The sequence below is a fragment of the Artibeus jamaicensis genome, unplaced genomic scaffold (genome assembly GCF_021234435.1).
Source record: "Artibeus jamaicensis isolate MK-2021 breed Jamaican fruit bat unplaced genomic scaffold, CSHL_Jam_final contig_685, whole genome shotgun sequence".
In the NCBI taxonomy this organism is placed as follows: Eukaryota; Metazoa; Chordata; class Mammalia; order Chiroptera; family Phyllostomidae; genus Artibeus; species Artibeus jamaicensis.
Genome location: NW_026521924.1, coordinates 28,460,448 through 28,600,499, shown reverse-complemented (window position 1 = coordinate 28,600,499; position 140,052 = coordinate 28,460,448). Strand labels below are relative to the sequence as shown.

The 140,052-nt window shown below is 53.3% G+C and overlaps 3 protein-coding genes and 2 long non-coding RNA genes across 8 annotated transcripts; 3 read left to right on the top strand and 2 right to left on the bottom strand.

Annotated features, from left to right (window-relative positions):
• Nucleotides 1-27,972: 27,972 nt before the first annotated feature.
• CEBPB (CCAAT enhancer binding protein beta) lies at nucleotides 27,973-30,076 on the bottom strand. Its single transcript, XM_037167198.2, has one exon. It carries the CDS (start codon nucleotides 29,880-29,882, stop codon nucleotides 28,596-28,598), a length of 1,287 nt encoding a protein of 428 aa, XP_037023093.2. The 5' UTR covers nucleotides 29,883-30,076; the 3' UTR covers nucleotides 27,973-28,595.
• A 5,124-nt stretch (nucleotides 30,077-35,200) lies between these two features.
• LOC128628300 (uncharacterized) lies at nucleotides 35,201-40,114 on the top strand. Its single transcript, XR_008392637.1, has 3 exons — nucleotides 35,201-35,454; nucleotides 37,086-37,164; nucleotides 38,032-40,114. It is a non-coding gene; the product is annotated as an uncharacterized LOC128628300 (long non-coding RNA).
• A 12,329-nt stretch (nucleotides 40,115-52,443) lies between these two features.
• On the top strand, nucleotides 52,444-75,426 carry PEDS1 (plasmanylethanolamine desaturase 1). 2 transcript variants are annotated; one of them, XM_037167219.2, is made up of 6 exons: nucleotides 52,444-52,665; nucleotides 60,654-60,773; nucleotides 68,945-69,036; nucleotides 70,249-70,393; nucleotides 71,768-71,920; nucleotides 73,991-75,426. In XM_037167219.2, the coding sequence occupies exons 1-6, from the start codon at nucleotides 52,542-52,544 to the stop codon at nucleotides 74,110-74,112; spliced, it is 756 nt and encodes a 251-aa protein (XP_037023114.1). In that variant the 5' UTR covers nucleotides 52,444-52,541; the 3' UTR covers nucleotides 74,113-75,426. The 2 variants fall into 2 exon arrangements, with proteins under 2 accessions (XP_037023114.1, XP_037023107.1); XM_037167212.2 differs by having other exon boundaries at nucleotides 71,768-71,980.
• LOC119065279 (uncharacterized) lies at nucleotides 63,713-81,284 on the bottom strand. Of its 2 annotated transcripts, none has more exons than XR_008392638.1 (3): nucleotides 80,251-81,284; nucleotides 70,928-71,172; nucleotides 63,713-65,431 (listed from the first exon to the last, which is right to left on the bottom strand). It is a non-coding gene; the product is annotated as an uncharacterized LOC119065279 (long non-coding RNA). The 2 variants fall into 2 exon arrangements; XR_005085567.2 differs by lacking the exon at nucleotides 63,713-65,431 and adding an exon at nucleotides 69,000-69,072.
• A 2,248-nt stretch (nucleotides 81,285-83,532) lies between these two features.
• UBE2V1 (ubiquitin conjugating enzyme E2 V1) lies at nucleotides 83,533-110,622 on the top strand. 2 transcript variants are annotated; one of them, XM_037167230.2, is made up of 4 exons: nucleotides 83,533-83,936; nucleotides 99,115-99,263; nucleotides 107,810-107,935; nucleotides 109,160-110,622. In XM_037167230.2, exons 1-4 carry the CDS (start codon nucleotides 83,915-83,917, stop codon nucleotides 109,304-109,306), a joined length of 444 nt encoding a protein of 147 aa, XP_037023125.1. In that variant the 5' UTR covers nucleotides 83,533-83,914; the 3' UTR covers nucleotides 109,307-110,622. The 2 variants fall into 2 exon arrangements, with proteins under 2 accessions (XP_037023125.1, XP_053527182.1); XM_053671207.1 differs by lacking the exons at nucleotides 83,533-83,936; nucleotides 99,115-99,263 and adding an exon at nucleotides 99,291-99,449.
• The last annotated feature ends 29,430 nt before the right edge of the window (nucleotides 110,623-140,052 follow it).

The window sequence follows — 140,052 nt, the reverse complement described above, 5'->3', positions numbered from 1 at the left end:
AGAGGGCAAGACACTCGTGGCATGGGTGAATCACCACCCAGTGGGTGGGCGGGGGGCTAGAGAGTGGACTCCACGGGGCTGGTGGCCTAGGAGGGAGTCAGCAGCCCAGAAGGAGGGCCAAGGCCGAAGGGCCTCAGCAGAGGGGGAGAGGCACACTGCTCTGGGCACCTGTGTGCCAGCTGTCATCCCCTCAAACCTCCCCAACTCCCCCGAGTGGCCCCACAAAGGAGCCATCACACCCCCATTTAACACAGAAGGACACTGAAGATCAGAAAGGTAAAGTGACTCGTGCCAGGTCACAGATCATCTAGGTGGCAGAGCGGAGATTCAAACCAGTATCTATGGCTCAAAAAAGGAGTAAAAGCACTGTCTGTAGAGTCAGGTTCCCGCCCGAGCTCTCCCGCTCATAGCCATATGTATGGCCTTCGGCATGGCACGGCTCCTCTCCGGGCCTCGGCTTCTCCACCGGCACAACGGACAGAACAGCATGCCGGCCTCATCAGGTGGCACGTGTGAGCCAGCACAAAGTTTGCCTCAAACCAGAGAGGGGTGTGGTGGGGCTGGTAGTGTGCCTCCTATTTGAATACCCCCATTGCTGGGGAGCTCAGTGCCTTACAGAACAGATTTTCCAGCCATAAAACTTCTTATTTTGAACTAAATAGAACCTACCTTTCCCAACTCCATCCCTGGCTGGCCCTGGGGGCCTCCCTACCCTCCGCTCCTCCTCAATGAGAGGACCTTGCAGAGAAGGCTCAGTCACTCGACAAACGCTGGCTGGGCTCCTACCGTGTGCCAAGCCTTGGTCTCAGCACTGGCGACACGGACGTAAACAAGACCAACAAAGTCTCTGATGTCGTGGGGCTGATGTCTCCTGGAGAGGAGACACACATTAAGCCCAGAAATCCCTAATAAATATAACCATTAGATAATCATTATTTGGGGAATCTAAATACCAGAAGCATTCAAATAACTGAGAACACTTAGAATTTATCTTCCTGATAAATTCTGATAAAGCCCTTTGTTAAATGACCTTATCACATGAACCAGATAACACTCCTCCTAGGTTCAGCCCCCTCCACAGCTTCCACTGTCTTCAGGATCAAGTCTAGATGCTTTAATGCAGCCTCAGGGCCCAGCGTGGCCCAGCCCCTGCCCACCTCTCTGGTGTCCCTTGCCCTGTCTATTCTGACCACACAGGCCTCCTCACCGTTCCTTGAACAAGCCAAGCTCTTACAGTTCTCAGAATCTCTGCCCGTGCTGTCCCCTCCACCTGAAGCTCTTCCCCACACTCTCCAAGTGGCTGATTCCTCCTCAAGACAGTCGCCACCCTCTACCCCAGGGAGACACATCTGGGCCCTGCCTTGCCTGTCCACTGCCTCACTTGGCCACCTCTCCTGGCCTCTGCAAAAATCCATGCTAAAGGAAAAGAAAAATGGCCAGGAAAAAACGTGAGTCATTTATTTACAGATTAATTAATTACTAAGCTCAAAAACTTGATTTCCATTCTTCCTTTTTTTTTTTCCCTTTCTCTGCCCTTTGAGAATGTTTGGAATCCACATTGTTTCCCAATGCAAAAGTATGTCAAGTTTATTTTTAGCAAATGCACATGATGCCTGGGACTGTTATTCACCTCCCTCCCCTCCTCACCTCACGTCAGTGAGGAGCTGCCACAGAGCGTGTGGGCTGCCTAATGCTCTTCAGATGTGGCTCCCGGGACGGGTCTGCAATACCCCGGCGGCGCTGGGGTTGGAGGGACCCAAGCTGGGTGCCATGCCAAGGGACTGGAGATAGAGGTTCCAAGCTGCAGTTTCTCCTCCTGACCAGAGGGAGCACTGTGACCCAGGGTGGGGTAGTAATTTCTGACAAGCTGGCTGAGCAAATGCCTTCTTCCTGGACTAGCAAGCCAGGAATTTGGGTATTTCAGCAACTTGTCACTCCACTTCTTGTCTTTAGAAGGGAGGGGAGGGTGAGAGAAGCCTCATTGATTCACCTTCGGTTCAACTAGGATGGGAAATTCCTCACTGTCTTGTTGACACAACGGTGCCTTCTTTGCCCATTTCCCCACCCTCCACCCCCACTCCACCCCTCCTAACTCCCTCTTGCCACCCCTGCGATCCCACTCTGCTCACCCCTCCTGCTCTCTGGGAGCCCAGGTCAGGGTGTAGGGGCAGCCTTGAGGGAAGTCTTGCCAGAAGCTTCCTTCCAAGATTTCCCCTAATAGACCCTGTCCTGGGATGGGATCCACCAGCTAAGGGGACTCTGCTTCCAAGTACCTTAAGGGGATAAGAAAGGATCTGTCCTCAGTAGATGCTGCTGCCCAGCAATAGAGGTGATGACATGGCTGTGGGACAGCACAGTGTCACCCCCAGAAAGCAGGACTTACATCTGTCATGTTGTCTCTGTGTCCCCAGGGCTTGGCATTCTGTGGGTGCTCAGTGAAGATTCGGTAATGACCGTGACCCAAGTTCCAGGCCCAGTCTGCAATATCAGTTAAGTCACTTGGTTTCTCTGAGCCTTGATGTCCCATCTTGCAAATGGGTAACTGACCTCGATCCCTACAGGAGCCGGGCAGGGACATAAAGGTGAAATGGGTCGGGGGCAACTGCGGCCACGCCCTGTCTGTGGGGACAGCCATTCCTCGGCTGCAGCACACAGCACTCGAAAGCCCAGACTTTCTGGATCTTTCCATTTCTCAAGAGAAGCCAGAAATTTGGATGTTTGTCATTTTTAGTGTTGGCAGCTCGTTTGACTTTAAGGGAAAGCACCGCGCTGGCTGAACATACCTCACCTGAAGGCTGGCCCGGCACACGGCCCACCAGCTTGAGTCCTCGGGGGTAGCGTTTGTGGCTCCCTAGGCCCTCAACAGGCCTGGCACGCCCAAGCCTGGGACGGGGTTGGCATGGAGAAGGCAGCACAAGCCTCACCCCGTGTGGGAGTAGCTATTATCCCAGCTTATGGGAGGGCCGGGCTGGACTCCCTGGTGCTGGGCTTGTGGGCATTGCCTGCAGAGCTTTGCCTGCCACTCAATTAAGGCAGCTGATAATAATCTAGGTGGAGCGTGGAGATAGGCCGACAATGAGTTAGCAAACTGTGGCCGGTTGATTGTATCTATTGTAAAGAGCCCAGATATAATATCAGATTAGTACACTTTGTGTGCCTATTATAACACTGTCATTATGGGACACGTTATAATTAAGGCCCAAGTGGGCCCCCATCTCTCCCCAACTTTGCAGGTCCGGGCATAGCGTCCCCTCCTAACTCCCTCACGGCCATGATTGGCCCTGCCAGTGGGGCATGTGACACAAATCTGGTCAGCCAGTCACCGATGCATCCCGCAGGGTGCCAGGGGACAGACTTAGCACCAAGGCAGACCAGGCCCCGTCCTCAGAGAGCTCAGAGCTGGGGGTGGGGGAAAGGGTGGCTGGTGATAAAGACGGAAACGTGCAAAATGAGTCAGGCCCATGGCGCCTGCCCGCAGGGAGCTGGGAGAGGGCCTGGGGGGGAGGCGGGTGGTCAGGGGGCCACTCAACAGGGTGGCCAGGGAAGTCCCCACTGCGGTCTGAAGTAGGGCAAAGTGCGGTGTGGGCACCATCCTCCATCGACTGGAGAAGTGGGGGCTCGTGAGGCTGGCCGAGGCAGGATTTAGGCCACGCTGCCCCTCCTGCCCACCGGTCACTGATCCAGCGAGTCTTTGCGGAGCACCTACTGTGCGTGAGGCCCAGGCCACCTGTCAAGGGAGCATTGTGACCAAAGTAACAATAGCACCTGCCCTGAGAAGGGGGATGTTCCAAGAAAGGGGACAGACATTCAACAAATAAATAAATAAAGGTATAATATAATGGCAAGTCCGAAAGAAAGATTAAAATGCCGGGGGTGACAGCAGTGGTGACACTTTAGCAGGGTAGCAGGGAAGGGTTCCCTGAGGCAGTGACCTTGAGATAAGATTGGAATAAAGTGAGAGATCCAACTGTTGAAAGAGCTGGGGGAGAGCACCCCAGGCAGAGGCAAATGCAAAGGCCCAGGGTAGGATCCTTACTGCCTGGTGTGTCAGAGGAACAGCAGGAAGCAGGGTGGCTGGAGCTAAGTGAGCGTGCGCAAGGGAGAGAGGACGGCAGAGCTGAGTGAGGTCGGGAAGGCGGTGGGGACCTGCGGCCCTTGTCAGGACTGGGGCTTGTGCTCCCCCACAGGAGCCATGGATGGTTTGAGCAGAGGGATGCCTTTGGCTGCACGTGGAGAATGGACGGAGAGGAGTGAAGGTGGCAGGGAGACCAGAGACATGGAAGCAGAGGGCGAACCTGGTTGGATTCTGGGTGGATTTTAAAGGCGGAGCTGACAGGATTTCCTGACCAACGATTGGACGTGGGGAAAGGGAAGAGTCCAGTGACCTCGAGGTCCAGGCCCCAGCACCTGGAAGGACGCAGCTGCCACTTCCTGAGAGTGAGGGTGGCGCTCTGGGCCGGCCCGTGCCGGGTCTGTCCTCTGACCGCTGCCCAGACGCCCCCCGATGACCCTCCACCCCAGCTTCTCTCAGGTCCGGGCTGTGGAGGGAGAGTGAGGAGTCGGCCCCACCCAGGCCTCCGGGCATGAAAGGGGCACCCAGCGCCCGGCCACAGGATGACACAGCACTTAATAATTTCTCCGCTGAGTTTTGCAATGGGCACCCTTTATCGACTGGTGAAGGGAGTGGGGTTTTGCAACCTCCGCAACGGGTGAGCGGGGTGGATGCCAAGCGAGGGGCATATGGGGCCAGGCCACAGTTGTCTCCTTGACCCACAGGACTGAGTCCCAAACAGGCCCTCTGGAGCTGAGCTGCTGCGGTAGCACGGGGGGCCGGGAGTGAGCCCTGGCCTCAGAGCGCCCCGGGTTCAAATCTCAGTTTCTCCACTTGGCAGGCGACCTTGGGCAAGTCACTCCCCTTCTCGGGAAGACCTTAGTTCTTCCTCTGAAGAGAGGGGTGTGATGAAAAGTGTTCCCCAGCGCTCGCTGTGCGCTTGGCCCTCTGCGGAGCACCTTCTGCTTAACATCTTGAGTAACTCTCACATCAGCCTGGAGACTATTATTTTCCTCTTATACAAATGGGGAAACTGAGGCTCAGAGAGAAGTGACTGGCCTGGTCACGCAGCCTCACAGGGACGGAGCACAGACTCAGCCCTGAGCCCGGCAGACGGCAGCCCTGGCTGCATTGTTAGGAAGTTTGGAGGCTCCCTGAGAGGGCTTCGTTTGTAAAGTGGGAATTTCAAGCTACGTGAAATTGAGCAGCCCCCCCATAGGGTCAGTGGCTGGTGCTTGGGGAGCATTCAGAACTGTGCCCATTATTCTTCTTCTTCCCAGAATTGTCGTCACTAGCCAGCCTAAGATACCCACGTCCCTGTCTCCCCACCCCACCCAGCCCTGTGGGGCACAGACAGGACACAGGACTTTGAATCACACCAACCACATCCCTCCTGCCTTTCTGCTGTGACCCTCGGCAGGTCTCCCTCATCCACTGGGGTGGCAATTCCCATCACGGCTCCAAGCCATTTACAGGCCAAAGGAAGCTACTGGGCCAGGGGTCATCCCAGTATGCTGGAGCCGCGGGGCAGTCCTGGGAAAGAGGGCCACTGGCCCCACCTGGCAGAGGAGGACACCAAAGCTCAGGCAGGACATGTGACTAGCCCACACCATCAAGCCAAAGAGCCGGGGACAGGACACCTCTCCCACCGTGACAGGGCCTCTGACTACTCAAGGCACCGATGCAAAAGCTTTGCTGGCAAAGCCTCTCTCGCTGTCTCTCTCCCTGCCCCTCCCTTTCCCTCTGTCTTTCAAACCCACTCCTGAAGTGGGTCTCTCATTTCTCCATCACGTCTCTGCCTCTCCCTCAGAATCTCCGGCCCAGGCTGCCTCTTCCCCACGCTCTCACCCTCTGGGCCTGCCTACCTCCTCTCCATTCCCGGCTCTATAAATATTTATTGAGGTGAAGGTGTCTGACCGCCTAATTTGCTTGAAACCCTCACCAGCCCCACCTCTCTGCTCACGGCCACCACCCAAGGGCTCTCCAGGGATGGAAGGCAGGTAGGGGATCCACAGGTTCAGGGACACTCAAAATGCCCCCAGTTCAGGGTCCCCAGCTCGTGGCCAGACCTGGTCCCATCTGGATTCCCTCTTACTGGGCAGGGGCAGACTCTGCCCAAGGTGCCCGGGGGGGAAATGCTGATTGGTCCAAGTCAAACACGGTCATCTCCCTTCCCTTGTAGTGATTGGCTGAGGCTAGATGCGGAATGCGTCTGTGGCCATTGAGATGGGGAAGTCTGCCAAGGGACTTCTGGGAACAGTTTCTTCATTCTTCAGAGGACACGTGAAGGCCTTTTCCTGCCTTGGCCATGGCTCTGTGAGGAAGTGATGGGAGGAGCTTTGGCACCTTCGTGGAGCTGTGAGGAGCTGGGCTTGGAGGAGATGGCAGAACCATGAGATGGGAAGAACCTGGGGTCTTCACAATGCCCAGCCCCCACCCCCTCAACCTCTAACTCACCCGGCCATTACTCATTCAGTCACTCAACAAACACTTACTGAGCACCTACTGTGTGCTTAGCCCTGCGATGGGCACTGGGGGCACAGCAGGGAACCTTGTCAACATGACCTCTGCCTCACATTCTGGGGCAGGGGACAGACCTCAGCGGAACGATCATCTGAGTAAGTGTAAAGTATAGCATAATGGGGGCTGGAAGGAGAGGTCCAGATCGTAGAGCTCAGACCAGAAAAAGGGATCCAGCGAGGTTTCCCTGGCGACGTGTCTTCAGTCAGGTTGCCCAGAAACAAAGCCCCAAACGAGACTGGAACACACGTGATTCACCGAGGAATCTTTCAGGAGAAAGAGGAGCAGGAAGCAGGACAGCGCTCGGGAAAGAGCTACGCTAGGATGTGGCCTCAGCTGATGTCTAGCTTCAGCCTGACCCCACGGGAAGCTCTTGAACATGAACTGCACTGTGGAATTGATCCCACCTTGAACTAAGAGGGTCGAGCTTTATCCCCCTGATTTAATCAGTTATTGGCTGTGTCTACCTCTGATGTTTTGGGGTTGAGAGAACCTCCCAGATGAGACAGCTCCTGTTCAGGGCGGGGGGGGGGGGCAAATCTCCAGGGGGGATCCAGCCCGAACCTCATAGCTGCCAACACTGCACTGCAGCTGGGAGATGGGGGCAGGGTCCAGTGTAAGGGAATCTGGGTGGGTCACCACAGCACCCACTACAGGAGTTGCCCTCGATCTGAGATCTGGGCACTAAGTAGGTGAAGAGGAGAAAGGAATGCATTCTAGTAGCAGAAGCAGCATGTGCAAAGGTCCTGAGACAGTCAGGAGTCAGATTCACGGAAAGGAGACCAAGCTGGCTGTAGCAAAGGGGATGAAAGAGTGACAGATCACAAGGGAGGGATCAGCCACCGTGCAGCACTGGCAGGTCCCGATAAGGACGTTCATCTTTATTCTGCCGGCAGCGGAAGTCATGGGAGACTGTTGAACGAAGGAGGATGGTGATTCAGTTGACATTTTTTCAGGCTCCATTAGGCAGCATGTGGAGAATAAACTGAAACTGGGAGAAGGAGACCATTTGGAGGCTATTGTAGTCATTCAGGTGTGTCACCCTAGCCTGAACGGTGGGAGTAGGAAGCACAAAGAAAGGTGAGGCCAGACCTTAGAAGCTAGTACTAATGGTAGCTATTGATCACTTCCCAGGATCAGGCCCTGTTCCAAACACCTAACCTAGAGCATCTCATTTAAGCACATTGCTGTCAGGTAGAAACCCTTACTATCCCTGCTTCATAATGAGGAAACTGAGGCATGATGTGATCAATGCCCTAGACGTGGCTCAACCCTCACTTGCCAAGGCTTCCTGCCCCACCTCCGTGGGCCCCAAACCACCTGTAAACCTCAGGCATCTGAGGTGCCTTGGGGCGGATCAGTCATCCTGGACGCCCCGACCCCCGGTTGGAGACACGTGGGAATCTCAGCATGTGTAACCAGCTTCTCTCGCCTTGAAAAGCCAGGGTCATTACTGTGTTTAAGGTGTCCCAGCCACAGACCCCATTTCCACCCAGTTCCTTGTTCTCTCCTATGGGGTAGGGACTCCCCTGGTGACACCCAGCCACCCAGAGACAGGTGAGGACTTGCCGAGGCCGTCCAGCATGTCCCTGCTGCAGGTGCCTGTGAGGTGGGGGCTGGGGGTGCTGTTAGCTGTTATCTGTGGCCAGAGGCAAGAGGCCCAGAGAAACACCTGGCTCCTCCGATACAGTGGCCTGTGGTCCTAACCCCTGTGAGGACAAGGAGATAATCAAGACCAGATGCTGGCCAGTGATTCATTACAACATCACAGCCAGGACCGCCCTGTGGAGTCTCAGAAGAAGACTCAGAAGCAGGATCTTCTGGCGCAGGGATTGGGGGAGGGGTGGGGATGGTGGATGGACACCCAGAGACCAGCAGGGCCCCTTGCCAGGAGGAATCCACACAGCAAAAAAAAATGTCCAGGCTGCCTCCTGATGGTCACTGGCTGCTCATGGGGCACCTGCTGTGTGTCAGGCCCTATGGGACCCCACGATGACCGAGCAGATGTTGGTGCCTGTCACCAGGGAGCTGACCCTTGCACGAAGGAAGCACACATTCAATATGGAATCCCATTAAAAGAATGGAGAGTGCCAAGTGCTGGGAAGCAGGTGTAGGGGACTGACTGTACAGGTAGGTACCCAAAGGCCTCCAGTAGCCGAGGCCTGCAGGCTGCAGAGAGGAGAGCTCTGGGGGGAGGTGGAGGAAGAGCATACTAGCAAGGGGTGCAGCATGTGCAAAGGTCCTGGGGTGGCCCAAGTGTAGAACATTTGAGGGTCAGAGGGTGGAAAGGGAGGGCCAGAGTGACAAAGGCAGGAGCAAGAACAGCTCAGCAGGCACGCCTAGACCAAGATGAGGAGCTCGGATTTCAGTTTATGGACCATGGCGAGCCATGGAAGGCTCTAGGCGGGGGTTGTGGGATCAACACAATTAGACTGGAGTCCAGTGGATCAGCTGCACAGGATGGCCTGTGGGGCCTGAGGAACTGTAGTTTCTAAGACCTAATGATCCAGGCCTCCCGCGGCTCCCCCTTCCAATATTCAGGGCTGGAGGAGCCAGCAGACTGGGCCAATCCCAGGTATCCTATGAGCCCCGGTTGCCCTCCCTCACCTGGACCTCCTAGGGAACATTCCAGGCAGTGATTATCTCAGTTCTGAGCACTAATTAGCCCGGTTTCTCCTCAGGCCTTCCCAGCTCTGCTCTGAGAGGGGCCCCTGGGGAGGCAGCCTCTAGGTGCAAGGTCCCAAGGGAGAACTGGAGGGACAAGGAGTAAGGGGCCCCGAGTTGGTTCCTAGGACTGCTCACACCTGCAGCTGCCACCCAGCGGTATGGAAAACGCCCTTCTGGGGATGCCTCCAGCACCTTCCACCCCAGTCCCACGCCCTCCTCCCCAGCACTGCTGTACCTTGGCCAGCCCCAGGCACCTGGCCAGAGCAAGCCCAGCCCCCACCTGCACTGGGAGCGAGCTCCACTGTCTCCTTCCTCCTTGCTCGGATTCTTTGCCTCCCTAGGCCTGAATCTGGCTATCTGTGTGTGTTTGCGTATCTCTGTTTCTCCTTCCTCTCTCTCTCTCTCTTCATCCCTCCCTCTTCCTCTCCCTCTCTCCTTGTCCCCCAACCCCTTCAGCTCAATGCCCAGTCATTCTTCCCTTCCTCGGGCCTCCAGCCTGAAGTGGGGGGCAGGGGAGGAAGGGGGAATGTTCTTCTGGTCCCAGCCCCTCTGGGGCTCGGAGTCGGGGTGCGCATCCCTAGCAGCCTCCGTGCTGAGGAACAAAGACGCTACCTGCACAAACCGCTCCAACCCTGCGAGTTTTTCCAGCTCGGCCACACTCTGAACTGGGCTGCCCCCACCCAGAGACCCACTGTCCCTGGACCAAGTGTGGCTGCTAGCAGGTGAGGCCTGACCTGGAGCATCCCAAGAAACAGAAGCCAAAGCAGGATCAAGTCGCCTGTGCCCTCTACATGTCCAAGCTGGAAACTTCACGGCCCCATTTACATACACATGGGGAAACCGAGGCACAGAGAGGGCTTAAGGTCACAGGGCTAATTAGCATCAAAATTCAAACCCGAGACTCAGGAAGTGATGCAGACACAACTAAGGTCTCCCTCCTGCTCCCGGTTCCCTTCCCCAGAGGCCACCGCGGTCCCAGTTTCCTGTGCGTCCTTCCAGAACTCTCCGTGCATGTCCACATTCTTATCCTTTCGGGGATGTTTTAATACGAGTGGTGAAACCCTGGGCGCTGTCCTGCACCTGTTTTTTCTGCCGAACCATATCTTGGAGATCTCGCCTTGTCAGAACCTTCTTCCTTATTTCTAACACCTGCTGGCCCTGCAGGGAGTGGGCGAGCCCAAGGCACTCAACCAACCCCACCGCAGGGCATCCGAGTTTCTCCCGCCTTCATATACATACACGGAGAGAGAGACTGTCACAGCGCCCCCAGCCCCCAAGCACACCAGCTCCAGTGCACCGATGGCTGCTGACCCGCAGGACCCAGTTGTCCCGGAAGGAACAGTGAGTCCCCAGGGCTGAGCTCGGACCCCTAGGGTAGAACTTGTTAAAACTGCAGGTTTCTGAGCCTGTTCCAAAGAACCTGAAGGGGAAGCTTGAGCAAAGGAACCCCAAATCTGCACTTTTAGCAAACACCCCGGAGAGGAGGGACTCGTCAGGGCAAAATTGTGGACTGTCCAGCTGCATGTTCAAGTTATGTCCCCAGCTCACAGGGCTCCTGGGGGGTACCCTGCCCCCCATCTCAGCAGGTCCCTATCCTTCCATTCTTGCAGTGAGGTTCTGAAAAAAATTGGTGGGGGGCATGTAAAGGGTTCTATGCAGTGAAATGGAAGAAATAATGAAGCTGAAAAACCAAACAATGGGGAGACAGAGGAAGAGAGGTGATCGGACAAGCCCCAGACTCCACAGGCCTTGGCGTTAATATGCCACAAAGCTGAACTTGAACCCAGGACTCCTAACTCTGGGGCCAGGAGTTTTCTCTTGCATTCCACCCCACCCTGGTCCAGTCTCCTGTCAGCCGGCCATCCCTCATCCATCTACCTCGCCTGATCATCGGCCCACCCACCCTTCTCTCCTTCACCTGTTTACCTCTCAGGGATGGGCAGTGGCACAGGTGAAGTTCCAGTCCAAGTTCCTCTCAGGATTCGCTTGGTAGCCACTAGGAAGCCGACCCCTAGCCATCCGAGTCCATCCACCCACCTGTCCCTCCTTCTCTGTGTCCAGAGACACAACTGTTCATCCGACCACCCCTCCTCCAGCCTCCCTCCCAGATTCAGAGCACCTACTATGTGCCTGTTGCCATTTCAAGTGCTGGGAACACGGCATCAACACGACAGACCTGTTCCCACCTCAGCATCTTAGCACCGATGGGAGAGACTAACTGTAGACAATCACACGCATGTAGACCCCAAACGGGAGTCCTGGCAGAGAGCGCCATGCCACAGCAATGGAGGGGAACAAGCAGGGGTCAGGGGAGGCCTCCTTGGAAGACTCTCTCCTCTGAGAACCAAGCAATGAGTAGGCATGAACCTGGTGAGAAGGGAAGGGAAGGCATGGTCAAGGATGGGACAGTACCAGCAAATGGTGGAAGGAGGAAGAGCAAGTGGGAGGGATGGGGGACAGTCAGAGAGAAAGGACAGGTGGGAAGCCCACCCAGGAGAATCGCTGCGAAGCTGGGAAGCTCCACTGGGACCGCCCCGCCTCCTGCCCCTCTCCCCAGGAGAACTGGCCCCAGCCTGCCCTCCTGGTCGGAGCACTGCCTCCCTGGCCCTGCTCCAGCTCCCAGCTCCCTGCCTGCCCTGGCCCGGCTGCCTCCTCCCACTCACCTGCCGATCCTGCTTCGCTGCAGGAGGGTCTTCCCTCCCTGCCCCCAGCTCATGGGGACCCCAGACCCTCCAGCAGGGAGGCTGGGGTAGACGGGTCCCACCAGGACCTCCACTAAAACTTGGCAGGTCACTCCACCCAAAGCCTCCACACACCCGCTGCAGTACCATAGGGCTGCCTATTGAGTGCCTAGTGTGGACCAGACGCTGGGCTCAGCCATTTCCACCAGTCCTTTCATTGTGTTCTGTCCTTCCACCCCATAACCCTGGGGGGAAGAAGTCAAGTCACAAACCTGGTCCGCTGAAAGCCCACCCACCCACTACCACATACACACCACCCTCCGGCCCCTCTGGCATGGGCAGCACGGCCCCACCGCAGGGCCTTTGTCCTTGCTGTTCCCTCTGTGCCCAGATGTCCCCGTGGCTCTCTCCCTTGCCCCTGTCAGGTCTTTGCTAAGACATCACCTTCTCTCGCTGAGCCCTCCCCCGACCTCTGCGGTTAAATGCGGCACCGCACAGCACACACACGCACCGGCGCTCCTTCTCTCCCCGCTGTTCTTTACCCTTCTCCGCAGCGCTTCCCCTCGGGCCGGCCGATCTCCCACGTGAGGAAGTCGGCTTCGTGAGGACAGGGTTGGGGCTGTCTTGTTTTCTGCTGTGTTCTGGGGCATAGCCCAGTGCCTGGCATGTGGTAGGTGCTCAGTGAAGTCATTCCTAGAGCACATGTTTGAGTGTCTTCTGTCTGCCAGGTACAGGGTCATGGTCACAGACACAGGAGAGGGCAGGGTAAAGACAGTACAGAGAGCAGAGCACGAGCCCCTTGGTCCCAGGCCTCAAGCAGCCACTGCCGGGTAGGGGGACCTCGGGAAAACACAGGAGGCCTGAGGGGCAGTGCCCTCCATGGGCTCCTTCCAAGGGCCCCGTGACATCCACATTACTGTCACTCTTCCCCAGAAAAAGCCAGGCTCGCTTACTGTTGGTACCACATGGTCCCCACGGTCACGGGTTCCACAAGAAACTCCAGTGGACTGAAACCCCCTCCACAGAGCTCTCAGCTGCCCAGAGCTGGGTTTTGGTGTCTGTTCCTTTCACTTCCATTAGTCCGTGCGCCAATTTAGTCCATGCGCCAGCCACTTATTCACTGGGCACCAAGCAGGTGGCTGTGGCGGAGCATCCCGGATACTCGTCACAGACGGGGACTCGGACACAAGGAGAGCGATGGGCCGGGAAATGGGGGGTGGGGTGAAGCCACAAAAGGACACGTCATGGAGTGGCGCTGGGCCAGTGGGGGTTGGTGGAAATGGGTCCCCTCTTCTGGAGCCAGGCTATACTTCCATAAAAGTTTATGTTTTAAAAAGTGTAACAGGGGGGAAAAAAAGGAAGGAAAAAGACACATTGGCACGCAGATGAAAGTAACACACACACAAAGGTCTGGAAGGTGATGGCCCAGAATCATAAAGCCACCCTGGGAGGAGGAGGAGGGGCCGGCCCTGGGGTCAAGTCCTCCAAGGTCAGCTTCCGTCTGATCAGAAATGGTTTCGTGGTTTAAGAGAATGGATGTGTGTATTGCTACCATCGTTTTATATCAACATTTAATTGTAAAAAAAGGCAAAAAGACAGGAGGCCAGCCAAGGAATCAGAGAGCAAGTTGTAGCTATTGAGCACCTACTATGTGCTCCACTTGGGCCCGCCAAGTACTTACTTTCCCAAGTTTCACCTTAGCTCAGCTGCCAGTGGAATCGAGGAACCAGAAAACCTAGGTTCCTCTCTCGTCCCCCTGCGGCCTTGCACCGAGCACTGCTTCCCACTTTCCAGATGAGGAAACTCAGGTCAGCAAGGTCGGTGATGGGGACACCTACACTCAAAGAATGTTCCTGAACATCCAAACAGAAAACTCCAGGGAAAGTGCCTGGTGACCTTGCCAGATGCCACAGGCCTGCCCAGGACCAGCTGCCCCTTCTCCTGAAAACGCTTAAGAATTTCAGTGCGAACTAGCAGAGCACTGAACCAAGCCCAGGCCTTCGGAGCGCGTGCAGCTGCCCAGGAAGTCTGCCCAGGCTCGCCTCCGCTTACCAAGAACTTTTTGAAAACCCAGAGCGGAAAGTTAAGAGTTTTCCCAGTCACCTTCAGACAGTCCGAAAGCACCTTCCTCTGAAACTTTCCATCCCTGCCAGTGTCAACGTGCCTGTGTTTGCAGGGCCCGGGGACACCCGGAGCTCCCCCAGTCCCACAGGTAGCAATAATCACAACAGCCGCAGCCACCACTACTGAGTACCTAGCCAGGGCGGGCATTGTCAGTCTGCGTACATTTAACCCCTCACCTCTGCTCATCAATGCTGTTAGGCAGATGTTCTCACGTCTGGACGTGGGAACTGAGGCACAGAGAGGGGAGCCACTAGCCCCAGGTCACATAGCAGGTTGGGGCCCAGCTGGGATTCGCGCCCAAACCCGCGGGGCTCCAGGACCCACACGCTGGCCCAGGGAGGAAGGCAAAGGCCGCCTGGCAGCAGGCAAGGTTGGCAGGGCCGCCTGGGCCAGGGAGCGGGTCCGCGTACCAGGGCTGCCAGCTGGGCCGCCCTCTGTCCCACTGCCTCCCCTCCCAGTTGGAGCCGCCAGCTCTGAGCGGGGCCAGTCTCTGCCAGGCCGCAGTTTCGCCATCCCCTGCCAGGCCCGGGGGAGCCCCTGGGAGCTGAACAGGGCTGTCCAGCACAGCGAGTCCAAGCCAGAGTACTGGGTAAGGAGCACACCCTGGGATTACCCAGGCCCACATTCAAATCCTGCCCCTGCCACCCACCAGTGTGATGGCCTCAGGCCAGGCGATCCCTCTCTCTGAGCTCCTGGGTCCTCCTCCCTTTTTCCTTCTGAACCTCAGGGGCAAAGGCCTGAGTTATCCGACTAGGCTCATGACATGGTATCCTCATTACCCACGCAAGGCTCCTCTCTGGGTTTACTTAGTTCTTCTCTCCAACCCCACTCCCTGCCCACCCCGTTCTCTCCTGTTCGATGTGTATCTTTAAGTTCATTCTCTCTGGCTTTGATTTTGAGCTTCACGTTTGCACAGTAAAGTGCGGAGAGGGAATTTGCCTCCGCGAACCTTTGTCTCAGTGAACATTTACACGTGTGCAAATCCATGTGACCACCACCCGGGTCACGACACAGAACCTTTGCCGAAGCCAAGAGGTTCCCTGGGGCCCCCTCTCGGGCCACAACTCCTCTACCCACGAAGGGAACCACCACGGTGGCTCCTAGATGCATCGGATCTGTCCCCGAGGTTTGCATCAGGGCCTCACACTGGTCTTCTGAGTCTGGCTGCCCTCCCTGAGCGAGAAGGTGCACCCTGCTGCGAGGCATCACTAGCTGCCTCCACGCTATCGCTGAACAGTGTTCTGTTTCTAGACGGATTGCAGTGTGTGGGGCTCACTTGCCGAAAGACATTTGGGCTGTTTCCAGTTCGGCGATTATAAATAAAACCGCTGCACACGTGCGTACAGGCCCTTTTTGTGGACTCATATTTTCATTCATCTTGGGTGCCTTACAAGGGGACTCTGGGATATCCTTCGCGCAGACTGTTTGCACTTTGTCCTACTCCATCATTTCCCCTCTGTTTATAGTCTCTCTCGTTCGGGTGATTTGAGAGTCAGTTGTAGACATGGTGTCCTTGGATGCCTGAACCCCACAGCAGGGCCCCGCTGACCCCCTGTCACACGCTCGCAGTACTGTTGTCAGCGTCAGGACACTTGTCATCGACAAGCGTCGCTATGAAATCCACACACCATTCTCAGCATTCCAGGGGACCCAGGAGGGTCTTACTGATTGTTTTCCGGTCCAGAGTCACACCTATCTTCTTCCGTCAACTGTATCTAGGTTGTTTCAGCAGCTCCCCAGTCTCTCTTTGACTTCCTTGACACTTTTGAGAGGGACAAGCCGGCTACTTTGTCATACATCCCTCATTTGGGATCTGCCTGACGCTCTTCCCCGTGGTCAGGTTCAGGTCGCGCATCTTTGCTGGGGCTACAAGAGAAGCGATGCCGTGCTCTTCTCGCACGTCCTGTCGGGTGGCACACAATTATGACTTGTCCCATCGCTGCAAAGTGGGGACAGTAAAACCTCCCGCCTCACGGAGCTGGTCCAGGGATTGAACGAGACGCAGCCCAAAGCCTGCTTTTGTAATTATTATCTCTTCTGCACTTGGAGGGAGGGCCTGGCATGAAGTGGAAGAACAAACACAGCCTGTCCCTACCCACACCTGTCTCCTGGGCCCCAGCCCCGGCCCTGCCTCTTAGTGCTTGCAGGCAGGATGGAAGGAACACACGGGAGCTACCAGTCCCGTCGGACGGGGCTGGAGAGCCGGCGAGGCCGGCTCATGCTGATCCCCTAACTGAGTGGTGGGCGCCTGAGGCCATGAGAGAAGAGAGGGGCTTCCCTTGCACCGTCCCCCAGGCCATTCGGCCCACAGGGCTCAGTCAGGGCGGCTGCACCCTCCACACCAGGGTTTTCAACTGAGGGGACACTTGGCAATGTCTGGGGACACTTGGGGTTGTCATCACTAGGGGGGTGGATGCTGCTGGCATCTAGTGGGTGGAGACCGGGGCTGCTGCAATGCACAGGTAAGTGTCCCGGAGCAAAGAATGATGCTGTCCCCAATGCCAATAGCGCTGAGGTCCACACTGAACTAAGGACAGAGGACAACAGGTGAGTCCCCATCCAACTCACGCTGCCCACTTCTTTCCAGGGCCCAATTGGCCAAAAAGAAAAGGACATTCAGACCCCCTCAGCAGCGTCTAGGGCTTCAGAAGGGGGTCCCCACTGCACAAACGGGGTTTTGCGTGGTTTGTTTCAGAGTCCATGAGGATTTAAATCAGTGCTGTAGGAGAGGGTTTGAGGATGTCACAACACCTGAAGAGCTGGGGGGAGAAGGTTACAGGGGCGTCAGGAGCCCTGGCCTGGAAACGGAGGGAGCAGGGATCTCAAACCACCCTTGGCAGCCAGAATACTAGGTGGGGGCCATTACACCCCAAGAGCCTGTCATTTTTTCTGGGCTCTGGTTGTATAGCATCTGAGGTTCAGGGTGGTTCTGCTTACAGGCAGACAGACAGTTAACCCTGACATGTAGCAGATTATCCATAAACGACATGTTGGAGAAGCTAATTGTGGTAGTAATTGGTATTTACTGAGTGTTCACTATGTGTCAAGCACCATTCTAAGCACTAGGCATGTGTCATCTCATTGAATCTCACTACACCCTATGACATAGGTACTGGGGTTGCCATCCCCATTTTGCAGATGAAAAAACTGAGGCACAGAAATGGTAAGTCACTTGCCCAAAGCCACAGGCTGTTAAGAACATGAGTGAATGAATAAATGAATGAATGAATATCAATCCCCATCCAGATTACCGCTTTTCTTTCCAGGATTACTGAATCAGAAGTCTGGTTACAACCCTTCTTGTGAAATAACAACCTCAGCCCCAGTTCTCTGGCTCCCTGTTCCTCTGCAGGTCTGCCCCTTTCTCTCTCACTGCCTTAGGGGCACTGTGTCCCCAAACCTAAGCTGGAGGTAGAGACTTAAGCCATGAAGGCCTGGGACCCTAACATAATGGGACCTTCCTCATGTGTATCGGGAGCCTGCTTTCCACCAGGCCCCACACTGCACAACAGTCAGGGAAGGAAGCTGAGGCTCAGAAGACGGGAGCCACTCATTCCAGGTCAAACCTCTACGTGACAAAGCTGGAACGTGCACTCAAACCCATGTGACCCGCGAGCTTGACAGGGGGATAGTGAAGGAAGAGAAGGCATCGAGGAGAGCTGTCCCACACTGGCAGGGGGACCGTGGCACATCCTCCTCAGTTTCTCTGTCAATCACGCGTGTCCCAAACTCCATCTGAGTACCCAGACAACCTCGATGCGGCAGAGACACACTCAACGATCGTCATCATAACCGTGTTTGTGGCTCTGGGGACTTGGAGGCAACATCAATGTCCATCACAAGGGGCAGAGTCCATTGACATGCCACAGATACACCGAGAGGAACACTGTGATTCATAGTAAAAAGAGAAAACAATGAATTAGAGGGACACAGAGCAACGTGGAGACATCTCTAAGGCCCAGTCGTCCAGGAAGGCCTGCTGCCCTGTGCAAAACATGATCGATGTGATGCGGTTGTCCATTGTAGCATTGTGGGGGCGTAAAGAAAGTTTGGAAACAACCTAAATGCCCACCGAAAGGGGACTGGTTAAAGAATTATGGTACACGGTACAATAGAACACTGAGCGATCATTACAAAGAATGAAGCAGCTCTGTACTGCTGATATAAGCAACCTCCAAAATACGTTATTGAATGAAAAGGGCAAATATAGGCCAGTGTGAAAAGTGCTTGGATGTGTGACGTGGAGAAATATCACACGTGCATGTGTGTGTGTGTGTGTGAACTGCCGGGTGATCTCCGTGGAAGGGAACTGGGAATGTGAAGGCAGGAGTGGGGGGCCAACCAAGTTTCCACTACAAAACTGCTCATATGTTTTGAATTTTGAACAATGAGCATCTATTATGTATTCAAATGAAGTTAAAAAAATTTTTTTTTTAAAAATGGCATAGAGGTCATGGGGGAGTTGACTGGATGGAGATCGTTCACAGGAAAGGTCGTATGATGGGGGGTCCGAAGCAGGACTGGGGGGCCTCCAGTTGGGGAGGGAGCAGGCAAGGGAATGTGCAGAGACTGGGAAATTGGTTACATGTGGGGGGCTGGCCAAATAAGTAAATACATGGACAATAATGGAAGCCAGTTTTCTCACCGTCAGAAGAGAGAGTTCCAAATACAGAAAGAGGTAATGGGGGGTAAATTGTGTGCTCCTGGACTGAAACTGGAGGTAATGGTGTAAACTTCAAGTTTCCTAAGCAGACGATCGGTAGACAGACTGTCATTCGATACAGAAAGGACACAGATGTAAGTGTGTGTATCTGTGTACACGCATACACACAGCCCCTAGTTCTGTCCACTGAGAGGGTCTGGGAGTGACCCCCCAGCAGCAACGAGCACCCTTGGTGCTGACACCTTGGTTTCTAAACACCACTCTCCACGAAGAGGATCCAGGGCCCCTTGCAGAGCGGGCTGACTCCAGGGCAGGGGCAGAAAAAGCACCAGCTGAGCCTGAAGCACCTATGCCAGGGAGGTAAGGAAGTGCCCGATGGTGACATCACAGGAGGGCACAGAAGCCAGCTACAAGGGGCTCTCAGGGGTCGCATGTGGACAACGTGAGCATATAAATAATTAACAGTAACAACATTGTACTGAAGCCCGTTGAATAAAATAGAAAACCATGAGTTCATACTGATAAAAATAAACAAACCACGGAAAAACGGATGAGGAACAGGACAGTTACACACTTTCAAAGTGCCTCCCCTCACATACTTACTGCCGCAAAGGGGAAAAGAGGGACTTCACAGAGGTGAGGTCTGGCAGATACCACTACAATCCAGTATCAGCGTGAACATCACTCTCATCAAAGGGAAACAATTGTAACCATGTGAGGTCATGGGTGTTAACTAAACTTACTGTGGCAATCATTTAACAATGTGTACGTAGAGCCAACCACTGTGGTATACACTTTCCACTTATACAATGTTATATGTCAATTATGTCTCAGTAAAACTGGGGGTGGGTGGGAATGAGCATCAAAACAATGGGACAAAGAGAAGAAAGGAAACTAAAAGAGACATGACAACTAAGTGTGATGTGATTCTGAACTAGATCCTTTCCCTGGACATTATCGGGCAACTAGCAACGTATGAGATCATAGCAATGTACCATGCTCATTTCTGAATTTTGAGAGTTATATATTGTAGTTATATGGAAAATGTCTCTGTTTATAGAAACTATACATCAAAGTATCAGGAAGTGACAAAGCAACAGGTGAGCAATGTCGTCTCACATAATTCAAGAAAAAATATTCTCTGTACTGTTTTGTAACTTTTCTAAAAACGTGAGCTCTATTCGAAAGTAAAAAGTGCTACAGAAAGAACCCTTGTGACCACCAAAATCTGTGTTTTGAAACAACTCCATGGGATGGTCTTTGAAGGTGGGTCTCTGGAAGGTCAGAAGGGTGGAGCCCGTGTGAATGGCATTAGTGCCCTTGGACCCAAGACCCCTGGGAGCTCCTGAGCCCCTCCCGCCAGGTGAGGACACAGCGTCCCTGAGTCAGGAAGCAGGTCCTCACAAGACAGCAGACCTGCCGGCAAGTCGATCATGAACTTCTCAGAATCCAGAATGGTGAGAGATAAATTTCTGTTGTTTATATAATCCACCCAGACTACGGTATTATGTTAGAGCAGACCAAACTAACTGACAAAAACAATTTCTTGAAACTGAAAAAACTAAGAAATAGTATAAGATCTGGGGTTAAATACCATGAACAGGAATTAAAACACACACTCATAGCATTTCCTATGAGTCAGCTCCTGGGTATATGGCCAACTGAAATATTTATGTACATATGTCCACCAAAAGACATGTATTCTCGAATGTTCATCACAGCCCAATTCTAAAGAGTTAAAGCCGGAAACAACCCAAATGTCCCTCGGCAATAAAATGGGGAAATATACAGGGTGGGCCAAAGTAGGTTTACACCTATTTGTATGGAAAATAATACCAGAATTCACATGTAATAACACAAGCGTAAACTCTGTGTTTTTACCTGCTCACAACTGTAAGTGCTACTTCCGCCCACCCCCACACTGTGTCTGTCCAAGCAACGGAATTCTATTTGGTAACAAGAAAGGGAGAGATCCGAGGTACACTCGGCAACTTGGAGGAATGTTACAGTTACAACAGTGAGTAAGAGAAGTCAGATACAAAAAGAGTACACGGAGTGTGGTTCCACTTATGTAAAGTGGAGAGAGAGACAAAGTTAATGTTCGTGGTGAGAATTCAGGAGCAAGGTCACCCTCGGGTGGGTGTGGTGACTCGAAGGGGCATGAGGGCTTTTGCGGTGCTGGAAGAGCCTGTTTCTCGATCCGGTTTCAGGTCACGAGTGTGGTTCCTGGCAGGGAAAATTCCCCGGGCTGTGTACCTATGCTGTGCGCACTTCCCGCGTGTGTCTATTTCACTGAGAGGAAAAGACATGAAACACCGCGGTGAAGCGCACAGAGAAGAACTGATATCTACCGCGTGGGGCCGCGAGAAGTAGGTGGGGAGCGGGGACGAAGGAGGAAAACAAAACAAAAGGCACCGCAAGCCTCGCAAGGACTGACGGCAATCGTGTCCTAAGAACAGGCGAGCGGGATTAGCTGAATGCCCTGCACCTAAGTTTCAAGAGCAAAGCAATGAAGGGATCCCCGTTTTCACACATCCTTCACCTAAGAAGGTCAGCAAGAAGAACTGGATGACAGCCACATTTAGCATGAGACAAAGGCCTGGCTTAGGTAGGGTAGCCCAGGTAGACCGACCCTGTCCCTGTCCTTCCTCCGCCTTAGCCACCTCCGTTCCCCGCCCCCCCCATGGCTCCAGGGCCGGGGCCTGTGAGGCAGGGATCTAGTGACAGCTACAAAAATAAAAGCTCTCCTGCCCAGTCCCCTGGCCTGCAGACTCACCTTGCTGTCACTAGCTCCCAGCTGGGCTGGCCCCAGGCAGGCTGGCAGAGGGTTCAGTGGGGCAGGTGGCCTCGGCCACAGCCGGGGGCAGAGGGGTTATTCAGGGTGGTGGGGTATCTGGTCCCAGTGCAGCCGTCAACACACTCTGGGAGCTGCAGTTGGGGCTGACCCTTTCTGTCCCCAAGCCGAGGGCCGCCTCGGTTGGTCACATCTGAAGGGTGGGGAGCAGGGTTCTAGCGCACTGGAGTCGGCAGAAGCGATTCCAACAACTCCAGGGCCTGGTTCATGCCCATTCCCAGGCACACTGACATTTCAGAGTCTCCGGGGAGACACCTGAGGACAGGCGGAAAATCTTCATGGCACGATGTCTTCATGCATTACTTCTGCGACTAAAATGGACTCGGAGAAATCCCCCCACCACATCTGAGGCAAATTATTCTTCCTAAGCAAAGAGCAAACCCTTTGTTCCGCACTTACATGCAATAGTGTCAGCGGAACATTCTCAGGCAAGGAAGCACTGGGGCATCGCTAAGAGATGCCGGTCACAGGAGAGCTCATCTAGATTGATTCTGTTTTGGCAAATGTATTAGAAATAGGTTTAGCTGCCAGGAACAGGAAATCAAAATGGCAGAGACCTCAATAAGCAGAGATTTATTTTTCTATCAGGTAAACAAGGTCAGAACAAGGCAGACAAGGACCTGTGTGGCTGGCTCTTCCGCCACCACCAAGAACCCAAGGGCCTTTTATTTTCTGGTGTCACCAGCTTCACCTTGGGGCTTCCTGCTTCAATGTTTGCCTCATGGTTCAAGATGGCCCTTGGAGCTCTGGCCATTACATCTGAGTTCCAAGAAGGAAATGGAAAAAAGTAATGGGGGGAAAGGAGGTTGCAGAGGAGGGAGGCAAAGGGATGTCTCTCATAGCTGAGTCAGCCCCTTTTAAAGAGCTCTCCTGCACACCTCACCTACCACTTCTATTTATATCTCTTTGGTCATCCCTAGCTGCAAGAGAAGCTGGGAAATGTAGTCTTACCCTAGGGTACTTGCTCCAGTAATACAGGGGTCTAGGGAAGAAGAAAGTAGATATGAATATCAAATAGGCAACATTAGCTACAAAGTAGGAAAGATACGCACGGCACGCAAATTCTGGAGGGAAGAAACAACGGCCACACATACAGAGTGCTCCCTCTACAATCATCCTGTGTGAATTAACCTGTCAAATCTTTATAAAACTCCAGGAGGAATTTCATTCTCTTCTTGTCACAGATGGGGAAACGGAGGCACAGCGCCACATAGTCACTTGTCCCAAATCAGAATTAGAATGCAGGCAGCCAAATTGTAGCCTCTGGGCTCTTGGCCCGCCAAAATGGTAACAGTGTTACTAAGAGTGATGATGGCGAATACCGAGCGCTGGCATTCCACTAAATGTGCTACACGGATTAACTAACTCATTTGGCCCTCACGTCCACTGTAGGGGCAGGAACTGGTGCTCCATTTTATAAAGAAGGAAACTGAGGCACAGAGAGGTGAAGTGACTTGCCCAAGGCCACACAGCAGGAGTCAGCAGGGTTTGTTTCTGGGTAGCAGAATCACGGGTGCTGTTTGTGTCCTATTTTGAGACTGCATTCTCCACAGCCCCCGAGACCATGCGCTACTTGGGAAATCTGATGAAAACAGCCCCCTGCGTGACCCCAGCCCCCTAGAACTCCTGCCCCAGAGGCTGCAGGGAGTCCGTGCCCTGCCTGCCTCTTCAGCCTCACCTCTCCCCCTCCTCGGTGCCCTCTCCCCTGCAGTCAAGGCTTCCCAAAGAACTCTCCCTCTCTTGGCTCCCCGCCTGTGCCCGCCTCCTGGCAGGCCCTTGCCCTCATTCCTGCCTGGTGAACAGCTCCGAATGGCTCCAGGCCCTGGGTCAGAGGCTCCTCACCCACAAGGTCTCCTGGACCCAGGCGCCCACTGCACTTGGCCTCCTCCAGAGGCCACGTGGCCTGCTTTGTCCCATTAACAAACCTGTCGCTGGGTGTCAGACCCGGCGTGAACCCCTCAAAACGACCCCTCTCAGCCTCACCCTGGCCCCCTGTGGCCCCCACATGGAGGACCCTGCCACCCCTCTATCCTCTCCTCACTCTACCCCTGGCTGCCCTGCTGTGGCCATGCTGAGCTCTGTCCTGTCTCAGGGCCTTTGCACCTGCTCCTTCTGCCTAGAACGCTCTCTGAAACAGCCTTTCCAGTCGCCCTGTACCACTTCCCCCAGGGCCTTCATCACGATCTACAACCAATGTGCCAGTTTACTAGTTGTCTGCTGTCCGTCTTCCCACGGGAAGTCAGCCCCAGGGGCACGAGGCCCGTAGAGGTCCCCAGGGGGTCCCCATGGGGACTGCTGGCACTGCTCAAATGGAAGCTGGCACTCTCTCTGTTCACGGGTGAGGAAGCCCCAGCCCAAACTTGCCAAGCACCTTGCTCAAGGTTGCCCAGCCAGCAAAGAGCAGAGCCCGGAGTCCCCCCCACCATCCGACCCCTCAAATGGTATTGAAATCGTGCTTGCCCACCTGTTCCCCACAAGGCAGTGAGTGACTGGCAGACACAAAAGTGGCTCAGCCTGAGCTGAGACAGACCTGGGTGCAAATCCCAACCTTTCTGTTTTGTGGGCGAGTGACATTCCTTCTCAAAGCCTCAGGTCCCTGCTCTTTGAAATGGGCCCACTGCCTCTTGGCTGTGGAGACACTGGGAGGGGCCCAAACCCCAATGCCCCGGAGCCTCAGAATGCCCGCCCCCGTTCCCCAACCCAGCCCAGCCTCCCTCACTGCCCTGCGTGGTCAGCGCAAGGTTGGAAACCCCCAGCAAGGGGAGGGTGGGCGGCTGGTGGCCAGCTGGGGCCACTGGGACTCTGCCACACGTCACCTATGGGGTCAGCCAGGGGGGGAAAAAGGGACTAAAACAGGGGCAAGGGCAGAAAACCAGAGCAAATGAGAGGTTTGGGGCTATGGGGGAGGCAGTAGGCCAAGGCCTCTGGGGTTTGAATGTGAAGTGTGAATTCAAGCCGCACATCAGTCACTCAGCAGCTGGCGGGCCGGTGACTCTGCCTCTCTGAGACTGTCCCGACCAGGGCAGGAGACTGAAGCACAGTGCTCCCGTCACCAGGCCACTGTGAGGACACGGGCGCAGCAACACCTGGTGAAAGGTGGGCTCTCAACAGACCGAGGCTCTTCCCCTTCACGCCTCCCCTCAGTCAGCACCTGCTCAGACGCCGTCCTAGGAGTGGCCTTCCGGGACCTGCCCACCCCTCCCTGTCCCACTTTCCTTCCCTCAGAGCCCAGGTCTCCGCCTCTCATTATCTTGTTCCTGTCACTGGATACTTCGTGTCTGTCTCTCCCTATTAATTGTCACCTCCATCTTGCTCATCACAGGTCCCCAGCACCCAGCGTAGGTCTCGCACACAGCAAGTGCTACATAAATGCTTGTCGAACAAATAAAGAAAAAAATAACTGGACAAATGTCTCAGAGACAAGGACAAAACAGTCCCAGGGAGGCCAGGGCAGGACTTCAGGAGAGGAAACATTCTTTAGGTGTTGATGCGGAGTCTAAACTCCACCTAGAATCCGCCTTTCCTTTGCCACTCCGACTTCTACCATTCTTAGCTGTGCAGCCTTGGAGAGGCCACTTCCCCCTCTGAGCCTGCGTGCTTGGCAGGAAAATGCCAGTAGCAAAGCTGAGTCCTCCGAGAGACTGATTAAATGGACCAACACACGCTGGGCACAGGGCCTGGCACCCAGCAGGGTCTCCAGCTTTCATTTCTGACACCTCTTCCTCTCCTTGGTAGCATCAGCAAGTCATGGGGCAACTGCACGAGGTTATGAGGCGTGAATGTGTCTTGTCAACTATGCTGTCCTGAGCAAACACTGGCAGGGTTCCCAGCCAGCCTCAGTGGTCAGCCCCACTAAATGGGTCTGTGGTTAATACCGACAGCCCTCCCGGGCAGCTGGAAGGATCCGGCCAGGCCTCAGCGTGGTGCTTCCCACACAGCAAGCACTGAACTCACACATCCCCGGCCTCCTGGGCTCTCCCCTCCTGCTTCACCTGCTCTTTCTTGTTTCCTGGCTTTTGAATGAAGTGGTCCCTCCCCCCTGCAAGCCTTTCTCCCTCCCAGCCTAGTTAGTGCACCATAGGGTGGGGACACCCGCCAATCTATGACAGTTCTCGAGTCCTTGGGCACAATTCTGTCCACCATGCTCCCACGCTGGGCAACCCAGGCCACCGGCAGAGCCCTTGGCCTGAGCACTGGTGTTCCCGGCCCTCTTCCGGGGCAGTCTGATGGGCTCGGGTTCAGATCTCCTTTCTGTTGCTTCCGAACTGTGACACCACGTGCAAGTCACTGAACTGTGGCGCTTGGGGTGCCCGAGCTTGGGGCCAGGTGGGGAGCCCTCCAGGGAGGCTTCAGGATGTAGGGCAGGGTGGTGAGGATGGGAGGAGGCTGGGATTACAAGCCAGGTTCTCCATCCTAAGCCTTCCCCAGAGGCCTGCGATCTCATCACTAGCTCCGCCCCTGCTCCACCTTGAGCACCAGCACCACTCAGGTGGGCCTCGGTTTACTTTTGTGAAATGGGTCTACTGCCTCCCGCGGGTGATATGTGGGTTACAGCGGCAGGTGAGCATGTGAAGAGCCGCGCTCCAGGCCGGCAGTGCCCAGGAAAGCAGAACCTGGGTGTCGCCATCTGACCAGGCTGCTCGCAACCTCGCCTCCTCCGTTCCCTCTGCAAAGTGGGTGAGCAGCGGCCGCCAGACCATGCTCAGTGACACAGGGGGAGAGCTGGGATGGGAGACATTCGTTCCTAAACTGCGACCCTCCCCCCACCCCAAAGACTGAGCCACCCCCTTCCCTAGGTCCATAGCCCTGGCCTTTGAACTTCAGCCGGTGAATCGTAGAGGTAGTTGGGCAGATGTGTCATGGTTAGTGCTGGACTGACTTGGAAGCTCCAGGGTCACACCGCGGGCCACAGTGAGGAGACCTGTTTGGGGCCACGTGCGGGGGGTGGGGAGGGCCAGATCTGAAGTGAGGTTACGCAGTCCTCGTGCCAAGAAGAGGAGGCCAGGAGGCACCTGCCTTAGGGATGTGGAGATTGCCTTGATCCTCGGCTCCGTGATGGTGGAGAAAAAGTGTGTCCGTCCCCCACATTCCAGGCTCCCACAGGCAGAGGGAGGAGAAAAGCACTCTGCGTTCTCAGAATCAACAGCTGCTCCCCACATCCAAGCTGCCCCAGGCCCTTGGCAAAATAATCTATGAACCAACCCCCCCCAATTCCATGCCCCATTGCTGAATTCCTAAGGCAGAGGGACCCCTGAACCAGTCCCTTGGCCCATAAGAAAAAAAAACAACCCTGCTCTAACAGCCTCATAATAGTACCCACCTCTGCAAAGGTTGTGAAGTTTAAATGAGATGGGGCCAGTCCAGGGCTAACACAGACGCCTGGCCCCTGGCAAGCCTTTGCCACACTCACACTGCACTGCAGACCGGGTGCCAAATGCCAAGAGTCTCCCAGTGAAAAATAATAACAAGAGCAAAGGCTTATATAACACCTCCTGCGTGCCAGGCACCGCGGGATGCCGTACATGTATCCACTAACCCTCCGTCTACATCCTCAACTCTCAGGAATGCGATCCAGGGCTGAACAGGGGTGTGGGTACAGTGGAAAGGGGTGGGAGGCTATCGGGGGCAGGGATGCAGAAGCCTCGCCAGGAGCTGTTTCTGTCCCAGGGAATCAGGAACAGGGGCCTCAGGTTCAAACCTAGGCTCGGCCACCTTGAACAAGCAGGCGAGGCTGGGCCTTCGTGTCCACATCTGGGCAAAGAGGGCAAGCGCTCAATCTCCCACCCCGAGAAAAGGGGGTAGAAGGGCAGAAACCCCTCCCCCCACCTCCCTCCATCTGGCCGGGCTTCTCCCCTCCTGCTGGCCAGGGACACCCAAACTGGCCAGGAACACACAAACCCAAGCTCTCCCACACACCCAGTCTCCTCTCTTAAAAATCTATATAAACACAAAGTATTTTTTAAACAGCCCAGCCCACTACACTTACCAAAAGAACCGGCCCCAACTTGGGCTCAGTAGAACCAAGACCTATACCCCTTCCTCCAACAACCACAGGCCCTAAACACTGTGCAGACCTCCAGGCCTGGCGCTCAGGACCTGCTAGAGATCGTGGACCCCATCCCCAGGCAGGGGCCCCAGTCACTCCTCCCAGCACCCAGGGGCCCTGAGTCATCTCGAGAGGGTGACCCAGCACATTTCTGCTCCTTCTCCCACCCAGCCCCGGTACTCCCACCTCCAGAGTCCCTCCCGGGGAGCAGCAGAGGAGAAAGACTAACTGACGCCCCCCACCCAACAGCCCAAAAAATTAGCAGCCCCCAGGCACAACAACCCCCCCACCAGAAAAGCCAAATAAAATCATGGAAATCCAAAATAAAGGAAAAAAATCAAAAGTCAACTACTGCCCCCAAAAGGCTTTTTAAACATTCTCCAAAAAAAGTTTATTAAAAGTGTTCTTAATGCTTGGAACGGAAAAGATTCCCAAATATACAGACGTCTCTTTTCTCATAGAAATAGATTATTTTTTTATAATACAAAAAAAAAGACAAAAAAACAACAACAACAAAAACAGCATCAACAACCCGGTGGAACATCTTTAAGCGATTACTCAGGGCCCGGCTGACAGTTACACGTGGGTTGCGTCAGTCCCGTGTACACACGCGTTCAGCCATGTTTGAACCGATTGCATCAACTTCGAAACCGGCCCGCCCGCCGGCGGCTGCAGATGGGGCAGAGGGAGAGCCAGAGTTTATCATTCATCTGTACACATAGACATTTCTTCTTTAAATACCACGGGCGGGCGCCCCATCTGCATGTGCGGTTGGTTTGGACAAAAATATAGATATATATAATAAAATATTAAAATTACCAACGAGCTCCCCGCGCTGCCAAGTGTCCCAGTGCCAAAGTTTTGCCGGCGCCACCACAGGCGGGGGCGGGAGCGGGAGCGGGAGCGCGGGCGCTTCCCGGAGTCTCGCGGCCACCCCGCGCCCGACAGCGCGGAGGCCGACCGACAGGGGGACGCGCGCGGGGGCCGCGCTAGCAGTGGCCGGAGGGAGCGAGCAAGGGCTCGGGCAGCTGCTTGAACAAGTTCCGCAGGGTGCTGAGCTCGCGAGACAGCTGCTCCACCTTCTTCTGAAGCCGCTCGTTCTCGGCCGTGAGCTCCAGGACCTTGTGCTGCGTCTCCAGGTTGCGCATCTTGGCTTTGTCACGGCTCTTGCGCACCGCGATGTTGTTGCGCTCGCGCCGAATCTTGTACTCGTCGCTGTGCTTGTCCACGGTCTTCTTGGCCTTGTTCTTGACCTGCGAGGGCGCCGGCGCCGCCCCCGCATAGCAGGCAGCTGGGGGAGCCTTGGCGTCGGCTGGGCTCGGCGTGCCGGGCGGGCTGGAAGACGAGGAGGTGGACAGGCTACCGCTGCTGCCGCTCGGCACCGCCTGGTAGCCGAGGTAGGCTCGCAGCGCGTACGGGAAGCCAGCCGCCATGCCTGCGCCGCCGCCGCCCGGAGCCCCGGCCTCCTCCTTCCGCTTGCAGTCCGCGGGCTCGAAGCCCGGCTCCGCCTTGAGCTCGGCGGGCTGCGGCGGCGGCGGCGGGGGCGGCGGGTGCAGGGGCGCAAAGCAGCTGGGATGCAAAGCGCCCTTGTTAGCCAGGCGCCCCAGGTTCACGTAGCCGTACTCGGCTGCCTTCTTGCAGTTCTTGCCCGCGTAGTCGTCGGAGAAGAGGTCGGAGAGGAAGTCGTGGTGCTGCCCGGAGGAGGCGGGCGCGGAGGCGGGCGCGGGCGGAGCCGCCTCGAAGGTGTCCGTGGCGGCGGCCGTAGCAGGCGCCGGGGCCTGCGGCGCGCCCAGCGGCTCCAGGTACGGACTGAAGTCGATGGCGCGCTCGTGGTCGCCGATGCTACCCAGCTCGCCGGCGGAGGGGCGCGGCACGGATCTGGCCGCGGGGGGCGCCTTGCCACCGTATGGAGCAGCCAAGCAGTCCGCCTCGTAGTAGAAGTTGGCCACTTCCATGGATTTAAAGGCAGGTGGCGGTGGCAGGGGGAGACATGCTGGGTCCCAGGCCACCAGGCGTTGCATGAACGCGGGTGCCCGGGGAGAGGGCTTGGGGCTGCCCGCTCCGGCCGGCCCGCAGGTGGCGCGGCCTCCTCGCTGCAAACAGTTGCGCCGGGTCGCTTCTTCTACTGCCGCTGCTGCCGCCGCTGCCGCCGAGGTGGCCGCTACTAGTACGTGGGCTGGCGGCTGGACCCTCGGGTAGGTCCCTTTCCCGGTCCCGTGCGCGGCTCTGACTCGCTGAAGTTTCTCCTGAGCTCGGTTATTTATAAGGCGGCGCATGGCAACGGTGCGTCACGCCTGGGCCCCTCCCGCTGCCGCCGGGACGTGGCCACACTGTGGCTGCCTGAGACCCCCGAGAGGTAGGCCGCCTGACCGAAAACCGAGAGCTCACCCTCGGGGGGTCCCCTGGCCCCGGAGGGCCTGGCCCCGGGGGGCGGCCTAACGCCCCCTGTCGACTCCCACCCAGCTGCCCCGGGATTGGGAGCGAGAAGGGGAGGTGCGACCCCGCCCCCGAACCGCCCCTCTGGGCTTGGAGGATGTACTGAAAGAAGGAGGGAATCCGGGGAGGGGGCAAACGGTCGCCTTCCCCCAGACGGCGACGGCCCGCCCCCTGCTGGAGGAGGAGGCTGTGGCTTCAGGATCCGCGGCGCCCAGACCCGACGCCCCACAGAGAGGATGCTCCCCAGGCGGCATCCTGGAGACAGCAACTCCGAGTCGAGTGCAGTCTGCGGCAGAAGTGACTATCTCCACTGCCCTTCCCGGACGCGGCCCCGCCGCTAAATGTGCCCCGGTCCCCAGCTCTTGGAGGGAGGGGATTCCACATCTGTGGCGACTTCTCTCTGAAATCCCCCTCCAATACGAAGGCGCAGGGGTAGGAGAGCCGCGCTCCTCTGGGCGTCTGCGGGGGTCGGCCTCGCCCCTTCCCTCGCCCTATCCACCACACTTGGCCGCCCCCCCTTAGACCACACCTGGGTCTTCTCCAGCCCCACCCGACCCTGACCTGGGCCCCGGGGAAGTGGGCAAGGAGCTTGGTTCTGCCACACTGTGTGACCTTGGGGAAGTCACTTCTCTGAGTTTCCACGAAGGTGTCCTCCCTGTTATGAGCTGTATTACTGTCTCCACCACGGACGCCCACACATAAGGCTTAGTTTTAAGTCCACTCTGGGAAGCACATCGGAAAGAAGAGCCTGCCCCAGAGGGTACAAAGAGGTCTGGAGGGCACCTACCACACCCAAAGTCATGTGGCTGTATGTCCCCCCCTTAGTCTGGAAAGAAGAATCCTTACCTGGGCGCCTTAATATCTGTTTGCCAACCCGAGGTCACAAAACCTGTTTCTGAGACTGGTGGGGAGGGGGTCCAGCCAGGCCCCATGGGGGCCGTGCAGAGAGGAGGGACTTCCCCATTTACCAAGGCTCCGCCATGCCCGCCAGCAGGCCTGGGCCCAGGGCTCACTTTCTCCCACTGCCAGTGTTAGGCTTTCGCTGAAAGCGAAAACCAGGCCAGTGCCCCTGGTTCACAGTTGCCAAAACCCATGGCCACCCTGGATTTGAAAGGGTGTCTGAGGCCCTCCCTGCTGAGTGGGCTCCAGCAGCCCCTTGCCCTCTCCAGTCCCATTCCTAGGCCATTTAGGCAGCTCCTCAGGCCCAGGCAAGAGCTCCCAGCCTGCCTGGGGCTGACCCCCGGCCCACTGACCCCAGCCCTGGCCCTGGCGGACCAGCAGGCATTGCTCAACCTTCAGCATTATCTGCTGAGCTGGGGTGACCTCTGCCCCGGAGAGCGGAGAGGAGAACAGAGCAGAGAGCGGGAGAAATGACATCTCCAAGTACCCTTTAGGGGGTGGAGTGCAGGGTTGAAACACTGGCCCGGCCTGCTGGCTTTCTGGGCCTTCCCAGTGCTAGGGAGGGATCCAAAGCCCCAGGGCCACCCAGCCAGGCCTTCCAGGTTGCACATGGGACACTCAGGACTGAGCTGGAGGCCCACCCAGGAGGCCCTCCCTGCTCCACCTGCCGGTGAACTCCCTGCTCCCTGCCCTTCCCCCAGCCCTTATCTCCAGCCACCAGCATCCTGGTTGCCTTGCTGTCTTGTCGACCTCAGTCTCTTCCCAGGCTGCCCACTGCACGAGGGCTGTCCCCCAAATACGGGACTTCTGGGCTGGACAAGCCTGAGATTTATTTGCCAGCGAGTGAATGCATTTGCCGTTGCCCCCTGGACCAGGAACACTGTTTCCCCAGCTCTGCCCCAGGCTCAGTTGAAAGGCTGCCTCCTCAGAGAAGCCTCCCAGACCTCCCCATGGAAGGTCCCCTGCCCTCAGTCACTGCTGTCACATCCCCCTGCTGTTTCCCTCGCCTTTCTCATTACTGTCAAAATTACTGCACACCTACTCATCTTGCTCTCTGTCCCTGCTGTCCCCTCCCCAGGTCAGCCCCTCCAGGGCTGTTTCCCTCACTGCCGTTGCCTCAGTGCCTACAAAAGTGTCCGGCACTTGGAGGGTGCCCAGTGGATGAAGGCAGTGAGGCCCCTCTGTAGCTGGGCTGGATGGCGCCCCTCACAGCCTCAGCACCCCCCAACTCTCAGGGTTCTGGGAAGATGCAGCAGTACCTGGGGGGGGGCATCTAAAGCTCATTGGAGGATTTTCTTCACATCCTCAAGCCAATCTTCCACCGTCTCTGAGCCCCGTTTTTAAGCTCTGCGTGTATTAATTCATTTAATCCTCCTGATTATCTATAGGAATCAGGTCCTGTTCTTATCTCCACTTTACAGAGAAGAAAATGAGGCCGAGCAGAGCTAAGTGTGTGGCTGCTGAAGGTCCCACCAAAGGAGTGGGAAGGGCTAAAGTCCTCCTAGCCTGACCTTCCCCTCTGGGTCTGTGGCAAATCATAACAGGCCTGGCAACGGGAACCCCATCTTCAGAGTGGAAAAACTGAGGCCCAGGGAAGGTTGGCGTGGGGTCGAGAGGCACCCCGGACCCTGGAGACCAGCTCCCACCAGGTCTTGCCCTTCTGGCCTCTGGGATGGAACTGCACCCCGCAAACACTGAGCTCTTTGCTTTCCTTCCCTGCCCAGGACTCCCCATTCTGGCCTGAAAGGGAAATCAGTGCAGTTGCCACCTCAGTGCCATCCCAGGTGTCCTTCGGGGAGGCTGCGTGCCTGCCCAGGTGACATAAGACCTTGTTTTTACAAGGTTCATTGCTCAATGAGCCCTGCCTGCTGCCTCAACATTAATGCCCTGCCTTTCCTGGGGAGGAGCCAACGGGAGCCAGACCACTGTGACCCAGAGGCCAGGAGCACGCCCCAGTGGCCTTGTAGGCAGCAAGGACCCGGAGTACACGTGACAGCACCCACAGCACTCTCTCCCAGTTACGTCCTGCATGGGCGCTTGTGGAAACCGAGACTGGAAAGGGTCTCACCCTGGCAGCCAGTGGCCACACCCACCCCAAAGACACATTCAGTCTGACCCCACTGTGTTCCCCTTTGTTTTGTTTCTTTTTCAACGAATGTATTGCCAACATTTAAAAGTCGGGAGACTTTACATCAAAATTCAAATTTTCAGCTTCTCTTTTTATAACCGAAAGCCTGTGAGCTGGGCTCACTTGGCCACGAGCAGCAGTGGGCAGGAGCCAGGCGGGGGCTGTGGAGGGAGTGGGCCCTCTCCTCCACCCAGAAACTGCTTTCAGGGCTCTGTCTCCGGAGGTCTATTCCAGGAGGAGAAAACCGAAGTGACTCGCCCAAAGGAAATCCCGTTGGTGCGGCTCTGACAGAGAGCAATAAAGGTGTTTGCAGAGCGGCCTAGAAGTCAGGCAGCCGGCAGAAAAATAGGCAGAAAGGGGACCCTTCAGAGATGGTCCATGGAGATGGTCTCTAGTAGCTTTGGCCTGGAGGGATGGCAGGGGTTGGACTGTGTTCTCCATCTGAAGCCTCCTGGCTGGGGTGCTCTGGGTCCCCCTCTAGACCTCAGTCCATGATCTATAAAGTTAATAGTATCCCCCTCTCTCTTGGGAGTTCTGAGCCATGTTCCCCCAGCTGGCATGTGGGGGTACATCAGACCTCCCCCCAGCCCCCCAAAAGGCAAGTCACGAAAACCTCGCAAAACGCCCACAGAGGGTTAAGTAAGACTTCCCCCAAGATCGTGGTGAACTGGTAGGAGAGCTGGTCTTAAAAGCCAGAACCCCAATTCCAATGTCTGAGGTTTTCCACACCAGGCCTCCTCTGTGAGACCCACTCCCTCCTCCCCGCCCCCACACCCACCTCGCCTAATGGGCCTAAGATTAAATCCCGGAAGACTGCCAAGCCCAATGTCCTAGGGGTTAGAATTGCAAGTCCTGGGAAACGCTCAGGGCTGGCTAGCAAAACTTGCCTGAGCATATGCTGCCACTATGTGGCTAGTGCTGGGAATGCAGGAGTGACGGGAATCCTTTTGAAGGAGGAGCTACTGGGTGCCTTGCTTTGGGATCCAGAGGTCAGCACTGTGGACAGGACAGATGCTCACAGGACATGCGCAGGCCATTGGGAGAAATAAAAATGCTCAACAGGCAGTCAAAAAGCGCTCGCTTTCACTTAGTCACGCAGCAAGTACTTTTTGCCGCCTTGTTGACAGCGATTCCTGTTCCCACGAAGTTGACAATACCCTTGGGGAAGACAAACAGTAAATAAGGTAGATGAGGAAGGTACATGTTATGTGGAATTCTGATAAGCATAGAGGGAAAATACAGCAAGGGGGGGTGGGGAGTGCTGGGGGATTTGACTTTAGTTCTAGTTCAGGGGAGGTGACGTTTGAGCAAAATCATGAATGTGACGAGGGAATGAGGTAGCTGTGGGGAGAGTGTGCCAGGCAGGGGGGATGGCAAGTGCAAAGGCCCTGAGGCAGGAACACGCCTGGCCCAGGTGGTTGCTGTGGGTGGAGTACAGGGAGAGAAGCAGGAAACTATCTCATAGAGATAGCAGGCGCCACATCACACAGGGCTTTGTGGGCCTCTGCAAAGGCGTGGGCTCTTGCTCTGGGTGAGCCGGAGCCACGAGGAGCCCTGAGCAGAGGAAGGACAGGCTCTGCCTCAGGTTTGAACAGAATCCCTCTCACTGCACATGGCGGATGGACTGCACTGGAGGCAAGGGCAGAGTCGGGGAGCCCCGAGAGGAGGAAACTGCCCGTTGTGGAGGCCAGGGATGGGATGGTGGGCCCACCAGGCTGGTAGCCACGGAGGTGGGGAGAAGTGGTCAAATTCTGAATCTATTCTGAAAGCAGAGCATATGGGATTTGCTGATAGGTCCGATGATAAAGCAGCCCAAAACCTCTGTGCAGCACGGGACAAAGTCGGCAGAGTGGAAAGGAAGGTAGCCTGCAGAAGGGCAGAAAGTATTTGTAAATCACGTATCTGATAAGAAGTTAATGCCCAGATTGTATTTTTTTAAAAACTACAACTTGGCAATAGACGATCCAACTTAAAATGGGCAGAGGACTTAGAGCAGACATTTTTCCAAAGAAGATCTAGGAATGGCCAAAAAAAAAAAAAAACTACATGAAAAGATGCTCAATATCCCTAATCATTAGGAAATGCAAATCAACTCCATAATGAGAGACCCCCCTCTTACCCTCTAGGGTGACTGTCATTGAGCAGAACAGACACCTAGGGCCGGTGGCCGGCGGAGAAGTTGGGCCATGGTGCACGGTGGGCGGAACTGCGAAACAGTGCAGCCACCGCAGGAGACGCGATGCCTATTCAAGTTTCAAAATATGAAAATATTGAAAACAGCTGCCCCATGATCCGGCAATCCCACTTCTAGGCGTCTACACAAAAGAACCGAAAGCAGGATCTGGAACCGATATTTGCACACCTGTATCCACAGCAGCCAAAAGGTGAAAGTGACCCGAGTGTCCACTGATGTATGAAGATAAACAAAATGTGGACTACGCCTACCATAAAATATTATTCAGTCTTTTTTTTTAAGATGGGGAAGGGAGGGAGGAAGAGAGGGAGAGAAACATCTATGTGAGAGAGAAACATTGATCGTCTGGGGATTGAACCTGCAACCCAGGTGTGTGCCCTGACCAGGAATCAGACCAGCGACCTTTCCTTTGCGGGATGAGCCACACAAGTCAGGGCAGTCTTCTGTCTTTTTTTCTTTTTTAAGAATGATACATACTGCAGCATGGATGAACCTGGAAGTCGTGAAATAAGTCAGCCACAGAAGAACAAATGCTGTAGGCTCCACTTATACGAGGTGCCAGGAGGGGTCAGACTCACGCAGACAGGAAGGAGAAGGGTGGTGGCCAGGGTCCGGGAGAGGGCAGGAGCGGGACTCAGTGTTCCGCGGGCACAGAGGGTCCGTTTGGGGACATGACGGAGTTCTTAGCGGTGGACGGGGGTGATGGTTGCCCAGCAAGGTGGGTGTACCTAAGGCCACTGAACTGTCCACTTAAAAATAGTTCAGATAGTGAAATTCATGTTATGTGAGTTTTACCACCAATTTTTTAAGAAGACAAGGTAGGTCTCCCTGTGTCGACATGGCAAGGTGCCCCGTGGTATCGAGACATGAAAGAGGCAGTGGCAGAAGTGTCCTGGGAGTCACATTTGTCTGGAAAACTTTCACCATTAGCTAATCGTCTTAAATGTGAACAACAGTGTCGGTGAAGGTGTGGGGAGCAGCTGGGTGCTCTGGCTCTCTTGGTGGTTGTGCGGAGTGTTACAAAGGTCCAGTCTCAAGGAACTGGGCTGCGGCTACCGGAATGAGAACTGCCCTGGCGCCCAGAAATGCTGGGGGTTTCTGCTGCAGACACTCCCACCTGCTGCGAGACGAATGGGTGGGGGGCGGGGACATGGCAACAGCAGAAACTGTCTACCAGAAAATAGAGCTGCTACTTTGCAGCTCTGCAGGAGAGGGTCCGGAGCAGCCCCGTCCCACAGAACTTTCTGGAAGGATGGAACCACATCAAAGTTGTTGCTGGGCCACTGAGCACTTGAGAGGTGCTCGGTGTGAAGGAGGAGCTGGATTTTTTATTTTGTTTGGTTTTAATTACATTTAAGTAGCCTGTGGGTAATGACTACTGTACTGAACAGCACACATCTAGACTCATCTCCAAGATCTACTTTTTAAAAGATTGTATTTATTTATTTTTAGAGAGACGGGAAAGGAGGGAGAAAGAGGAGAGAAACATCAATGTGTGGTTGCCTCTCGGCGCCCCCTACTGGGGACCTGGCCCGCAACCCAGGATGTCTCCTGACTGGGAGTCAAACTGGCGACCTTTTGGTTCACAGGCCCACACTCAATCCACTGAGCTACACCAGCCAGGGCAGATCTATTGTTAAGTTTTGTTTTTTTTTTTTAAAGTGCTGGACAAGATGTGTGGTGTGCAAACCCCCACATAAAGGAGGGGAGGTTTGGCAATTTACTCATGGATTCGTATGAGGATATCGTCTCTTGCTGGGAGGGCCATAAGTAACAGAAAACAGCAGCAATTTACTTAAATTTTTTTTTTTTACTCATCAGGTTTTGTTCGTGTTTGTGTATTTAATACGTGGCCCAGGACAGCTCTTCTTCTTCCAGTGTGGCCCAGAGACGCCAAAAGGTTGGACACCCCTGCTAGGCCTTCTTTAAGCTCAAGCGCCCACCTGGCACACACCCCCCTTCTGACACATCCATCAGTCAGCGCAGGAGGACGCACAGGGGACTCAGCAGGGTACACACACCAGGCAGCTGCTTCACTGGGAGCCCTACAGTGCGTCTACCACAGGAGAAGGGCTGAGGACCTCAGGCTGCAGGAAGACTTACATCCTATTTTCACCTTAAAATGCTCGCCATGGCGTTGTATGGCATTATTTGGTGGAGTTTAGAAAGCCGTGCATTGCATGGTCCTGCCTCCACACCTTCATTCATGCTGTTCCCTCTGCCTCTAACACCCTTCCCTGTCACTCCAGCTGAGAAATAGCCAGAAAAACTTTCGCTGAATGTCAAATTACTCTCTGCTTCCTCTGCCCTCTGCACTCTGTGCCTCAAGGCCCTTCTTCCACCCCCATTAGAGTTAGTTTTGTGTAACCTCCCTCTTCTCGGAGCCCCTGGAGGTCAGGCTGACCTGGGTCATCTCTGTACACACACACACACAACGGACTTAGGCAAGTGCTCAGTAGGTGCTCAGTGATTTGAGGATGCAATCCAAGAAAATAAACACTTGCCTGACCCCACCCATCTGGGCCCAGTGTGGGCACGTGTGATTGCGTTGCCCAGAATGGCCACCAGGTGGCGATGGAGCCCAGCCTCCAACCTCCCCAGCTGCTACCTGAGCTGAGAAAGCACAGGTAGGTAGGTGATGGGCCTGAGAGATCAGAGACCCCAAGGCAGGGTACTACTCCAAGCCCAGCTTTGAAGAGAAATTTCCCATCCTCCTTGTCCACTCCTCTCCTTAACTTCAAACCCAGCAAACTGACTTCCATTACAGGCATGCCAACCACTGATAAAGGCAAGAAGCAATCTGGATGACTCCACAACCTCGTACCAAGTGAAAGGTACCAGCCACAAAGGGATTCGGGCCACATGGGTCCACCTACAGGAAGCTGTAGGACAAGCAGAATTAGTCCATGATGGAAGACACCGCTGGGCTGGGGGCGGGGGCAGGGTTGACTGGGCAGGGGCCTGAGCTGCCTTTGGGGGATTGTGGTTAATGTCCTGTGCTCCTTTTCTCCGGCTTCCATAACACAGCACCACAAGCTAGGTGGCTTAAAACAATGTACATCTACTCTCTCGCAGTTCTGGAGGCCAGGAATCTGGGATCGGGGCCACGTCCCCTCTGGAGACTCTCTGGGAGAATTCCTCCTTGCCTCTTGCAGATACCAGTGGCTTCCGGCAGCCCTTGGCGTCTCCCTGGCTTGTAGATACATCATTGCAGCCTCTGCCCCTACCTCCGCATGGCCATCCCCTCCCCCACTGCCCGAGTGTCTGTGTTCAGATCTCCTTCTCCTTTCTCTTGTAAAGACACCACTCCCTGGAGGTCGGGCCCACCCTAATCCGGCCTGACCTCATCTTAACTTGGTTATATCCACGAGACCCTGTTTCCAAGTAAGGCTGCATTCACAAGTACCAAGGGTTAGGACTGGGATGTATCTTTTTGAGGGACCCAGTTCAACCTACTTCATGGTCAGTATCTTGGAAAGGGTTTGTCTAACACAGGTAGATGCATTCGTCGAAAAGAACATAAAGTCCACCTGAGATCTGTGCATTTCACTGAGTATAAGTGTCCACACAGAGAAACGAGTGTCAACCTCTCGTTCATGAAGACACGGTTGGGGGTGTGGTGGGCGGGGGTCTGCACGTGTTCTGCTTGAGTTGGGAGCAGTCCCTCAGGCCTTTCTTCCTCATTCGTGGCCTTGACACTTTCGAAGAGTTCAGGCCGAGTTATCTGGAAGCTCAGCTGAGTCCAGAGCACTGTGGTCTGGGAAAACTAACCTGAGCCACATATTTATGTTTAATGGCCAGTTTTTGGGTAGGCACAGCTGAAAAAGCCACAGGTGAGTCATTTTTATAGTATATTTTCTTTAACCCAGCACACCTAAGACCTTCTCATTTCTACATGTTCTCAATTTGAAAAAGTATGGGGAGAGTTGACATCTTTTTTTTTTCATGCTGTCTTTGAAACTCAGTGTCTCCTTAACACAGCACATTCCAGTTTAGACCAGGTACACGGCAGGTGCCTGACAGCCATAGGTGGCTGGTGGCCACTGTACTGGACAGCTCAGGGCTGCTCGCGTGTCCTCATGACATGTCTTTCCCCAGAGCAAGGGACCAGAGAGGGCAAGAAAGACGCACGTGCCTTTGAGGACCTACTTTTCTGGCACAATCTACCCATTAGAATCAAATCGCTGAGTCTGGCCCCAGTCAGGAAGGAGCAAATTAGATTCCGCCTCTGAAGGAAAGTGTCAGATCATTTGTGGACATATCTTAAAACCGTACTGCTCTGTCTCTGTTTGTTTACATCAGTGTGGATTTCATGTTATTCCATGGGCTCTAAATCCATCGCCACCATCATTTACTTTGGTGCTCAAACTGACCCAGGCTTGGCCAGTGTGAGCCCCCTTTCAGCTGACCCGTGTCCACCATTTAATGTGACCACAGCTCCATTATTCATTGAACATGTCCTTATTTTGGGGGACAAGATGTTCCCAGGCTCAATTTTTTTTTCCTTTTCTTAGCTCTGCCCAGATTCATTTTACTGGAGAATGGAGATTTGGAAACCCACATCTGGGTGCTGTCCAACTTTTTAATTTTACCCATCAGCCTCCTCGGTGTGAGGTCTTCTGTCCTGGCTTTTTCCATTTGCATTTCCTGTCGCTCATATTTTCGAGCCTTCTTCCTGAGCCTGTGGTTTTCCCTGCTGCAAACTGCTCTCCCACCTGTCCTGCCCCTGCCACTGAGGCTGCCGTCTTTGTGTTATTTCTAGTGTCCCCGCCTTGTCTCGGCATTGCTGTTTTAGATACTGCAGGGTCTGCACACCCTGACACCTGTCTGTTGATGTTGGCCTTGGTATTCTTTGGCCAGAATCCTTTCATTTGGGTGTCATCAAAATAAAAATTTTTAAATGCTTTATATACCTTTTCTATATCGGTGCTATTCTATTATGGTAAAATGCAGATAACATAAAATGTACCACTTTTGCCATTTTTAAAGGTACGATTTAGTGGCATTAAAGGCATTCACAGTGTTGTGCAGCCATCATCACCGGCCACCTCCAGAACCTTCCATCGCCCCGAGAAACAACTCTGTGCCCATGAAACACTGACCCCCATCTCTGCCTCCTGCCCCCCGCCCCCCACAGGCCCTGGACACCTTCACTCTACTTTCTGTCCCTCTGCATTTGACTACTCTACGTACCTCGTGTAAGCCCATCACACTTTATGAGTCCTTCTGTGACCGGCTTATTTCATTCACCATAATGTTTTCAAGATCCATCCACGTCATGGCATGTGTCAGAATGTTTTCCTTTTCAGGGCTGAATAGTATTCCCTTGTGTGCACATAATTCCAACTAACGTTGCAGGTTTGCACTTTAAGTCTTACTCCACCCGGAGTCCACCCCGGTTCACAGTGTGAGGTGAGGATCCAGTGTATCTGGAGCTGGTTTCCCGGCACCATCTTCTGAACAATTCTTCCTCCCCCAGGTGGGCTGCTGGTGGCCTTCATCATGTCCTCACTCCTCCCATACCCACGGGCTGCTCTGGACCCCTACTCTGCCGCACCCCACTTACTTTAATGGCGTCTACCTTTTAGCTGCTGGTAGGGGAATCTCCTTTTTCCTGTTCTTTTTTAAGGTTGTGGCTACATCTCATCAAATCCTCAGAACAGGACTGAATCGGAGGGTATGACCCTTATGCCCCCCTGACAGAGAAGGAAATTGAGGTCGTGCAGGGGAAGTGATTTGACGGCATTTGCAGAGCTGACAAGTGGCAGAGAGAGAACAAAACAAGGCCTGTCTGACTCAAGGGCCACCTCCTGGTCCCCCAGCTGCCTCTCCGAATCTGCAGGCTGCTGGGGTTTTGTCTAGGAGAAAGGAGAGGCGGCTGGAGAGGCCTGCTGTGCTGGGCACTGGCCAGTTCTCTCTCATAGTCTTTCCTCCTGTCGATCACTGTTTAACCTGGAAACCGCTGAGCATTTAAACAGAGAGACTTTCCAACAGGGAAGCAGTTACAGAGATGATGGAGGCCCCCAGAAGCCAAGCAATAGACTGCAAAGAAGCTCAGAGATAGGCAGCGACAGAAAGCTATTGCCACCTCTAAGCTGGGGGGACTGAGAGAGGTCCTGTTACCGTAGCCTGGGTCACCCAGCCAAGCAAGCAGCACAGTGGACAGTCCTGCGGGAGCTGGAGCCTGGAGGAGACTCGGCCACTGATGGGAGTGCAGTCAGGAGAAAGGGAGAATTACTCTGGCCTCTGCCCCCCCCCCGCCATTTCTGGCCTCCCATTGGCCACTGGGAAGTCAGCTGACCTGGAGCCTGGGAAATGCAGCCTGCAGGGGTCAGCTCCTCCATAATTCATTCAGAGCAGAACAAGGAAAGGGCAGGAAATGGGTCTGAGAGCAAAGAGGACCAGTCCCTGCCCAACAGGCCCCCCTTCCTGGTTCCAGCTCCCACCAGGAAGCCCCCACGAGGGTCCTAGCTCTCCCAGCACCTGCATACACAATGCCCTGTACGCCGTTCTTTCTGGCCAAAATTCCTAGAGCGGCCTCCATTCTCCAGACTGGACCCCAGCTGGTTGGTACACCAGCCACACCACAACTTACAGAAGAGCCACAGTGGCATCATGTGAGGTCTGTGGATTGACTGAGCAGTGGACCAGAGGGGAGGGCAGAAATTAAGTGAGCTGGGTCCCAAGTCTGGGCCAACCCTGGGGCACAGCGTGGGCCCCGAGGCAGAGTCACCTCAGTCATCTCAAGACTACTGACCGACTCCGAGTCTTGCTGGGGATGGATGAGCCCGGCCCAAGCTCAGCTAAGAAGCTCCACGTGGCCAGGCCAAGGACACCAGGCTCCATCAGGGGCCTCCTGTGCACCTGTCCACGTCCCTCGCCCTGCGTCTGTCACCCTGCACTGGCCATAACAAAGTACCACAGGCTGTGTGGCTTAACCCACAGAAACGCACGGCGTTTTCTCAGTTCTAGAGGCTGCAAGTCAGACATCAGCAGGGCTTCCTTCCGAGACCTCTGTCCTTGGCTGGCAGGCGGCTCTCTTCTCTCCCTCTTCACATGGTCTTCCTTCTGGACTCGTCTCTGTGTCCAAATCTCCTCCTCTTAGAAGGTGACCATCACATCAAATGAGGGCTTATGCCAATGACCTCATTCTAACCTAATCGCCTCGCTGAAGGCCCTATTTCCAAATACAGCCGCGTTCCGAGGTGCTGGGAGCTGGGGCTTCAACACATGAATTGTGGGGGGACGCAGTCAGCCCATGACATGCCTGCTCTCACAAGGTGGGCATTAGCACCGTTTTCCAAATGAGGGAACAGAGGCCCAGGCGGCGACTTGCCCGAGACCTCCCAGAGCTGGGCCTGCTCAGGGAGCAGCCGCTTCGCCACCCACCAGGCCCTAGGGATCTTCTCACTCTCCACGACCGCACTGGAGCCTGGGCAATCGATTCTCCCTTCTAATCCCTCTGCCGGCTAAGACCGTGCCCCACCTCTTACTGTGCACTTAGGATGAGCCGGATTCTCCCGCCGGCACTGCATCTGCACACACAAGATGCAGCGGCGCCAGGCCCTGCTCAGGCCTCCTCGGAGACGCCCTCCCCAGGACACAGTGCCTCCCTCCACCCCCACAGGTCCCGCTCCTGCTGTAGTTTCCTTCAAAGTGTCAACAACACCTGAAATCTCCTGTTGTTTTTTTTTTTAATCCTCACCCAAGGACAAATTTTCGTTGCTTTTAGAAAGAGAGAGAGAGAGAAACAGACTTTATTGTCTTCCCATACACGCTCCCTACTGGGGTTTGAATGAACAACCTGGGTATGTGCCCTGACCAGGAATCGAACCCACAACCTTTTCAGTCTATGGGATGATGCTCCAACCGAGCCACACCAGCCAGGGCTGAAATTTTCTTATATGCACGTTTACTTCTTTATTGTCGTCCCCCCACTAGACTGCAAGCTGCATGAAGGCAGGATCCGCGTCCTAGGTACCCTTAGTACCTAAACAAAATTCCCAATCAATCACTGACATCACTGGTACCCAGTGTTGGTTCAATAAATAATCCAATAAATTGTCACTCCTTGAATCCTCACCAGACATCTGTAAGATGGGCCCTGGGGTCCTTATTTTATAGAAAAGGAAACTGAAGCCCAGGGCAGGCCGGTGCTCTGTGTTCGCTCACCCAGCCAGGAAGTGGTGAAGCTGGAACTCAGACCCAGGCCAACCTCCTGGCCTTGGCCTGCCCTCCATGTCTCCCCCTGTTCTGTGGCTTCGAAAACTACCCACACAGCTCCCCAGAGCCTCTCCTGTTCTGGAAGTTCCCGCTGCCTGGCTGCTGGGCTACAGTAACCTTTTGTGCCAGCGAGCGTCAGCAGGGAATTCCTCAGGGCCACAGTCAGCAGTTCAGTGCTCCAAACCAGGAATGTGCCATCGTTTATTTAAATCATCTCTATGGATATTTCCAAGTTTTTGCTCCACAAGCTACATCCTTGCACCTGTGTTTATGGGCTACGAGGTGGCAATTTCTCCAGGAATGGAGTCCTAGAAATAGAATTGTAAAGGGCGTTAGACATCTTTAAACTACATGGAGTCCGTGAACTTGCCAAGCCTGGATCACACCCGGGGAGTGTGGGGCCTGGACAGAGCCCATGTATTGCCCAGGGAAACACAGCAAGCTCATAGAAAGCCCAGGTTTGGAAATGGCGACCTCCACCCATGAATTTTTCTTCTGTGCTTGGACAGTGCCTTCACCCTCAGCTTGAATTTGGTCTTTATACATTTTTATATGTGCGCAGGCCTGGGTTGGACTGCTGTCTATGTTACTTAATCACCTAATTCAATCAATTAATAAAGGCATTGGTGAAATGCAGGCTCAATGCTCTAAGAAAGGCTCAAATAACAAAGGTCTCCTAGACAAGAAAACAGTTCATTTTTCTGTGTCACAACATCTGAATAAAAGCTGTCCAAGTTTGGATGGTGTCAGGCACCCGGACTCTTTCTATCTTATAGCTCTTCCATCTCCAACCAGCAGTTTCCTGCTCATGGTCCAAAGTGGCTGCCGGAGCACTGCCATCATATCTACAATCCTACCAGTGGGAAGTTGAGAAAAGGCAGTAGAAGTTGGCCCCTTTAAGGGCACAAACCAGACTCTTTCCTGCCATTTCCATTTTCATTCTATTGGCTGGAGTTAGCCACATGTCCTATACTACTGTAAGGCAAGCTGCGAACAGAGAGTCATTACTAACTTAGCTACCCTGTTTTCTGCTAAAACTCAGGGCTCTATTACCGGTGAATATGTTGTCCATCCTCTGCCACTCATACATTCTCTGAGCACCCTCCAGGTGAGGGAGAAGGCACAGCAGACTGGAAAGAGTGTGGACTTTGGAACGTGACCCACCTGAGGGTGGATCCTGGTTCTCTCTTTCCTGCAGCCTCAATTTCTCCCCATTTATAGACTGGAGACAGGAGAGTGGGTGTGCTCATCCTGTGAGGGAGTGGTGAGAGTTACACTGTAGGCTCAGCACCCAGCCTCATGTACAGTTGGCGCTGAAGAAAGGGCAGGTGCTTTTAAGTTGAGCCAGACCCTGAGCCGCAGGTGACTCAGCAGAGGCGCTGCCCTGTGTTCCAACGGGGACACAGCCCAGGGCAGCTTCCTGTCAATAAAAGCCAGGAAACGTGTCAGCACGTAACTTCAACGTGTCCGTCATGCATGAGTTAGGAGCAGTCACGACCGTAAGTCACAGAGGAGCAGCAGGGCCCCAGATAACTGGCATCCTTCCAGTCTCAGCTCCCCAGCCCCACGTCACAGAAAAGCAAACGGCGCCAAGGCAAGAGCCACGAGCACCGCGGGACTACACTGTTTTGTTTTTTTTAATTAAAAAAATATATTTTACTTATTTACTTTTTAGAGAGAGGGGAAGGGAAGAAGAAAAAGTGAGAGAGAAACATCAATGTGTGGTTGCTTCTCATGTGTCGCCTACTAGGGACCTGGCCCACAACCCAGGCATGTGCCCTGAGTGGGAATTGAACCGGCAACCCTTGGCTTCACAGGCCCGTGCTTGATCCACTGAGCTACACCAGCCAGGGCTGTCTTATTGTATCAGTCTCCTCCAAATGGGGCATGTAGGTTGGTTCCAGTTTAAGACGATCATTAACAGACTTGCCTGGACCCCCCTAGGCCCATGGGAACAGGGTTTCCCAGGGTAGCTGGGAAGAAACAGAATCACAAGGGTGACTTATAAACCCACGGGATGCTGCAAATGCAGCAGAGGGAGGGGGTCTCTCCCCATATTTCTTACAGATCAGAGCTTCTGAACCCTCAGCACTACTGACATTTTGGGTCAGAGAATTCTCTGGGGCTGGGGCTGTATTGTGCATAGTAGGGTGTGTAGCAGTATCCCTGGCCTCTACCCACAGGATGCCAGCAGCATGTCTCTACCCCCAGTGTGACAACCGCAAGTCTCCAGACACTGACAAATGTCCCCTGGGGACCCCAGTCACGCCCCGCCTGGGAGGACTTCCAAGCACAGACTCTCCCAGCAAACTGGTGGGTATTACAGATCTTCTCCGCTTTGGCCAGGCGCATGTTTTGTCTCCTTGGAAGAGGCACAATGCCCTTGACAGCCACTAGTTTAAGAATAAGGATTTCATGTCATTATCAAAACAATTAGAGGAATTTAAATGCGGACAGTAGAAAGGATATGATAACATTTTATCAACACTGAACATTCTGATATTGAAACTATACTGTGGTCATATAAGAGAATGTCCTCCTTCTTGGGAGTGCGCACTGAAATTTTCCCAGTAAAAGGACATGGTATCTACAGCAGACTCTTAAATGGTTCAGAAAAATTACCAGAGAAAGAACAACGAACCAAGTGTAGCGAAATGCTGGCAATTAGGGAAACTGTGGGAAGAAGATATGGAAGTTTACTGTATGATTCTTGCAACTTCTCTGTAAATTTGAAATTATTCTAGAGATTACTTTAAAGGCTTTTAAAAATACCACCTATGTTTTATTCTAGCTTATAAACCATGGTTTTAACAGGTTGTTCCCCCTTGCTCCCATTAAAGAGAAAAACCACTCATGACTGTACCCAGGAACCAGGCCCCAACTCAAGCCATGGGCCCAAGAGTCTCCCAGAAAAGGGTTCTCAGTGTCAGCGTCACAGGCAAGAAGACCTTTTGCATTTGTCTGGGTCTGTAAAATACCGAGAAAGAAATGTCGCCCAACAGTGGTTAGCAACAGCCCCGCCTCTGCCCCCAGTTTCGTTCCCACGACCACCAGTCCCCCGGCCAGCCCACATGTCACAGGGAAGTGACCTCAACTCCAGGTCCCAGCGAGGCCCCGATGGGTCTAAGGGCACTCTTATCCCCCTGCCAGTGATTGGCCCAGGAACAGGAACGAGATGCAAGGGAGCAAGAGGGCTCCGGGCTGGTCTTTGAATTGCTTTGATTAATAAAATATGAAGAAGTGACTTTATGAGGCTTCGGAGACCAGGATCCTTGGATGCTGCCCTGAGAACACCAGGTTAAGAAGCCAGTCCTTGTGGAAGAAGAGAGGCTGCAGACAGAACTGAGACACCCCCGCCAACAACCAGCACCCACCACTGCAGGACGAATAAGGCCATGCTGGGCCTTCAGGCCTGTAGCTGGACGCTGCATGGAGCTGCATGAATGAGCCCAGGTGAAACCAGAAGAGAAACCACCAGCCAAGGCGCACGGTTGTGAGAAGCAGTAAGTCAATGCTGTTTTACGGAGCTGTGTTTGGGAGGGACGTGAAGATTCATCGAGGCCATAGCATGACCTGGCACAGCAAAGCACCCAATAAACGGTCGTTACCGTTGACCATGCGCTTCTGCTCTCATCCCCCGTGCTGATCGCTCCCTCCGTTTTCCTCCGACTGATGAAGTACCTTTATCGTTCTCCAGCCACCTCTGCACCTGCTTCATTTCCACATCGCTTGTCCATGTCACCTGACGTTCCATTACCTTTTTTCCTATTTATCATCTGTCCCTCTGGCAACTGTGAGGGCAGGAGCCTCATCTGCCTTGTCCACTGCTGTACTGCCAGCATTTTACACAGCTCCCGGCCCACGCAGTTCTCAGTAAAGATTTGGCAACTGAATGAATGGGGCAATCTGCTGGGACTGCAGGTGCTGGAAGGCCCCGCCCCTCAACACTGTGACACCCTGGGGGTGTCCATCTCGGGCAGCTTTGCAGCCTGAGTCTCCGAGCTCCAAGGAGCTGGAGAAGAGAAACTGAAGGAGGAGAACAGGCAAGCTGCATGGCTCCCTGGGCAGAGCATGAACCAGGGAGCAGGTACAGTGCGTGCAAAGGCCCTGCACTCCCGACAGGAGGAGATACCAGGAGAGGAAATGAGAGTGAGCAGGGCCCAATCTGCAGGGCCCTGAACTTCAGGTGAAGGAGTGGATCTCCTCCCACCACCTTCCCAGTCCAGCTTAACAGCCGGGGAGGTAACAGACACCTCTGCAGTGTCTCCTGCCTGCCAGGTACTCTGTCTCTCGCTGTGCTCCCTGTGAACCTTGCAGTAAAGCTGTGAAGCAGAAGGAAAACGGACCCACACAGGCTCAGAAGCACAGCTGTGAGCCTCCGCGCGTCAAAGGCTGGGCCCCTCCCACTGCCCACCTCTTCACTTGCCCCCACGCCCACATCTCATCCACCAGCAAATCCTGGCTGCTCCACCTTCAAAGCACGTCCAGAACCCACCACTTCCCCCATCGCCACAGTCTCCCTGGTCTGACCCTCCATCCCTGTCTCCTCCCCGGCCTCCCGCCTCAGCGTGGTCCCCAAGTCCACTCCACACACATGGCCAGAGGAACCCTGTTCAAATACAAAGTCAGGGTCACTGTCCAATCCTTTACCACAAGTGCCCCACGGGACTTTCTGCAATGGTGGGAATGTTCTCTAGCTGTGTCGTCCAACTCATCACCCACCAGACACCTGTGATTAATGAGCACTTGAAATGCACTTAGTACGGCTGAAGGACTGAACTCTTCATCTTCCTCCAGCAGCCTCACTTGGCGGGCAGGGCTGTGGGAAACAGCCACCCCTCCTTGCAGCTGGTGGGAGTAGAAATGAGCCTATGATTCCGATGGCAGCATCTACCTACTCACAGGTTTGCCTATATCCACCCAAATAACAAAGGCATTTAATATTTGTCACAGCAATCCCACTCCAAGGGTGCGTCCCACCGATCTCCTGTCACATGTCAAATGACGGTATGTAAAAGTTTATAACCCCCAAAGATAGGAAGCAACCCAAGTGTCTGTTAATAGGCAACCAGTTAAATCAATTACAGTCCAGTTACACAGTAGCATCTAAAGAAGTTGTAAACAAGAATGAGGAACTATGACATGAAAAGCACAAAGAAAAAAATAATAAATTGGTGGCACGTGCACTGACCAGCAGTGCCCGCGGCGTCATGGATGAGATGCGAGACAAATTCACATGGACTACTGAGTCCCGTGGAGGAAAAGGGCCGGCAAGGCTACTCCCTCAAGGGGGGAGAGCCTCAGAATGGCCTCGCCACCCTCTCAAGGGGACAGCGGCTTGGAGTGGCCGGGCAACTCTCTCAAAGGGAGAGAGAACGCCCTGACCCTCGCCTAGTCAAGCTTTTATTGGGATTTTTGCACCGGAGTTCAGGCACAGCTTATTAATCATTGTTAAGCAGTAAACAGTAGACAGTACACAAAGAACCATTAGGGCTCCTTCTAAATCAGGGCCTGTCAGCTAAAGGGCTACAGAACTTTGGGAACATAAAAACTCTTCTTCTGCTCGGGCCCTTATCATCTAACTAAAAGCATTCTTAAACAAAGCAGGTATCACAGGGGTTCACATATTCCTTCTCAGGCCTAATTACTCAGGGAGCCCGCCATTCCCAGCACAAGGCTTGCACCGTCTTCCCCATCATAGGTTTTTAGGCTTAAGTGGATTAGAGCCAGGAAGGGCTGCTCCCAGAGGACATGGGGACTCAGGCTAGGGGTGGGATGGGGAGGGTCCATCACTCCCTCTTTGTTGCAGCTCCCCCGAGTCCTTCCCTGATGGCTTCCCAAGTGATCGTGTCTGGCCTGGGCTGCCCCTCCTCTGAGGGGTGTCACCTGTCTCTGACCACCCGACCATACTTTAGGGGCAGAAAGATGAAGCGGGGGGCCGCATCTGCTGCCAGAGACAAGCCTTGTCTCCTCGGTGGCTCACATTTCTGAGGTCGCTCACAGCCTTAGACATGGGAGACGGTTCACAATTCCTGAAACCAGGCGGGGCGGTCCCCAACAAATTGGACTTCATCAAAAGTAAATGTTTTTGAGTTATCAAAGGCCACAGTCAAGAAAGTGAAAGTGAAAAGAAAAAGAAAAAGAAAGTGAAAAGACACCCAACAGAATGAGAGGAAATATTTGTAGATCATACACTGATAATGGCCTAGTGTCCAGAATATATAAAGAACTCTTACAATTCAACAAGAAAGACAAACACAAATAACTCAATTTTTAAATGGCCAAAGGATTTCTCCAAACATAGGTACTCATGGCCAATTAGCCCATGAAAAGATGCTCAACCTCATTAATCATTAGGAAAACGTAAACTCAAAACCACAGTGAGGGTTTACACCGTTGGGGCGGTGTAACCAAACACGTGCAATGTGGACAGACATGGGCGAGGATGGGGGTGGAGCAACCGGACCCCTCGTGAATTGCTGGTGGGGATGTGAGTGGTGCAGCTGCCACGGAAACAGTTTGGCAGTTCCTCCAAAAACTAAACGCAGTTACCACATGATCCAGCAAATCTACTCCTGAGTATATACCCAAGAGTATGTAAATTTGTACATGAATATTCATAGCTGCAGTACTTATAACAGCTGAAATGTGGACGCAACTCAAATGTCCATCAACTGAATGTGTAAACAAACTGTGGTCTCTCCATATGACGGAATGTTATTCAACCATAAAGAGGAAAGAAATTCCACAACATGGATGTAGCCTGAAGACATCACGTAAAGTAAAAGAAGCCAGGCCAGAAAAAAAAAGAAACCAGGCAATAGGTAAAGATTCCATTATACTATATGAAATAATATATACATAATTTCGATTTTTCAAAGCATGTGAATATCCTATATATTAAAAATAAAATTACATTTCCAAATATAAATGTAATTCCTGTATTCAAAACCCCAGAGGAAAGAAACTGCCCAGATCCCTTTAAGTAAAAAGGCTCTCTAGTCCCTTCCAAGGTCCTGCCCCATCTGCCCTCCCTCTTCCTCCCTATAGGACTTTATCCCCTCCCACCCTCCGCCTCTTACCTAACTCCTACCTGGCTGGCCTCCTTGCTGGCCAAGCATATTCCTGCCTCAGAGGCATTGTTCTTGCTGTTGCCTTTGCTTGGAATAATTTGTCCCAAGATATTTGCACAACTGGATCCCTCACCTCCTTTAGGTCTTGGTTCAAATGTCACTTTCTCGACAAGGCCATCCCTGGCCCTGACCCCCACCTCCCAGGAGACTGTCATGTCCCCTACTCTTTCCCAAGAACAGTGCGTGGCCAGGTTGGTGCTTAATAAACGAGTGTTGAGTGAGTGAATGAACGATCTCAGGCAGTCTGGTAGTCCATTGCCCAGGGTGCTGGCCACCGGGAGGGCTCCAGAGACCAGACACCGGGGGTAACCAGCCATCCCAAACTGCTTGGAGGCTGGGATGCATGCAGAGAACTTCAGAGGGGGTTTCCCTGAAGTCTGAGATCCAGCCCCCACCAAGCCTAGCGGCCCTTAAGCTCCCGGGTTGAAAATCCAAATGTGTCAACAAATGGCAGCAAGGAGAGCCAGTTTCTCCAGAATTCACCAGGACTTGGGCTGCAACCTGTCCCTGACATCAAAATGAATTTTTCTTTCCTTGAAGTCAAGTGGAGAAGGACGCAGGGAGGGACCATGGGCCTGGCTGGGGACTGGGGCTGCTCACAGCAGGGACACAAAGGAGACAGACCTGAGGTGACTGGGGTGACTAGCCACTGAGGAATCCAGGGCTTAAACCTTCAGGGAACCAGGGCAGAATAGAGACTCCAAAAGACACAGTGGGGGGGGGGCAGGTCTTACCTCCCTTCCCTGCTTCCCTCAGGCACCTCTTGGGTCCTTCCTTGTCCTCTAAGGGTGGCTCCCATTTGGTGACACTGTGTGGACTTCTGTGAACAATTGTGTACTTTGAAGTCAGCTAGACCCTGTCCCTGTCATTCACCTGCAAAGGGAGTGAAAGTGCATGTCTGAGCCGTAATTCTTTCAGCAACCATTTACTGAACCTACCATGCGCCCTACTCTCATCAAGACTGTGGAATCCAGATGTGAACAAAGCAAGTTCTGGCCCCCAGGAGCTAGGTTTCTGGTGGGGGAAATGTGAACTTCAAGTTCACTGCCCAGGGCCAGCATTGTGAAGGCAAAACAGGGTGATGTCACAGTGACTGGAGGAGGGGCACCTTGGAGCAAGGTGGTCAGAAAGGGCCTCTGAAGAGACAATATCACTGGTTAGTAAGTGTAAATGACGTGCTGCCGGCTAGTTCCTGGGTCGGGGGCTGACAGATATTTGGTGCTCACCAAATCGTATAGTGACTCCCAAGGTCACTGTCATCCGTTTAGTATCCTCCCCCTCGGGAGAATAGGAGCTCCTGGGGGTCACTGCATGAGCTGGCACACGGCAGGTGTGCGTACGGGCCTCGGCACCTCTGCACGCGGGAGGGCTGTGTAAGCTGGCCCAGTGGAAACAGGTCCCAACTAGGGAGCACTGTCCGAGTACCCACCAAGCGCTGGCTCCCTGGCCCAGCGCCCTCGCGTTCCTTGCACACAGTAGGCGCTTGACGGTGCGTGCTTAAGAAATGCCCGTTTCTGGCTCCGGCAGCATAAGACCTCGGCCCATTGTACAGGACGGTGAAACGAGACTGACGTGGGAGACGCCGCGGCCCGTCTTTCGGTGAGGCGGGCACTGCACACTGGCCAGGGCGGAGCAGGGACGCACCGACAACCTCGCTTCCGCGCCCAGCTGCGCCCAGCTGCGGCCCTACCCCCGGCGCGCCCGGGTTGGCTGCGGGTCGACGGCCGCTGACTGGTCGGCGCTGCCCCGGCGCGGGCTCTGATTGGCTGTGACGCGCGACCGGGCGAGGCCCCCGGCGGCGCCGCCACCACCCCCGGCGCTGGGCGGTCATTGGGCGGCGTGATAGCGCCGCGGTCCCGCGGCCCTGCAGCCGCTGCCGCCGCTGCTAGCAGAGCGCACCCGCCCGGCCGGGCCAGTGGCCATGGCGGGCACCGAGGATTGGCCGGGCCAGCAGCCGGAGCTGGACGAGGACGAAGCAACGTATTGCCGGCGCTGGGGCGCGCAGCACGCCGGGGCCCGCGAGCTGGCCGCGCTTTACTCGCCAGGTAGGACCTTCGCCACCCCCACCTTCCCCCGGGCCTGTAGTCACCAGACTGGGCTGCGGACAGCGACCCCAGGTTCCCAGATCGGAACCCCAGCCCCAGGCCCCGATGTAGAGCTCTAGCCTCGGCTTCTGTTTGCAAATAGTGCCCCCAAGTTTGGGGACCCCATCCCAGCACCACTCCAAGCCCGAGCCAGATATCTAGCCCCTAGGATTTCTGGATGCCAAGACTCCCCGCATCAAGGAACTGCAATATCAGTTCCGGGGACTACAAAAGAGCTCCCCTCGCACTCCAGATTTGGATCCTAGCCCCGGGGCACCCGCGGTTGCAAAGAGTACCGTTGGACTTAGGGACTCCCCCAACCCCAGAGCCCAGTACAAGCTGGAGGGAGTTCCTCAGCTATGTGCACCGCCCAGGCCCCCTAAAAGTCACACCCCGTCCCCGGTTTCCGAATACACACCCTAGGGCCCTGGGCTGGAAACAGTGACCTCAACCCCTAAATGCAGCACCCAAATTTAGGGGCCTCCAGCTACCCAGAGTCCCAGATGCCCTTCCCCCAAACCCCCATCCTAGTTACGGTTTCAGTGGCTGAAAGTACAGACCACCATTCCATCCCTCCCCTCCATCACTCTCCTCATCCGCACCCCACCCAACAACAAGTCCCTGCTGTGAGGACCCCTCAGCCCCTCACCTAGGATTCCGGAATTCCCAGTGGTGAGGGCATTGCAGATCCTCCAGTTTAAACTCCTCCCAACACAAGCCATAACCATCCCTTGCCCCTTACCCGTGTGGCTATATTAGCCCCTCCACTGGGACTTAGATGTGCAGCCCCCATATTCCCCAGACCAGACCACAACTTGGAGACCCTTGCTCCCATTCTTCCCTCAGGCCAGGACCCCTGGCTTCTTACCACTGTGCCTACTATTTATGCTCCAGCAAACACCAACCCCCAAACCCTTCTCAGACTTCCTCCTGAGCCCCAGGAATCTCATTGCCTGGCCCCAAGAAGGCCAAGTGTCCCCAGGCCTTAAGGAAGTGCCTTTGAGCACTCCAGAGTCAGGTGACTGGAAGTTGTCAGAGGCTGCTCTGCTGACCATGGTCATCACACCAAGCTTTGCTTGTCAGGACATTCTGACATCTTAACGTTTGCCACTCTGCACAGCCCTAGCCTGGGGTGGGCATGGCTCCAGTACCACCTCTGGCTTGACTGGCCTGCCTTTGCAAACATACCACTCCTGCCATAACAGGGGCCATTTGCATTCTCATGGACAATCACTGGGGACCTTTCTGGGCCTGTAATTCCGTGCTCTGGGTCTTACTTTTTTCTGACCTGACTTAGGCACCTGGCCCATGCTCTCATGGTTTCTTCAGCCTTTTCCCAAAACACTCAGCCTGTGGACTAACTCCTGCACTTCCTAGGACAGCCTGGGCTTGGCATCCTGACTCTCCTGCCTAGGTGTGTGACCTGGACCAAGCCATTTTCCTTCTTCCTCTCCCTCTCTCTTTTTATTTTATTTTATTTTTGAGAGAGAGAGAAAGGGGGGAAACATCGATTGGTTGCCTCTTTCACGCCCCCAATTGGAGACCCAGCCCACAACCCCGCCACGTGCCCTGACTGGGAATCCAACCAGGAACCTTTCAGTTCCCAGGCCGGCGCTCAATCCACTGAGCCACACCAGCCAGGCTGCCATTTTCCCTCTCTTAAGCCTCAGTTTCCTCACCTCTAAAATGGGTACAGGGTAAACCTTACTTGTTCTTTAGTGTCATTAGGAATAGGAAATGAGACCATCCACTTTGACACAGTGCCTGGCATACAGTAAGTGCTCCCTATTGCTAACCCAATAGTCTGACCTTTCCTGTGAATCTTGGAGTGAGCTGCCTCACTTCTCTGGTCTCTGACTCAGCACCTGAGAATTGAGGGTAAGGATTCAAAGGCCTCCTCCTTTGGTGCCCAGCCCTGTCCATTCAAGTAAACCCCGCCCGCTTTCAGCCAAATCATACCTGAGCATTTCGAGCCTCCCCTAGGGACTCCATCTCCCCATTTCACCATAATGTTGTCTTTGTCTAGTTCTGGTCTCCCCAAGGGCCCCTCACTCTCTGAAGAAGAGCTGTGCTGGGATCCGAGGCTGCAGAGAGCCTCCTGGTCTCCCACACCTACAGTCAAGGTATAACACCTCCCAACATGGAGCTGAAGTGTATGGAGTGGAGGGAGGGAAACTGGCCGCACTAGCTTTTCCAAATTTCATAGACTTCCCTCTGTCCCTTTCCTGTGTGGCCTTGAGGAAATATCTTGACCTCTCTGGGCCTGACCTATAAAATGAGCAACCCAGGCTCACTACATATTAAGGAACTTTGTCCTAACCCCTATTCTAGACCCTGGTGGTAAAGTGGTGAACAAGACAAGAAAAAATGGGAAGCCCAATACAGAGGTGAAATACCTCGCTCGCCCAGTAGGACAAATATATAGACAGAAAAAAGGGAAATGAAATATTGGGGGTGGTAACATTTTAGAAGAGACAGTTAAGGCCTCTCTGAGCAGGTGACATTTGAACAGAGACCTGAAGAGAGGGAGGCATGAAGATATTTGAGGAAGGATTAGTCCAGACCAGGGACACAGCAAGTGCAAAGGCCCTGAGGTAGGAGCGAACCTGGAGTATCTGCAGAACAGCAAGGAAACTTGAGGGCTGGAGCAGAGTGAGTGAAGGGAGAACAGGAACGGGTTCTGGGTTGCAGGAGTAGATTCTTTTTCTTTTAAGATTTTGTCTGTTTATTTTAGAGAAGGGGGAAGTGAGGGAGAAAGAGAAGAAGAGAAATACCGGTGTGCAAGAGAAGTATCAGTCAGTTGCCTCTTGCACACACCTAACCCGGGACCTGGTCTGCAACCCTGGCATGTGCCCTGGCTGGGAATCGAACCAGTGACCTTTTGTTCCATGGGACAATGCCCAACCCACTGAATCATACCAGTCTGGGCAGGACTAGATTCTTGAGATTCCTGGGGCCCATGGGGGGTTGGCACTGTGACAGCTGGCAGCAATAACAAGGCAAAGAAAATGTATTGAGCCCTGTCATGTGCTGGGCATTTTCTTCACATGCTCTCATGTCATCCTCACTACATTTGTCTGAGGAGCACCTTGGCCTTGACTCCATTTATAGGGAAGGAAGCTGAGACCTCCCGCCACCCCCCACCCCCTGTAGCCTGCTCATGGAGAAGAACGTCTTCTTCCTACACTTGTACCACCTGGTTTGGGCTTGGACCTCTCCTTACCAGGGGGAAGTTGGCTAGGCCAGGTATTGCATCCATTTGGTTTTCCTCAAGGGCCAGTGCTTCGCAAGTACCCCATCCACCTTGATGACATTTCCTGAGACTTAGCAAAGAATAGCGACTTGCCCACAATCACACAGCCAGTTAGCAGTGCCAGAACCAGAACTCTGGTGGAGGGCACTCTAGGTTCCGTGTTCTCAGTCTTCACTGTGGGAGTGAGCCAGCCCAAGGTGGGCGTGCAGGCAGGGGACAGTCAGCAGAGCAGAGAAAGTGGACCTTGTGTCTGCTGGGAGCTATGAGTCACCTGATCAGTGAGGCCTGGGGCGGAGGGAGCCTCAGCTGAATCCCATGGGCCCCAAGTGTCTGGACGGACAAGGAGGCCTGCTGGTGCCAGGAGCCAGAGAGTCCCATTGTCTGCCCCACTCTGGATTTGGGTTTCATAGCAGCAGTCACCCTGTGCCAGGTGCCAGGATTTGCCAAGGGCCTGGCAGTCTCGGCAGGCCTCTCCTGGCCTCCTGGGCAAGCCAGCAGGTGAGGCAGGTGTCTGCTGAGGCCTGCCTATGGGTCTGCCAGGTCTTCAGGTGCCCTGGGCTCCAGCGGTGGATCCTGAGGGGTCTCTAGAGTCAGCTGTTCACCTGCCCCCCTGGCTAACTACCAATGCCCCCTGCCCTGGAGAACACGGGGTGGGGCACGGTGCTCTTAGCATCAGGTTAGCAGAGAAGGAGAGGGGGTCAGGGGCACGGAGCAGAAGTCCTGGCCTGGAGTCCCAGAGCTGAACCTGGGTTCAGTCCTCCACAAGGGCCTGACTAAAGCCAGAGGACAGAGAGGCTTGGGCCCCTTCCCTGGCCAGGCCTGGTCCCTGCCACACTCGGGGCTCTTTCTCTCCGCCTCCCTCAGTCTGTTCTTTTTCCATTTCTTTCTCTCTCTTCCCCTCTGGCCATGCTGTTTCTCTTTTCCTAATCTCCCTCTCCCCTCTCCCTCTGTCCGCTTCTCTCTTCTGCCTGTGTTCCTCACCCCTGTCCCCCGATTCCTGTTCTCTCTTATATCAGTCTCTCAGCCTCTGCCTGTTCCTTGCCTTCTCCTTACCTCCTATCCACACTCTCCTAGGGCCAAGGGTCTCTGAGTGGCCAGAGGCCACTACTTAATCATAAGTACAGGTTATTCAGAGCTTGTCTGACTGAATTAGAAGATTTGGGCCTGGTGCCAAGCCCCTGGCTGCAGTCTGCCCCCAGGAAAGCCGAGAGGGCTGCAGCCTGGCTCCTGACCTCCCCTGCACCTCACAGCCCTCCACAACCGCCGCACACAATCCGGCCCCCTCCCCAGGCCGGTAGTCACTGCTGTAATCAGCCTAGATTACTTTGTGGCCAGGCCAGGGGTGGCTCAAAAAAGCAAGGCCCCAGCTCTCTGCCAGAGGCAGCTCGAGCTCTTATGTCCCAGCAAAGCCCTTCTCCTCCCCGGGCTCCAGTCTACCAGTCTGTAAAGTGACAGCATCTAGACCACATGACCATGCAGGCCCTGCCGGGCTGACTGTCCCTGATGTGACTTAGGTGACTCTCTGTGGACTTTGGACAAGTCACTTCATCTTTCCAGGCATAGTCTCTTCCTCTGAAGGAAGGGGCAGAGGTCCATGGTGCATGGTGAAGGTCAGCTGAGGTTATTCCTGGCATTGTACCTGGCATGTAGGAGGTACTTAATGAAGGCCATTCATTATTGTAGATATATTTTATGGGTCAAAGTTGAGGCCTTTGGTCTGCAAAAGAATCCAGATTCCAGGGCCAGAGAAAGTTCAGATGGGAATACAAGGTCTGTCCAGAGAAAGTCCGGCCATTGTTAATATAACAAGAATGGTTTGCATGACATTGATGTAACCTGGGAGCCAAGAAGAGTGGACTGGAATGCACATGCATGAACAATGACGACTTCACTGTACTAGTCAGTGGAGGGTGGTAGATGCCATTGAGTGAGCACGTGTACTGTGTGGCCATCACATTCAAAATGATAGTGAGCAGAGCAAAGAATCTGCATCAAATTTTGCCTTAAGCTTGAACATTCCTCTGGAAAATATTTGGATGATTCAGAAGTCTGCAGCTGTGGGCAACTGATGATTGGCAGCTTCATCACGACAACACATCCGTTCATGTATCACGTCTTGTGCAGAGTTTTTTGGAGAAACATCAAATCACCCAGTGACTCAGCTCTGCTACAGCCCAGATTTGGTGCCCCATGACTTCTGGCTTTTCCCAAAACTAAAATCACCTTTGAAAGGGAAGAGATTTCAGACCTTTCTCCTGAGATTCAGGAAAATACAACGGGGCAGCTGATGGCAATTGGGAGAACTGTGTGAGGTCCCTAGGTGCCTGCTTTGAAGGGGACTGAGGCATCATTGTGCTACATATAATGTTTCTTGCATCGCGTTCAGTAAATGTCTCTATTTTTCATATGACATGGCTGGAGACCTTCTGGGCAGACCTGGTATATTCAGATTTCAGGGACATTCTCCATTCTCCATGGCAGGGGGGAGAGCTGACCAATCTTTGGAATTAGGACAGCCCTGAGCATTCAGGCTATCGTGTCTCCTGTTTGTGAGTTCAGGATTTTTTTTTTTTTAAACTCAGCTCTTCATTTTTACTCACTGAGCCTCAGTTTCCTCATCTGGGAAATGGGGTCACACAGTTCCTACCTGGAAGGACTGAGAATTGAATGAAAGACTGTGCTTCAGGCTCAAAAACTCAGATGATTGTGGGGACCTGGCCAGGACTGCCACCAAAGGAGCCACCCAATATGAGGCCACCAGTAGTGGAGGGGACCAAGGTGAACTGGGAGCCCTCGCTCGCTCCCTTCTGATGAGACCAGCCAGTGCTGCTCAGGCCCCAGAGTGGCCAGAGTCCTATGTTCTCAAGGGAAGCAGGAAATAGAATTTTATGTGAGTGTGTGTGTGTAGTTAATTTTTTTTTTTTTTTTACCTGAGAGCAAAATATGCCAGAGGTTGTGGGTCTGTGGCATCTCCGATGTGGGATAACCCCGGCACCCCGGCTGTGGTAGGCCTCAGTGGGTGTCATCCATTGTTACTGGCATTGCGGAATCACCTGTCTCCTACCCGCTGCTGACTGCCCTCCCCAGGCTTCCTACTTCTGAGCCCCAGGCCTGGGCCACAAAGAGGAACCAGTCAGGGAAGGCCCTGTGGAGCCAGATCGTGGTGACCTCAGCTGGGGGCTGTGGGGTGTGCACAGCCCACAGGAAACCACCAAGAAGCAGGAAGCGAGGGGTTCTAGGCCCTCTTCTGCTGCTGTGACCCCTGTTGGGGTCCTTGCTACTTCTGGGCCTCAGTGTCCTCATCCATATGAGAAGGGGCCAAGGGAGTGTGACCCGAGGCACGTCCCTTCCTCACTTTGAGTCTTGGTCTTTTCTCAGGGCCAGGAGAGGGCAGCTATTCTGAGCCAGGCTCGGGGCACAGCTTGCTGTTCTGAGACCAGGGAGAGGCCCCTTCCCCCTCTCTGAGCCTCTTTCCCTACCAGGAGCAATGACGTGTTTCCTTCTCAAGTGTTTGGGGGGGTGGGGTGGCGCCCAGAGACAAAGCCTGGCAGTTTGTCCCTTAGGATCATCGTCGAGAATTTTATTCCACAAGCATTTATTGAGCACCTACTGTGTTTCAGGGGCCTGGTGAGCAAACCAGACACAGTCCTAGGCCTCCTGAATTCACATTTGGGTAGGGGAAGACGAACGTTATGCAGACAATGACAGTCCCACATGATGGACCCCATGTTGGGAGAGCCCAGGGGTCAGAGGAGGAATCATGGGTGGCTTCCTGGAGGCAGAGGTTCCAGGTCGAGCTTTTCAGGGGCAGTGCCAAAGTCAGCCTGGTGCAGAGGGGTGAAGGAAATAGCACATACAAAGCATGACACAGGAGAGGACAGATGCAAGAGGAATCTTTCTTTTCTTTCTTTTTTTGGTGGAGGAAACATCTTTATGTGCCCTGGCCCCTTCAGTGGTTAATCAGTCACTAGGGCCTTCCTGGCCTTACTGTTTAAGGTGCTCCTGACCCAGAATGTGGCCAAGGCCATAAGGGTGATAGGAAGGGACCAAGGACACAGCAGAACAGGTAAGAGCAGGGTCTCAGGGCCAGACCCTCTGGCCACAGGGTCCTGGCCTGTAGCTGACCAGCCAGGTGGCCTTGGGTTGCTTCCTTGGGACCACTCTGACCCTCACACTGCTCATTTGCAAAATAGCATCACCCCGGCTATTTTGCACACAGTAATTGCTCAGTAGATGTAAACACTAACTATAAGAAAATTATTATCATTAAGGGTCTTTCATGCCCTTGGGACCAGCTACCACCTGGGAAAACAGTTTTCTTAGGGACCCTGTCACACATTCTGTGTCACCCACGTGGGGGGGGTTTTGTTTGCTTTTTGCATAAATGGCTGTCATTTGCACTTAACCAATATGTCCTGGATATCCTAATGTGCACACCCTGGCTTTTTGCTAGCTCCAGAGATACCGGGGACCACATTCATTTGGCTGGTCCCCCAGGCCATGGACACAATTTATTTCAGTGGTTTGACACCTCAAACAAAGTTGCGCTGAGTCTCAGCTTGTCCAGGCTCATGTGCCTGTTAAAAATATGTGGCAGCATTTAAAGAGAAGGTTTCACTCCCACGCCCTGATTTCTGGCTGCATCTGAGAGTTAGAAGCTGCCCTGCACGCTGACCTCTCCCCTCCTTCCCCGCAGGCAAACGCTTCCAGGAGTGGTGCTGCGTGGTGCTGTGCTTCAGCCTCGTGGCCTACAACTTGGTCCACCTCCTGCTGCTGGCCCGCTGGGAGCACACGCCCCTCGTAATGCTGGGTGTCGGTGAGTGCCCATGGCCCTGCCCCCTGCCTCTGTTTCCACGGGGGCCGGGGACACACCTAGAGTCTGTGCCCCTCTGGTGGCAACTTGTATGCATGTATACGTGTGTGGATGTGCGTGCTCGTGTGTGCACCAGTGCGGTGTGTGTTGTGGGAACACCGCCTCTCAGTCAGTGGCATTCGTGTCCTTCCTGTCCCTTGGACCAAAAACCTGGGTGTCATCCTCAGCTGCTCTCTTCCAAGTTCCACATGCAAAGCATCAGCCGACGTTCTCGGCTCCACTTTCAAACTGCATCCAGAATCCAGCCCTTGCTCTTTCCCTCCACTGCCCCACCCTGATCCAGCCGCCATCCCCTCCCCGATGGACTCTCGGAGGAGCCTCCTCCCTGGTCTCCCCACTTCCACCTTCGCCTCCATTCTCCACACACAGCCAGAGGGATCCTGTTAGAACCTCAGTCAGGTCATGCCACTCCCCCCATCCCCGCTGTGCACTTAGAATGAACCAACTCCTCAGCCCAGCCCCGCCCCCACCCCGCCTGGGACCTCATCTCCCTCCGCTCTTCTCTGGCTCACCCAGCTCCTGCCCCACTGGCCTCCTCACTCTGCCTGTGCTGGACCCACTCCTAACCCAGGGCCTTTGCACGTGCTTTCCCCTGTGCCAGGAACACTTCCTGTAGGTACCTGCGTAGCTCGCTACCTCACAGAGTTCTCTGCTCAGAGGTCACCTCCCCTGGGAGCTGCCCTGTCCCCAATTATTCCTAAAAAATGGCAGCCCTGTCATACACTATCCCCCCACCCTATTTTTATACAGTGTATTCTTTGTGTTTATTATATGTTTCCTCTATCAAAAGTCAGCTTCCTAAGACTAGAGATTTTTGCCTGTTCACTGCTACGTCCCCAGCTCTAAGCACAAGGCCTGACGCACAGTAGGTGCGTGATAAATATTCTTCGAATGAATGAATGAAGGAATACACTTATTGGTGCCTTCTGAGTGGTTTCCCCGGTCAGTTCACCGATCCACAGCCTGGGAGGCAGATGCCACAGTTACCTCATTATTTTTCAGATGAGGACACTAAGGCTTGGAGAAGGGCCTGGCTCAGAGTCACATCTCAAGCCAGAAGTACAACATACTTCTTAATTCACTGTCTCCACTCCCACACTCTCATTAAAATCATTCTGGATGCTTAAGCCAGTGGTGCTCAGGCCAGCTAAATAAGCCGTCTGGGTCTGGGGTGGGGGTGGGCATGTGCTAGGTGGCCAGCCAGCGCACGGCCAGCTGGAGGGGAGGGGGATGAGCCCATGCAGTGCTGGGGAGCCTGGGCCCCGCCTGTAGGAGCCAGACGCACCCCCTCTGCCCAGCGGGGAGAGGGGCCTGCACTGCCAGCCTCTCGTTCAATGGCAGTGATGCAGGCAGCGTGAGCCCACAGCCTCATCTGGGGTGGTTCACACAACACACACCTAGGCCCCTGCAGACCTGGGTTCAGTCCCGGCTTTACCATCTCAGCTGTGTGGCCTTGGGAAAGTGTCATTGCATCTCTGAGCCTCATTTTCCTCATCTTTCAAGTGAAACCACTCACAGTGCCTGCCTCCTAGGGCTAGTTCGAGGGCAGGATGCAGATGTGCATAACTGCTGAGAGGACCAGTGACCGGAGAGAGGTAGCGAGGGGTCACTGTCCAGCATGCCACTCACCAGGACCAGGGCCGTCTGCCTTGGTGGTCAGTGGATATTTCCTGAGCACCTACTGTGTGCCGGGCCCCAGGCTGGGCACTTGTAACTCTTGATGGCAGCCTAGTGAGAAGGTTCTGATCACTGTCCTCTGAGTGGCCAGGCGACTTGCCCCTTGGCCCACCCCACCCAGTCCCCCCGCCCAGGCAGCAGCAGAGCCCGAGGTCGAGTTTCCTTTCAGACATGCCCAGCTCTCAAAGTTATTGTTGGGAGGAAACAGCTGGCAGCAGGCCCAGCTGGGGCAGAGGATCAGCAGCCTCTGGGCCTAGGTATGCGTGGTGTGAACCAGGACAGCGAACATCCCAGGCAGTCACCAGTCTTCTGTGGCTGAGACCAGGCAGCTTCCAACCCTGGGCTCAGGAGACCTCTGACAGGCCAGCGCATCTGAGGCCAGTTTCCCAGTCTCATACCTTTGCCTCCAGGCTGATAAGAGCAGACAGTCCCCTGATAGCAGTGTTGACACAGTCCCTAATCAGTCTAAGTAGCTGCGCTGATTTGTGTGTTAACACTCGGGAGGCAAGGGCACAGTGCCAGCCTGTGCACCCACCCCACCACCCGCCAGCATTATCTCCCCAGAGGTCCCAGCGCTTTTGCTGCAAGGCCTCTGAAATTGGGAGGCAAAAGCGTGAAAAGGTGCACGTTTGAGAAATGCAGACAGGTGGCACAGTGCCACGTGATCAAGGCAAGGGCGTAGGCAGGGAAGATGGGAGAGGTCAGGGGAGCTTTCTCTGTACAAGTGACAGTTGTGTGGAGGTGGGGGAGGGTGCCTGGCAGACGTTTCTGAGAGGGGTAGTCCAGGCAACAGCAGGTGCAAAGGCCCTGAGGCTGGTGTGTGCCCAGTGCTTCAGGGAATAGAGGGGGGGCCAGGGTTTTTATTCCAAAAGTGGTGTGGGGCTTGTGAGTTGGTCCTTGAAAGAGAGTTTTGGTGACTAGTCGGGTGGGATGCCTCTGTGTGGTCTGGGCAGAAAGCCAGGGTTCGGCCCAGTACCCTGTGGACCAGCCCTTAGCAGTGTCCACTCTGTCTCAGTGTCCACCCCAGGCCAAGAGTTGGGCAGGGATGAAGTCCCCACTGGGTGACCTGTGAAGAAGGGGGGTCCCCCACCCAAGAGGCCTGGGGTTGTTTCAGGGTCCACCCGTGAGTCAGGGCGGCCTGGAGTGAGTCATCCCCCATTCCCTGCCCTGCCCCAGTGTCCTGCAGACCTGGAGGCAGTCCGGCCGAAGCAGTCCCCAGGGTGAGCCAGCCGCCAGCCGCCACCACCACTGGCTGGGACAAAGAAGCTTCTGTGTGCCCGCCTCTGCCACCACTGTCCCTGTTAAAACAACCTCAGGCAGCAGGCCTGCTGTCTGAAAACAGCCTGGGGCCTGGGGGTCCCAGAGCCCTTTCCTCCCTGAAGGAGGGGAGGGGCTCATTCTCTCCCAAAGTAGTTCCTGACCTCTGTCCAAGGGGACACCTCTCCCTGCTGGGCAGCTGAAAGGGCCAGGTGCTGGTCCTCCAACAGGTGACAAGACCAAGGGAGGCTCTCGGAAGAGTAGCATTGAAACTGCTTGCTACGGTTACGTTTGGGGAGCACTCACTGTGTCCCGGGGACCATGCTAAGCACTTTGCCCGTACTAGCCCACCTTATTAACTTGATTTTGGTCAGGTGAAGTGAGTACTATTAAAATACACATTTCCCAGACATGAAGGCTCGGTGTCATCCCGAACACTTCACGATGGTCTCTGGCCACGTGCCCGGAGCCCGGACCGTCCAGCGGCTGTGTGGCCCTGGCCAGTCCTTACCCCCTGCGACTCATTTCCTCCTCCTCCAGGATGTGGTGGGCCCATCCCAGTAGACATGAAGTGAGGTAATACAGAGTTTTCCAGACCTTATTTTTGGAACAGTTAGATTTACAGAAAACGAGCAGATAGCACAGACAGTTCCCGTGCGCCCCTGCCCCCAGCCTCTCCTGTTATTAGCATCTTAGGTCCTGCCTCGGCATCGCACGTCGGCTATAATTAGTGCCCCGGTGTGGATGCATTATTACGAACCGAAGTCCGTGGTGTGTGCCCTGGTGTCACCCGATGTCCTCTCCCCGTTCCAGGATCCCACTCGGGACTCCCTCCCCATCACGTTTGGTTGTCATGCCCCTGTCGGCTCCTCCTGGCTGGGAGAGTTGCTCGCGTTTTCCCTGTTTTGGTGCCCTCGGCAGTTCTGAGGAGGACGGACCTGTCACTGCGTGCCCCTGTGGTGGAGTGCAGCGCTCTCCTCAGACTGGGGTACACGCTTTGCAGAGGAAGAGCTGAGAGGGGGAGGGTCATTTTCGTCGCATCCTAGCAAGGGCGCGTACTGTCGGTGTGAGCCCCTGGCCCAAGTAGTGTTCGCCAGCTTTCTCCACTGCAACGTGACCCCTGCCCCCTTCCATCCTGCACTCTCTGGAAGGCACTGAGCGCACAGCCCACAGGTAAGGTGTGGGGAGCTGTGACCCCCAGTGGTGCACTTTTGAACGCCTTCTGCATAGGATCAGGCAGGCAGGAAGTGCTCCAGCGTTAACCAATACCACAAACGTCGTTTCTTCTAATATAGATGCTCCTTGATTTAGGATGGGGTTTCATCCTGGTAAAATATTGGAAGCCAAAAATGCACTTAATACGCCTAACCTACTGAACACGCACCATAGCGTAGCCTAGCCGTCCTGCAACAAGCTCCGAACAGATCCACCAGCCCACAGTTGGGCAACACCCACGCACAGAGCTTATTTTGTAACACACTGCGAAACACCGCACGCAGTTTACTATGTGCCCCGCTTTCGCGCCATTGAAAAGTCATAGGTTGAACCGTTGTAGGTCGGGGACCGGCTGCGTTGTTTCTGTTGCTGTTTGTCATCTGTAAGGATTAACTGCTCAGGGCGGTTATGGAGATAAGATGTGTAACCGGCTTAGGACTGGCCTCAGTGCACTGCAGGGATTAAAAGAGATCAAACCTTTAAGGTGCTGACACAGGGCCTGGTACCTGAAGTGCCCGATAAACGTCCAGGGGAAAACTAACCAGCCCCGGCAGGTGTGGCTCGGTGGACTGAGCGCCGGCCTGCGAACCCAGAAATCACCTGTTCCATTCCCAGTCAGGGCACGCGCCTGGGGTTGCAGGCCAGGTCCCCAGGCGGGGGCGGTGAGAGGCAGCCAGTCCGCACGTCTGTCACACATCAGTGTTTCTCTCCCTCTCTTTCATTCTCCCGTTCCCTCTCTCTAAAAATAAGTAAATAAAATCTTTAAGAAAAGACTAAAGAAAAAGCTGACATCTTCACACAGAGGAAACGAGGGCATCTGTCTGCACGCAGGCCAGTACACGAGCGCTTTCAGGGAAGGTGAGCCGGAACAGCCTCACCCGGAAACAACCCAGAGCCCAACAGCAAAACGGAGGAACCCGCCGTGGTACATCCAGACTTCGGAATACAGCTCAGCAATAAACACGATGAAGCTGCTGCTACATCAGCTACGCGGATGACTCCAGAGGCATTATGCCAATGAAAGAAGCTACACCCAAAGAGCACATACTACATGAGTCCATTTATGTGCCGTTCTAGAATAGGCAAAGCCAATCTAGGATAAGAAGCAGGTCAGCGGTTGAGAGGAACGTTAAGAGGCACCAGGTCACCCACCCCCTGGGAGGCCGCCTTTGTGTGCAGGCAGCATTTAGAGGCATTGCCGGAGCGGCTGGGGCGGGGCCTTGGTGATGGGTCAGCTGAGGGGTTCTGGAGACTCCATACCGACTTCTCTGCAAGTGAAGATGCTGAGGCCCAGAGGGTCACAGAGCCATGTGGTAGCAAGAGAGGAGGCCCCGATCTTGATCTAGAGTCACCGTAACTCTTGGTGCCTCTCCTCTTACCCCTCCCGGTAGACACAAGGTACGAGTGTATAGAGCACCCCGTACTCTGTCATAGGAGCTCTGCCCCTGGACCGAGGCCCAGTTTAAGGGCATGAAAGGGTCTGGTGTTAGGGGCAGGTAGACCTGCCTTTGCCCATCCTACGCTGCCACTTTTACTCCACAGAACAGTGCGGGGGCGGGGGGGGTCAACTTCTCAGCCCCTTTCCTCACCCAAGAAGTGGGGGTGAGAAATGGCACCATCTCAGGCGGTGACAAGTGCCATGAGAGAAATTAAGCACAAAGATGTGACCAGGAGCACCTGACTGAGGGGAGAGGCTGGCTTTCACCAGGGGGTTGGGTGATGTTGGCCCTGAACTGGAAGGCTGAGGAGGGGCCAGCCACTCAGAGAACCTTAGGAGGGGTGGGGAGCCAGCTGGGGGAACAGCAAGTGCAAGAGCCCTGGCTCCCGCTGCCTGGCCTCCCGCACTCTCTTACCTGAGTCCACCCTCCCAGCGTGTCACTGGGGAGAAGGGCTGCCCAGCCCTGGGTGGGGCCCTGGGTACACAGGCCCAGAGGGCCCTCCTTGGGCAGTGTCACCTAGGGCTTATCCTTCGGCTTCCGCATTCCAGGAGGTGGTGCTTGTCCTCACCTGCCCACCTGTCCTTGCAGGTGCCTGCACAGAGTGCATCTCCCCTGCCCCCGCCATCTGTTCCCTGTTTGGTATCCACTGGGTGGAGGCTCCAGGGCCTCCCGGAGGTCTTTATTCTTGGCTGCCCCTCAACTTGGGCTCGAGTATCAGAACTGCCTGACCACGGTGACCTGCATGTCCTCTCTGGCCCCCTCACTCATGACCCCATTCTCCAGGGAGGCCCCTGGGGACTTTTCTGCAGCCTTCACAGTGCCCCAGTGCCCTGGTCAGCCCTGGTGCCTCAGTCACCGAGGGGCTGAGGACCTTAGCACAACTCAGGGAACCTTTAAATGGCCTGGCTGGGCTGACCAGCTGTGTGAACTTGAACAAGTTCACACAGAGAAACTGAGTCTGGGGAGGGGGAGGGAAAGAGCTTGCCTGAAGTCCCATGACCCAGTGGGCTACACTTACTGTCCCTGAAATCTGCATTCGTCCCCTGCCACGTTTTATAGCTTTTCCTGCCTCATGTCTCTGCCCTGGAGACGGGGAGTTTGGCGTCTGGTGCGTGTCTGGCTCCAGAGTATGGCGCATGGCCCAGGCTCCGAACCACAGACTAAATGATGAGTTATGATTATAATGAGTATTAAGGACTCACTGTGCGCCAAGCACTGGACTGTTTACATCGACTGGTTCAATGAGTATTTACCAAGCCCCTGAAGTTTAAGGTGACAGGAGATGGGAAATGCTGGAAGGTAACAGTGCATCCAGTTTTAGACCAGGTGTGCCTTTGAGTAGAGACCTGAAGGAAGCAAAGGAGTGAGCCTGTGTTACATCTTGGGCTAGAATGTTCCAGGCAGAGGGAAAAGCAAATGGGAAGACCCGGAGACATGCAAGGGGACGCACCCAGAAGGCTGAGGTGCGGCGAGAGGGCGCTCGCTGTGATGGGGGAAGGCACGGGGCTGTTACTTTGGAAAGTGGTAGCCTCTCCGTCTCAGTTTCCCCACGTGTGCAAGGGGATGGTGCCTCCCGCTGTGTTAAATTTGGACCCCAAGGCAGGTCTGCATGCCATCTGTGCCACCTCGGTCTAGTTACTTCTGTTCTCCGAACCTGTGTCCTTCTCTGTAAAGTGAGAATGAAAAGGGCACCAACTTCTAACTGGTTATGAGAACTTATTGAACTCAAGCATGTAAAGCACTTGCGTCTGACACTAAAAGTGCTCAGTAAGTGGTAGCTGCTGTATTTTCTAATCATCATCATTCCCATCTACCTAGAGGAATCTTGGGCACAGAGAGGTTAAGTAACATACCCAGCATCACACAGCTACTGAACGACAGCTGGAATTTAAGTCCAGATCTAACAGCTCTTAACCTCTGTGTCATACTGAACCCTCGAGCAAATGGTGTTGGGGTCTCTAAAGGGACCCCCCACTCTAGTTCTGAACCAGATGGGAACAAAGACAAGGAAAAGACTACTAGATGCCAAATAATCACATTTATAATTGACCAAAGCTTGGTAGGATTGGGGAGCATGGTGTCTATCTGCAGCTAAGGTACTTTCTTGACACCAAACCCCAGAAGGACAATTCCACCTTGTCACTGGCAACGTTACAGCAGAGTGGGCTTCTCTACAAAGGACTTTTGGGGGTCAGAGCAGGGGATAGTCAGTTCTTAATAGGGACATGTTGAGCTGATCTGAGCATGCCCAGTTTATTCTCTTCAGTCCCTGCATCTCCCCTGGGGCAGAGCAAGTAAAGGGACAGATCCAGATCGAGGCCAGGAGTATTATGCCTGGGGTTCCATTCACAGAAAAGAAAGCATCCCAAGTAGAGAAGGGACAGCCTTGCCCCTGACAAACGAGTGAATGAGCAAGCAAGCCACTGAGTGAATGCGTGACTCCCTGGTTTGGGGTGGGCAGGTGGGGAGATGCTCCTCGTGTGTGTCCGCCCCCCCGCCTACCACTCACCCTGTTCTTGTGCACAGTTGCAGGGGCTCTACTTGCTGACTTCTTGTCTGGCCTGGTGCACTGGGGAGCCGACACGTGGGGTTCCGTGGAGCTGCCCATCGTGGGGAAGGTGCGTTGTCTCTTGACCCCACCCAGTCAGTGTCCTCTGGAAGGAGGTGGGGCTCTCTGATGCCTGAACCCCCGTTTCCCCATCTGAAAGGTGGGAACCACCCCTCCGGCCTGCCCAGCGTGCCCCTCCTCCAGGACTAGAACAGGACTCCCCTGGGATTTTCTGGAGAGCTCTGGTGGCCCCTCACCAGAACCCTTTGACTTTAGGGCCACTTCTTGTTCTCCTTTGCCTGCCTTGCTATGGCTCACTTGGTTGTTTTCACTTGCCCTGCTATGGCTCACTGGTACAACCTGATCTTGTACCAGTCAGACCTTTTTGGTCGTAAGTTATAGAAAGTCCAATACAAACTGGCTTAACCAAGCAAAGGTCCTGATTCGTGTACTGAAAATTTCAGGAGTAGAGCCTGAAAAGGCATGGCTGCGTCCTGCAGGACAGACAGACCACCCATGTTCCTCTCGGTCTCTCTCAGCGTCCGTCTCTGCCTTCCTCTCCCTTGGCTTCATTCTCATGTAGGTTTTCCCCCTGGTAAGGTAGCTGTGCTTCCAACTTCCTAGAATTTCATTCTCCTGTCTCAGCAGCCACCCCCAGGGGGAGGAGCACTTCCTTTCCCAGAGTTATAGCCAAAATCCTATGGCTCACTCCCATTGGCCCAGTGTGGGTCACATGCCCATCCCTCAGCCAGTCACTGTAGCCAGAGGGAAGAAATGTTCTGATTGGCCAAGCTGGGGTCACATGCTCACTCTTAAGTAGGGAATGGGGGGTGGTTAGGCTGATCAGAATAATTCTACAAAGAGAAGAGGGGGAGGAGATTACCAGAAGGAAGGACTTAGATGCTGGGAAGAAGCAAAGGCTCCTGCCTGTCACTGTGAGGGCCTCCTCAGCAGTCTTAGGATGGGAAAGAAGGGCAGAGATTGTCTCCAAGACTCCTCACAGCCCAGGTGGGGAGACTGAGGCCCAAAGGGGGGCAGGTCCAGCCCAAGGTCCCCGCCAGGTCATTTCGACCCGTCTTCTGCTAGAGCTGCTAGACCTAGACACTGAGGGCTGGGTGGGATCTGTATCAGTGGCACGATGGAATGTTCCAGCATCTCAAAGCCAAGGAGGTGAGCTCGGGTTAAGTGTGTGCAGGCTGTTGTGGGGAGGGGCTGACGACCGTGGGCCGGGTGACCAGAGCCACGCGCCCTCTCTCATGTCCACCCCCCCCTTCCTACCCAGGCTTTCATCCGGCCCTTCCGGGAGCACCACATTGACCCGACGGCCATTACACGTCATGACTTCATCGAGACCAACGGCGATAACTGCCTGGTGACACTGCTGCCACTGTTGAACATGGCCTACACGTTCCGCACCCAGAGCCCCGGTGAGCATGCCAGCTGGTGGCGGGCCCCTGGGGGCCATCGGGGACAAACACTCCTCCTGGCCCCCATGAGCCCCCTGTGGCTTATGTATGTGTTTCACTCCTCACAAGGTTATGAAAATATTTTTAGCAACCTTCATGTAAAATTGGGATATGTGACATAAAGCTCTGTGTTTCTAGCTTCTCTTAAACAATTCGACCTGGTTCCCCTGGGGTCTTGTTCGCACTTGGCTTCTTCACTGGGCTGTAGCAGAGCCGCGGCTGCTGCCTCTAGACGGGGCGCGCACTCCCCAGTCCGCCAGTCCCCACGCTCCCTGCTGTCCTGCACCCGGCCCCCTCACTCAGTTGTGTCAACTGCCCGGCGCTGCAAGCTCCTGGTTTTGCTGCGCCGGCTTAGTGGACAGAGCATCAGCGGAGAGCTCAGGCAGTGCTGGGTTTGGCTGTCCGCCCTCCCTATTTTAGAGAGGAAGCGTGTCCCAAAGCACGTCACTGCGCCTCTCTACGCCCCGTCGGTCAGGTGGGGGGATGAGGCCTTACCTCTTCCCGGTCTTGTTCTGACAACTCGACACCTTGGTGGTCCTTAGAGCAACCTCCGGTGGGTAGATGTGATGGGTGCCTGTGCTGTAGTGGGAGCCGTGGTGTCCCACCCACGTCCGCTTCCTGAGAAGTGGGGTCCTCCCCTGGCCACGGCGTGGTGCCTTCCCACTGCCTCTTCCGAGAACTGCTAGGCCAGGTCCCATCTCTCCCCTGGAGATTAGCCCGAAGCCGGTTACAGGAAGCACCTACAAAAGACCAGCCCCCTCACTTCTGAGTGGGACCAACTCTGGAGCCATTAACACTCTGGAGACCCATCCCCGCCTCCGCCGGGATCGGGCTAAGGCCAGACTCCCCGACCCCATCTTTACTTAGCGCTGCCCCTGTCCTGCTTCCCTCATTCCCCCACTTGTTCTTCCAGTAGAGGATTCCCCTCCCTCCCCCGCTCCCCCAATAAACCACATGCACCCGAATCCTTTTCTCAGGCTGTGCTTCTGGGGAACCTAGACAAAGACTTACCCCCATTTTATTGATGAGGAAGCTAAGACGTCAGGATGCTGTTGCCGACCCAGACTTATACAGCCAAGAAACATCAGGGCAGGAATCTGAACCCGGCCCTGCGATGCCAGAGCCCGTGTTCTTAACTAGTACTTGTGCTTTCTGAGCAGAAGTACCTGCCCACTGAGCAGGGGGGTCTGAGCCTGTCCAAGGCCATGTGGGAGGCTGGCACTTGGGTGGGAGCTACCCCGGGCAGGTGGTGAAGGCCAGGCAAGGGGGTCAGTCCCCACCCCATGTGACAAGTACGTGGGCCCTATGGGTACCCGCCCTCTCCCTGCCCTGCAGAAGCCCTGGAGCAGCTGTACCCCTGGGAATGCTTCCTCTTCTGCCTGATCATCTTCTGCACCTTCACTAACCAGATCCACAAGTGGTCACACACGTACTTTGGGCTGCCACGCTGGGTCACCCTACTGCAGGACTGGCATGTCATCCTGCCACGTAAGCACCACCGCATCCACCACGTCTCTCCCCACGAGACCTACTTCTGCATCACCACAGGTGCGGCTGGAGGGCGGCACGGAACAGGCCACCCCCACCCCTCGGGGTTACTCTATCCTCCGGGTCGGGAGGGTACAGGTCACAGTGGGAGGTCACACAGTCCCTGCCCTGTGGGAACGTTCTCTCAGAACATAGTGATTGAGGACCTACTATGTGCCGGGCACTCTTCTAGGTGTTAAGGACACAGTTGTAAACAAGACAGAAACCACCCTCTCTACCTCGTGGAGTTATAATTCCAACCACCCACCTACCTAGGAAATATTTATGAAGCACCTACTATGTGTCAGGCACTGCTCTCGACATAGGACACAGCACTGAACAAAACAGTGAAAGTCCTGCCTTCAGGGCAGTTACATTCTAACGGGGGTATTCCAGACCAGGAGTAGGCACTACATCTGAGAGTGCTAACTGCTATGGAGGAAAGTAAAGCAGGGGGTAGGAGAAGGAAATAGGGAGCTTCGCCTGTTAAATAGGGTGGTCAAGGGAAGGTCCCACCGAGCAGGTGACATTTGAGCTGAGGGAGAAAGTCCCTCGGATCTGAACGAAGAGCACTGCGGGTGGCGGGAACAGTGAGTGGGTGCAGAGGCCTTGGGGCAGGGGCGTGTGCATTTGTGTGAAGGGCAGCAGGGAGGCCAGTGCGGCTGGAGTGCAGAGCTTGAGGGGCAGAGCGATAAGAAAGATGATAAAGTCCCAGGTGAAGGGCGGAGAGTGACTGTTCATACACGGAGGTCAGAAAGCTGGAGTAAGTGTAGGAGGGACCTTGCAGATAAGTGGGGAAGGATGGGGCCAAGCAAAAGGAACATCAAGTACCAATGTCCTGAGGCAGAGAGATGCCTGGAGTCTGACTGAGGAACAGTAAGGAGGCATATATGCCATTGGTACTGGGCCAGTGCCGGAGAGGTCAGGTGCACAGGTTTGCCAAGACCAACTGGGTCTTTCAAGGTTAAGTACATAAACTGCTATCAAGTCAGGCAAACTCAGGTTCAGGTGTGATCTCCTCCATGTGTGCCTGTAGAAGACTCCGGCCTCCCCAGGTCTCACATTTCTCGTCCGAAAAATGGGGCTGTAGCCACTTCCTGCACATTCCACCTTCGCAGGGCTAGGGTGTGAATGGCACAGGGCAGGGTCAAAGTGCTTAGCACATAGTAGGTACTCAATAAGCTACTGGGGTTTTGTTTGGGGGGATCGTTTTGTTTTTTCCTGAAGGCAGAACTGAGAGCCACAAAAAATATTTTTTGTATATCCTAAAGTCATGGTCTTTGAGGGCAGGTGTGGGGGCCAGAATTTAGGCAGTGTAGGAGTTCAGTTAACTGCTCGGCCACGTCCGGGGCCCATCTGGGTTTGGCCACCTACTAACTGGGAAACTGCCTTCCAGGTCTCAGTCTTCTCATGTGGAAAAGGGGGCTGGTGATAGTACCTGCCTGGTTTGGATGGGAAACTACTACAGATATGAAATAAGATTGTGAGCAATGTGTACTGAGCACCTACTATGTGCTGGGCACCATGCAAGGCACTTGGGCATCAACAGTGAAAGAACATGAGGTTTTGCTGTTCAGAGCTGACATTCTAGTTGGAGGCTGGCGAGAAAAACCAATAAAAAAAACCACAGGAAAGTGCTGAATTAATGACAATGGTTACATTATCATAAAGGCTATAAAGAAATACAAGATGGGGGTGTGACAGACATGGAGTACAGTTTAAGTGGTGGTCAAGGGAGGCTTCCTGGGAGAGGTGGCATTTGAGCCAAGTGATAAGAAACAGCCACCATACCAAGCACATAGTAAATGCTCAGTAAGAAAGTGAACGAGTGAGGGTATGAAGGCTTGTGTGAGCAGCCCCTGAGCCCCTTGGTGGGTGGCCTCCCTCCCAGATTCTTTGATCACCCCTTGTCCCCTCCCCTCTGCAGCCCCCTCCCTGTAGTTTCTGCCCCAGGTAGGATCGGCTCTCTCCTTACTTTCCCTCAACTACTGCTCTCCCATTCAACCCCCTGGCACCCTGTTTCCACTGCAGGCTGGCTCAACTACCCTCTGGAGAAGATGGGCTTCTGGCGACGTCTGGAGGACCTCATCCAGGGCCTGACGGGTGAGAAGCCTCGGGCAGACGACATGAAATGGGCCCAGAAGATCAAGTAACTCCTCCAGCCCGCCGCCTTGTTGCCAACCTTCCCCAGCCTCCCCAGACCGAAGCCATCTGCCAAATTCCAGCCTTCCTCGCGCTGGCCCCTCCAGGTGGAGAGGATGCCTCCTGGGCTGGGCCTGGGCACCCCCAGCCCACCCTCTGTGACACAGAATACTTGAGCCACTGATTTTTAATTTCCTTTTTCCCCCGTTTTCTTTCTTTGGCCCCTCCCTAGCTACCTGAGCTGCTCTGTCTGCCAAGCCTGACTCTGCAGAAAAAGGAGCCCCTTGGGTAGAGGAGAAGCTCACCCCCACTCCCTACACTGCAGCCTCCCCCAGCCCCACTGGGCAGCCCCTCAGCATGGTTGGCGTTGGGGTGACTGAGTTGTCTTATTTGTCCCTCTTTGTCTGCCTGCCGTGGTCCAGGAGCCCCCAGGCACACCTAAGTGTCCCTGGAGCATTGCCCTGTCATAGCTCTGCAGACGGACCCCAGAGGCCTTGGTGGACAGCCCTGGCCTGGCCTGTCCACTCGGATGGCACAGTGCAGCGAGGGTCTGAGGGCAGGCAGCCAGAAGAAGCCAGAATCCCCTACCCAAGTCTGGACTGTTCAGTCGGGACATGGTCCCAGCCAGAGCGGATGTTTCTAAGTGAATGAAGGATGACTTCACAGGGCGCAGCCCCTGCAGTGGGTCTTAAATCACTTGTAATGGGACACAGTGCTCTCTCTGGCCGGGGGTATGTCAGAGAAGGAAGAATGGGGCTTTTCTCATTTTGGTTTGTTTTTTTTTTTAAAGGTGCTTGCTTGTTTAATGTAAATAATAGAAAGCCTTAATATCTTTTCTGTAACACGGAGTAATATTTTAATGTCATGTTTTGGATGTACATAATATATTTATAACAAAGCAGCAAGAGTCTACTTAACCTCGGCAGCCTCATGTTTCCTGGTTGGCTGGGGAAGGCGGGGGAAGGAGTCTGAAGGGTGAGGTGCCACCCTGGCCTGTTCCCAGCTTCCCCGGCAACCCTGGGCTCAGGATGGAGGCCTCGTCACCCGAGACAGTTAGTGAATGGTGATACCTGCCCCAAACACTTGGAGGGGATCGTGATTTGGTAAGGAATGATCCTTTTGCAAGAGATCACGGTGATAGAGTAATGAAGGCAGATCCCTACTAGTGAATTCCTTCAGCAAATGTGTATTGGCAACTAGTGTGTACCAGGCTCTGACCTGGACCCTGGGGCACAGCACTGAGCAAACCAAACAAGGGTTTACCCCAGCGGAGACGACCCTGGGGGAAGGGACAATAAACATAAATACATGTATACAGGCATTCAGATGTTGATTTGTAAAGAAAATCAAGCAGCGTGGCACCACACTGGAAAAGCGGAGTGGGGCTCTTTGGCGGGGTGGCCTGGGAGGGCCCGAGGAGGTGACGTTAGAGCTGAGACCTGGAGGTGGAGATGGAGCCAGCTGGGGTGAGAACTGGGGAAAGAGGACACCTGAGGGACAGCAAGTGTAAAGGACCAGAGGCAGGAACAAGCTTGGGGTTTTTAAGTGACAGTGTGATTGGAGTGAAGAGAGCAAGGGGAAGGGGGAAAGGTGGGGTTGGAAAAGTGGAGACTCATTATACAGAACCTCACAGGCTGATGCGAGTGGGAGATACTGGACATTTCGGACAAATGAGTGCCTTGTTCATTTATTCACTGAACAAGTCATCATAAGGCACCTCCTTTGTGCCAGGCACTGGGATTCAGTGGTGAACGCTACAGGCGTCACAATCAGTATCTAGTCCGGGCTGGAGAGTGTCTACATTATTAGAAGCAGCCTGTTGAGGACAGAGAAATGACAAAAAGCAGTCACAGATGAAGCACTTTTTAAAAAATGTGACCCATAACTTCATTTTCCTTAAAGTTTGTCCACTGCTAGAGTTGTGACTGAAGGGACCACAAAGGGGTATTAGAATTCATCAACTCATAAGTTATAGAAAACTCTAACAAGCAAAAATAATTCTGTAAATTCATATAACTGAAAAATTCAGAGGTGGTTTCGACTTAAAGTTTGGCAGGACTCAGAAGCCTACGTGACTCACCAGAACTTGGTCTCTGACTAGGTCTAGTTTTTCTCCGAGTTGACATTGGACCAGCTCAGCAATCTCAGTGGGACAGTTTGCTTTCCCAGTAGTTACAGCAAAAGCCCTAGGACAGCCTCTCATTGGCCTGGATTGGATCATGTGTCTTTCCCTGAACCAATCACTTTGCGGGGGGGAGGGGGGAACTGGTGGAGAAGTGTTGTGATTGGCCAGGGCTGAAACAAGTCCACCTGGAGTTGCAGAGGCGGGATCCACACTTCCCAAACTGCAGAATGTGAAGAGAGAGGGGTGGTTCCCAAAAGAAAAACCAAGGTGTTATCAAAAGAAGTCTGCAGTGGAAGGAGCAGACACCCAAACTTTTTGGAGGGGCCGGATAGGCAGCCTTGGAGCTGCAGGGGTCGGTTTCCCATTCCCAGGCCTGCTAGAGGGAGAGGTTTTCTAAGTCCTAGCAACCTGTGTTAGTTCCCCTGAGCCAGAAAAAACACCAGCCTCACTCCAGAGAGCTGAAGCTTCTTGCCCACAGCAAGTGAGGCAGAGCCAAGCTTCTCACACACTTTCTCCCAGCTCCTGAATCCCCAGCGGCTGGGAAATAATTTCAAAACCAGAAGGAGGTGTGCTGTGCATCAGGTCTGAGAGCGTGAGAGCCATTTGTGGGATGGGGTGTTGCAAACAAGTGCCTATGGGGGGGGGGGGGGGGGGACGCGGCAGGAGAGCTGGTTATCTCCTGAGCACTTACCATGTGCAGACTGTGAAGAGTTCTCTGCACTGGGACCCATCTGGCAGTCCCTGCGGCTCTGAGAGGGAATACACTTAGCCCCGTTTGCAAATGGGGAAACTAAGGCACAGAGGTTATGTACCATGCCCAAGGTCACAAAACAGGTAGATGGCAGGGCTTGAATCTGAGCCTTGATCTGCCCAGAGCCATGGTGCTCTAATACCTGCCCGCAGCCTCAGTGGAGGGGCCAGGACGAGGGAGGTGGCCAGTGAGACCTGTCCTCTGTGAGCAAACAGCAACACAGCAGGATGAAAAACAGCAGCCGACACTGATGGCCCGGAGACATCAGGCCCAAAGGCCGGCTCCTACTCACATCAGCTGATTAACAAGGACCTGGAAATCCAGATTTTTAAATGCTGGTTCCATACCAGCATTTCTAAACATACCTTGGGCAAACGAAACAGGTACGTGTGGGCGGACTTCGGCCTTAGACTTCCCAGCTGGTTCGGGGATGGCCGGTTTTTGGTGGATTGTGCTGCCACCTGCTGGTGGAGTGAAGCATGTGGCAGCGCAGGACAAACAGGGATTTCTAGTTCAAGGGGAATGTCCTGCATCGTCCTCGCTGCTCACGTAGAGGGGTCTGGCCGGAGCACCTGCCCCCAACTTTAACCACCCCCACTTTTGATAAACCCAAAATTTCAGGTTCCCCTCTTAAACATTATTTTGTAATAGTAATGCATGTATAAGGTAAAGAATTAGAATCAAACAATACAAAAGGGTCTAGAGCAGAGAGGTCAGCTGACTGCCGCTAGAAGGCCAAATTGGGCAACCTGTTTTCCTTTGGTCCATGAGCAATTTTTTAAGTTGGGGGAAAAAGGATTTCCTAATACATAAAATTCCAATTTTTAGTCTGGATTGTAACCTTGTACTGACACACAGCTATACCCATCCACTTGCATTTGATCTGACGATTGCTTGTTCAGGACAGCAGCTGAGAGACCAAGCGGCCTGCAAAGCCTGCAATATTTACAATCTGGCTCTTTACAGAAAAACATAACCATCTCCTGGTCTGGAGCGAAGAATAAATTGCTCCCCACTCCTGCTCCCCAAAGCTCCCAGTTCTCCAGAGGCCATCATTTCCACAAGACCCTTGCAAGTCCCTTGTACAGGTGGAGAGGCATGTCTGCCCCCATTTTCTCAAAGCGGGTAGACTATTAGAGACACACAGTTCTGGTCTGCACTGTGCCTTTTCTCTCAGTGTTTTGGAGGCAGTGTTACATCAGTGCTGCCTTACTCTGTGCAGCATTCCAACCTCAGGATGAGCCTGCCTCTTTAAACTCACCTCGCTGGATGTCGGGTCGTTTTTAGTCTTGGGAAACATGAACTGCCGCCGCTATGTGCATCAGAGAACTGACATCTTTGCCCATAACAGCCCACAGACCTGAGGGGTCCCCCCTGCGGAACGGCCAGGTTGAGGGTGTGTGTTAGACTCAGGCCACATACACTGAGAGCTCGGGCCTCATTCACTGCCTTCCACCGGGGCCGCGCCCATTTAAACTCATGCAGCTGTGAAAGGCGCCAGTTCACTCACTCCCTTGCCAACACGGTGTGTTATCGCGTGTTTTGTTCTTTGCCAATCTGATAGCCGGTTTTAATTTGCATTTCTCTTACTGTATTTCATTGAATCTAAGATATCATTGATTATAAAGATGCGTCCTGATTTCACGGATGTTTGAATGTAAAAATTGGCCCTTTAGAATCACTGAAATGAAATATGCTAAATGAGACAGGGTATCTTACCTAATTTCCTTATTCTGTACATGTCCTCTTCCTATTTTTCTTGAAAGGCAGGACAGTAGTGGTTAAAAGTTTGGGGTCAAATCCCAGCTCCTCCACTTACAAGCTTGTGACTTTGGGCCAGTTACCTAACCTTTCCCAGTTTCCTGCTCTGTAAGATGGGATGATAACAGTACCTACTTCATAGGGTAGTTGTGAAGATTAAATAAATTAATACAAGCTAAACACTTCTGGAGCATACTAAATGCTCCTTAACCATTTGCTATGATTATCATTTTTCTTTGGGGTTGTTTATCTTTTTTTCTTAATGAGTTGCAAGGGTTCTTTATAAATTTATGAACCGCGTCCTTTTTTTTTTTTTTGCTTTCCTCCCACTCCAGATCCTTGGTCTCTGAGTCCTCTTTCCTTCACACAAAAGCAACAGCTGACACAGAAACTCTGACATTACAGAAATAAACTGTATGGGGGGAAGCCAATGGAAACAGCCCAGATGCCCGGCAATAGAGCGAATGAATGAACTGCACGACTCCCTGCCCACCCACTCCGATCCCTTTCTGGCTGTATATTTAGCAACCACACAAAACATTAAAGTATCTCAATGTCATACTTCAGACACACACCAGGGGAACAAACTCCACGTGTGTGCCATGAAATGCCACTAGCAAACGTGTCACACACCCTACCAACCACAGACACCTCTCCAGGTGTTCTACCCTCTGTCTCCTGGGTGCCCATGCCAGGTGTCTCCTGCCAACAGTTCATCAGCTTTACTTTCTGTAGTTTGTGTTATAAAAGCTGCAGCATGAGGCTGGGGGTTTTCTTAACCCTAAATTGGAAATACAAACTAGATTATATAACGTTGGCCACAACCCTGCTACTGCTCAAAGTGTGGTCTGCAGGTCAGCATTGGCAGCCCCTGGGAGCTTGTTAGAAATGGAGAATCTCAAGATCCCCGTCTGGTTTCATGGAACCAGAATCGGCATTTTAAGAAGATTCCTGGTGATTTCTGTGCACGTTAGAGTTTGAGAAGTATGCATTGCTCTAAAAAATAATACTGTACATTTTGCGAAGCATATTGCATTTTTTTAATATTTTGAATATGCTTTTTCAAACTATTCGTGCCTTGCATATCCCAGAGGTTCCCACACTGCCCTCGAGTTTTCCCACCTCGCTGAGAACAGTGTTTTGGAGTGAACGCTGTGGAACAGTCTATATCCACGGGTCTCTTGACTGGAGCACGAGCCGGCTCCTTATAACTGTTAGGCTTACTTTTGGCTACACACGACAAAAACTGACCTTTCAGAGCAACCTGCCCTGACTGGGTAACTCAGTTCATCAGAGTGTCATCTGATACGCCAAGGTTAAGGGTTGGATAGCCAGTCAGGGCACGTACAAGAATCAACCAATAAGTGCGTACATAAGTGGAACAACAAATCAATGTTTCTCTCTCTAAAAATCGATAAATTAAAAAAAGACCAACTTAAGCAACGAGGCACTTATTATCTAATGTCTTAAGAAGCCTGTAGGTCGGCAGCCCCGGGGTCTCAGCTCACGTACCTCTTCCAGGCTCTTGCTCTTGTCACCTTTCTGCGCTCTCACCTTCAGTGTGTCGGATTTGGGGGCTTAGGGCCATGCCTCGTGGTTTCATCATGATTGTGACAGCTCTAACCGTAACCACCTCATTACAGCAGAGATTTCCAACCAGTGTGTTGCAAGAGGCACACTGGTGTGCCACAAGAACTTTTAAAACATGCAATACCTATTTGGTCAGGAGCACTAACCTCTTTTCCTGTCTGGTGTACAGGAATCAAAATTATACCTTATTTTCTCTTTTGTCATATAAGCAATATATATATATTGGGGTGCACCACAGAATTTTAGTAATTAGTTTATGTGTGCCATGAGAAAATCACTGTATTATAGGAAGAAAGGGGACAAAAGAAAAGGCTATTATCGGGGGAGGAAAACTTTCCAAAAATGTCCCCTCCCCAACTCATTGGCCAGAAATGACTAGGTCACAGGCACACCACGGGATCAATCAATGGCAAAAGGAGATGGCAGGGCCCAGTTCCGCCTTGGACTCACACCTGGCCACTGGACCTTCTGGCCTCCTAAACAAAACTGGGCTACTGTGAGCTTGAAGGGACATGGTGACCGGACTGACAATCATTGCTGCCCAACACACCTCTCAACTCCCCACCTCCCGTCTTGCAGCTGCCCAATTCGGTCTCCCGGAGGCCTCAGGGCAGCACTTGGTAAAAACGCAAAGCTGCCCACGTTTTAGTGAAAACCTTCCCAAGCTCCAGCTCCCTCACCACAGAGGCAGGTGCCCCAGGACTAAGAGAACTGAATTCTAAGCCTGATTTTACTCCTTCCTTGTTATGTGGCTCTGGGAAAGCCATGTAAGTCCTCAGAGCCTCAGCTTCTTCATCTGATAAATGGAAGTGGTAGTAGCTACTTTTCAAGGGGCAGTATGGATTAAGTAATATAATGGCAACTAATATATAGCATTCACTCTATGCCAAGTCCTTTTCTAAATTCTTTAGTTCTGTTGACCATTTTAACTTGCCCAACAATCCGATAAAACCGGACTCTCTAATCCGCATCAACTGAAGTTACCTGCTCAGCAGAGCCAAGCGCCTGCTCAGGCAGCTGGAGGAATCTTGCTATGGGGACTAGCTGTGACCTCAGGGGAGGGGGCGGAGCCTCTCCGAGAGAGTGTGAGCAAGGGGCGACTACAACTACCAGCAGGCTCCTCGACACTGCAGGACTATCATAACCAGCATGCCTCGGGCCATTCTGCGGGGATATATTCCCTCCTGCGAGGTTCTTTGCATAGAAATATGCTTTATTGTCGATTTTGCTTGCGAGAGTTTCCTACGAGAACCAAGACATCTATGCAAGTAAACATTTATGAGCATCGTGGATCAGAGGGTTGTGTTTTAATCCTCACTTCTCCATCTGCTAGCTCAGACTCGCTCTCTTCATCTCTAAAATGGGGATACTCAGGAGTTGCCACCTTGAGTTGTGAGCATTAAAAGCTGGATATATCTTGGTAAATATCAGTTCTCCTAGTGTCCCTTCTTCCGTGTGCCAAGCGTTTTAGCAAAGCATCTTTATCTGCACAGCCACCCTCTGGGTTTGATTTGCTCCATCCTTCTTTTCAAAAGGGGAAACTAACGCCAGGAGAGGTTCAAGTCTCTTGTCTGAAGTCACACAGCAAAGTGAACGGTGAATAAGGACTCGAACCCAGAAAAATTACACACCAGAGTGGGGTCCACCTTAGAAGCCTAAATACTTTCCCACTTACTCCTGATGCTATATAGTGACCCAAAGTCCAAGGCAAATGTTTTTTGTTCTCTTCAAGGTAAACTTGAATCATGTGGTACATGGAATAATGTCAAGGTAATTGTGTGTGGCCAGTGATGGGAAGGAGATACACGACTTCCTCCCGAGAATCTACTATTTAAATCTGAATTTGACCTCGATTGTCAAATTCACAGTATGATGCTATGAGAACTGGACAGTAGAAACAGCACAGTCCAAGGCCCTGAGGAGGGAAGAGAATGTGTTCCAGAAGCCTTGAAAAGGGCCAGTGTAACTGGGGAGATACAGCAAGTCTCATGAGGTGCAGGCAGTGCCGTGGGGGGGGGGGGAGTGAAGCGCCCAGGGTGCAGATTTTAGAGAGGCACTCAGTGTTGTGCAAGCGCAGGGCGCCGGGGCTTCAGGGTGAAAGCCTTCCTAAATTTGATGCCTTACACATCTCCCCGGCCCCAAGTGCAGGGTTGCGGATAGGGCAGCCATCCATCCTGTTTGGCCCCAGAGAATCCTGGTTTCTCCTTGTTGTCCCTACAAGATTATACTAGGCCTGCTATCATTCTAATGATTGTCCTTGTTGCATAATTCTATGGCCACTTACTTTGTAGAGTCTGAATTTTTATCCTGAGGGAATAGGGAACCACTGAAAGTTTTAACAGAGGGGCTTTTGAGCACTCTGCCACCATGTAGAGGATAGACCAGGGAGGCAGGAATAAAGCTGCCGGGGTCATCTGGGTGGATGACAGGGGCAGCCTACCCTAAGTAGGAAGAGTGGACGGAGTTGAGAAGTGCTCAGGAAGCACTGCTGTCAGAACAAGGTGATGAACTGGATGTGCTGAGTACAAGGGCTTCCAGCTTCCTTGTTCCTCTCTACCGAAGGTTCTAGTCCTTCATCTGCCAGTGTTTAGCTGTGTGACCTTGAAGCAGTCCCTTCACTTCTTGCAGCCTATTTCCACAACCATATAAGGGCTTCTCAGACCATTTACAGTAAAAGAGGAAATATGTACTCTGGGCCTGTAATCAAGCTGTTTCCACTCTACCTCCTCATCATTCAGGTCTCCCTTGAAATGTGAACACCTCAAAAGTCTTTCTGAGCACCCTCTACCGCCCCTTTCCTGGTTTACTCTTTATCATATCATAATTATGTATTTTTCCTCTGTTTCCTTGCTCTGTCTCCGACTAGAACGCAAGCCAGTAAGAGTGGAAATTTGCTTCTTCAGGGCTATATATCCATCCCCAGTACCTAGCACAGCGCCTGGCACATAGTAGACAATTATTTGCTTGGATGAATAAATGAATTGATGAGTGGATGAATGAATGGTTTCCCTGCCACCTTAATGCCCTCAAACCATTTATCTGCGCCGCTGACAAGCCTCCACTGGCCCGGAAGTATCAACTCAGGAAGCAAGAGCATCTGGCCTGGGTTCAAACTCTGACTCATTTACTTAACAGCTGAGTTTAGGTAAATCATTTAACCCCTCGCAGCTTCATTTTCCACATTAATTCCGACCTGGTAGAGAAGTAGCGAGGATCCAACCAGACAGGAAAACGCCCGAAGAAAAACAGACGCTTTTTTACAGCTTCCTTCCCTTCTATTTTTTCCTTTTACTACTGCGTCCTCCCAAGACGGATCACCCCTGCTCTCTCACCAAGCACCTCAATACCTCCTCCGCACCCGAACTCGGAAGGACTTGCAGCCTGCAGTGCCCTCGCGCACACAAATATTTCCTCTCTCTAAAAAGGCAGGGGGAAAAAAAAAAACCTCTCCTTCGCGTCGGGTCGCGTGGTCTGCGGAGCGGGCGTCAGCGGCCGCGTCTGCGCGTTCGCGCACGCCTGCGCAGAAGGGCCCAGGAACGGGTGGGGGGTGAAGAAGGGGCCGGCCTTCGAGCGACAGCGACGCAAGATGGCAGCCACCACGGGCTCGGGTGAGCGGGGGTGCCGGGCACCGCGGGCTGAGGGAAGGCGGGCCCGGACCGGGAATCGGGGACTCGCAGAGGCCCTTGCAGCGTGACCGGGGCCTTGGCGCTGCCTCTGTCCGCTGGGCTCCGCGGCGGCGACCCGGCCGGCCTGAAGTGGGGAGGAGGAGCAGGCTGCGGCCGGAAGCACGGGCGGGGGCCTGAGGGGCCTGTGGGCGGCGCGGTGAGGCCCAGAAGCTCCCTTGGGCGGCGTGAGGGCCCCGCTGAGAAGAAGGGACGGGCCCCGCAGCGCTACCGAGTGGCCTAAACGGGCCAGTGGCGAGCCTAGGGGCACTCTTGAGGAGATCGGGGCCGGCGGCTCTTTGGGGGAGATCGAGGGGTTCCCAAGAGGAGGAAGAGACGCCCCAAAGCTGATGAAAGTGCTTTGCTGGGTGCTGTGGGCCCGGATGAAGGGGGAGCCTGGGGATGTCCGTCTGGCTGGGACTTCGAGAAGCCCGTCAGGGTGGGTGGGAGGAGGCACCGAGATCCTGAGGGATGGCTGAGAAGATCCCCCATTGGCTGCGCGGACGGTTCCAGCGCCAGTTCTGGGGACCGGGTTAGAGCTGAGGAAACGTCTGTTTTAATCTGGAAAGGGGAGCCTTAGGGGGTCTCTGTTTTAATCAGAAAAGAATGGGGAGCTTTGGGCTGGCTGCTTCTGGGGCGGGGGTGGGGGTGGGAAGGATCTCGGATTCCTGAGGGTGCTGGCCGGTGCGGTCGGTCGTGAAGTGACCCTGTGGTCAGCAGCCCCTGTTTGAGGACACAGGTGCTAGGAGGCAGGCTCCGGAGGGGCGGGCGCTGGGAACCTGCGATACTGGGTGAAAAGCAGGTGAACTGGCAGCCGTGAGGGTTTCAGAGATGTGTCTGTTAAGAGGAGCGACATCCCCTCCTGCGTCGGGGGCGGGAAGCTTGCCCTGGAAGGGTCTGTTTTAGGGAGACCCCTCCGGACGCTGGAAATACGCAGGCGGGGTCTGAGGGTCTAGTGTGATGGGACTTCCTGGGTGGCTGCAGCGAGGAAGCCCCCGGATGGGCGGCAGGGACTGAGGGGTCCCCTTGGGGAGGGGGAGTCCGCCCGGCCCCTGGGAGACCAAGAGAAGCAGCGCTTATGTTGAGACTGGGTTCCGGGCTCTGCACCCCTAAGCGGCCGGAGGATCGGATCCCCCCTCCCGCAAAGGCCCGTTTCGGACTTAGCCTCCCACCGTTGGACCTGGGATGGTTAACGTGCCGAGGGGGCGGGGCGAGGGTTGGCTGGCTGAGGTCCCCAGAGGGGCTGATTCCGGAAGTGCAGGGTTTGGGGGCGCCGGTGTCCCTCTTTTGTGGAGAAGGCTGTGCCCTGGAGTGCCTGCCAGTGAGGGTGGCAGAGGATACCCTCCCAAGTGGGGGCGAGCTCGGAGGGAGGAAGTGAACAGGGCCACTAGCCTGGGTCCTGAAAGCCTCGGCATTTATGGCCGCAGCAGCAGCAGTAGCAGCAGCACCACCAGCACCAGACCAGCACGGTTGGGGCTGACGCCCTAAAAGGAGCGGGCTGAGTGGAGGCCGTCTGTCCGGGCTGGTGTTCCTCTCTTATCCCAGGGAGCCATCCTTGTCTGGCTGTCAGTGGGACTAGGAGGCGGAGGATATAGAGGGGTCTGACCAGCCTGACCTCCCACAGGCTGCCTTTTACACCAGAGCAGGGGGTCTTCTGGGAGGGTAGAGGAGACCACAGGGTCTTCCCAGACTGTGGTTTCAGTGGAAACAGTGCTGAGCCAATTCGTAACCGGGATAGCGCTGCAGGCACTGTGGGAAGAGAGAGGCCGAGGCAGGCCAGTCTGCTGTGGGAGACTTCTCCCCAGAGTGACAGACACCCCTGCCAGGCTGCTCTGAACTGGGGACGGAGGTGCAATGTGCCCATGGCCGCCAGCGTCCTGACAGCATTACATCCCAGCCCTGTGGTCAGTCACTTAACACTGGCCACCTCTAGTCTGGAGTACCAGTGACCTGATCTGAGACCCTGCCCATTGGAGAGTGCTTTGGAAGAGCAGTGCTGGTCCGCCGAAGCGGTGTCAGCTGCTGTCTGGTGCAGTACAGGGGCACACAGCGTGGTTTAGGTAGCAGGGGGCAGGCTTCCAGGGGCCTCAAAGTGGGCTTGCCCACACTCCTCTGCCAGTGTCTTCAGCAGACACTGATTGAGGGCCTGCTGCCTCTCATTGTCAATAGCGGGCAAGGCAAGCGTAGCCCCTGTCCTTTCGGAGCTTCTCCGTTAGTCAGGGAGAAGGCCATTAAGGAGCAAATAATAGAGACAATTTTAGATAGCAGTAAGTGCTGGGAAGGAGACTGTGCCATGTGGTAAAGGGGGTCTGGAGAGGGGCATTTGAACTGAGACAAATGATGGAAGGAGCCACTGGCAGGAAGGGCGCCACAGGCAGGAGAGAGGGGAGACAGTGAGTGCAAAGGCACTGGGGCAGGCCCGAGCTTGGCCCGTTGAAAGAAGAAAACAAAGGCCTTAGTGTGCAGGAGAGGCATGTTACAGATGGTGAGCTGGAGAGATGTGGCTTTGGATTTTGTTCCGTGTAAAGGGAAACCAATGAAGTACAGATATTCAGTAAATATTTGTTGAATGAATAAGAGTCTGAGAAAGAGGGAGTGACAAGATCTGACCTGCGCCCCTAGGCACTGAAAGGAGCACAGAGCACTAAGAGTGGAAGCTGAGAGATCTTAATTGGGCTGAACTAAAATGAGTGTACCTACCTCTTTGCTTTCTAACCCTGGGAAGTCTTTGAGGTGTGGTCAGGGGACCTAAGGCCTTCTTTAGTCAAGTTTAGAACAGGCCCCTCGGTTAATCCACCCCTGGTTGCCAGGAAACAGCTGTGAAGTCTCCGGGTTCCTGTAAGGGCTGAACTTAGTTTTTATGGTCACTGCTTTCACTCTTGGCTGCAGTGCCTTCGCACCTCCCTTGCTTCTGCAGGGTATGATTTCTGCATATATCCTAGGAGCGGGGATTGTGAAATGCCCACTAGAATCCCTCCATGTGCCCGTGCGTGACAGGTGACCTTCTCCTGCCTTGTCCAGGCTTGCAGGACCTCATACACTGGCTCCTGGCTGCCAGGTCCTTCTCACCCAGCATCCCGCAGGCTTCCCTGGCCGATAACCGGAAACTAGGTGCCGGAAGAGTAAGCCCTGGCTAGGTATGGTTTTAAATTTGCATACATTGGCATGGCCTCATACATACACACAACCTATGGAAATTTAACCATATGGGCAGTGGAGGTTCCATTCCATTCAAGGGTGTTTCCCAGAGAGAGGTGGAGACAGGAGATGGGGCCCTGTAGGCTCTTCATTGGTCTCGTTCCAAAGTGTCTCACTGTGTGCACATCTCGTCGTGCCTGTTGTAGCCCAGTGCCTTTGGTACAACATGAGCCTGACTTCGAGAAAACTGCTCCATCCAGTGCTCAGCTAAACAGACAGCTGTCTGCCCCAGGGGTGGGGGAGCGCTTCGCCAGGTGGTACAACCTATTGCTCCCCTCAGGAGTGCCAAGGTTGATTTTGAGGATCATTATTTTCCCCTTCATAGTAACTTTGAAACCACCCCTTTCCATCAACCACATTCTCTTTCTTCCTCCCTCTCTTTCACTTGAATGTTGCTTACAGTAATTTGATGAAAGTGGAATACAGAATGTATTCCTGGCCCCTTGATACTTCATTCTGAGTAATGTGAGGTCCACTTCTAAGGAAGCTGTTACTTAGACCTTACACTCAATAACTCATGCTCATGGGGCTTGCGGACCCCCCATCCATATCATGTACAAAGTACATGCAGGCCCTTCAGACTTCCTTCTAAGCCGTACTTCTGAGGCTTGCGACGGGCTAGATGCTGTGTTAAGTACATCATCTCATTTCTCAGAGCAGCCCTGTGAAGCCGGTGACTGTTGTGAGTGTGAGGAAACTGAGGCACAGAGCCAGGGTACAAAACCAGGACGGTTCTGTTCCAGGACCTGTGCTCCTGGCTGTGTTACCATCCTTCCAGCCCCTGTTGCCTGTTCTTCGGCTTGGCATCTCAAGTTCCTGCCGCCATTGGCAGGTCTGTTGACATTTCTGCCTTGGCTGATTCTTTCTTTCATGCGCAGGTAGTGATGACCGTCAAGTAGGATTCCTTCCTCATCGTTATGTTCTTCCCATCACAGAGCCAGTAGGTGTGACCACACAGCAGGTGCCAAGACTCCATTGTCATCCTACCCAGCCAGAACCATCTTTCTCTTGCCTAGAGGACTGCAAAAGCCTCCTGCTTCCGGTCTTTCCCTTTTCCAACTGATGGAGTGTGGACTTAAATTTGCATACATTGGCATGGCCTCACACGCAGCCTACGGAAATTTAACCGTATGGGCAGTAGAGGTTCCAAATTTCCTCTGTCCTCTCCTTCCCTTACTGTCCCGACACACTTCCCACATTTTATTCTTTGTCTCTACCCTGTCAGAGGAAATCTGATCTTTGGCCTTGGTGTCCCTTGCAGCAAAAAGAAAAAAAAGCACAGGGTCTTGCATTTTTGTCATCAGTGGTTTGTTGCAACATTATCCAGACTATAAAGAATGATTGCCACCGCTTCTTCCCTTAGATCAGTGGCTCTCAAACGAGTGTGCATCCAAATGACCTGGAGAGTGTATCAGCCCGCTGGGCCCCACCCTCAGAGTTTCAGATCCGTAGTTCTGTGGTGTAGCGCAGTAGTCTGGTGTGTGACCTGAGAATTTGCATTTCTAGCAGGCTCCCAGGTGATTTGTAGGTGCGGGACTGGGGACCATACTTAAAACCATTGCTGCAGAGGAGAGAAAAAATGTGCTTGTGGCAGGCACTAACCAGGCAGCCAGACCGCACTTGCCAGTTGCTCAGAAATAAAAGTTAACTTCCCCTAACTTTATATCTGCTTCTCAGGAACATTGAATCCAGGTACATCGCCTTCTAGGCCTCCATATTTTCCAGCCAGACTGTCTTCCCTGAATGGGCGACCAAACCAGTTTTAGTTAGCAGCTTTCTTTCAGGAGAAACCTGTGAGGCTCTGCCATTTTAAATCAAGACCTAGGCCAGGCCAGGTCTTAGGGTGGGGCAGGGGAGAAGGGGTGAGGAGGTGAGGGGATTAAGAAGTACAAATAGGTAGTTATAGAATAGCCATGGGCATGTAAAGGACAGTGTAGGAAATGGAGTAGCCAAAGAAACTACACATGACCCATGGACATGAACAGTGCTGTTGAGGGGGGCCGGGTGGAGGGGGGCAAAGGGGGAAAAGTTGGGACAACTGTAATAGCACAATCAGTAAACTACAATTTTAAAAAAGATGGACATGCTGTGCTAGCTGCTGCTTTGTAGTCCCAATTTCCCCAAAAGATGTTTCAAAATCATTTTTGCACCTGAAATATTTTAATATGTTGCTGTGTTTCAGGTGACTGCATAAATTTGTTTCACTATAAATAAATGCATTCTTTAAAAAAAACAAATGCTTTATACTATGATATGGTGTAAAACCCTATCACATACTCATGCTTCTTCAACCTACTTGTCATACACGTGTTTTCTTTGTAGTATCCTGCAGCTCCTGACTTTTCAGTTTCTATTCAGCCAGGAGGATAACTGGCTGACTTTTGATGCTGACGCAGATCCAGGGAAAATCCTTCTGGAAAGAAGCATTCTGAAGTAACAGGAACAAACGTTTTCTTTAGAAAAAAAAAATCTTGGATTTTCTGTGGTATTTTAGCACCTTGGTGAAGTTATCTTCACGTTTTCATGGTTAACTTTTTCATAGTTAAAGTCTATTAATTAGCAGCAGTCTACTTTACCTTCTCTGTGTCCATCACTGGAAGCTGTTTCTCCAGCCGCCTTTTAGGAGTCAGATTCACACGTTAATGTTAGGGGTCTTCACATTTAGGTTGATTTAGTGGATGAAAGAAAGTGCTGTAGGAAGAAAAATATGTCCGAGTGTATTTGATCTGCTATGCTTCTGGGGTTTGGCGTACATGGATTTAATTATTTAATATATTCACTGAAGCCTTTGTTAAAATTAATGTATCATAGTTTTGAGCTTATACTCTCCATTTGGGGTGGGATGGACCCTCACTTGTGCCTCATACACTCACGGTCTCCAGGATCTCCGAACTCCACCAGTGTTTGGACTTATGTCCCTGGGGCGCCTGTGGTGTCCTAGAACTAGGATGTGGTCGGGCCATTGGAGTAAATGCTCTCTCGCTCTGTAGGAAATAGTGATGCGTTAACTTTATATTCAGTTTCTCAATTGTTTGGAATACCAGGAGCATCCTTTCATATGTATTTTATGAAGCAAAGTTCATTTTACAGTGAAGAATCCTCAGTTTTATGGTTTGAATGAAAACCCACTTTTCCCTCATTAAAAAGTTAAGTTTCCCCAAAAGTCTCAATTATACCTTTTAAAAAATAAAACTAACAAAGATTAAAAGAAAACTAGTTACCAAGTAATAGTCACCTCAAGCCAGAAAATAGTCTCAGGGCTGTGCACAGCAGACCCTGTTCGTGTGCACAGTGGGGATGGGGAAGATGCCGTGTGCGTGTGCACAGGAAGCGTGGTGTATTGAGCACCTTTCTGTGCCAGACAGCACGCCGGATTCTAGGGCGGGCAGGATTGAATGAGTCACAGCTGCACTGGAGAAGCTCAGAGAGTGAGTCAGACAACACAAAAGAAAGAAAATAAAATTAAAAAAGAAAGAACAGCACAGACACGGAGCGAGGAGAAAGGTGTGTGGGGGGAGGGGGGGCTCTGAGAGGACCTCTGCAGACTGGCTTCTGGTTCAAGGTTTGCGTTTCTTCTTGAGATCCTAATATTCAAATTTTAATAAATAACTTCTCAGGCTATTTAAAATTCAACTAAGCCTGTTTGATGATGTTTATAACGTTAGTCTTTTTTAAATAGTACTATGAGCTTCCCTGCTGTATTTTCAGAAATAAACCAGAGTTAGAATTTTGTGACATCAAGCACCATTCTGAAATAATATGCCTAGCTTAACACCGAGTCACTCACTCATTCATTCATCAAGCGTTTGAGTGCATACTTTGCTCTGGGCAAAGCACTCATCAGGGTATTGAAGTCAGCAGTACACAAAACAGGTGAAGTTTATGTTCAGAGGTGACAGACAAATTAATGCCAAGTGGTAGTGAGTGCTGTGAAGACAGAAAGCAAGACAAGGAACAGATAGTTACACCTTAATGAGGATTCAGGGAGCCAGCCAGCTACTTAGAGCTCTGGACAGAGAAATCTAGGGTGAGGGAACAGGAAGTGCATAGGTGGAAAGGCGGTTTGCTCATTCAGAAACTTAAAGGACAACATGGCTGAAGAAGGCTGTGGAGCACGGGAAAGGGTGGTGGGAAGGGGTGTTGGAGAAGCAGGCGCATCGCTGTAGGGGAGGTTGGGAGTTTGGGTGTGTACTGCTTGGTGGGGGGCGTGGGGAGGGCTCTGAGTAGGGGAGAGGTGGATCCAACTACCTCTAAAAGGCTCACTGTGGAGAAGGTAGACCAGGTAGACAAACAGGTATGTGGAGGCAGCATGGACTGCAGTCGTCACAGTGCAGATGGGGAAAAGGATCGCATTTCAGGTGTATTTGGAAATGGGTTGGTTATGGGATGTAAGGGAAAGATTTCTTGTTATGACTCTCAAGATCTTTGGCTAGAGCAATCTGGTTAAGTGTATGATACACTGAGATTGAGGAGTGGGTAGGTTTGGGTTTTTGAGTAGTATAAGGGTTTTTGGAAGTGTTTTAAGTCGGAGAGACCTTTTAGGCATCTAAATGGAGATATGCCTAGGAGGCAGTTGTTTGAAAATGTAAAACGGAGAGTCATCAGTTTCCCTGAGCTGAGTAAAATCATGTGGGTGATAGAGCAAACGGAGGAGCCTGGTCTGTAGGTTGTGCCCTGAGGCCGGCAGCTGGTGTTGGGAGGTTAGGGAGGTGGGAAGAGAACCTGAAGCTAAGAGAAAAGTTACAGAGGGGAGTGGCCGGGTGCTGCTGAGAACTCCAGGAGCTTGGAGTGGGGACTGAGGATTGACCTCAGGATGTTGGCTAGAGGGTACTGCTTGGTACCCCTGACAAGTGCAGTTTTGGTGAGTGACTAGGTAGAAAAGCCTGATCGAAGTAGGTGCAAGTAACATGAAGAATTGCAGGCAAAGAAGCTAGACAGCCCTTATGAGGTTTTTTGTTGGTTGTTGGTTTTTTTGTTTTTTGTTTGTTTTTTTTTTTGCTAAGAAGGAACAAAGAAATAAGATGGTAGCTAGAAGGGTATAGAGGGTCAAATGAGAGTTTTTTAAATCTTATGATGGATGATACAGTGCTGATAGAGGTGATTCAGTAGCCTGTGCCAGGTATTGTACAAGGTGCTTTGAAGGTTTCCCTTCATTCCTTCGTCCCGCCACCTACAGGGGCAGGAGGGACTGAGAGCCTCAGTATTGCTGAGGCTCTAAGGTATTGCACGGTCTCACAGCTAGATTGCTAGAAAGTTGTGGAGCAGGGATGTGAGCCTGTGCTTTCAATCCTCTGCTGAGAAGTTAAAGAACTTTCTCTAAAGTGTACTACACTCTGATTCTTATCTGTGAAAGATAACTTAGCCATTACCCTGACCAACCTTTTTAAAATGGAGTGGTAGATCAGATATCTTATTTGTGGTCATAAAAATTATTTAAAGGTCGCCCTGGCCAGTGTGGCTCAGTTGGTTGGAGTGTGGTCCTGTTAACCAAAAGGCTGCAGGTTCAATTCCCTATCAGGGCACGTGCCTAGGTTGCATGGTCCCAAATCCAGGTGCCTAGCTCCCCAATCCCTGCAGGTCCAGTAGGCAGCCAACCTATGCTGCCTCTCACATCGATGTTTCCTCTCTCTAAAAAGCAGTGAAAAAAGTGTCCTCAGGTGAGGATTTAAAAAAAAAAGTATCTAAAGTTCATTTATGTGAGTATACACTTAACGCAGAAGCCTGGGTTGACTTGGTATAGTCTTCGTATAAAAGATTCCCATCTCTCTTAAAATGAAGTTTGCATACCTTTTTATCCTTTGCTCAGTTTTTTAATTTTCAACAAATATTTGTCTGAAGCCTATGCCACATAGTGAAAATGGCATCTACCACCACAGTCATTCAAATTAATATGTCCTGCCTTAAAAATCGTAATATTCCTTCTGTTTTCTACCTGTCTAGGCCAAACAAAGAAGTCTGTGTTATCAACAGTATTCGCTGTACACAGATGCCTCTGGTTTTGGAGACCATTGGCATTGCAGCAGCACTTTGCTAATATGACGTCTAGGCCTTCCGGCCCACAGTGAACGTTACCTGGGAATCTGGCCTTCTCTCTCATTTTACTCAGAGCCTCTGCAGCTCTGCACTGGTCACCCCCAGGATAAAGTCCAGTCCTTGCTAGTGACGGGGCCCCACCTCTTTGGCTTTCATCAGATTCAGAGGGGTCTATGACCGCACTCAGAGGTTGAGAAATATGGCCCTGTGATGATTATGTTTTGTCATATATTTTAATAGTCCTATTTTATTGAACTTGGTACGTGTACATCTTGTTTCCATAGTGAGACCTAACACTCTGATTGGAAGGCCCCGCTTCCATTTCTTTCACAGCCCCTCTGAGGTCTAGCACGGTGTTGGATAATTACTGCATGGAAAGAAGGTGTGTACGTGTGCGTGCGCACGTGCGTGTGTTACTGACAAATTTACACAAAGGGAAATTTTGACAAGCAGGTTAAAAATCTTAGCAAACTTTTTTTTTTGCATTTCCGAAATGTGTGGATCTTTTGCCTGTGAATGTGGGTTGAGCTCGTATTTGTACACGTTAAACATGGCGAGCCCTCAGGCCCCTACCGAGTCAAGTTCAGTACAGCAGCCTGGTGCTACTTAGCACCTGCTGTTTAAATATCAGAAAAGATTAAATGAGTCACTTCATACTCTGTGAATTTTTTATAATTCCTTATTTCTGCAAGGTGTTTGGTCCCCAAACTTTGCTTCTAGTGGATATTTGAATGAAAATAAAAATTTATGCCTTAGAAAAAAATGAATTAAAAAATCAGTCTCCTTCATGCTATCCAGTGTGTGAACTTATTAAATTCAAGATTTAGCTTAATAAAGGTTCGCAAAGCACTTAACGGCCTGATGCCGAACCAGCACAGTGCTTATCAGTCTTTATTTACCCTTCTGACAAAAGGAAGGATTTAAAAACATATGCTGAGCCAAATCTATGATGTAAGAATTGAAAGGGATTTTTGAGAACATAATTCGGTGACCGCAGAGGTTGCAAAGTGTTGGACTATAAGCAGAATCTCACCCACAGACATTTGGCCAGAGAGAAGGCGCGGCTGTGCCCTTCGGACGGGACTCGCGTTCTCCAGCTCACCTCAGCTCTAAACATGTTTTAAGCCGGACATGGAAGAAATTTGCAAAGTCATACCACCCATCTCACAAATTTTCCTTTGTTGTTTGGAAAATATATGTTATTTATCTTAACACAGTGGTTTGTTGTGATTAGTTTAAATGAACTAAATAGTTTAAAATCTATTTAATTTCTAATTCAGTATATATTAATAGCGATAACCCACATCAACAGAGGCTCTATAAAATCTTTAGTAATTTTTAAGAGTATAAAGGGATCTTGAAACCAAAAATTTTTGAGAATTACTGTTCAAATGGAACAGATGCTTATTATAATTAATCAGTATACAGTACAATTATGCTGGTATTTAAATTTATATTCCAACTCCTGCTTGGAATATTTCAAGACTGTCTAGTAGATGGTGAATTAATTAGATGGTGAATCTAATCCCATGGAAGTGTCTGTGGCAGTGTAGGATTCATTACTAATATGTTTTCCCCTACTTCACAAGTAGGAATCAGATATCAGAAAAATATAACTTGAACTCATCACTTGTTTTGAAACTAATAGTAATGAGCTTGTGGTATTTGGATTAGGATATTCTAATCAGATCTGGCTGTTAGATGAAGAGGTAACATTTTTAGCCATGAGGATGTTCTTTGCCAAAGTTTACAAGAGGAGTATTATACTAGAAATAGTTAATCCAGCCTGACTTAAATTTTTTCTGACACAAGGAAGTAGCACGTTTATCTTGCCCAAAAGAGCAACTTCCATTCAGTAGTGAAGGACTTAGCTATGGAAGCTATTGTACTATGCTGTTGTTCATTTCACCTAACAAGTTAAAAAACAGTCTCTTAGGGAATACCATTAACTGAGTTTCCCACTCAGAGAGCCTGTGGTCCTTATTGCAGTCAGGGGTCGTACACCTGGAGCCTGGAGAAGGTGAGGGGGCACGACTGACGGGTGTCTGGGGAAGAGAGTTCCAGGCAGAGGGAGTGGCGGGTGCCAAGGCCCAGAAGTAGGACCTGCCCACGGCGTGGTTGGTGTGGCTCCTAGGTGTGTTGTTAATGTTTTGTTTGCTCTGCAAACAACAAGAAGTAGAAGAAATCAGAAAAATACAGAAAAGGGGAAAAATCACCCATAATCTTTGTACCCAGAGATAACCACTCTTACCACCTTGGTCTCTGTCCTTTGCAACTTAAACTTAAGATGTCACTCAGCATCCGTAGTAGTTGACTGGGGCTGCTGTAACAAGATGCCAGGCGGGTGGCTTATACGGCACATTGACTTGCTCAGAGTTCTGGCACCTCGAAGTCAGAAACTCCAAGTGCAGGTAGCTGCCTGTGCACTGTGTCCTCACACAGTCGTTCCTCCATGCATGTGTGCATCCCTGCTGTCTCTTGTGTGTCTCAGTTTCCTCTTTCTTAATTTAGTCTTATTATTTATTGTATTGAATTTATTGGGGTGACATTAGTTCATAAAATCACACAGGTTTCAGATTGACAGTTCTACAGCACAACACCTGTGTATTGTATTGTGCGTTCACTATCCCACATCAGGTCTCAGGTTGCTTGTTTATCCCCCCTTCACCCTCTTCTACCTCCCCCAAGCCCCTTCCCTCTGGCAGTCACCATGCTTGTCTGTGTCCCTGAGTCTGTCTTTCTTTCTTTCTTTCTTTCTCTTTCTTTCTTTCTTTCTTTCTTTCTTTCTTTCTTTCTTTCTTTCTTTCTTTCTTTCTTTCTCTCTTTCTCTCTTTCTCTCTTTCTCTCTTTCTCTCTCTGTCTCTCTCTCTGTCTCTCTTTCTCTCTCTCCCTTTCTCCCTCCCTTCCTCTCTTTCTTTCTTTCTTTCTTTCTTTCTTTCTTTCTTTCTTTCTCTCTCTTTCTTTCTCTTTCTTTCTCTCTCTTTCTTTCTTTCCTTCCTTCCTTCCTTCCTTCCTTCCTTCCTTCCTTCATCCCTTCATCCCTTCATCCCTTCATCCCTTCATCCCTTCACCCTTCTCACCCAGCCCCCACCCCTCCCCTCTGACAGCTGTCAGTATGCTTCTTCTGTGTATCCAGGAATTGGTCCAGTTTCTGCTTTTTGTAAGGACATCAGTCAGATTGGATTAGGCGCCACCTTGGTGGTCTCACTTTAACTTAACTGCCTCTTCAAAAGCAGTGTTTCCGAATACAGTCCCTTTCTGAGGCGTGGGGATCGGGGCTTCAACAGGAACGGGACAGAACACAGTTCAGCCGTTGCTCCGTCTATGACAGGTGCCCCAGGTGCTTAGCGGTCCTGTATCGGTATGAGTCTGTGCTCCTTGTGTGTTCATTTTTATTAGTTCCAGTTTTTAAAGGAACTGATAGTGATGCACAGTGAGTTTTTCCCCAAACCAAATGAATTAGGGTCATTAAAGATTTAGATTTACCTCTTTCTGAACAAAAGATATTGTATTCTCTGGCTTTTTGCTCATAATGTCGTCAACATCCTTTAGTTTCGTGTTTGTTGGAGGAGGTTTAATGCAGAATCGCTGAAGAATCCAGTTGGCTGTCCTGTGGATAAAAATGCCAGTGTTCCCCAGACAAGCCAGTTAGGTGTGCTGTTGGGTTTTGCTGTGCTGTTCAATATTTTTTCAGTCAACTGACCCTGATGCTTACATTTATTTTACTTTATTTATGTCCTCCCCCGAGGACATGCTTATTGATTTTAGAGGGTGAGAGAGAAACATCAGTCAGCTGCCTCTTGTATGCAGCCCAGCCAGGGACTGAACCCGAGTCCTGGGCATGTGCCCTGAGCAGGAATTGAAGCCACGGTCTGGTTTACAGGACGAGGCTCCAACCAACTGAGCCACACCAGCCGGGGCCTACATTTCTTTTAAAAAGGAGAATTTTACCATCAGCATAAATGAGATGTTAGTATATATTACTTGCCCTAAATAAGTTATTCTTAAAAGTAAATACATAACTGTAAAAGTAAGTGTCCACTCATGTGCCACCTAAAGTCCTCTCAGGCGTTGCTCAGACCAGAAGCCTGGGAGCCATATTGACTCCTGTTTCTCTCATGCTTCACAGGCAGTCTGACCGCAGATCTTACCAGCTCAGACCTCGAAATATCCAGGATTGCGTGGCTTCTCACTGCCTTCACTGCCGTCATCCTGGTCCAAGCCAGTGTTGGCTTTCGCAGGATTCTGACCAGAGCCTCCTGGCGGTTTCTGCCCTCGCTCCCCTCACTGTGTCCTTCACACAGCAGTCAGAGGGATCCTGTTAAAAGCAAATTGGGTCCTGTTACTCCTCTGTTTAGAACCCCAGTGGCTTTTTTGTGTCACTCAGTAACAGGGGGAGTCCCTAATTTCCTGCTACAGCTAAATTGGCATCTTTGCTGTTCTTGGACGCTGTGCACAAGGTCCCGTTTGGGGCTTTTGCACTTGCTGTTTCCTCTGCCTGGAACACGTTCCCCACGGCTCTCCATAGTCAGGCTCCCCGATCTTCAGGTCATCAGTCATGACGCCCCATTGTAATACGACTTTTTGATCAACCTATTTAAAATTGTAACTCCCCCCCACCATTCCTTTATGCTTCAGAACACCACCATCTATCTATACTAGGTAGATGTGTATTCTGTGCCAATTATGTATGTCCCACTAGAATGTAAGCTCCTTGGGGGAAAGGCATTTTTGTTTTGTTCACTGCTTATTCCCCAGTGCCTAGAAAAGTGCCTGATATGTATAGTAAATGCTTAGACATGTGATCAAATTGAATTAATAGTAGCATGCACCCCATACTTTGGGAAATACTGAGACATACTGGGAACGGGCCTTTCACAGTCTTGAGTCCTCCAGGCAGTCTTTGTTCACAGTCACATGTTAAGGGCTACTTGCCTTCAAGATTCTAGCCAATTGGGGGCTCAGCACTTAAGGGAAAGGAACCTCACAGTTTGCCTGGATCCTGAGAGTTAGCCAGAGGAAATAGGCCAAATGCCAGAGGAGGGGGGCGCTCAGGGGGCTGGGAGAGCAACCCCCAGAGAGTTGCCCTGTGTCCTCCCACAGACTTGTTCCCTCTCTGGCCCCAGTACTGAGGCTCTGTTCTAGAAGACCCCCAGGAACAGCCCAAGCCTCAGCCTGCACTCGGGAGGAGTGGCTGGAACCTGTGAGATGTGGTTGGGTGCTTGCTTTCGTGAGCTGCTTGTCAGGCTTTGGAATTTGGGGAAAGAAGTAAATCAGAGAACTGGCTGTCTTCTTTTAGATTTCTCTTTAAACAGAGAAACTGTGTCTGAAGTAACTTAAAATGTTACCCTCGATGCCCTCAGTTGACTCTTAGTTGATCAAGAGGACATCGCTGTTATTTGGTACAACCAGGGCAACTCTTCCTCCTCGGGCAGTTTGAGTCGCTCCACCTAGTGAGCACACTCGTCCCCTCAAATGTGTGCATTAAGAACAAAACAGATTGCTCCTCTTCTTCCAGGGCACTTTTGTTAGCACTTGATATTGATGGTTTTCATCTCAAATCAGTGGACCCAAATTAATCAACACTCCACATGTAAATGCTTGACCAAGTTTGTCAAAGCCATGGGGGCGGAGTGGGGTATCTCTCTCGGTTTGGGCGTCCAGCCCTATTCTGGGCATCCCTTCACCTGAACAGCACCATGTGCTCCTGGCTGGTTGCACTGGTCAGTTATAAGTAGCTTCGGAAAGTAGCGAGTTTGAAGTACAGCGACTTCCAGCAATTATCTGCATGTTAGCATCTTCATTCCCAGGTGGTTGTAATGAGCAAGTAGCTCTAGGTTTACAAGTTCCCCTGGAGTTGCTAGTATCTTGAATTTCTTTCCATTTATTTTAGGAGTAAAAGTCCCTCGCAATTTTCGACTGTTGGAAGAACTCGAAGAAGGCCAGAAAGGAGTAGGAGATGGCACAGTTAGCTGGGGTCTAGAAGATGACGAAGACATGACACTTACCAGATGGACAGGGATGATAATTGGGCCTCCAAGAGTAAGCGTCGAGCTACGGCTATAAATGTCAATGTCTTAAATTCACTGTGCCTCCTTTTAAAAATAGTAGCCTTATCACGGAAAAAGCTCACCAATGGTATATTTTCTGAAATGTGGCTATTCTTTTTTGACCAGTTTCAGTTTATATATTTGAACCTCCTCTGATGCAGTTTAATTCCTCTAAATGGTAAGCAAAAACCTGTTTAGACTCATAGTGTGAATTTACATGACAACGTAGATTAGACAGTGAGGTTTGAGGTGATTGTACCTCAGATGTAGTTTAGAACAAACTCTTGGGCTTATCAAATAACCAGGCTGCAGATACAGCCAACGTTCCCGAATACAGTGTTGAAATAAACCTTGGAAAGCCTTCCCAGTTGTGGTTTTTATTCATTGTTTCCCAGGTCCGCCATGCATCTGTATCCTGAGTATTGGGGCCCTTAACACGAAGGGTTGTTATTGCCTACCTGCTCCGCTCTGGTCCGTCCCAGGCACCCTTAGGCCCAGAGGCCTTTGCAAAAAAGAAGACAGTGGAAAGCGACCTCTCTTTTCGAACTTTGTGTGTGATATGTGAGAGTTCCAGTCTTCATAATGCCAGCTAACCTTTTCTTACAGCACATAGTAAACACCCCTGGAAATGTCATTTAATTCTCACAAGAACCTCTGGTCACGTTATCAGTTGCATTTCATTGAACTGTTGAGGAAACAGGCTCAGGGAGGCAGAATTCCTTGCCCCCTGGCTCATAATTCCCAAACAGAGACAGTGCTCTGAACCACGCTGCCACATCGTGTCCCTCCTGTTTATATTTTGAGTTTTCCTCTGTCCCCATTACAGAGTTGCCCAGTGTTAAGAAGTGGTGTGAGGTAGGAGTGAAGAAATAGGTTCTCGTACTGGGACCCTTTTTTCAGACACGCAGTGGGAGATTTGGCTCCATGCAGCGGGGCCTCGCCTGTGTCCGCTTGTGCCTGAGGATGCCGGTGTTCATTCTCTGAGCTGCATGCGTGGCCCCGCACCCTCTGTGGGGGCTACAACATCCCAACCAGAGCCCGGAAGTGTCTGCGCACAGAGCGTTCGGACAGTCTGACATTGATCTTGGATTGCCGTAAACACTCGGCAGATGGCTGGCACTGCCGTGTGGTGTTACTTCTTGACTCATTTTTTAACATAGTGTTGTTTGGGTTTTGGTTTTTGTTTTTTTTTTTTAATATTCAATTTGCTTTTACTCATTTCTTGATCTTTTTTTAAACCTATGAAAACCAGGATTTTCTGGATTTGTTACATACTAGGGAAACACGATCTAAAGCTCGTTCCTTTGTGGAGATGGTGGTTCTTGCTGTCTCTGAAAGTCTGCTGTATGGTGATGGCTCCCTTCACTCCTCTGCTTCTCTTTCTAAGGTGGTTTAGGATTCTGGGGGACGAGAACTAGTGTTCCCTGCTCCTCCCTCTGCAGAGCTCCTGGACATGACTCAGAGGGAATGGGCTCGTTGTGCAGTAGATTTGTTCATCAACAGATCAACAGGCCGGTGTTCAGGTTCTGACACCTTGACAGTGAGCCAGTGCACAGCATCATGGACGCACTCAGTACCACTGAGTTACCACGCTTCCCCAGGAGTAGCGCCCTCCCACGAGCAGTGCGCACCCATGTTTTTGGCCCAAATTTTCATGGGAAAAAGTCTTTTAATTTTTTAATTCAATGTTTTTATTTATTTATATTTAGATACTTGGTTTTGTATTATAAACGAATTTTAGCATCTTTTTTGAACATATGGTACAAGAAATTTCATGTAGCAAATAATTATAAAACACAGGAACAGATACAAGGTATTTCATGTATGATGCACACCCTTATTTTTCCCTCAAAAATTTGGGCAACAGGAGTGAGTATTATACACGGCAAAATATGGGTATGCACTTAATAAGTGAACAAATAAAATAAACCACTAAGGTCTGTTGAAAATATTCAGTTCTACCAAAAACACTTTAGATCACCTTGAGTTTTAGCTTCTCTCTTTCCAAAAGTGGCCAACATTTCATGAGTAACCCCAGTGTGCAAAGTGCTTCCCATACCGCCTTTTAAAAAAACAACAGCGTTATTGAGATGTAATTCACAGACTATAGAATTCACTTACCATAGAATACTTTTAAAATGTACAGTTCAGTGGTTTTTATCACACTCAGAACTGTGCACCTATCACTAATTTCGAGACATTTTCATGACCCAGAAAGCAGAAACCCCATCCCACTGGCAGTCACTCCCAATCCACCCCCTACTGCTCACCCTGGACAATCACTGATTTAATTTATCTCTGTGAATCTGCCTCTTCTAGACATTTCCTATAAATGGAACCATATAATATGTGGTCTTCTGTGACTGTCTTTTACTTGGTATAATTTTCAAGGTTCACCCATTTTTAATAGCACTTAAATTTTTATGACTGAATAATATTCCATTATATGGCATACCATATTTTGTTTATCCATTAATTAGTTGATGGACATTAGGATTTTTCCACTTTTTGACTATTACGAAAGATGCTGCAAACATTCGTGTATAGACTTTTACATGGACATACGTTGTCAACTCTCTTGGGTGTCCACACCTAGGGCATTGTTGGATCCTTTGGTAACTGTGTGTTGATTGAGCATTTTAATGAACCGCCCAAACTGGTTTCCAAAGTGGCTGCACCAAGTTACCCTCCCACCAGCAACGCAGTAGGGTTTCAGTTTCTCTGCACCCTCACCTGTTCTTGCTCTCATCCCTCTTTTCACCCCTAGTTCTGACTGCCCTGGCTCCCCAAGGTAAAAAGCAAACTGATAACAGGAACTGTCTGCTTCTAGGTGCTTCCTGTGACCAGTCTAAGATTAGTTTACAAGGTCTATGCCATTACTGAAGCATCTAGATAGAGCACTCAAGTAACTCATCTCCCTATTATATTTCTGTTACTGTATTATTCAAGAGAAAATCCATCAACATTGAAAAGATGTGTATACCATATGATCCCAAAATTCTGCTAGGAATTTACTCAGCTTTTCTTGAATGTGTTGTCCAAAAGCAAGATTATTTTTATGTAGCGTTTTCAATAGTAACAAAATATTGGAGATCGCCTCAGGGTCTTTCAGCTGACGATATTATATACTGTTTAGCTATCCAAATGGAGAAATAAATTTGTGTGTGCTGAAGATGGGGTGATCTCCCTGGTATTTAAGTGAAAAGAGTGAGGTGCAAAGCTGTAGACAGAGTGTGCTACCACATGTGACAGGGAGCCGCGGGAGGAAAGGAAGAGGTCTCATGCAGTGCACGTGCTCTTGTGTGCTTAGGGTACTTTCGGAAGAACAGAACAGAAATTGATGGTGATGGTTGCCTTCTTCAGAAGGGATCTGGCTGGGGCTAGGATGGTCACGGACTTACTTTTTACCATATGTATCTTTTCTTTTTTTAGATTTCACTTATTTACTTTTAGAGAGGGGGAAGAGAGAGAAAGAGAGGGAGAGAAACATCAGTATGAGGGAGAAACATCAATCAATTTCCCCCTGCATGTGCCCCAACCAGGAACCAAACCCACAACCCAGGCGTGTGCCGCAACCCAGAATCCAACTGGCGACCCTTTGCTTTGCGGGAAGACGCCCAACCAGCTGAGATACACCAGTCTGGGCTACCATGTATCTTTTCGTACTCTTTGAGTATGCTTTAATTATATTTGTATATTAACTATTGGAATGCCTTTTTTTTTTTTTAAGAGGAAAGCAAGTTCTCCAAATCCAAACTCATCCAAGTGCCCCTTGCAAAATTTGGGCAAATGTTCAGCTGTCCACAGCGTTACATGTGGAGTAGTTCTCTTTGGACCATGGAGTATTTCTGCTCTAACCTCCGCTCTGTGCCTCTTGTGCTGGGGTGACACTGACAAACAGGAAGCAAGTGGAAAGGAGCGAACGCCTTCCTTCTTACCTTATCAGGGTGGTGTGGTTGGCTTGACAGTTCAGTCCTTAGCTTGTAGACTGTTGCCGTGGCCCTAGGGTTGAATTAGGGAAATGAGTAGTTGCTGTGGCCTCTAGATGGGTCCCCTGACTCCCTCAGAAGGATGCCCAGCCTGGTGGAGAGAGAGAGTTTTTGTACCAAGCGAGCAAGAAAGCGGTGTCTCATCACTGTCTAGAGAGCATGCGCGGATGCTGGTGCGTGAGCTCCGAGCCTGCCTTTCCCTGCTCTGCTGTGGACCCTGGGGCTAGCGCTCAGCAAACTACCTTTTTCCTTTGTCAGCTGGCTTCCTCTTAGGGTTCACCACTCAGGACTCAGGGGAGGGCCCAAAGGGCAGGGAGCGGGGACTAGCTCCTCGGGGTTTGCCAGCTGCTCTGTGCCACTCTGGTGGCACAGCCCTTCGTTCTGGCAGCAGCTACTGGCTCCAGCCTCCAGCTTTGGGGGGCACTCACAGCACCCCCTCCTCAGAGGTCATTGGTCAGCCCCTGAGACCTCTCCCCTGAGCCTTCAGTCTGACCAGCTGCAGCCCGTTCTCTTTGTTCTCTCAACCTTTAGGGTTGCCACCTGCTCCCTGCCGTTGTTGTCCGTGTTCTAGCTCAGGCCCCCTTTGGTAAGCTTTTTAATCAGTCAGTGACACAGGTGTCATCCATTCCCCGCACTGAATTCTCTGTTACGGTACCTAGTGTGGTGCCTTCCCCTGGCTGATCCCTCACTGCCCCGTCCCCACTCTCCTCCCGGATTCACTGCAAGAAGCAGTTTGGCGCGGCTCCTTTTGTACCTGCCTCTGATCCACCTGCCTGTCTGCACCCGGAGTCAGCAAGGTCTTCTCAGGCGCTCATTTCACTTTGACAGGGTCCGCCCTGCGTTCTGACACGGGTGAGCCCACACGAAGCGCAGTTTTCCTGTAACTGCACATGATTTGGATTGAGTGGCAGCGGACGTTTAGTTGACCTAATATCACCATTTTATTATATATTAATTTAAAGTTTGCCATTTTCTTTGCATATATTAAGTAAATACTTTTTCTTATTATACATTTCTCAAATAAATTTTAACATAGTAGTTTTACAGAAAAGTTACAAAGGTGATACAGAAAGTTCCCATTCCCCTCGCACGCTGCCTGTTTGTTAATATTTTATATTAATATAGTACATTTGTAAAAACTAATGAACAAATATCGATATGTTATTGTTAACTAAAGTCCATCGTTTACTCAGGTGTTCTTAGTTTTTACTTTATGTCTATTTTCCGTTCCAGAATCCCACACAAGATACTACAGTATATTTTGTCGTCATGTCCTGGATTCCTTGAGGCTATAACACTTTCAGGTTTTTCTTGTCTTTGTTGCCCTTGACAGTGTGAGGAGTACTGGTCAGGTATTCTGTAGAATGTCTCCCTTTTGGAATTTGCCTGATGTTTTCCTTGTGACTAAGCTGGGATTATCTCATGTGTATGTAATTTTCAGGTCCAGGAAAACCTTGTAACCTGCAGACTCTGGACCTGTTCTGTCTGGTGGAGGAACAGCCTGTGTGCGCTTGAGTGTCCGGAGTCAGAGGCAGGCCTCTGTCGCTGTCTGTGCGTGGTCCATGTTCTGCAGCTGGCTGGCTGCGCCACCAGTATGTCGTAGCAGTGCCTGCACTTGTCTCTGCCCTAGAAAAGGCCACAGCGTGTCTGATTATACGCATAGGCCATGTTTGCGGAGTCAGTCCCTGGCAGGCAGACATTTAGATCGTTTAGTTATTTTTCCTGAGGCAGACGATGCTTTGCATTTTTGTGTACAAGTGGGAGTCCACCTGTCGGGCGCTCCTGGCAAGGGGCCGGCCGGGCAGGCTGCCGCACGCCCTGGTGGGCTCCACCAAGTTGTCTCATGGAGCTCGGGCCCCATCGACCGTGTGAAGAGTGTTCATTTAGCATCAAATAATGAGTCTGAAGAACTGTGTTCTTCACAGAGACGGATGTTCTAGCAATTCTCTGTCAGGCACATTTCCTCTCTGCCACGAAACCTTTTTATCAGGTCCCCAGACCACTCACAAAGAAGAAAACCAAGCCCTGTTTTCTATACAAGTCTGTCTTCGGGCTTTTTTCAGTGACCCTTCAGGGGTCTCTGTTCACTTGACCTCAGGCATTTTTTACTGTGTTTTAATGAAATTTCCAGTGGAACATCAGCAGTCAGAGGTGAATTTATTTTTCTCTAAGAAGTGAGTCATAGCGTGGATGTATTTAAAAATTAGATTTCATAGTGTCAAAGTGATATTAATGTTAAGGTCTAATAATATATGTAGTGGTCAGAATTCTGCTAGTGAGCTGCCCGCCTTCTCGCCCATTTTTATGCTGTTGTTAATAGATGCCACTGAAATTTTATCAACACTGGTAAGCTGCATAACAGACCAGCAGAGGATACCCGTAAAATGTGGTATCAAAACATTTTAAAAGACTCTGATTTTGCAGTTACCTCAAGCTCATCCCCCAGGGGCTTTTTTACGCAAGATGTTCTGTCTTTAAACTGTGTGTCGGACAAAGCCATTGGGTGCACATGCGCCCAGGAGGGAACTGCGGCTCATGCACTCGGCAGGTGCTGGTGCAGACCGTGCTGGGTCCTGAGGACAGACCTTCTCTGTTGTCCGTCAGTCTGTGCAGAGAGCACCTCTCCCTTTGCTTCCCACTTGGTTCGTTCTGAGTAATTTTTTTCCTCTGAGGAAATTCCTTAATGGCAACAAGCTCTTTGTTCATTTTAAATTAACACGAAGGACAACATTCATTCATTCAACAAACATTGAGTGCCAGTTCTGTTGAGGCCCCTTCCCTCCTTGCTCTGTGTTTGGTGGGGGGACAAGGAGGCTTGGGAACTGCAGGAGGCAGAGGAGGGACTGGTTTAGGGGCCCCAAGAGAAGAAAATTAGGCAAGTAAGAAGGCCAGAGCCCCTGGGTGGGGAGGCGGAAGAATAAAAGGAGAGGAAGGCAGGGGTGCACAGGGTCCAGTTGGGAAACTTGAACTTTTTCTCGGCTCACTAGGAAGCCTTTGGAGGGACGGCTTCAGGATTGAAAAGGTCTGTCGGGCTGCTGTGTGGAGAACAGTGTAGGGAGCTCGAGAGAAGCAGACTTGGGAGGTTCAGATGAGGTTCCATAGTGGAGGAAAGTGGGTGGGTGTGGGGTCTCTTCTGGGGGTAGAAGCTGAGACTGGTGACCAGCAGGTAGGGGAGGCAGGAAGAGGGAGTCGTGGCTGGCTGCTGGGTTTCTGCTGTAACTGACTGCTGACGGTGGAGCGGGTGGAGGGCAGGTGGAAACCCCAGGTACAAGGTTTGGTTTTGTTATAGTTGGGGGTCTCTGTTAGATGGATGGGAAAGGTTTCTATGGGTGTATTATGAGTGTCTTCTGAATCTTAAAATATGTTCCAGTTTTATTATTTGGAACAGGTAGGTCACTAGTTAGTGAAAACACTAAACACTAAATAGTGAAAACACTATTTAGACAGTGTTTTCAGAGGTTTAAGTCACATGCTCTGTCATTTATTTTCCCAAGGACCACCAGATGTCGCTGTTTTCTGAGGAGCAGTTACTCGTGCAGCAGGCACTGAGGGAGGGGCTCAGGTGCCTGAGAGGGAAGCCATAGGGGGTGGCCCCTGCCTGAGAGGGTGCCAGTCTGTTGGGTGCGGTCTTCAGACACAAGCGATAACAACGCGGTGCGATAATAGGAGAGCTGTGGACTAGCCTCCTGTCCTACACAGTGTTGGAACTGGGAGGTGCTGTTTGAATGGGGCATTAAAGGGGGTGTGATAGGTAGTTCAGGTGGGGACAGGATGCTGGAGGCAGAAGGAGCAGCCTGGCAATGGCGGCACGTTTTGCTGCTCATCAGGCAGACGTTATAGTGAAAAGTTCATTAACGTGGGGGATTGGACTTTCCCAGTGTTTCTCAAAAAGGGCATGGCTGGCGTTTGAAGAGGGAAAGTATTTCATGTAGGCCTCATGTCCTTGGTGCGCTCCCCACCCCCTCACACACCGAATGTCAGTCCCTCAGGTCATCATAAGGACAGCAGGCCGAGGTTGGCGGTGGCACCTACCAGTTGAGATCCCTTGCTCAGGGCACAGCCCCAAGTAGTGAAGGGGGAAGCAGCTCTTGTATCTATACCCAGCCCCACCTTCTGCTTAAGTTTGAAATTCTCTAAAGAGATGCCTGTTCTGTGCTTCGGACATAGTGACATGTAATGCACCGGCTATTGACCCTGGTGTGCATAGACCTCTGGTGTGGCCACTCTGAGTGGAGAATGCCTCTTACCACCTCAGAATGTCGGGCAGCAAAGGAAATTAACATAAGAACAAGTCCTGAGTGGACTTGATAGTACCAACTTCTAACTTTCACAGTGCTTTTTTGCCCTTTTTATTCTCCCAAGGCCAGAACTTATGACACTAGTGTAGGGGCTGATCACCACTGGCTTATGAATATAACGGGTAGATCTGTGTACGCAGTGGAAGCAGAGGCACCGGTCCTGCAGTCGGGGGTGGGGGGACGGGCTTCAGGAGGTCTGCCTTAACCAAGTTTGTGTAATTGCCTGACATCTCTGTACCCTTCTCTTCCAGACAATTTATGAAAACCGAATATACAGCCTTAAAATAGAATGTGGACCTAAATACCCAGAAGCACCCCCCTTTGTAAGATTTGTAACAAAAATTAATATGAATGGAGTTAATAGTTCTAATGGAGTGGTAAGTTGTTATTTCTGCCCCTGCTCCTTCCTCAAGGTTGAAAATGCTTTGTGCTTTATCTTCAGGGATACTTTGGCCTGATCCTGTGTGTTCCTCGGTTCTTTGATGATGAATTAAAATGTATCACAGTACAAATATGTGCAGATTTGGGGTGCAGGCCTGTTTCCCAATTGTATTTGACCTTCACTCATACAGCACCTACTCGGAGCTAGCACTGTGCTGGCCACTGTGAGGTATGAGCGCCCTCAGTCCTCGTGATACCCCCCGGAGGTAGAAATGAGGACACTGAGGCACCGAGGAGAGAGATCTTGCCCAGGGTCACACTTCTATCATACTTGTGGGCCTGACTTGTGGGCCACTGGTATATCATACACATTTTTAATCAGTGGCCTGGCTTTTTTTAAACTTAGTTTTACTAACGTAAATGAAAACTAGTCTCCCTCGTCATAAGGCAGTAATGGCAGCAAGATATACAACAAAACCAAAGCAGTTAACAAATTCTTCCTGCTACTGTTGCTCGCCAAAGGCATGGAGTCTGTGAGGCCTGCTGTCTATTCAAAGGGGAGGTCAGCAGGTGTTCAAGGGCGTGGCTCCCGTGAGTCAAGCCTGTATTTTGAGGCATTCCACAGACTTGGGGGGAAATTGGAAAGAAACTTGTTACCGTATGTTCAGGGTTTAATATTGTATCTGAGTTCCACCTACAGTCTAGAAGTCAGCCCACACTTTTGAGAAATTTCTTTTAGGGAATGCTATGCTAACTTGAGGAAGGATGACTCTGAGGCAGGCCCTTGTCACTAGAGCTTGGGTCCAGGCCACCCAGTTTTTGGTCTTCCAACTACCCTGCACATTCTCACACCACCTAGGTGTGAGAAAGGATGGGCCCCAAGCGGCGGCCGGCCCACGGGCAGGTCATTGTTTTAGAGCTGCTTGTGTGGAGTCTTGCCGAGTGTCAGGGCCATTTCTCCGGAGGCGGCTCTACTTACCCATAATTTCCTTCTTCTAAGCAGTGAGGGTTTGGGTCACTGCAAGAGAAAAACAGGCTAGTCTGGCGGGAGGTGTCTTGCAGGTACTCTGCAATGGTAAGTCACTTACCATTGTGTGATTGGCGTGTTCAGCCCGAACAGTGCATTCTACTCAAGTCTGTACTGCAGCACAGCTCCAGCATTCAGCCGCTCTTTGTCTGAGAGCCTGACCGTGATTTGGTTTTTGTTTGCCTTCTTACAGGTGGACCCAAGAGCCATATCAGTGCTAGCGAAGTGGCAGAACTCATATAGTATCAAAGTCGTCCTGCAGGAGCTCCGGCGCCTGATGATGTCTAAAGAAAACATGAAGCTGCCCCAGCCGCCCGAAGGACAGTGTTACAGCAATTAATCAAAAGAAAAACCACAGGCCCGCCCCTTCCCCCGTTCGATTTAAGCAGTCATCATTTTCCACAGTAGTAAATTTTCTAGATACGTCTTGTAGACCTCAAAGTACTGGAAAGGAAGCTCCCATTCAAAGGCAATTTATCTTAAGATACTGTAAATGATACTAATTTTGTCCACCTGAAATATATAAGTTGTGCTATAACAAATCATCCTGTCCAGTGTAACCACTGTCCGCATAGTCGAACTTCTGGGATCAAGAAAGTGTATTTAAATCGATTCCCATCGTAATCGGTGGGGCACATCTAACTCAACTGTGAAAGACACATCACACAATCACCTTGCTGCTGATTACATGGCCTGGGGTCTCTGCCTTCTCCCCGTCCCCTCCCGCCGCCCTCTCCTTCCCCGCAACAGCCCTCCAGCTTGGGGTGGCTTATTAGAGTAGATGTGAAGGTTTCAGGTCACAGCCTGTGGGACTACTGCTGGGTGTGTGGGGGTGCTTCGTCTGCACCCCTGGTTTCTTTTTTTAAGTCTTAAATGATGTCCCCCTTCCAAGCCACCACCCTTCCCCACTCCCTACCACCACCCTTGGCCGAAGCATAGATTGTAACCCCTCTCTGCTCCCCTCTGAAATTGGCCTTTGGCGAGGAATTCAGGGCTTTCCCAATCTTCTTCCCCCTCCCCACACCTTTACATCGAGGGGTGCTGCTTTCTCCTTACTCCTCCTCAAGTCCTTTTCTTCATGGTTACACTCAACACTATCTGTGACGCTCCCTAGCTTTGGCCCGAAGCCATCAGGTGAGGTTAGAAAGAGTCTCTGACCTCCCTTGCTGAGTTTCGGAACCACGTGGATGTATTCCACCAGCCTAGGAGACGAATATCGGGTCCTCCGCCTGCCCCTCTGCTGCCACCATCAGCTGACACGTTTCTTTTAGCTCAGGAAGGCCACAGAAGACACTTGTAAGCACACAGATCCCTCTGAATGAATTTTTTTTTGTCCCTATAATTGCTTTTGCTTTTACAAATTGAAGTTTTAAACAGGGCTCTCACTTGGTCATCTTTGCCACCCATTCGGGTCTAGTTTGGAATCTGACAACTGGAACAAAAAGAACCTTGAACTCGGTGCATACTTTGGTGTTGGTGCTGTAGCTTCTCGGGGTCCTCAGCAGGGATTCAGAAAGAGCTCGGTGTGCACCACAGAACCCCAAAGTTGGCGGGCTTGACTTCCTGGCTAAATGCTCCGATTCCCGCTTTTCTGTTCAGGACCACTAAATGCTAAGATGTGGGTGCGTGCGAAATAAAAACAACTTGTGTTCTGAAGGGGTTTTTTTGTGTGTGTAATTTAGTGTTTGTGTAAAACCACCTTTTAAAGCAGCAACTATCCAATCGGAAAAGCACCTGATGTCTCCATTCATCTTTTTCTGGGGAAAACCTTAGTTGTAAGGATTTAATGTCCTGTAAGTAAAGTTTAACATAACAGTATTCCATAAGCAGCCTTTTTATTGTCAGACCATTGCCTGATTTTAATATAATAAAAAAAAAGTGTGCGTTAATATTTAAGCAGCTGTGCTCTTCTTCCTCTTGGCTTGTAACAGGGACAGAATCTGATGTTTTAGGTGGTTTGGGCTTGCAGTTGATGTTCCAGTGCTGGCTTAGCAAAGTTTTCCACACAGCCAAAGGTGGTAAATGCTAGGCTTTGAAAGCCAAAGGGCAAAATCGAAGATAGTACGTAGAAATTTATAATGAGGGAAAACAAATTTCTACAATTTTTATTTGGTGAAATTCAAAATACAGTCATCAAGTGTGACTTCTGTAATGTTACAGGCCTGCTAATGAGAAAGAGGGGATTCTTTTTTTAGGGGAGAACGTTTTGCTTCGCCAGGATACAGAGTAGCCCCTGTTATCAAATCCGTTGCGTGTGTTTGTGTGCAAAGCTCGCTATCCATTCAAGGGGTCGCACAGAGGCTGGCGGTGGGCCAGGTTTGTCCCGGGGACCGGGGTCTGCCTACCATGTCCTAAAAGACGAGTAAACAGGGGTGGCGTCCTTTGGTTGAAGTTGCTTCGTGTGACTCAGTAAGTCTCTAGAAGCTATTTATTGGCTGGATTTAGTCTATTGGGAGGGGAAGGGTTTTCACCTGTATTTCTGGTCTATGGAAAGACTCTGGACCTGCCGAATGACAATTTGTCTGCCATTCATTGTGAGGGGTGGAGATATCTGTGGCTGCTTTTACCCAGGATTTGAACTTCCTGCTGTGGACCCAACCGCCCACTGGCAGACCTCGGAGTCCTGTGGCAGGAGCCAGCCATTCCCTGTGGCGGCTGGGCCCAGCTCAGGTGTCTGCAAGGAGTTGGGTTGTTGCTCATAGGCTGCCCTCCAGAGAGCACTGCCTGAATTTCTGCCCACCGGCCGCCCTCGGAGCCCTTGAGTGAATTGCTGCCTTTCAGCTTCCCTGCAAGGGGCCTGGGCCAGGGACATTTGTGGGTTCTTTATCCTCAGTCAACTCTGCAAAGGGAGAATGGACAGAGAGGTTCTAACATTATTGCAAAATGCTGGAAAACCCCAAAGCAAGTTCAGGGCTATGTTGTTGCTGGTGGATTTACAGGCGGTAAAGTTCACGGCTGGAGTTTAGGCCTAAACTAGGGTTGAGAAGAAATGGGTGCCCCCCCCCCATCGCACTCCAGTCCCCAGCTCCAGCTGCTCTGCTCCTGAGATTTCTTCCCCCATTGCTGTTCCTTGTGGGAGCCAGCCGGTGTGTGGGAACTTGGAGCACAGTGGCACCACGAGTGTCGCAGGCAGAGGGTGCAGCAGGAAATAGATTCACATCTCACTGAGGGCGCTGCTGCCGCTGTGAGAGGCGCCTTCCATACCACGGAGTGAAAATGTGCCCGTTACCCATGTAAGACGCGATGTTAAGGAACATCCCAGTTCAGGATTAAGATGGGAAAGAGCGTCCCTTTTTAGAGCTGGCAAGAGGCAGGTGTATTTGCCAGTGGTGATAGGACGGAGACTCCGGCCACCCTGGTGGGGAAGCACAGAGACCGAGTCACAGCCCCTACTCAAATGAATCTGCCCCTCACACCCCGATGGTGGGCAAATCGGAGCTGCGCACCCCGTCTCCTTGTTGGTAAATGGAGAACACATGAACCTAGAAATGACCACAAACAGCAGAAAGGGGATCGACTGGGAGGGAGTTCCCTCCTGCTTCTGGCCCCACCCTCTCCAGGTCGAGGGGGGCGGGGGGCAACTCTCCTTTCCTCCCACCCACTTTTTTTTTTAACCTAACTAGGTATGTGGCCTCCACTTTGCTCTTCTCTGGGTGCTTTTCTCCCTCACAGGCCTCTCGGGGTCCCTGCAGAGCAGCACCCAGTCCCTGGGCTGCCAGCGCCCAGGTGACCAGGCCCTGACTGATGGGCACCGAGGTGGTTTTGCTCACCAGCCTCAGGGTGTGGGTGTGTGTGCCTGCACGCACACCCGAGGGATAAAAGTCCTGGAAGTGGACGTCTCTATCCAGGGACAGGGCCATTTTCAATTCTGTCATTTTCAAGTTGCTACAAAGAAGCATCAGCTTCCCCTCCCACCCACACGGTAGGACAGGCCACTTCCCTCCCTCCCTCTGCGATCACGCTTCTCTCTGCCTGGCCATCTTGCAGCTGAGCGCACCACTTCCTCGTCTTTGTGTGCATTTCTAAGGTGCGAGGCTGGGTGTCCTTTCTCACGTTGAAAGCCATGTTTTTTTCCTCTTAGCTGGGACCTGCGGGGCCTGGGCGGTGATGAGGGAAGAGCCTGATGGCTGGGAGGCCTCCTACAGCCCTAGCCACTACTCAGTAGATGGGGGGCAGACAGCAGGGCAGTGGGTTGGCTGGTGGGGGGACAAACGGATGGACTGGCCATGCAGTGTGGCAGTTCCAGGGGAAGTCCAGGAATGGGTGGTTGGACAGAAGGACAGACACACACGAGGGAGTGAATCGGGCGAGATCTTCGGTCACCTCTGCCTCCCTGCGCCCCAACGCAGAACCCAGGGTCACGCAGGCCAACCCCACCCAGCACGTCCCGGCAGGTCCTTAACCTGCCCGAGCCTTCCGGTAATGCACTTTACAGGGTTGTTTCGAGGATAACGTGAGGTTTTACGTGACTGGGATCCTCACAGCCCTCGGGACATACCGTCGGTAAACATTAGTTAGCTATTGTTACTGTCCCATTCCCGGAAGAGCAGAAGGAAACTCCCCAGGCTTCCCGGCGCTGGCTGTGCCGGTACGGGCTCCGGCCTGCACGCCCGCCGCGGACCAGCAGGGGGCGCTAGCGCGCCGTGAACCCACCCGGCTCAGCCCTGGCCCACGTCGGCTGCCTTTGCCTCTGGCAGGGCAGGGCGTGGAGCAGGCGACAGATGTGGCCCCGAGGCTGGGAGGCACCATCTCTGAGCGGGGCTCTCAAGCATCTGCCTGTGTGCGTTTGACGCAGGGGAACCTGCAAAGGACCCGAGGAGGAGGGTGCGTAACCCCACCCCAGCGCCATACCCCTGGAGCAGCGCTACCCCTGCCTCGTGCACCAGCCACGAGCGCATTTTCTACGGAGGAGGTCCAGCTGAGGCCCAGGAAGGGCGGGGCTAAGCCCCCCACCACCACCCAGCCCAGGTGTGCAGAACTACCTCGCGGTGCGGGGGTGGGGAACTCAAAGCCTCGGTTGGGAAGGCCAAAATCTCACGATTTTTTGAGAGGACGACATCAGAAGTTAGAAAAAAATCTCCATGTTTACAGTGGCAGTGGAGTCAAGTCTTTTAAAAAATTTTCCATCACCAGTTGCCACCCGTGAGCTGTAGCTCCCTTGGAGAAAGGCATTTGGAGACAAAACTATCTCCCTCCTTTTTTCACCTGCCCACCCGGTCCCCCTCCTTCAGGTCCCATCCTGCAGCTGTCCCAGGGAGTTTTCACCCATTGGCTTGCCATTCATTCTTCAACAAGCATTTATGGAGCACTGTGTGCTGATCCCCTGGGTCAGAACAAAACAAAACAAAACCCCCACCTTGTTGGAGCCGATCTGTGAATGGAGACGATGGCCAGTAGACGAAGCCAGCAGACCAAGTGACATGTGAAGCATTTAGCACATGCCCAACGAATAGAATGAGAGGGCAGCCCCGGGCAGGGAGGGCCTCCCTGAGGAGGTGACTTCAAGTGTGTGGAAGATCTGCTGTGCCCAGAAGCTGGCACCACAGACAGTTCCAGGCACAGGGAACTGCAAGCGCAAAGGGTGCAGGTCACACTCGCATTAAAAGCCCATAGCGCCCGTTGCCTAGTAGGCCCTCTGGGGGCAAGTGGATAAATGAACACAGCTGTGCTGTGCCAGGCTGGGGTGGGGAAGCCAACACCTGATGAATGAATGAATGAATGAATGAATGAGTCCAGGACTTGCCAGAGCCCAGCTGTTGCTGCCCTGGTTTCATCAGCTTGATCCCAGGCCTCTCCCACATGTGTTCTGGTTCAACCACACAGCCAGCTGGGAATGGCTTTCTAGTCCCACCTCTCGCTGGAAGGGCCCCTACACAGCCCCAGACATCCCTCCCAGTCTGGCCTGCGCCCCCTTGTTCGTGGCCTAGAAACTGGGCCACAGTCCAAGTGGCTTGTGCAAGGGCGCAGGCTGGAGGGGGGGGGGGGGCAGCCAAGCCGACAGCAGATCCCCCTGGGCCGGGTTGGGCAGAAGGTCCCAGCACGCCAGGCTTTTCCTCAGAGGCGGGCAGTGATCTGGGGCCCACAGAAGGCCACACTCCACCCTTGTCCTGGGCTGGAGTCCAGTCTAGAGGAAATGAGACCTTCCCTGAAACGTGGCCTAGTTGGCACATCCAGTCCCAAGTGACACAGAGAGAGGACACGCCTCAGGACCATCATGAAAGGGCCATCAGTTCTTTTAGGTTCTATCTAAAGCTTGTCACATCAGCAGCCCCCCCCTGTTGCCCCCGTTGCCCCCACCAGGGTCTGGCTTTGGGAGTAGACACCATCTGGCAAGAGGTAGCAGCTCAGCCACCTCCAGGGTCCCTGAGCAGCACCACAGCCCAGAACAGTGGCCTCCCCTCCCCAGGAGATGTGACCTGGCTGCCATGCCCCAACCATTCACGGTTTGGGAGTACCTGGAGGGTGCTGAAACTCGGACATCGCCACCACCTGCCCAGGCCAGCCCCGCCCCTCCCCCGTTTCACCCCCACCCCCACCCCACCCCCTCCCACCCCTCTGTGTTGGCTCCAGCACCAAAGCCGTGGAATGTGATTATTTTTCTTCCCAGATAATTCAGGCCAGAAGACTGGGCCAGCCACTTCCGGCCTCGCTGTCCTCACTGCCTTCCTGACCCTTGGCTCCACAAACTTGACACTGTGGTCAGAGGCCTAAAGCCAGACCCAGAAACCCCCTTGCCCTGGCCCCTGCTCAGCACCCAGCTCTGGAATCTGTAAACACTCTGGACCCTCCACTGCCTGTTCCCACAAACTCCAACTGGGAACACATTGACTCAGCCGTGGCACCCGGCGAGCACCGCAGTCCACAGTTTATGGGGAGACTCCAAGTCTTAGGGCTCCCCAGAGCTCCCCATTGACCCAGGGACACGCAGCAGCAGCCACACTTCCAGATTCATCCATTTGACACACATTTGATGAGTGTCCTTAGGAAAAATTCTAGTGATAGCATCCGTGGCTGAACTCCAGCCACATCCAGGGGCTGAGCCACCGTGTCAAAGTCACTCTGGTCACCTTCTCTACAACCCTTTGAGGGAGAAACTGTTCTTAAACCCCCTTTGGCAGAGGAAAAAATTGAGGCACAGAGAGGTTAGGCAACCTGCCCAACGTCACACAGTGAGGAAGTAGCAGAGCAGGGATCAGAACCCTCATGGCAGGACCCGAGTCCCCACCATCCAGCCACTGGGTCCCTCATCTTTGCTCACTGCCTCAGACATCAAGTAAAGGGGTTTGCATTTGGGTTTTCCCAGTCGTCTTCTCTAACACTTGAGACGGTTACATCCTCACTGGGATTCAGATCACTGCTAAAATGACAGCTGCCCCCATGCCCAGCTGTACCCTTCTGCCTGGGCCACAGACACCCTGCTTTACGGTGGGTCCCAAAGCGGGTCCAAGACCACTGGGAAGGTCACGCCCCCTCTTGCCCTGAGCCCTGCTTGGCTTCCAGGCATTTTATGGGCATGAAATTTAAGCCTTGGTCCCTCTGAAGGTACCGAGCTCCTTGGGGGTAGGGTGGCCTTATGGGGCCACCGGACAGGCCACCAGACAGGGGCAGGGCTTTGAAAGGCTCTGAGGCCAGGAAAGTCTAATCCCCGCTTCTGGATCCAGGCCTGTGTCCCAGGAGACTGGGACCGGGGCCCACTCATCTCGGTGAACACCTGAGGGCCGGGGGCTCCGCCGCCCCGGGCTGCCTTCTTCTCGTCCTCTCACAGAAGCTTCCTCGGAGCCGGGCGACTGTCTTCCAGTTACAGGCAGAGAAACTGAGGCTCGGAGAGGAGCAGCTGCTCACCCACCACTCAGCACAGAACCAAGTTACAGGTTCTTTCCCTGCACCCCGACACCTCCCCGTCCCCACAGGCCACAGCAAGAGCGACTAAGGACCGTCAGGTGGCTGAGGAGTGTCCAGGACTTGGCGACAAGCACTGGCAGCAGAGTATTTGAAAGGCGTCAGCGTCAGTGGGTGTCAGGCCCTCAGAACCCCGACCCTGGCTGTCCAGGCTGGGTGTGGACATGGGCATCTGGGGACAGAGGTGACAACTGCGGAACCTGATTTCCTTGTCCCCTCAGCCGAATGACCTCAACAGCACCTCACACCCACCGCGTCCCTGGGTGGGGACCACCTCCCTGTCATGAGGGATGTGCCTGACCCCTCGCCACCCATGCCCGACCCACGCCGAAGCCAAGCTGCTGCGGGTTCAGTCCTCTGCTCCCACGTTCACCCACAGGAGTAAAACCCGTATAAGCTTCCAGTGGCTGCTGTAACAAACTGCCACTAACTTGGTGGCTTAAAACAAGACAAATGTATTTCTCCCACAGTTCTGGAGAATTCCAAAATGAAGGCGTCAGCAGGGCCGGCCCCCTCTGGGGGCTCCGGGTGAGAACCAGCGATCCCTGGCGCTCCTTGGCTTGTAGGCACATCACAGTCCCTGCCTCTGCCTGCACACGGCCTTCTCCTGTGTGTCCCTGTGTCCTCTCCTTATAAGGACACCGGTCACCCCAATCCAGCATGATCTCATCTGAAGATCCTTAACCAGTGACATCTGCAGATACCCTGTTTCCAAATACGGTCACGTTCTGAGCTTCCGGGGAGACATGAAATTTGGGGGGTACTTTCAACTCACTATGAACACCTACTGTGTGCTCCAGGCCCCCAGGGACAGAGCAGTGGATAAGACAGGCTGGGCTCTGCCCTCACAGAGCTCCAGCTCAGCAGTGGGCTGGGGAGAGACAGAAAAATAGGTCACTACAGAAACGACAGCGCAATAAGGGCCACCTAGAAACATTGGACGAGGGGACACCCGCAGCAAGAGGCCCGGCCTCCAGCTGGGCTAAGCGCCAGACCACCAGCGGCCCGACTGACGGGCTGGCTGCCCCCCCTCCCAGGTCTGTGCGGTGGCCTACTCGGGTCTCTCCTCCCTGCCATTAGCCCCGTGAGTCCTGGGGCCTCAGCTCACAACTCGCCTCCTCCTGGAAGCCTCCCCCGGGTCTAAAGGCGCTCCCTGGGGGTCCCCAGGTTCCCTGAATGTCCTCTCAGCACCAGCAGGTGGTGGGACTGTGATTTTTCATACTTGGGGATTCTTCGTGGCTATTTATTTACACAAAGAACGCTTTCTGTAGAAAGAAATGTTTTAATTAAAAGCATCGATAGAAAAGTGTGCGGACGCTTTCCTCTCCCTAAATCCCCGTCTGGAAACTCTCTCTCTTGGCATGTAGATGCCCTCAGCCGAGCCACTGGTACACAGTCGGCGCCCCACAGAGGTTGGAGCACATGGTGGCCGCTGAAAGGCCCTGCGGCAGGGACATGATTAAGTCACTACCCTGACCCCCAGCAGTTCACTGAGGTGCAGTCTCTGTGCCGCCCAGTCCTGAGTGGGGCAAACAGTCAGTGCTCCATAAATGCTGGCAGTGGTTGGGGAGTTGCCCGTGGCAGCCCTCCTCCATCTTTGCCGCTGCCCTGGGGGAGGGAAACCCTCGTCCCACCAGGGTGAGACCAGGGTGAGGGTGTGCAGGAGGCTGGTGAGGTGGCCGCTGGTTCTTCTGTCCCCAGCTGCAGCCCAGACAACAGGATTTGGGGGCAAAGGGTGAGGGGTCCACTAGTCAATCCATTGGCATTTATTGAGTACCGACTGCATGCTAGAGGCTGTGTAACCTGCCCAGCAGTGAATGAGACCAGCCCTGTTCCTCCGTCAAGGAACTTAAGACATCCGGCCCGAGTGCCAGGGACAGAGGAGGCAGAAGTGCTCAGCAAGTGGTCGGTATTAAGTAGGGAGGTCAGGGAGGCCTCCCCGGGGGAGGTGACAGTTGACAGGGTCAGGAGGGGAGGGAGGGAGTGTTGGATGTCTGGGAAAGAGAGTTTGGGCAAAGCAGAGGGAAGGCCGGAGATAGGAGGAAGAGGGAGGCACGAATGTGGCTGGAGCTGAGTGGGGGGGTGGGGGAGGGGAGGCTGCGAGCACCGCCTGGGGCCCTGCGGTCAAGGAAGGACCCTGACTGTTCTCTGGATGACATGGGAGACGTGCAAAGTCTGAGCGCAGGACGGCTGTGACGTAACTTGGGTCGAAAGTAAGTTTCTCCGTCCCAGCACTAAGGTCAGTGGAGCAGGATCCTTCTCCGTCCTCAGGATGCCCCTGCGCACTGGGAAATACTCAGCAGCACCCCTGGCCTCTGCCCGGCAGGAGCCAGCAGCACAGCTCCGCCCGTTGCAACAACCTAAAATGTCCTCAGACATGGGCACATGTCCCCCATGGGTGGAGGGCAGCAGCGCCCTGTGAGCCAGTGAGGAGAAGACTGTCAGGGAGGAGCCTGGGAGCAGGGTGACCCTTGGGGAGGGGCTGGCAGTGAGGAGGCTCCATTCTCTGAATCTGCAATTTCTGTATTTTCTAAAGTCTCTGAACAAGTGTCTCCTTTGCAATCAGGCAGAAAGGGTTTAAAGCTGCTCCCGTTCACTAGTAAGAACAGCTGACTACCTCTGTGCCTCAGTTTCCTTGTGCGTGGCTGCATTGGGGCTGGGACAATACAAGGACCAAGCTGCAGAGAGAGGGAGTCAGCCACCGCTCTCGGAATGTAAATATGTCCACCTTGTGGTTCTGCTTCTAAGAGTTGATCATCTAGAAAATACTTGCCTGAGTTCCCAAAGACACATACAAAGGTTGTTCATCTCATCTCGGTCTGTGGGACAGAACATGGGCAGAAAGGTCAACGTCCCCCAAAGCAAGCCTGGAGAATGCAGCATGGTAGCTTCGCGTGGTGGAATACTATGCAGCCTTAAAAAAAACGAGGCTGTACTGACAACAGCGAGGTGCTAAACAGCTCATACTTTGCTACTATGTGTAAAGTGAAAAAAAATAGGAAAGAAAATAGGTGGGTTTATTTGTGGCTTCTCAGGCAGTCCCTAGAAAGTTTCAGAAGACAATCCTCACAGGGGCCAACAAAGAAAAATACAAAGAATAACATCGCCACCACCCCACTGGAGAAAGAAAATACTACCGGCAGAACGGAGCCGCTGTGAGCCCTCCTAGTTAACTTTCCTCCCTGCCATTCGGACGGAATCTGCAATTTACCCTTCCCGTGAGCTTTCTCACTTTGGCTACTCACGTAGCATCCCTGGAATTTTATTGAGTTTTACACTTTTTTTTTCCTGTGTGGATTACCTTTCCTCCTCAGGGATGTAAAAAGCAAATTAAATAGACGTTTTCTTGCATTGCCACCCCTCCAGATTGCTCCTGGAGCCTCGGCTTCCTGGGGAAGGGGGCTGCTCCCCTTGCCTGGACGCCCAGAGGACCCGAGGGAAGGAGAGGAGATGGGCTGGGGAGCAGACTAAGGCCCGGGCACAAAGGCCCGAGTGCAGCTCGCTGGCTTCTGCAAGCCCGGGGCTTGGAGCCAGCAAGCTGGAGCCAGGCGGCCTCCCGGGCCTCCTCACAGCCGCTTTTGATAAAGCCCCTCTGTGCACAGGGTGGGGGGGCCCGGCCGGCTGGAGCCAGCTCACATCTGGAGGCCAGCACAGGCCCGGGGCAGCCGTCGCGGCTGACAGCGGCGCCACCCCGAGCCACACGCCCAGCCCTGGGTAAACACGCCTGCGCCCACCCAGCGGCTCACCTTTCGCCCACAAGGCTGCCTTTCTTCTCGGACCCCAGCCGGGCCACCATGAACATTCCTCCTGGCACAGGGCAGAACGGGCGCTGACCTCAGGGCTGGGCCTAAATCTGAATCCAGGCGCTGGGCGTTGTAGAGGGGGCTGTGGGAAAGCACCTACTGTGTGCCGGGCGCTGAACTCTTTTCAGGCTCACTGCTGCCCTGGGAGTGGGTGCGGGTGGTTAAAAGTATGTGGCGTGGAGCTAGAAGACCTGGGTTCAATTCCAGTTCCAGCTGTGGAGCCTTGAGCAAGGCATTCAACCTCTCTGAGCCTCAGTTTCCTCAGCTATCAAGAGGGCATAATATCCCCTCCCCCAGCAGTTACCATAAGGTCGTTGCTTAGAAGAGTCCTGGCCCCTAAAGTTCTCCATATTGTGACTACTTGGTCACTCATTTAACAAAGCAGTCCTGAAGGTGTCCTGTGCAGGGCAAGGGAGTTAAGATGGTGAAAAGTGGGTCTCAGCCACTGAGGATCTGCGTCCCTGCTCAGCTGGGTGGAGAGAGAAGACCCACAGGGGAACCCCTGAGAGCAGAGAGCCCCCACCTTGTCCTGCAGCCTGCTCCCCTGGAACGAGGCTACTGCCCAGCCACGCAAGAACACGCAGGGCCGGCCTGGGTGGGAGCAGGGAGTTGGGGCAGGACTCCATACCCCTTTCCCTGGAAATCATGAATGGGACCAGACTGGGTGCAGCACACCTGGGCCCTCATGTCCCGTGACACATGGGCCCTCGGGTTGGTAGGTGGGGCCAGAGATGCAGGCTGGTCTCCTATCTTCAGACCAGGTGCTGTGTGACCAACCAGCTCCGCCTTTTCCTGGCATCCTGCTACTTCCCTGACCCGTTTCCTTATTTGCAGGGGCAGCAGGGGGGGGGGAACGATGGCACAGGTGCTGCCTGACCCTCCATTTCCTCATCTGCAGGAAGGGCAACAGTCTGGGGACCAGCCATGCCTCCAGTATTGGGGAGACTTCGAGAGAGGCCATGGGAAGGGCACGGTGCCTGACACAGAGGGCCAGGTCTGAGTGGAAGTCCGGGTGGCTTCCTGGAGGAAGCCGTGGTGCTCTAACTGGGGGAAGTAGCAGGAAGAGGGAGAACTGAGCCCCTGCCGTGCAGGGAGCCGCATCGCTGACCTTTCCAGGAGGCTGACAAGGCCTTCACTCAGCCATTCCTGTTTCACAGATGAAGAAACTGAGGCCTGGGAATGAAAACCATTTATTCCCGAAGGGAGTAAAAGCCAGAGGCAGAATGTGAACCCAGGAAGCAATCGTGCCTCCCTCCCTTCCTTGGGTCTTCGCCGTGTGCTGGATTCAGAGATGAAGCCCAGTGTCAGCCCTCAGGAGCCCACTTCTCACATCTCTGTCATTAACCTTGAACCATCCTTTGCCCCTTCTCAGCCTCAGTTTCTCTCCTCTGAGCAATGGGTTCAACCTCTACAACCCATTCTGGCTCAGTGTCCCTGACTCAGGGCAGTGAGGAAGAGCAGCAGCAGAGGCCTCTCAGCCCCAGCGAGGCAGGATGGGGGTCCTCCACCTGCTGCCACCCCCCCTCCAGTCCCCCATGAACCTGCTCGCCAGGCTGGAGCCGGCCACCATCTGGAGCGACGGGCTGTTTATGGAGCCAGGCGGCGGCGGCCCTGGCCCTGACCCGGCCAATCTGGAAGCGATTAGCAGCTGAAGCTGGGGAGCATTTGGAGTTCTCATCAGTTGGTCGGGACGCCCCCCCAACCCCCACACCCTCCCCCTCACTGCCTCCCCACCCCACCCCCGCCACCCGGAGCCGAGGCCTCTCTGGGGGTCTCCAAGGAGCCCCCTTTCTTGCAGGGCACTCCAGCTCGGACCTGCTCCAAGGCCTAGAGCTCTGCAAACCAGCAGTGGCGAGACGGGGCCACACACAGGCCAGGATGCAGGGGGGGCGGGGGGGGGGGCGGAGATCTGGGGCCTTCCCAAAGGAAACTGCTTGCAGAGTTGCTTTCTGGAGGGTTTGCTTTTGAAATACACACAAGCGCATGGGGAAAGGTGCCCCCAACATGTACCTCGGACAACAAAGGTGTAAAGGGCACAGAGTGAAAAGTTGCAGTCCCCCGGCCCCCACCCCATCCCTGTTCCCCGCACCGGAGGAAGACCAGGGTCTTGGATCTCCCAAGATGGTGTGAGCATCTACACAACGGCATCTAGGTGTTCTTGCCATTTTCTGCAGGTGGTGGCTACTTCACATTCTGTCCTGCCCCTTCCTTTTTTGTCCCTTGGGCGAATCCACATTTCTGTCACTGCTACTGCTGATAATCACAATGTCAGTAAGAGTGATGGCGCAGCAAAGGCCTCTCTAGGTCTTACGATGTGCTGGGCACGCTTCCCAATGCTTAGCATGGATTAACTTATTAATCATGGGGTGATGTGATCCCATTAGGGGGTTCTATTATTCTCGTCCTCCCCGTGTTATACATGGGCAAACTGAGGCATGGAGTGCCCAGGCACCTGGCCAGTGCCACACAGTAGTGACTGTTGGGGCCAGGATTCAGGCCTAGGCTGTCGGGTGCCCAGGTCTGTGCTCCAAACCTCTGCACCCGAGAATGCCTCTCCTGCCTCTCCCGCCTCTCCCAGAATGTTCCAGAATGTTCTCTTGTCTGGATGAATCCCCATGAACCTGACGAACCCTGAGAGATGCACCATTGGGCTGTTTCCATCTCGTGCTGGTGCCGACTGTGTGGTGAGCACCCTGGAGGGACTCACGCAGCATGGCCTTGGGGGAAGGGCGTGTCCATTCCTGGGAGGGCCTGGCCCGTCCCCGGACGAGCCCTCTGAGGGCCCAGGGTCACTGCCTAATTGTCCTCCGTGGCAGAGGTGCCACGTCCCCTGGGAGGAGGGAGGAGGCGCCCCGGCAGCCACATCCTGGGCCTGTTTCCCAGGAAACCCAGGCCCGGCCTGGCCCATCTGAGCTTCTCCCTCTGCACTCAGCCTGCCCGCTGGTCTCCTGAGCCGGGTGGACAGGATTCCAGTCTCCCCTCAGGTCTTCCCACCTCCAGCCCCACCCCTGCAGTCTGGGCTCTGCACTGTAGCCAGAGCAAACTTTGTAAAATCTAAATCCAGTCAGGCCTCTCCCAGCTTAGCCCCATCCTCACCTTCAGGGCCAGGTCCTGACCATCCCCTCTATCCAGGCCAAGCCATAGGCAAGTCCCCAAATTGCCATGCCCACCTCAGCCCCGGGCCTTTACACAGGCCGGTCCCTCCACCCGGAGCCTCCTCCCCAGCCTTCATCTGTCTAACTTCTCCTGCTCCTTCCTGTCTGAGCTCATGGCCTTCCCCAAAGCCCCCTTCTGGGTTCAGCAGGTGCCTCCCTGGTCCCCCGCTGCCCAGGCCCCAGTGAGTCTTAGCTCGGGTCTCTCTTGTCAGATATCTGTCTCCCCTGACAGCAGGTCGGCTCCAGGGGGAGAGAGGTTTTTGCCTGGTTTATTCATTTCGGGATCCCTAGAGCACAGAGCAGAGTCTGGAGCACAGCAGGTGCTTAAGAAACTGCCTTCAATGCACGCACGCGGGAATGAATGTGTGGATGTGTGAATGAATGAATGGGTCAGTGCAGAGCCCAGATCTGTCGACGTAATGCCAGCCCTGAGGCCAATGGGTATGAGGGGCAGGGGGAGGAGGAGGTACAGCTGAGAGAGGAAGAAACAAAGAAGAGCTTCTAAAGCACCCTGTGTGTAGCAGGCCTTTCTCATCCCTGTGGACTGCGAGGCCCATCGGACAGAGGAGAAGTGGGAGCCCCCTTCCTTTACCCCACACACCCATCCCACAAGTCTCCAAGTCCTGGGATGGGAGCCGGAGTGACAGCAAAGAGTAAGCAAAGAGAATCTGTGCCTCAACACCTCAGTGACACCATGCTCCCAGCTGGCCACTGCTGCGAATCCAGGCTCAACCCTGACAGCTCGTTCAAAGGGTCGTGTTCTTGCCACAAGTGATGTCGGTCCACACCCTGTTCTGGGATTTCAGTAGCAATAATGAGCTCGCTACGCACCCGGCCCTCATCTCAGCCCTTTACACACATGAGCTCATTTAACTCCCACCAATCCTCTGGAGTGGGGGGGGGGGCGCTTTATCATCTCCATCTCACAGACGAGGAAACTGAAGCCTAGAGAGGGTCAGTGACTTGCCCAGGGACACGCAGAGGTAGACCCAGGAAAGTGACATGAGATCACACAGGGTGAAGTCGCTTCTGAAGGGAGGGCGGGGGAGGCACGAGGATGCCTGCCACGTTTCATTTCTCGCTGCTGGTGGGAACACGGACTCTCAGACGCCGTTTCTCAACTCTTTTTGCAAGTCAGAAATAGTTTCCCCCAGCACATAAGCCACGGAGGCACATTACGTGGGGTGACTAAATGTTGACACGGGACAGGCCTTTGACCCAGCTTCGTCTGACTTGGGGGCCCTCCAGCCCCACCCGCCTCAGTCTCCCAGCCCTCCTGATTTTCAGTGACGTAGCTGTGGCGGAGTTTGGCAACCCGGCTGCCCGCAATTGCAACAGCACCTGCATCTGCCAGCTGGGGTTGCAGAGGGGAAAGCCTGGGGGCCTGCCCTGCCTCTGCCAGCCGACCCCTCCTCCGGCAGCCCAGCCGAGATGCCCAGATGCCATCTCTTCCAGCCCCTCCAGCTGTACCTTTCCAGAGTACATTACCACTCTCCTCCCCAGAACTGGCAGACAGTTGGCGCTCAATAAGTATTTGCCGAATGAACAAGTGAAAAACTGGATACATGAATTACAACCCTTCCATCCCTCTCTTCTTTCCTTCCTTCTTTGCAGAGATTGTTATTAAGCACCTACTATGTGCCAGCCACTGTCCTAGCAGATGGAGACACAATGGTGAACACACCAGGATCTCTGTCCTGACATTCAGAGAGGACTCGGGTCAACAAAGCAGTCATCCTACCCACAGAATGCAAAGATGCTGCAGCCGAAAGGGCCGGGAGAGCCATCCCGAGTGACACACCTGCAGTGGAGGCTGACCTCCGGGGAGGAGGGTGCACGTCCCCCAGGAGGTGACCCTGCGGAGGCCCCTTCACACACTGCCGGCTAAGGCGGCGCACCTGTGCCTCCTGGGAAACTCACAGAGCAATGTGAGTGAGAAGGCGCATTAGGAAAGAGGAAACCGTTGGTCACCGAGCAGGAGTGTCAGGGCCTGACCTCGCCCTCCGGCCCGGAAGTGTCCCTGAGGAAGTGACGCCGGTGCAGTGCCCGGAACACTGTGCTGAACCCAAGTGACCGGGAAGAAAGTTCCGGGCAGGGGCACCAGCCGGTGCGAAGGCAGGAAGGTGACCACATCCCTTGGAAGCTGCAGGCTCTGCACGGGATGCCCCATCTCTGGCCTCAGTTTCTCCTTTGTGAAAAGGAAGCTGTGCCCCAGCCAGGCAGGAATGTTAGAAGGTTCTCTGGGAGGCAGGGAAGGCCCTCAGTTTAGGGGCAGGGCAAGGCCCTCAGTTTAAATCCTGCAGGTGACTTTACCCCGAGGGAGAGGGCCCAGCACGGCCGGCACACAGCAGGTGCCCAGGGATGACATGAGCCAGAGCCCTCAGTTTCCCCATCTGTGTGATGGGGAGAACATGGGTGTGGCCATAAAAAAGGAATGAAACGCTCCTTACACTTTCATGCTGTCTCCTCTCCCCACCTCCTAGTGGCGGCTCAAGCCTCTCTGGACTCCTAAGTCCTCAAAAATGACCCTCCCGGAGGGCTGGGCAGGGCGAGCTGAGAGGGTGGACCGAGCGGTTCCCCAGCCCCAGACTTTGAGGCAGGATCCTGAGGTGCCTACAAGGAAATGACAAGCAGCCTCACTGACAATGGAAGGAAACTGAGGTACAGCAACGGTAATAATAAAAATCAAAGGCTTACCGAGCACCCACCCCAGGCCATGCGCCACGCTGAGCCCTCCGCCCCAGGCATTGTATGTAATCCGTTCAACAGTCATTTCCACAGTCATTGCTGCGGGGAGCCAGTGTTCCGGCCCCGCTGTGTCAGCAAGGAAGTGAAGACTCAGAAAGGTAAGTCAAGGCCACACCAGCAGCTAATGGGCGAGCTGGAGCGGGAACACAGGTCTGGCTCCAGAACCAGAAGCTGAAACCTGACACTTCGTGGGGGCGGGAGTTGGGGGGAAGGATGATGAAGGACCCCTGGGAGAGACAGGAGACAGTTCTCATCTGGGGACCAAGTTCTACGGAATAAATTGCAAGAGTGAGGGGTCAGGGGTCAGCCTCATGTTCTTCCTATCTTGGAAGGCCCAGGACAGCTTGGGGAAGGGCCATCCTAGCAACCTGGAAATACCTCTGCTTCATTCATTCATTCATTCATTCATTCATTCAACCGATCGATCAGTCAGGCAACAGGAAACAGATGCAGGATGACCCATAATCAGACCTGTCCCTGTAAATGATAAACGTAAATGGGTTAAACGGGTCTGTTAAAAAAAACAAAGACTCCTACTAGATCAAACTTCATTCGTTTATTTGTGGGACAAATATTTATTAAATGCCTAAAATATGCTAAGTCCTGTTTTAGATTCTAATGACAGAACCTAAAAATAAAAATTTCTGGTAAAGAAGGGAAAATAAGGGGAGAAGGTGATGTGAACAGAGAGACCCGTAGGCGCCGGTGCTGTGAGGCTGGTGTGAGCTTGAAGAATGAAGGAACGGAGAGGGGGCTGGTCCAGCTGGAGAACGGCAGGGGTGTGGAGCATGGCAAGGTGACGTGGGACATGCCAGGCACTGAGGATGTACACATGATGCAGGCTGAGGCCAGCACGCCAGTCCCAGGGAGGGTCAAGATGCAGGAGATCCAGGGCTTGTGGGTCAGTGACTGCTCCTCACTCTCCCAGCAAACCCAGCTTCTGCACCCCATGGAGCCAAGACAGGGAGCACCGCCTCCCCCTGACGCTGGGAAGAAGGCCTGCCTTGAATCCAAGGTCTGCTGGGGGCCAGACTCCACCAGCGATGGTTTGCATGCTGATGAGCTCACCAAGTCCCGACATCGGTTTAGTTTCCTCCTCATTTTGCAGAAGAGAAAACTGAGCCTCAGAGTAGATGGCCTGCCTGGGGCCAACAGCAGGTGTGTGTGGGGGGGGGCACAGCTGGGGTTTGAGCTCAGGGTCCCCGGCACTGTAATGGGCCTTCTCGGCCCTGCATAGCTGTGTTCTAGGAAGTGGCAGTGGACAGAGCTCAGTTGGCCGCATTCTGACCTCTGGGCCTCAGTGCTGTCTAGTCTGAGATGCTGCAAGGCAGCTCAGGGGCAGAAACTTGATGACTCTGGCGCTCCCTCCAGGCGGTGAGGTTCCCGAACTGCGGGGCTGGCGGTTCTCATTTCCCAGTGGCTCCACTGGACAGAGGAGAAAACTGAGGCTCAGAGAGGGAAGTGACTGTGCAACATCATGGCCTCAGGCTCTCCTGAGGACCTGGGACTTGGCTTGAGTCTACTCATTGGATGGTAAGAATGGAGACTCGAGAGTGGGGGGTTGGGGGGACAGGGACAAGGACACAGGGACAATAAGGGATGGCAGGCCTGGAATCCAGGACACAACCTCCTCCCGGGCTTCTGCCCTTCACTGCGTCCTAGGGAAAGGTGGAGGCCTGGCTCCTGGGTACAGGAAGGGGCCACGAGAAGTGTCCCCATATCTCCCTGCTCAAGTCATGTCCTGGGTCCTTCCCGAACAAACAGGAAATGCCAGGCGGTCCCCTCACCCCCCACCCCAGGGCGTGGGAAGGCTCCCCCTGGATTCCGATGATTCCAGCGCTAGCCCGGCCTCCGTGGGGATCTAGGCCCTTGCAGGCCTACGTGACCTCGGGCAAGGCCCTTCCCTTCCTGGGACTGCAGGCTACCCTTCTGTAGCCATAGGCTCTGGGGCAGACAGAACTCTGCCACCTCCTGCTGTGTGACTTCAGGCAGGTGTCTGCTCCTCTCTGAAGCCCAGGTGCCTCTTGTGTAAAACGGGAAACAGTGCACAGGGCATGTGCTCCATTCACCGGGCCATTCGCAATGAGCCCAAGCAAGGGAGTGATGGGGAAGGCTGGCCTTTGGGAAGATGTCCTGGCGGCCTGGACCTCGGGAGCGCTCTGGGCACCTCAGTTTCCCCATCTGTGAAAGGGGCAGAGCCGTGGCACAGGCTGGGTGGCAGGTCCTGAGTGGCAGGAGGAGAACCAGGGGCAGGTGGTGGCAGGCGGAGGGGAAACAAAGTGGGTTCAGTGTGTGAAGCCGAGACTGTGGCCTCCTGGTTCTTCACGTCTCTTTCCCAGTGAGAAATACCGGCCAGAAAAGGGCTGGGTGGGACAGGTGGGACGGGACAGGGCCGCGTCTCTCAGGAGCTTGCAGAGTTTTTGTTTTTAAGATTTATTTATTTATTTGAGAAGGGAAGGAAACATCAGTCGGTGGCCTCTGGTACGCACCCTGACCAGGATCTGCACCCGCAACCCAGGCGTGTGCCCTGACTGGGAATCGAACCAGTGACCCTTCCCTTTGCAGGATGACATCCAACCCGTTGGGTGCTTGCAGAGTTCTAATGGGGGGCAGGGTGGGAAGGTGGCCCTGTTCCCTCCTCCTGTTCCCTCCTCCTGTTCCTCCCAGGCAGGAAGCAGGTGCTCCCAGGCACCAGGCCCTCGGTGCATAGTCCTCACCCCTCTGGAGACTTGGGCTCCAGACCCCAGAAGCCTCCCAGCCGGCCGTGACTCTAGGGAGGCGTTTGTGCCTGGCAGCTCAGAGAGGCGCAGCAACCCACCCTAGGCCACACAGCAAAGCTGCCACTTCTTCAAGCGCTCTCTGGAGACAGTGAGACCGCAAGTGTCAATGGGAAGGAAGCCACCCACCACTTCCCTGCTGGGGGCCAGCATGTGCCCCAGACCCTAAAAGGGCTTGGGGAAACAGCACCAGAGAGGGTCCCCTGGCTTTGAAGCACCAGATGTGCAATGGGCCCACCCACCCGCTGGCGCCAGGCCTGTCCTGGGGCAGAAGAACCTGGGAAATGAGCTCAAGTTCCCTCATTCCAGCTCATAACAGGCACAAAGTTACCACAGTTCTTAGAAGCTGGGGCTCTTTGCCGTGAAGCGTAATACAAAGTGCAGTGAGGGTGAGAGACACCGGTGTGAGCCGGTGCCCAGGGCACAGCTCAGGTGACCTGTTGCTGTCGCTGTTATGGTCAGAGACCTGTCCCTTACTTCCTCTTCGAGTCTGCACAACAAGTGTGACGACCCTCCACAGGGGTCCCACTGAGGAGTGTAAGAGTTACCTATGTGAAGCCTGCACTGTGTGCCTGGCTCTCTCTTCCACGTCTACCCCGACGCCCCGCACAGTGCCTGACCCATAGCAGCGGCTCAGTATGGCCGAGCCACGGTATTATTGCCGTTGTTAGTATTGCTCTCACTCCCCAGCTGTCCGAGGTCTTGGGCGACTCACCAACTTCCCACCTCACTCAACTGCACGTTCTTCCTTCATAAAATCGAAATAACGATGGAGCCTGCTCGCCCCGGAGCTGGGTAAGCAGCCGTTCATGCACAAACACTTGCAAAGTGCCTACATTGTAGGACCTGGGGGTCCAGCTGGGAACCAAACAGGAAAACACCAACAAGCCTGCCCTCGTGGAGGCGACCCTGTCGGGGGTGGCGGGCTGGGTGAACGGGTGTTTTGTACAGTGTGTTGGACGGCGGCGGGCCGTGGAGTGCGGGCTGCAGCAGTTTCGTGGGGTGAGGCCAGATCTGAGAGCAAGGTGGAGGGTGGAGGGTAGAGGTGGGCAGGGGAATGCGGTGCGGGGGGCATTCTGTGCGAGGCAAGAACCCTGGAGGGTTCCGAGCAGGAGAGACTTGGTTTGAGTTAAGCTATCTGGGCGAGGGGGGATTGTAGGGGGACGAGGGGGAAGGCAGGGCAGCCCAGGAGGTGGGAGAGGATGGGGCCGGACCAGGACCCTGGAGGTGGGGAGATGCGGTAGGATCCTGGGTCTGTTTCCGTCCTCCAATCTCCCTCAGGTAGATTTTTGTGTCCATGTGACGGCTGAGGGAATGGAGCCTCAGAGAGGGCTGGTGGGACCCCCCAGGAGGCCCCGGTGCCTGGAAAGTACTAATTCTCCAGGCCCTTGGCTGTGGCCCCATCAAGCCTCCCCTCGGCCTGAGCATCTTTGCCAGACCCACCCAGAAGGAGCAGGTGAGGGGCCCAGACCCCGAGCACAGCCCTGGCCTCCAGCCCCACAAACTGCTACCAGTGCTCCTGCCCTGGACACCTAAAGATCGTTGCTGTGATCACTCCGTAGGTAACAAGCTGCAGTGATGAGGCACAGAAGCAAAACCCCGTGGCCTGAGGATGCTGAAGGAGACACTACCATTAGCTCCATTTGGGAGCTGAGGACAGAGTGGGGGGCGGGGGTGGTGACTGCCTGGGGCCACACAGCAGCGGCCTGGGATCCAAACCCCACCCCGAGCACTGGTTCCAGGGCTGCGCTTTGGTCAATGACACAGAACCAGACAGGCAGTCCACAGGGTCCAGTCAGCTCCCCCTGCTAGACAAATGGGGAAGCAGACTCAGGGGCGAACCTGCCCCTGGCCACAGACAGGCCCTAGAGCGAGTCCAGGAGACCGAGAGGCCCCTTCGCACGCTCCGAGGGGCTCCGGGCCCTGCAGGAAGTGGACGGTGCTAGGGCAGGCCTGCTGCTTTGATCAGCTTTATGAGCCCTGCTGTTTATGGAGGCCCGGCCCCCACCCGCTGCTACTGGGACTGTGTCTCGTCACTGGCACTCGGGATATTAGCAGTCCCAGGGGAGTCTGCCCGCTGGGGTCTTGGCCCCATTTCCTCCAGCCTGGCCCATGCCCTGCCCCTTGGCCTCCACCCCTGGGAACAAGGTGAGAGGGTCCCCTCGGGCCAGATCCCCTCTTGGAGGGGCCTCCCCGCTGTTGTCTGCAAATGCAGTGCAGGCTGGCCCCCCCTCAGGCCCTTCGCCCTGGCTGTGCTGGCTGCCAGCGCCCGCCATGCTGCCCCTCCATGTCACCTCCTTAGAGATGACCCCCAACCTCCCTGTCACCCCCTAGCACAGCCTTCATCGAGTCCTCCATTGCCCAGATCATGGGAATATTCTTGCTCATTCTTCTGTGAATTTTCTGACTTCTTCCCAGGACAGAGGCCTCATCTGTTCCACTCAGTCCTGCGTCCCCGGTGCCCAGCATGGTTTTAGCACACAGCAGGCACCCAATCAATGTTTCTTGAGTGAAAGAGTAATTAAATCTTTTTGGGGTGCATGGCGGGGGTGAGCGGTGAGCAGCCTGAGGCCCCAAAGCGCTTCTGGGAGCCCTCAAGTCCCACCCTTGGATACGCCGGGAAACAGGCACAGATGCTGCATGCAGAGGGGAGTTTCAGCCCCATTTTACAGATGAGGAAACTGAGGCTCAGAGAAGCAATGTGACCCGCTCAGCACCCCCAGCTTAAAGGAGCAGAGCTGGGATTCAATCCTACGTCCCACTGCACCAGGCCTCGTGGTCTCCGCCCCCACTTCTCACCTCCCCCCATACCTCTCACGCCCCCTCCCACCTTCCTCCTCCCCACACTTCCAGAGCCCTCTGCCCCCTCTCCCTAGGCCGGGCTCATGCTTGTGAAGGCTCCCAACAAGAAGCAGCAGGGACAGGTGTCCGACCAGCCAGGCCAGTTCTGGAGCATGTACGGGGGTCACTGCCCTGCCCTGGGGCAATGCTGAGGGAAGACCCTGGACACCTGCTCCCACACCTGCCCCTGCCTCCTCACCCTCACTCAGGCCCTGTGAGTCCCCAACACCCACAAGGCCACAAAGGCTGGTTTGTTCTCAGAGACCCCAGACGCCTGCTGCCTGCTCCCCCGGGCCCGCCTGTGCTCTGTGACCTGGGGCAGGTGCACCCAGCTCTGGTGTGGGGGGGGGCGGAGAAGCAGGGGGAACTTTTCTAAGCTGGTTGGCGCCAGCCTCCCCGTGCACCCCCACCAGCTGCTGAGGAGCCTCGGGGCCCAGGGGCAGGGGGCATGTGGGCACCTGCTAGGGGCGGGCCAGTTCCCATTTCTTGCAGAATTTGCTAGTCTTCCCAGAGGCAGTCTGTGGTCATCCCTTGTTCCAGCTGAGGCAATGGCGGCCCAGGGACAGAAAGGGCAGGGCACTTACCCAAGGTCACAACCCAAGTTTGCAGATTTCTCCTATTCCTCTAATTTGTCCCTCCTTGGGCCAACAGTGTCACAATAACTACTCTGCTGGAAGCCTACTCTGCGGCGGGCTTTTAACTGGGTCCCAATTCATTTAAAACTTCAGGCAGCAGATAGGGGCTCGCCACGCACTGTGCTGGGTGGAGTGAGGTAGACGCCTGGGCCCTCGGCCCCGGGAGGGCTGACCTTCCAGTGGGGAGACAGAGCATAAACAAGCAAAGGAAAAAACCAGAGGGATTACTCAGCTGTGATAAGGATGAGGAGATAGAAGGGACTTTCGGGAGTGAGGTCAGGCTGCCGGCGCTCTGAGGAGGGGAGGTGGGAGCTGAGACCTGAGGGAGGAGAAGGAGCTAGCGTGCGTGGGCAGAGGAGCCGGGGCCTTGGAGGGCGCAGAGCCCCAAGGCATGCAAGCGCCAGGTGTGTGTACAACACAGAGGGCACTCTCCTCTCACAGTTACTGACTGCCGACTGCATGCCAGGGTCTGAGCTAGGCGCTGGGGACACAGAAGGACCAAGATGAAACAATCACTGCCCTTGTGAGAGTGCAGTTTCAGCCCGTGTCCTGATGCCCAGGCAGCTGCTGACCTGTTTGAGCCCCACCCCTTCCTCCGAGAAGACCTCCCTCATGACCCTGGCCTGCTAAGACCTGCTTTACTCCCAGGGTCCATGGACCACCCCCCTGACGGGTGCCCAGAGCCACTCGTCTGGAGCTGGCGTCCACCTCAGGATGGAGGCGCGGGCTCAGGCACTGGCAGGGTGTTTTATCCATTAAGGTCCTGCAGACGCCAGGAGACTGGCGGAGCGGAGGTGGGAGTGAGAAATGACTTCTGCAGGCAGGAGAGAGCTCCCCGAAGTCCAGGTCTGGCACTGCCCAGGATGGTCCCAGCTCTCCACACTGTGTGTCCTCCACTGGGCCTGGCCACAGGGACACTGAGCCCAGAAAGGCCTGCGACTCCTCTAGGGCACTGAGCAAGCTCTCTGCCTCCTGGCCCAGCTGACAGGCAGAGACCACACTGGAGGCCCTCAGACCAAGCCAGATCCAGAGGAATGGACCAGTCATGTTGGCCAATGCGGTGTCTGAAACAACTTCCCACAGAAGTTGGTTTTCCAACAAAATCCAGACTTCCAGTTTTCTCAAGGCCACGGGCCTACTCTCCTGAAGGACAATGACTTCTGCCTACCACAGTCCCCACTAAGCCCTATCGCCCCACACTTTGCTCACTTGAGTAACCTGCTTAGCATCTGTAGGCACTGGAGTTGTCTGACATTTGCTTAAAACAAGGAAAAGAAGGACAAATGGGGGAATTTTAGGCAGGGGTGAGGGGAGGAAGAATTTGGGCTCCGAAAAGCATCCTCTGGAGGTGCTGAAATTTGCAACCCCTGCCTGGCACCTGACCTTTCCAGGCTCTGCCGACCCCAGCGCTGTTCTCTAAATGGGGCCCTGCACAGGAGTCCATGCAGGGCCCTGTACTTCTCCCGGGCGGATGCGTGGACCTGGTACACACATTTCGCAGACATGCGTGGTTGTGTTCATAGACACAGAGTACTTTTGTGGGCTCAAATGGTGGATATGTCGCTTCCTGGCTGTGCGATCTTGGGCAGGAGCCTTACTCTTGCTGGGCCAGTTTCCTCATTGGTAAGAAGGTCTGGCGCCAGGCAGAAGGAAGAATAACTTTTACTCTCTAATGAAAGCCAAGTGCTTGGTATCTGCTGACATCTACAGTCCTTGCCCACAGATGAGGAGACCGAGGCAGAGGTGAAGCACGCGACCCAGGGCAACGACTTATCAATTAAAGGAATTTAACACCAGCCTGGCTGGTGTGACTCAGTGGATTGAGTGTCAGCCTATGAACCAAAGGGTCTCCAGTTTGATTCCCAGTCAGGGCATGCACCTGGGTTGTGGGCCAGGTCCCCAGTGTGGGGTGTAGAGGCAACCGATTAAAGTTTCTCTCTCACATCGATATTTCTCTCCCTCTCTTTCCCCCTCCCTTCCCCTCTCTCTAAAAATAATTAAATAAACTATTAAAAAAAGAAATCCTTAAATTGCTCAAAATGCACAGAGCACTTGTCTGCTACCCCATCTCTCCTGCTAGCAGTCACACTGGCCTCTGGGCTGTTCCTTGGAAATACCAGGTACATTCCAGCCCCAGGGCCCTTGCACTTGCTGTTCCCTCTGCCTGGAACGCTCTTCCTGTCTGCACACAGCTGTGTGGCTCCCTCCCTCACCTCCTTCAGGTCTCAGCTCAAATGTCACCTTCCCAGTGAGGCCCTTCTCGCCTCCAGTCCCCCCCCACTTGCTGAAGTACCCACCCCCTCCCCGTTCAGTTCTAGTCTGTGACATGATCTGCCTTTGCTGAGGCTGTTCTTGCAGCTCTCACCGCTGCCCCTTGCAGTGTGTCTGTTTGCTGCGGGTCTCCCGCTGCACTTGTGGGGCAGGAAACTTGCTTTATTCAAAGTTGTAACTCCAGCACCTAGAACACTGCCTGGCACATAGTAGGTGCTCAGTAAATAACTGTTGAATGAATAAATAAGTAAACCCAGTGGTAACAAATGGAAGGCCCTAGAACCGAGCCGAACATACAACAGGGCAGAAACACTGTAATGGAAAGGACATGATACACCATGACAACCAACACAACCCAGCAAAGCCAGACTGACCCTCGAGGCCTCAACAGAACTGGCTGGAATTGCGGAGAACCCCTCTTAAAACTGCTGGAGAACCCAGGAGGCACCACTGGAGGCAGGGAGCTGTGTTAGGACTGGGGGTCTTCCCATGCCACCTCTGTCCCCAGCCCTCCTGGTCTGAGGGCTTTCCCGCCCACTCCGCCCCAGTTCCTGTCCAGCCGGACAGGTCAGGCGTGGTTTCTGGTCCGGGCACCGAGGACTGGCTGCTGTCTGTGGTGATTCCTGCTGAGTCACTGGCCACGGCTCTGGACAGAATCCCATGGGCCTGACCGTGGCAGTGGGGGGTCGAACGTAGCCAAAAGGATGAGACGCTGAGTCCACATGGGGAGGTGGGGTGTTGGGCTGGCCACAGGCTGCTTCCCCCCTCACTAGTGGTTTCTGATTCCCCCCACCCAGCCCCCCAGCATCTAAAAGGGCCCAGCCCTTCTCTGCCAGCTGCCTTCCAGACCTGACCAAGCACCCTAGCCAGCCTGCTGGTTACAAAGGAGACTTAGGGTATCCTCCTCCAAAGAGCCTTCCCTGGGGGAGGGCTGACCAGTGAGAAGTCCCCCCTGCCCACCCACCACAGGTTTGGGCCTGACCTTGGAAGCCTTAATTTATCTGTAGGGTCGGGTGCTGACCTGAAGCTTGGGCCCCACGTCAAGGCAAGGGCAGGAAGGGGAACCCTGCCTGTCTGCCTGGGGAACTGGGAGGTGCTGATTCCGCACCCTGGCACCTCCCCCTCCCCAGCCCTCACCCCAATCCATCCTTGAGACAGACCAGTTCCCCCCTAAGTCTGCCTGCAGTGTGACTACTTCTCACCCTTCCGTCAGCCCTCTGCTCAGGACTCTACAGGAGCTCCCCACGTCACTCAGGGCAAAAGCTGAACCCTCACCGTGGCCCCCTTGACCTGCCCACCTCATTCCCTCACCGAACTCATCCCGTCTCACATACCCTGTTCCAGCCACACTGGTCTTCTTGCAGCTCCTTGATTAGACGGGTCACATTCCTGCCTCGGGGCCTTTGTATTTGCCATTCCCTCTGCCTGAAGCTCTTCCCAGATACTCACACGGCCCCTGCCCTTACTTTCTTCAATACTTTGCCTGGCATTACTTCCTAAGGGACACCTTCCTTCAGCCGCCACCCAACATGGAGGCCGCTCCCTCAGCATCCTGACTCCCCCCGCAGCTGGGCTTGGCTCTTCCCTCCAGGCACCCCCAGCATGCTCACTGGAGCTGCCTGTCTCCTGTGGTAGAATGACGGCTCTGTGACAGCGGTGAGGTCGTCCGCTCTGCGCACTGTTTTGCCCCTATTTGGGCCAGATGAATGAAAGAGTGGACATGCTGGAGGAACTAGGAGGGGGAGGAGGAAGAGCACACTTTGAAGCTCAGGGAACCAGGGAGAGCCTCTTCGAGGAGGTGACATTTAAGATGAAGCCTGAGGCTGAGAAAAAGCCAGTCCCTGGAAATGTCTGCGGCAGAAGAAATAGCAAGTGCAAAGGCCCTGAGGCTGGAACCTGATACGCAAACTCGAGTCCCAGAAAGAAGGTCAGGAAGCTATGTGTAGTCCATGTGAATGCTGGAGGTGGGAGGGACAGATTAGGAAATGTGGGGTTTGAGTTTGCTGCCTGTAACCCAGGAGGTACAAGGATCTAACTCTGACAACCACCATCCCCCCCCCCGCCCCCTGCTGTCTATGGGACAAATGGTTCTCTGTCTGTCCCACCCAGCAGCAGCCACAACTGGGATCTCAGCTCTCCACCCACACCTCCCCCCAAGACTCCCTCCCCTCCCCCACCTCCACCCACATCCCCATCCCTCCTGGTGCTGGCAGCAACGGGAAACTCTGACTCAGGAGTCTGGCTGGCTAGGGGCCTCCCTTCCCCCACGTCCGGGAGACCAAGCAGGAGCCAGCCTTGGCCGACACCAAGGGCCCTCCCACCTGACGTCCAAGGGGCTCGGGCCAGGGGTGTCCTCCCTCAGCAGGGCAGATGCGCCACAAGGATTCCTGCTGGCGGCAGCAGCGGGACTAAGTGCGGCAGCACCAGCCACGTAATCTTTCCAGCTGCATGCAGCGGTTATTCTCACTGTCCGGGGGAGGAGCTGAGGTTCGGAGAGCCTGGTACACTCGCCCAAGTCACACAGCGGAACTGGGTGCTGTGCGGGCGGTGGTACCGGTGCTCAGCCGGCAAGTCCAGGGCAGCAGGCCAGGTAGAGCCAAGCCTTCACCAGTGTAGACAGAACACACGCTTCCCCAGGCACTTCCTGGGTAGGAGGGACCCCGGGCTGCTGACCTGGTCTTGGATTCCCTACACCCCCCAGGAAGGAAAGTGCCCAGCAAAGGGGACACAGGGTACTTCCTGGGGTGCCCGGCTCCCTCCCTGTTTCCTTCATCAGCAACCTTCCGCCCAGCAGCCTGGACACCGTGACTTCATTTTGCAGAACACGAAAGGACATTTTCCCCCGCCCTCCCCTGCGGAAGGCCCTGGTGGTGCAGAGCGTGGGCTCTGTCCACATCCTGACCATCTGGGTTCAAACCCCAGCCACTTCTTAGATGCCCAGCCCTGGGCAAATGTCCTGGCCTCGCTGGGTCTCTGTCACTCCCTCTGTCTCGCCTTCCAGGGTTACTCTGTGTGTTGAATGAGTCAGTGCCTTCGTGAGCGGTCCGTAAATGCTGCTGTGGCTGGCTCTGTGCTTGCCACCCCGAGTCCTTGCCAAGGTCAGCAAAGACGCTCAGGGAGCCCTGCCCCACACCTGCACTGAAAGCTCATCTGTGACACGCCCCCCCACCCCAGTCACCCTATCCCTCCTGTTAGAGTTACATGTCCGGGCTAGATTTTGGTCTCTGGAGCCCACTTCACAAGCCATAGTTATTATTATTTCTGCTGAAAATGCAGTGTGGTTCTGGGAAATTAACAGGCCGCTACTTTCTCCTTTGACGAGGTGGTGTCCAAGCTCTTCTGGGGAACTGTGCACGGTTTTCCCACCCGAGTCCTCCAGTGTCAGCATGGGCGTGGCACTTCCAGGCGGGCGCCCCTTCCGGCCATGGGCTGCCCACCCCTTCCAGCTCAGGGCCCTGTTGCCCCCACAAGCCCCTCTAGAGAGGAGATTCTGGGAGTCCTTGGCTCACTTCTGCCCCCCAGCTCCACCCAAACTAAGAGCATGGGGCCTTGTGGGGTTTCTTGGCAATACCTCACCCAGAGAGGTGCAAAAGTCACACGGCCAGGAAGGAGCGTGGGAGATAAGAACCAAACAAGTCTAATAGAGAAACACCGGCTTTTACCTCTTTCTTCAGCTTCCTCTGCAGATGGCAACTCGAGAGGCTAAAGAGGGCCTGCAGACAGCCTGGTTCTCGCTCTGCCCCTCTCCCGTCCCAGTCTGGGTTCAAGGCGGTTTGGAATGCGACAGACCCAGTTTCACCCCTTACCAGTGTGCCCTGGGCCCATGAATGCCACTTTCTGAGCCTCAGTTTCTTCATCTGCAGAATGGGGGCAACGCAGAGCCTCCCTCATTAGTTTGTTGCGTGAATTCCCCAAGATCACGCACAATTTAAAGTGCTTAGCTGGCAGTTCCTCAACAAATTAAATGTAGAATTACCATATGACCTGGCAACTCCACGCCGAGGTGTACATTCAAAAGAATTAAAAACAGATGTTCGAACAAAAACGAGTACACAAATGTTCATAGTGGTGCTATTCATAAGACAAAACCTGGAAACAAATGTCCATCAGCTGATGAACGAGTGAACAAAATGTGATATGTCCCCACAATAGACTATTATTCAGTAATAAAGAGCAGCGGAGCCCTGACACATGCTAAGCCGTGGAGGAACATGTGAGAGAAGCCAGACACAAAAGCCCACATAGCGCCTGATTCCATTCATGCGAAATACCCAGCAAGGGCAAATTCACAGACGCAGAAGTAGGTTAGTGGTTTCCAGAGGCTCGGGGGAAGGAGGGGGTGGGGAATGACTGTTCAACGAGTGCAGAGTTTCCTTCGGGAGTGATGGAATGTTCTGGAGCGAGATAGTGGTAATGATTGCACAACAGTGTGAGCGTACTAGATGCCACGGAATTGCACACTTGAAAATGGTTAAAATAGCCCTGGCCGAGCGGCTCCAGTTGACTGGCGCGTCATCCCATACGCCAAAAGGTTGCGGCTTTGATCCCCGGTGGGGGGTTTGACCCCCGGTGGAGGCAACTGATCCATGTTTCTCCCTCACATCAGCGTTTCACTCTCTCTCACCCTTCCTTGAGTGAGAGCTAAAAAAAATTTTTAATGGTCAAAATGGTAAACTCGGTGTGTATTTTGCCGCCATAAAAAGAAGTGATTGGCGCCGTGTCTGGTGGACGGCAAGGGTCCAGTGTAAGTTAGCCACGATTATTATCGTTGTTTCAGGACAACTCATTGCACTCAGGGCTCGGGATCCTGAGTTGGCTTGTGGTGCTTGAATGGAGTCAAAACTACAAGACACAGGACCTATTTTCTGGCCCCCCATCTTGGGAGTGCACCCGAGCTTGGGTCCTTGTGGCCCCATTTTCCGTGCCACACGGCAGCCAATAGGTAACTTTGGGTGAC

What these genes read in the sequence shown, in the direction of transcription:
- CEBPB (XM_037167198.2), bottom strand. Translation starts at nt 29,882, where the DNA reads ATGCGCCGCCTTATAAATAACCGAGCTCAGGAGAAACTTCAGCGAGTC.
- PEDS1 (XM_037167212.2), top strand. Translation starts at nt 52,542, where the DNA reads ATGGCGGGCACCGAGGATTGGCCGGGCCAGCAGCCGGAGCTGGACGAG. An exon ending in AGCTGCCCATCGTGGGGAAG is followed by an intron (nt 69,037 to 70,248) that starts GTGCGTTGTCTC and finishes CTTCCTACCCAG; the next exon opens with GCTTTCATCCGGCCCTTCCG. An exon ending in GTTCCGCACCCAGAGCCCCG is followed by an intron (nt 70,394 to 71,767) that starts GTGAGCATGCCA and finishes CCTGCCCTGCAG; the next exon opens with AAGCCCTGGAGCAGCTGTAC.
- UBE2V1 (XM_037167230.2), top strand. Translation starts at nt 83,915, where the DNA reads ATGGCAGCCACCACGGGCTCGG. An exon ending in TGATAATTGGGCCTCCAAGA is followed by an intron (nt 99,264 to 107,809) that starts GTAAGCGTCGAG and finishes CTTCTCTTCCAG; the next exon opens with ACAATTTATGAAAACCGAAT. An exon ending in TTAATAGTTCTAATGGAGTG is followed by an intron (nt 107,936 to 109,159) that starts GTAAGTTGTTAT and finishes GCCTTCTTACAG; the next exon opens with GTGGACCCAAGAGCCATATC.